At 34.0% G+C, this 144,179-nt stretch overlaps 2 protein-coding genes, 1 long non-coding RNA gene and 4 pseudogenes across 3 annotated transcripts; 4 read left to right on the forward strand and 3 right to left on the reverse strand.

The window, feature by feature from the left end:
- Positions 1 to 18,562: 18,562 nt before the first annotated feature.
- Positions 18,563 to 19,839, forward strand: LOC120143367 (annotated as a pseudogene).
- A 31,803-nt stretch (positions 19,840 to 51,642) lies between these two features.
- Positions 51,643 to 52,969, reverse strand: LOC120143368 (F-box/LRR-repeat protein 14-like; the record flags this gene model as incomplete). Its single annotated transcript, XM_039157707.1, has 4 exons — positions 51,643 to 51,848; positions 52,252 to 52,323; positions 52,551 to 52,622; positions 52,885 to 52,969. Coding segments are annotated over 4 exons (435 nt in total), but the record flags the coding sequence as incomplete, so codon positions are not given.
- Positions 52,970 to 52,988: 19 nt separating this feature from the next.
- On the reverse strand, positions 52,989 to 63,603 carry LOC120143404. The gene is made up of 3 exons (XR_005517931.1): positions 63,564 to 63,603; positions 53,473 to 53,544; positions 52,989 to 53,114 (listed from the first exon to the last, which is right to left on the reverse strand). It is a non-coding gene; the product is annotated as an uncharacterized LOC120143404 (long non-coding RNA).
- Positions 63,604 to 65,564: 1,961 nt separating this feature from the next.
- On the forward strand, positions 65,565 to 69,550 carry LOC120143436. Its single transcript, XM_039157758.1, has 9 exons — positions 65,565 to 65,682; positions 66,341 to 66,529; positions 66,684 to 67,461; positions 67,702 to 67,863; positions 67,960 to 68,088; positions 68,164 to 68,283; positions 68,633 to 68,787; positions 69,146 to 69,347; positions 69,417 to 69,550. The coding sequence occupies exons 2-8, from the start codon at positions 66,437 to 66,439 to the stop codon at positions 69,344 to 69,346; spliced, it is 1,638 nt and encodes a 545-aa protein (XP_039013689.1). The 5' UTR covers positions 65,565 to 65,682; positions 66,341 to 66,436; the 3' UTR covers position 69,347; positions 69,417 to 69,550.
- A 12,753-nt stretch (positions 69,551 to 82,303) lies between these two features.
- LOC120143460 lies at positions 82,304 to 85,082 on the forward strand (annotated as a pseudogene).
- Positions 85,083 to 85,294: 212 nt separating this feature from the next.
- On the reverse strand, positions 85,295 to 88,628 carry LOC120143459 (annotated as a pseudogene).
- A 924-nt stretch (positions 88,629 to 89,552) lies between these two features.
- Positions 89,553 to 115,950, forward strand: LOC120143369 (annotated as a pseudogene).
- Positions 115,951 to 144,179: the final 28,229 nt, after the last annotated feature.

Consider the following 144,179-nt stretch of genomic DNA (forward strand, 5'->3'; position numbering starts at 1 on the left):
TGAGTTGGTCGAGGTCAAGCTAGGGTTTAATATGGAGGCAGACAAGGAAGATTTCTTTTAGTAGCAAAGGGCTCGTGCCAATTGGCTTCAACATGGGTATAGGAATACGCCTTTTTCCCATAGTTATGCCTCTTATGTAACATCTCAAAAACAGAGCTAGTGACTAGAATTTAAGTTGAGAAACTTTGAGGTCAATTTCAAAAATTGATAATAAGTTCAGGGATTTATTGGAATTATTTTATGAATGATTAGTTAGTAAATATTAAATTAAGTAAGGGCAAATTGGTATTTTCAAAGGAAGGATTTTTATCTTTCCTTTATAAGGGATTTAAGCATGTGGAAAGGGGGAAAAGAAAAATCTGGAGATTCTGGATAACTATCTTCTTCTCTTCCCGTGAGCTCCATTTCAAAGGTGAGTTCTTTGTAAGCTGGTTATTTCTTGATTTTTAAGTTTGGGTTTTGGACTATGAGTGATACATAAGCTTAAGGAAAGCTTAAGGTTTCTTAAAACTCAAAGATTGATAAGTTATGAGAGATTGAATATAAGAAGTTTTTAAGTGAATTGTTGAGAAATAGTTAGAAAGTAAAGTTTGAGATTAAATTTGACTTGTCATGAGTTGAAATAAGAAATCTAAAGTGTTAGAAAGGGGTTTAGAACATGTTGAATAATTGGTATGATTTTTGGTTCTAAGTGTTCAATGGGAAAATTGGATGTTAAAGGGTGTTAAAGGGTTGTAAGTTAGTCTTAATAAGTATATTTGAGTTTAGGGATTTGAAATGAGTTAGTAGAGTGGAAGTAAAGTAAGTTTTGGAAAATTTTCGGGTAAAATAAATAAGTTCTAGGCATGAGGTATCGGTATTGTTCATCTAGTACTGATACTTCAAAGCAAAATGAGTATAATTTGAGCTTGGGGTATCGATACTGTAGGAACAATGTCGATACCATATGATAAAATCTGATAAAACTTTAAGAAGTATCGATATTTAAGGAGTAGTATCGGTACTGGTTATGGAAGGTATCAATACTAATAAGGGAGTATCGATACCAAAGGTATAGTATCGATACCATTAGCGAGTTATAATTCCAGAATGTCAAAATGGTATCGGTACCGAGGGGGTATCGATACCATAGAAGGGTAGTATCGGCACTATAGTGAGAGTACCCATACTATTAAGCTTGAAATGCTAAATTAAGTGTTTCTTTCAGCTTAAGTTATATTGATTGGTTATAAGTAATTAGAACTCTGATATTTATACAAGTCGTATATTTGTGTAAATATCGATCAAAGACAATTCCAAGATGATTCGAACCTATAATAGTGTACAAGAGTGTTGAATTATGTTTCGATATAACAAATTTAAAGGAAAAATGTTTTTGGACTTGAATTGAATTTATTCAAAGTTTTAAAAAGGTTTCAAAAATAATTCAAAGTCCATTAAATTCGAATTTGAGCAAAAATGCTAAAAGGTGTCAAAGTGCATCCATGCACCCCTGCAGTGCATCCATGCACCCCTGCAGTGCATCCATGCACCCCTACAGTGCATTCATGCACCCCTGCAATGCATCCATGCACCTGCCACTAGTGCATCGATGCACCATGCAGTGCATCCATGCACTCAAACACCGAATGCAATTAGTGCATCGATGCACCCTTCTGTGCATCTATACACCAAGGCTGTAACGGCTAGTAACGACTAGTTTATTTGAATTTAATGAAGGGGTATCGATGCACCTTGATAGTGCACTGATGCACCATGTTATGGGCAGCCTTTTTGAGTAGAAAAATCATCCCCAAACGGCTCCAAAACATCCTCAACGGCTATATACAACATCAAACACATTCCAAGCTATAAATACAAGCTGAGGACACTTGAAGAAGTGAGAGAACAACTATCCAAGCAATCAAACACAAGAAAAGAGTTTTTCATTCTTATTTCATTTTTCTCTTGTAAATATTTTGTTCTTGTGAGCTCAATCTTGTAAGCACCTACCTTAGAGAGGTTTTCTTTTTTACATCTTTTATCCTTTTGTAAAGAGGTTTTGGTTCTAGCTAAGCCTTGTAAAGGCTAGGGGAAAGGTTCCAGTTTAGCCCGTGAAAAACAAGGGAGTTGTAAGGTTACTCTTTGTCCTCAAAAGAAAGAAAAAATTAGTGAATTTGTTGGAAATCCTTGGTGAGGAGCTAAGGTAGTGGACGTAGACTTTGTTTGAGAAAGGCGAACCACTATAAATTGTTGTGCAATTCTCTGTCTTTCAATCTCCTTACTCTCTGAACATAAAAACCGTTCCGACCCCTCTTTGTAAACTCTTTCGGTTGTCGATTCGAGGTTTCAAAAATCCCAATAATTAGTATAAGAGCCTAACTCATAAGAAGGTTTAACCACCTTGAAACGATCCTCGAAGAAGCTCTACCGATTCCCGATGCAACCGGCAAAGAAATGTCTTCAACATCCGGTGCTTATTACCCTGAAGATATACCTATTATGGAGTCACGACCGATCAACAAGCCACCATTCATCTATGGAACAAATTATGCTCATTGTAAGAATAAGATAATGTTCTTTATTCAAGCATACGATCTAGGAGCATAGAACTCAATTTTGGATAGTTACTCCTCTACACCCGAAAAGTACAATGATTAGAGTAGAGAAGAGCAGAAAAAGTTCCATCTTAATTCTAAGGTCATACACATTCTCTTTTGTGCTTTAAGGCCGAATGAATATGGAATAATCTCATCTTGTTCTAGTGCCAAGGAGATTTGAGATAAGCTCCAAGTCACTCAATGAAGGAACCGACGAAGTGAGGGAATCAAAGAAAAGTCTTCTCAACCATAGCTATGAGAACTTCAAGATGAAACTCGATGAAGACATCAAAGCTATGACGGATAGATTTTCCGTGATTGTCAACGGTCTCAAGGGATTTGGAGAAGTAATCCCTAATGAGAAGCTTGTGAGGAAGATGATTTACTCTCTTCCAAAGGAGCAATCGAAGAAGACGACCATTATTGAAGCAAGAAACCTAAAGTCTCTCACTCTCGATGAGCTAATTGGTTCCCTTCTCACTCATGAGATGATGGTGAAGGAAGATGAAGAAATGGAAGAGAAGAAGAAGGAGAAGAAGAAAGAGGAATAGGTAGGCATTGCCTTCAAATCCACCAATGAAAGCTATCAAGATTCAAGTGATGAGGTGGATGAAGACGATGATGAAAAAGAAGAAGAGATGGTCAAGCTCTTGAAGGAACTCAAGAGATTCATGATTTCCAAGGAAGTGAAACATGAATCAACCAAGAAGAAGAGTCCCCCGATATGTTTCAATTGTCAAAGAAATGGGCATTTCAAGTATGAATGTCTTCTTCTAAAGAAAAAGGGGAAGAATGCATTTTTTGCATCTTGGAGTGATGAAGATGATTCCAATGATGAAGATGAAGTAGTCAACCTATGCCTCATGACCACTCAAGAAGAATTCGAGGTATCTTCTAATTCAAATGAATTTAATTCATTTACTTTTGATGAGTTACAAGATGCTTATAATAGGTTGTATTTGGGATTTGAGAACATGAATTCCAAATATACGAAATTAATTTCAAAACTCAAAATTAAAGATAATTTGATTTTGAAAGCAAAAGTTGATTTTGAAAATCAAAATGAAATTTTGAAAAATAATTTAGAGCTTTCAAAAATCAAAATAAATGATTTAGAAAAAGAAAATTTTGAGTTAGGAGTTAAGCTTGAAAGCTTAATAAAAGAAAAAGAATTAATTTCTAAAAACAACCTATTATGTTTAAATGTGGCAAAATGCTCAGATTTCCATTATCATGATAATATGGAACATACTTGTCCTTTGAAGAAAGGAAAACGTTTTAAAATTAGACAAGTATGGGTTCCGAAAGGAACAAGGGGCATTGAAACTAACGTTCAAGGATCCAAAGCAATTTGGATACCAAAATCTACTTAAATGTCTCTTGTAGGTGTGTGGGAGCAATGGTGATGAAAATGATGATATTCAAGATGCTCTAGCCACACATGAAAAGAAATGGGTAACCTCTAAGCTTAATGTTTTTAATTTTAGTTATTTGGTTACTCATAGGATTTATGCATGGATGAGTTTTGATTTTAAATGATTATGTATTGTTTTTAATCTTATGTATGTTAAAAAAATGGTTATGATGAACATTTTAAAATTTTAATTATTTTTTTATTTTTAGTTTATCATAATAAAATTTTGGTCAAAATTGGTTTTAATGCAAATGATATCTCTCTAACAATTGATATCAATTTTTCAAAAACTTTGATTTTACAAATTTTAAATTTTTGACCTAAATTTAAATGTTTATGCATGTGATTTAAATGAAAATGATATATCTCTAACAAATGATATCAAAATTTTCAAATGCATAACATTTTTGAAAAATTTATGCATATGCACTTAATTTCAATAATTAATATTGCATAAAGTATTTTAGACTTTGATATATTGAATTTCATGTACTACTAAAATGTTTTTATTCTTTGTTGAAATTCAATTTTGTTTTAGTGTAAGATCTTAAAGCTAAATTTTGTTTGGAATGCACTTATTGAGAGGGAGCTTTTGATTTTTCAAATAAATTTTAAATGTCAAATTTACTACTTACTCTCCAAAGTTATTTTGAACTTCAAAGATTGAATTATTTTTGATATAACAAAAAGGGAGAGAAATTTGGTTTGAAAAATTCAATTTCTTAATGAAAAAGGGGGAGCTTAACATTTTCATATATTTTCCAACAATTGGTAATAATTGATATCATTTTGTTAACAATTGGTATCTTTTTCATTAAATATTTTATTAAGGGGGAGTTTTGCCAAAAACAATTTTTCAAATGTTTTGTTATATCAAAAACGGAGAGATTGTTGAATTATGTTTTGATATAACAAATTTAAAGGCAAAATGTTTTTTTGACTTGAATTGAATTTATTCAAAGTTTTAAAAAGGTTTCAAAAAATAATTCAAAGTCCATTGAATTCGGATTTGAGCAAAAATGCTAAATGGTGTCAAAGTGCATCCATGCACCTGCCACTAGTGCATCGATGCACCATGCACTCAAACACCGAATGCAATTAGTGCATCGATGCACCCTACTTTGCATCCATACACCCTACTTTGTATCCATGCACCAAGGCTGCAACTGCTAGTAACGACTAGTTTATTTGAATTTAATGAAGGGGTATCGATGCACCTTGATAGTGCACCGATGCACCATGTTATGGGCAACATTTTTTAGTAGAAAAATCATCCCCAAACGGATCTAAAACATCCCCAACGGCTATATACAACATCAAACACATTTCAAGCTATAAATACAAGATAAGGACACTTGAAGAAGTAAGAGAACAACTATTCAAGCAATCAAACACAAGATAAGAGTTTTTCTTTCTTATTTTATCTTTCTCTTGTAAATATTTTGTTCTTGTGAGCTCAATCTTGTAAATACCTACCTTAGAGAGGTTTTCTTGTTTACATCTTTTATCCTTTTGTAAAGAGGTTTTGGTTCTAGCTAAGCCTTGTAAAGGCTAGGGGAAATATTCTAGTTTAGCCCGTGAAAAACTAGGGAGTTGTAAGGTTACTCTTTGTCCTCAAAAGAAAGAACAAAATAATGAATTTGTTGGAAATCCTTGGTGAGGAGCTAAGGTAGTGGACGTAGACTTTGTTTGAGAAAGTCGAACCACTATAAATAGCTGTGCAATTCTCTGTCTTTCAATCTTCTTACTCCCTAAACACAAAAACCGTTTCGACCCCTCTTTACAAACTCTTCTGGTTGTCGATTCGAGCTTCCAAAAATCCCAACAAAGAGTTATACGTGTTTGAATTGACTAGTGAGGCCAGATGAGTGTATATTATATGGTATATGGTGTTTATGGAAATAAGACTTGCGATGAGTCTATTTCCAATGTTTTGATTGTATGATTCTATGAATGCAAGCATATTGTTTATATGTTATATGTGACCTTATGTGATGATAATTTATGTGAATACATGTCTGCATGAGAATCTATGTGCAGTAATACAAATTACCTATGTGAGTAAATGGAAAAGTGAGATAAACTAAGTAGCATTTACATATATGATAATATGATATATTGTGACAAGAGATTATATGAACATGTAGGATAAGCTCTATGAGGAAGACTTAGGTGTTATATGATTTATGTGTCTAAATGAACCTAGGATATAATCATGTGAATTAATTATATGATATGAGTTATATGGCATTAGTATACAAATTATATGAAAGTGTGTACATGAGTACATGTATAAGTTTATATGTTATTATAGGTGCTATGTGATATATGTGACTATATAGACTACATGATATATGTGAACATAAGAGAACATAAGAGAACAAAGTATAAGTTATAGGATACAAGTTATGGGGTTACATGTACATGTGAATATGCCTATATGATATAAGGTAAGTGCCAAGGAATTATATGAATATATGTCTTTGTGATATAGACATAAGGGATTTTATGAACATGTTATATGTGCTATGATACATGACCCATGTGACTACCTGTGAAATGATATAAATTATTGGATGATTTGTGTGACTAAGTGAATATGTAATAAATATAAATAATAATGTCCATGTTATATGGTATGAGAGCTAGGAGTATAGTTGGCATGCCAAGAGTCGATGGTTCTATGTGGTCATTCGGGACATATATATGATCCTTTGGAACATATATGAGGTCATCCGAGACATATATTTGGTCATTCGGGATAATTATATGTGGTCCTTTGGGACATATATGAGGTCAATCGGGACAAATTTTATATGGCACTCAGTGCAAATTATACGAGCTATGGTGATAGCATGTGTGCATAACCTCAATGCACTCACATACCTTAAGTTCTCACAAGTGTATATGGGCTATTAAAAGAGAACATAAATAACTTTTGTGTGATGTTATGTGTTTTGATGTGTGAAATGTATGATATAATGTGTATAAATGTTAAGTACAAGATTAGATGATAAGAGGGATTAATGATAATAATATTGATAATTATAAGATGGATGATGATAATGATGATATATGTATAGGTATGTATTTGTTATATGAAATAGTACATGGTTTTGTATGATATGATGGTATGGAATGTTCTTATATTGCTAAGTATTTAAATTCCATTATATTTTTATATGCCTCACTAAGTTAACGACTTAGCGTGTGAGTGACAATTGTCGTTTTCGTGTCAAAATAAATTCCTTCTTCTCGGATAATAATTAAAGGAAAATTCGTAGCGCAGAGAAGTAGGGTCGAATCCACAGGGACTTGGAAAATTCTTAATTTAATGTTTGATTGGTCTATGGAAGGCGTGAAAGATAGTAGAATTGGGGGTTTTGGGTAGAATGAGATTTAAATAGTAATAAAGACGATTAAATAAAGCAATTGAAGTAAAAATAGGAGAAATAAGGTTGTGAATAAATACTGTGAAAATAGCCTCAAGCTTCGCTCTGACTCAATTTCCGTAGATCATCGAATAAGATTTTCTCTTCGGGATTCACGTCGGTTACTTTGTCTACAAGGGCTATCCTTGTGACTCTATCTTGTATACGAATACCCAAGGCAATCTTTGATTCCGGCTTCGGTAATTGATTCTAACAACATCAATTGTTGTAGATCAATTACCGTTTAAGTTCGTGGCGTCCGACTCGGATTGTTGCTTCTATAACCGTCAATTCCGATCTCAAATCCCTCTTGGCGAAGCTATCTCGCCAAGTGTGTTCCCAGGAAGTCGAATTGCTTTCTATAAGTCGAATCTTCCTCCCACACGTTTAATCGCAACAACCTCTTGACCAAAGTCAATCTTTGATTTTGAAAACTGTTTTGATTTTGAAAAATAAGCGCAGAGATTGAGAGAGATATTCCGAAGATATTAAGGGACCATTTCAATTCTCCCGTTGGAATTGAATCATCGCGACAACTCTCGGCTTATGAAAAGTTTAGCTAAGCATGACAAAAGTCATACTTAGCATAAAAACAAAACTTGAAAATAAGAAAAATGAAAAGAACTTGAAAGGTAAAAAGAAAAGCTTTTATAAAAACTAGAGAGAAAAGAAGAATGTATTCTGAATGATTCGTTTAGGCTTACCCCAAGTGGGTATTTATAGCCTCTCAAAGCCTAAAGGATAAACAAAGAAAATAATAAAATAATACAAAAGATAATTGTTTTTAAATTTAAATTCAAACTTAAACTAGTCTCCTAACGCAACTCTGCTCGTCAATCTTCCAGAAGGCGTGTAGACGAAGTCTTCTAGAAACCGCCGCTGACTGGACCTTTTAGAAACTGTCACGTCAGACCGCGTCGTGCCCAGAGTCATGCCCATGTCTCCAGCCGTGACCAAATAATAAAAAAATTGCAGAATTCACCCGTTTTATCACCAATTCTGGAAAGTAAGGACCTGCACGAAAATAGACATAACACAACCAAATCAGCAGCAATAACTTCACAAAATCGAAGAAATAACGAACACATATTAACGATTCTGAACACTCATCAAATTCCCCCTCACTTATCTCATGCTTGTCCTCAAGTATGATTAACCAAATCAGTCAAAAACTTCATTAAACGTTCTTTGTCAAGTTTCATATTCAAGGAAGCAAGGTAGAGACCACAATAACTATTGAAGTCAAGAAATCAATCAACTGAACATCACCAATTGAAACAAGTCAAGTGCAATTGTAATATCCATTCATTCATAAATCTCAATGCTCATAACTCAATGCCTTACCGGGATTCACTCAAATCACTCAATGTGTTTGGGGTAAAGAAACGCTCAATGTCAGAATCGACACGATATTACCATAAGCCTACAAGTAAATCAAATCTCCACTACTAATAAGAACAAGATGCATAAATCAAAGGGTCTTTTATTGGTTGTAACGTGGCTTAGGTAAAGGTGGGGAAAAGGCTAAATATATGGCTAAAATTCAAGGAAAGGAACTAACAAATAATAATCTCAACTCCATCAAAACATTAAGCACAACAAGATAAAAAAACGACATATCAAACAACAATTTTCTCGTCGAAATGCATTTTTTCTTTTTCACACTTTTGTTGTTTTGTTTTCCATTTTTTTCTTTCATGTTTTTTTTTCTTTTTCTTTCGAACTGTTTTTTTTCGAACTGCTATTTTTTTTCATGGTAAAATTATTCACTGCCCTGAAAAAGGTAGAAAAGAGGGATAAATAAAAAGGCTCAGGTTATGAATATGGTGGAAACAAAGAAATGGAAATAGACCAAAAGTGGTTAACTAAGGGAAATATGCATGGGTAGGCTATTTAGTGGGGAAACGGAATGGTTAATCCTAAGGTGCCCAAATCATTTTTAAGCATCATGTTCATGTGTAATCTCGACAGTATTTAACATGCAGGTTCTAGAATGCCAATGTCAAATTCGACACACTCAATCAAACAAAATGAGAGCGAAAATGATATGCTCGTAAAGGCTCAAATCTCACCAAATTATTTTCATGTATTGAGCTAATCACATTTCAACCAACAAAAATCATGGAATATCACAAAAATACCAACTTATCACAATCCATGCTATCCATTATCAAGAATATCATAACCTAAATAATCATGTGTTCCCAAACAAGCATAGCATTCCAAAAATTTTCACCAAGACAAAGACAATCAATGAAATTTCCGACCAATTCAACCAACACATACTAGATTCAAAGCATAAAAATAAACAAAGGGAAATACAACCGACACTCTACTCCCCCTCACTTAAAGCGTTTTGCCTCAAAACGAAAAAAATTAAAGTGCAAGAGAAAGAACAGAGAACTCCCCGGATTTAATGTCGAACCGCAGCCATGGTGGGAGTACTGGAAACATCTGTTGTCGGTGGAAAATCAGCATCTACATCCCCCGATTGTGCGTACCATTGTGAGTGGAGAGGTTGAAAACATGTTAGCAAGGGCGACGGTGAGGAGAGGAAGAAAGGATGATGGTCTCGTGCTTTTTGGGGAATGAGCGATCGGGTTTGAGAAGATGAAGATGGTTGGAATTTTGGTTGAATTTGGTTTAAAATTGGTTCTTGCCGTGGGTTGTAGAGTTGGGAGTAAATGAGGACTTTTGGTTGTTCTGTAATTTAGAAAAAATGTATACTTAAAATTGAAAAGGTGTTTGAAAACGAAGGTGGGGTCCATGGTCAAAGTAAGATAAAGAGAGGGAAGGGGGGTAGTGGGCGGTAGAAGATAACAAAAAAGGGGGAAAGCAAAAAAATGGGGGGTTTGCTAACGTGCGCCGGCCCCTCTATGGGTTTGCTAACGTGCGCCGTTTAGTTAAACGGGTGCGCACGACTTGAGGCTCTTTTTTTCTGCTCAATTCGATCGTGTACTGCTCAATGGACTCTGAAATTAACACTGTTCGAATCATAATTCCGTATTTCTCGCCGTTTAAGTTTGAATAAAAATTCGGTTCCTGCAAAATAAAATAAAAATTAAATTAAACATGCTTGAATGAATAAAAATAAAAAGTAAAAATATAGCGGAATTGAAAACAATGGGTTGCCTCCCATGAAGTGCTTTTGTTTAACGTCATTAGCTCGACGACCTGATTCAGTCTATAGGTTCCGTGACAGACACTTCCACTTCATTCGCTTTTCCAACTAAGAAATTCCTTATGAGAAATTTAAAAATTCTCACAAAGATTTCTTCGGATATTTCCCAATTTTAAAATCTTGTCCAGAAGAATGGCCGTCAAAAATCTTTTTTACCAAAAAGATTTCTTCAAACGACTCCTTGATGATTCGACTTAATTTTTGATGCCTGCAAAAGGAATGTAAATCTTTAGTTTTTAAAGGAGTTGAGATCAAATTTGAATCAACAACTGAAATATTTTTCAACTCCCTTATGTCGTCTTTTTTATCATCTGATTCCTTGCATAAATCATCAACAAAGTTAGATTCATCATCAACAAGTTCAAAAATGCCAACAAAATTAATACTATGAATGTTATCCGGATATCTCATTGCTTTATAAACATCAAATTTTAAGATCTCACCGTCAAACTCCATAGTAAGAATACCGCTTCGAACATCAATTTTTGCATTTGCCATGCTCAGAAAAGGACGACCGAGGAGGATTTCAGAACCAATGTTGCTACGATCATTTTCCATATCAATCACATAAAAATTAGCAGGGAAAATTAAGTTTTCTACCTCCACTAGAACATTTTCTATGAGTCCTTCAGGATAAATAATTGATTTGTCGGCTAGCTGAAGTGTAACTATCGTCTCTTTCAAAGGCTTGGTGGAAATTAAATTATAGACGGAGAGGGGCATTACATTGATAGAGGCACCTAGATCGCACATAGCTCGCTTGATCTTAACCTCACCAATTTTACAAGGTATTGAAAACATACCTTGGTCTTTATATTTCGATGGAAGTGGTCGTTGGAAAACTGCTGAGACGTTCGCGCCTAAATCCACTTTCTCGACCCCGGTAAACTTATTTTTAGTCGTACAGAGATCCTTCAGAAACCGACAATACCTTGGAATTTTCCGGATAACTTCGAGGAGAGGTATGTTAACTTCCACCTTCCGAAGTACGTCTAATATTTCATTTTCCTCAGCTTTTTTTATCCTTTTTAGCTAACCTTGATGGAAAAGGTGGTGGCACGTCGTAAGGAGATGGCTTCGGATTGTCCAATTGTTCTTCATCGTTCTCTTTCTGAGATCCTGCGTTAACTGCTTCTTCTTCCCTTTGGGAGTTTAAAGTGTCTTCTTTCTTCTGGGATCTTGCGCTCACTTCCTTTGGGTCTGGTTGTTCAACAATTGTACCACTTCGGAGGGTAATGGCGCTAACATTCTCTATTGGATTCGGCTCAGTGTGGGATGGTAACCTCTTTTGTGACTCTAATCTCCCCACGGTTTGAGCCAGTTGGCTCAATTGCTTGTCCATATCTTGGAAGTGGGCTTCAGTTCGGGTCTGGAATTTCTCCTGGGATAGTGCTAACCTTTCGACAATCGATTCTAGTGATGTCTTCTGCGGCTGTTGTTGTGGTGAAGGTCTCGCTTGATAGCCTTGATTCGGTCTCGGGTTCTGCGCATAACTGAAGTTCGGGTGATCCCTCTATGCTTGGTTGTATGTATTACCGTAAGGATTATAAGCTTTTTGGGGAGGTCCCGAGAAGTTTTCGACTACGTCGACTTGAGCTGTTGCATCGTCTTGAATCAGTGGACAACCGTCTGTTGGATGATCAGGCAATGCACATATTCCACATACTCGGTTTTGTCCTGTCTTTCCTGTAACAAGAGAGTTTACGACTTCAGTTAACTTATCTATTTTTACTTTCCAAGGAAGATGAACTTATCTCATGAACCCTTCGAGAAGGTTCATTATTTGCGCGGAACTATTGGGAATTTGCAGCCATCATCGATATTAAGTCTCTAGCCTCGGTAGGAGTCATATTCACCAAGGCTCCACCGCTAGCAGCATCGATCATCTTCATTTCCAGGGGAGATAATCCTTCATAGAAGTATTGAATGAGTGTTTGTTCGGTTAGCCCATGTTGTGGGCAACTAGAACACAACTTCTTAAACCGCTCCCAGTAGTCGTAGAGCGACTCTCCATCAAGTTGCTTGATTCCAAGTATTCTCCTTCGTAGTTCACTTACTTTTGCCGCAGGGAAAAACCTGTCAAGAAAAAGATGAGTCATATTAGCCTATGTAGTAACAGAATTAGGAGGAAGATAAAATAACCACTCCTTAGCCGAGTCGGCTAAGGAAAAAGGGAAAGCTCTAAGTTTTATTTGGTCATCGGTTACTCCCTGTGGTGTCATGCTAGAGCAGACCATGTGAAATTCTTTGAGATGTTTGTGTGGATCCTCGTTTGGCAATCCGCGGAATGTAGGGAGGAGATGAATAAGACCGGTTTTCAACTGGTATGGAGTTTCGCCTTGGGGAAAATTAATGCACATAGGTCCTTGTTCAGTGGGTGCCGCGGCTAACTCCCGAATAGTAGGTTCGACCATCGGATTTGTATTACCTTAATTTGATCTTTCTTCTGGATCTAATTGTTGTCTCCTTCTTTCCCGAAGTGTCTGTGCGTGGAGTCTCCTAGCTTCAGCTTCGATCTCCGGGTTGTACTCCACTAATGTGCCCGGATTAGTCCTGGTCATAAATCAAAAACAAACAAAAATTAGTAACTTTGGCGAAGTCCCTGGCAACGACGCCAATTTGACAACTGTAGTTTTTGTGTCAAAATAAAATTCCTTCTTCTCGGATAATAATTAAAGGTTTATGAAAAGTTTAGCTAAGCATGACAAAAGTCATACTTAGCATAAAAACAAAACTTGAAAATAAGAAAAATGAAAAGAACTTGAAAGGTAAAAAGAAAAGCTTTTATAAAAACTAGAGAGAAAAGAAGAATGTATTCCGAATGATTCGTTTAGGCTTACCCCAAGTGGGTATTTATAGCCTCTCAAAGCCTAAAGGATAAACAAAGAAAATAATAAAATAATACAAAAGATAATTGTTTTTAAATTTAAATTCAAACTTAAACTAGTCTCCTAACGCAACTCTGCTCGTCAATCTTCCAGAAGGCGTGCAGACGAAGTCTTCTAGAAACCGCCGCTGACTGGACCTTCTAGAAACTGCCACGTCAGACCGCGTCGTGCCCAGAGTCGTGCCCATGTCTCCAGCCGTGACCAAATAATAAAAAAAATGCAGAATTCGCCCGTTTTATCACCAATTTTGGAAAGTAAGGACCTGCACGAAAATAGACATAACACAACCAAATCAGCAGCAATAACTTCACAAAATCGAAGAAATAACGAACAAATATTAACGATTCTGAACACTCATCAGTGAGTGTTTTCACACGTAGGTTCCGAGAAGAAAGAGGAGCAAAGGTGGCAAGACATGTCAACTTCTCCTTTTCAAAGATCAGATCAGAAAAGAAATGATTATATGTATTTGATTTTAATGAGTACAGTTGCCATGTAATTAAAGATTTAGTTCAACATGCTCTGATCAGTTTTGTAAAATTATATGATTGAATTTAATATAAATTATTCAGTTTTCAATGTAAAACTTGAATTTTCGGCTATTTTGTAACAGTAAACGTTTTGAAAAGTCAATGTGACACCTCGGATTCGTATCCGGGTCGGATACGGGTTGGGGTGTTACATCTTATCTACACAAGAAGAACACTGTGAAGGGTTTAGTTGATTCTTGTGTTGACTAGATAACTAAATCCCCCAAGTTACTTTCTATGGCCAGTTGTTATTTCCAGGATCTTTTTCAGGCCTATTCAACCGGTGATGCCTCACCAATTTTTGATAAGGTGCAGCCGAGGGTGGATGATGCAATGAATAGGTTATTGGTTTCCCTATTTTGCGTAGAGGAGGTTTGGAAAGCAGTCAAAGAGATGGTCATTTCGAAGGCATCATGTAATGATGGCTTCCCTACTTTGTTCTACCAAAAAATATTGGAATGTGATTGGTGATGATGTTACTTCGTATTGCTTATCGATTGTTAACGGAGAGTCTGATGTGAGCTAGACAAATAACACCCACATTGTCCTTATTCCAAAAGTTGCTCAACTGAAAGGCATGGCCCAGTTTAGGCCGATAATTTATGTAATGTGTTATATAAAATAGTGGTCAAGGTCTTGGCGTATCGTTTTACGGTTGTTCTGGATGCGTGTATTGATCAAGCCTAATGGGCATTTATCCCTAGCCGTCAAATATCGGACAATATCATGATAGCATACGAGGTGTTGAATGTGATGCAAGAGAAGCGTGCTAGAAACTGGGGTTTCTGTACTCTTAAAGTGGACATAAGTAAAGAGTATGATAGGGTAGAGTGGTCGTTCTTGGAGGGTATGTTGTTAAGGTTGGGTTTTACTGGGAGCTGGGTTAATCTCCTTATGCGCTGTGTCTGCTCGGTTCCATATGTAGTTGGCCTCAATGGTGTTGTTGGTTCCCAATTTCGGCCATCTAGGGGATTACGGCAAGAGGATACCTTGAGTCCTTATCTCTTTCTTGTGTGTGTTGATGGCTTATCTGTGCTTATGAACGCTGCAAGTCAGGAGGAGTCCATCAAAGGTGTTTCAATAGGTTGTGAAAAGTTGGAGGTTGGCCATCTTCTATTTGTCGATGACAGTATTTTGTTTGCCAATGCCACCATAACGAGTGCAAAAAATATGAAGGGCATGCTTGAAGTTTATGGTAATGCTTCTAAAAAACGTGTAAACTTTGAAAAATTGCTTGTTTTATTTAGCGCAAATGTCCCGTGTCAACTTAAGGTCCAAGTGGGAACGTTTTTGGGTGTTCTGGTTTTCTCTAATCTTGAGCTCTATTTGGGACTGCCGACTATGGTGGGGAGAAGTAAAAAGGTGGCTTTTAGCTACTATCTGGATAGTATTAACAAGAAGGTTGACAACTGGGGGATTTGTCTCCTTTACATGGGGGCAAAGAGGTTCTTATTAAAAGCGTTCTTCTGGCTATCCCACTTTACGCCATGCAGTGTTTTATGTTTTTTTTCAAATTTATGCAGGTTCATGGAGCAAGCAATGGCTAACTTTTGGTGGCGGAGTTCTGGTAAGAAATCGGTAATTCACTAGTGTACATGGTGACAACTCACTTTTCCTAAATCAAGTGGGGGTTTAGGTTTCCGTGACTTTTGACATTTTAATGTGGCCCTTCTAGCTAAACAATGTTGGCGTCTCATCAACCAACCCAGCTATATTTTTTTGCGGGTGTCCTCAAGCCTCGATACTGTATGGGGGATATTTTCTTAGACACCAGATTAAGATCCAATCCCTCATACATTTGGAGGAGTCTTTGGAGTGCTCGGGGCTTGGTAGAGAAAGGTTATGGTTGGCGTACTGGTTCGGGGTGAATGTGAATATTTGGAATGATCCTTAGATCCCCAGTAATGGTGATAGACATGTTAGAACTCAGTCTATCAACGTCAACTACACAACTATTTCTGACCTCATTGATGTTTCCACGGTTACTTGGAAGTATGATCATATTCAGGACCTTTTTGATGAGGAAAAAGTGTCCTTGATTTGCTCCATCCATTTTATCTAAAGCTAGCTTGCCAGATAAGATCATTTAGAGACTAGAGGGTTCTGGTGTTTACAATATGAAGAGTTGGTATAGGTTGTTGGGAGCTGAGTTGGCTTATTTGCCTTCTTCCTCACCGTTTTTTATGCAGAAGAATCCGAGATAGATGATACTGAGCTGTCAGATTGCACCTTGATGGCGCTGAGATATCATGAGTTGACAGATCAGCGTAAAGGCGGAAATTGATTGTGATATGTTCCTCGTTAGGGCCGTTTTGAGTGTGCTTCAGTCTTTTGGTCATAACTTTGGCTACGGGTGTCAGAATCGAGCATAAGACCCCAATCCGGAAAGCTCTTTTCAACGCGCACACTGTCCACATTGAGCTACATGTGGCATTTTTTTCGATCTCAAATTCTGTCGTTTTCCCCTCCGAATCACTAGATTTAGATCTTTTTTACTATTTATAGTAATATTTCGATTGTCAATTAGTAAGTCATTTTAAATCCGATTTCGGCCGGATTTTTTGCAGATTGCTTATTTTATTTTGAATTTCAATTTAGAGTGATTTTCGGGATTTTGCTATTTTTTGTAAAATTCCGATAAACAAGATTTTTTGCTATAACAGTCCGGCTTGTGGACTGATTTTGGATAGTTTTTGATTTTATAATATTTTATTAAACTCTAGAGATTTTTTTCTCTGGTTTTTTGACGAATTTTCTCTTGTGAATCATCTGTTGGAACTAGCCTACAGGATAATCGTTATTCTATCTAGCGTCAGTTTTCCACTCCTATTCCTATTTCGAAGTTTTACTCAGAGATGTGGCAAGTGAATCTGCCGGCTAAAGTGAAGATTGTTATGTGGTGGAGGGTTGTCAACTATTTTCTCCCGACTTATGCAAATCTGTAGAAGAGAAGGCTTGCCATTGATAATTGGTGTTCTTCTTGTCAAGGCTCGCCAGAATCTGTGGAGCACATCATGAGGGATTGTTGGTTTGTTCGACAATTGTTTGCTGCTCAGGGTGTTTCAATTCATGTTTTAAGTGGGGACGTTTGTTGGCATGAGTAGATAATTTCTTTCTTTGGAAATCTCCAGGATGAGCTTCAACGGGTGATGTTGATTACTCTTTGGGTGGTCTGGTATACTCGTAACAACGTGATTCATGAAGGAGTTGTGGCGTTGGCTTCGATAACTCTATCATCCATTACTGCTTTTATAGCTCAAACTGCTGCAATACCTAATTTTCTGACCCCGAAAGCCATGAATTATTCTAACTGTTGACAGGCTCCAGTTGGGACTCTGGTGAAGCTGAATTTTGTTGCGGCGTATAATACTCATTCTAAGGAGGCTTCTTCTAGGGTATTTTTTCGTGATATTGAGGGTCTTATTATGGCAGTGTGTTTGTATCCCCATAGGCATGTGGTTGATGCTTTCGTGGCTGACGCTTTCGTGGCTGACGCTCTTTCTTGCCTTCGAGCTATGATTTTTGCAAAGGACCTTGGGTTTACGAGGATAGTTGTTGAAGGGGATTCTCTCACAGTGATCAAGAAGTTGGGTGTGTCGCATGTTAATGGTTCACTAATTAGCCCCATCATATGTGATATTAATGAGGCCGCTAAAGTGTTTGGATATGTTGTTTTCTGTTTTTGCTGTCATGCGGCCAATAAGGTTGCTCATGCAGTTGCACGTGAGGTCAGCGATGTTGGGATGAGCGCTATTGGATTGAAGAAGCGCCTCACGCAGCAATGTTGGCTGCAGAGGTTGACTGCAGTCGTTTGTAGGCTCGGTAGTTCTATTGCTCAATTGCATGGCTGAGTGTTGACTGCCTGTGCGTTTGCATGTTTTTCTCGGATGGTTTTGTTATATGCATTGAAGTGCACTTCGAGGTTCTTTGTTTGATTGTTGGTTTAGTATTTGTTCTTGAGGGTTTGTTTTCCCTCTTTCTTTGCTGAGGTCGTGTCTGTTCCTGTTTTTCTTTCATTATCCAGTTTAGATCTTGCTTGTAATTGACTTCATTTTCTGTTATAAAACCAACAATTTTCAACAACAAAAAATGAAACGTATTATAATAATTTAGAGTTAATCACATCATATGATCCTAAACTATGACTCTTATTTTAAATTAGTCATTAAACTTTTAAATATTTCAATTTCATCATTAAACTATGATTCTCATTCTAAATTAATCCTTAAAATTTTGAACATTTGAATTTTATCCCAAAACTATGAATCTCACTCTAAATTAGTCTCTTAACTTTTAGATCTTTCAATTTCATCCCCAAATTCAACCAAGTATGTAATCCATTTCAACCATAGTTTAACCTAAATTTTCTTTTCTTTTCAAACATATAATAATATAATTTGCCTAATGATTTTATTAACAAGAGCCGTGATTAGTATATATGAATAATTTAGGATAAAATTGAAATATTAAAAACAATTGGGGACCAATAAAGGATGAAGATCATAGCTTGAGGATGAAAATGAAATGTTCAAAAGTTGGATGAAACGTAAGTTGGATGAAAACGGTGTTAATTCACAGGTATCGGAACCGGACCTGATCACAAAACTAACCCCACAAGACGGACGCAAGCTAATCGAGCGATTCACCGTCGACCAACTCCTCGACATCCTCCAAGGCGCCGTTTGTCATCACGTGGATGTTCTTTCCGCCATCCGATCTATTGCCGATCAAGATCCATCTCAACGGAAGCTCTTCATCCGTGGGTTGGGTTGGGATACTACAACCGACGGCCTTCGTTCACTTTTTTCGGTCTATGGAGAACTCGAAGAAGCGGTCGTTATTCTCGACAAGACTACTGGGAAATCGAAAGGGTATGGATTTGTTACCTTTAAGCACGTCGATGGTGCTTTGCTTGCTCTTAAAGAACCCAGTAAAAAAATCGACGGAAGAGTTACGGTGACGCAGCTGGCGGCTGCTGGGAATTCCAGTACGAATAGTAACCCTGTGGATGTTCATATGAGGAAGATTTATGTGGCCAATGTGCCGTACGACATGCCAGCGGATAGGTTGTTGGCTCTTTTTTTCTCAGTATGGGGAAATTGAAGAGGGTCCTTTGGGTTTCGATAAGCAGACTGGAAAATCAAAGGGATTTGCTCTTTTTGTTTATAAGACTGCAGAAGGGGCTCAGTCGGCGCTGGTGGAGCCGGTGAAGAACATTGATGGGAGACAACTGAATTGTAAGCTTGCTATAGAAGGGAAAAAAGGGAAGCCAGGACAAGATGGGATGATGCAAAGTGGAGTTGGGGCTGCGGGAAATACAGAGATGGGGGTGGGAGGTCATGGTGATGGTTATGGTGCTCCTGGTGGACCAGGTGGTATGGGTGGTTACGGTGGATTTCCAGGTGGGTTGCAAGGACCGCCTGGTGCAGTGGGTCATCCTCATCACATGAATTCATCAGGTGTTGGGGCATTGGGTTCGAGTGGAGGTGCTGCTGTTGCTGGTGGTGGTAGTGGTTATGGTTCCGGGCTTGGTGGGTCGTATGGTGGTTATGGTGGACCTGGTTCAACTGGCTATGGTGGGTTGAGTGGTGCTGGTGCGGGTGTTGGTTTAAGTGGTTCAGCTGCAGGATCTTCATTATATAGATTGCCACCAAGCACTGTTGGGATGCCATCTGGAGGGTATCCGGAGACTGCTCATTATAGCTTGTCTTCCGCAGCTGCCTTCCCCAGTCAGCATCACCAAGGAGTAGGGACTTCCCCTGTGCCAAGAGTTCCACCTGGTGGAATGTACCCCAACGGACCACCTTTCTACTGAGGTAGTCCTCCTTGATTTGGCCTGCTGTAATTTCTTCTATGCTACATGAGGTGTTATGGCTGCTTTAGATTAGTTAGAATGAGTTGACTTCTTTTGTTTGTGCTTACCCGTATGCCTTATTTTGGGTATTTGTTCCTTGTGTGTGATTGGTTGAAACTTTTTGGCTCTTTTCCTGCTTTGCTCTGAGTTCTGTTACTTCTGTGCTGTATTGTGTAGTTGCCTGTATGTAGTAGTTATGTTTTTGTTAAAGACACTATATGTTGCTACATTTTGTGGTGTTTTAAAATGATTGCAGGTTAGCTTTATTCTATCTTCTACTATATGAAAATTGTATGCCCATATATTGAGACATGTATGAAATTATCAATTTGGCTCCTGGTTTATATCTATAATATTAGTGGCGCTCCTGTTGTTTTCTGTCATGAATCAAGTGACTGACAGCCCTTGTTATTGAAATCATTTTTTAAAAAATGTTAAATCTTTTTTATAGTTTTTTAATAATAAATCTAGCGAGTTAATGTTTTTTTCTCCATTTTTGCCGGATAGCATCTTTGTATTTGGAATTTTGTTTCTTGGTTGATGTTGCCATAATGTTGATTATTCTATCATGCATGCAGCTTAATAAGTTAAGTGTAGTTCTTTATTTTTCTATATAAATTACTGGGGGTGTAGGAAACCTGCACCAGAAAGCTGTTACTATGTTTGTTGTTAAATGAATTATTTTTACCACTAAGCTAAACAATGCCATTTTCTAATGTATTTTATTTCGTTCTTGTTACAATTTCAATGTACCCAGTATGTTTTTGTGTCCGAGTTTGTTTTGCTTTGAGACTTATATATCCGCATTTTATTTAGTTGCAAGAATTTTGGTTGCCTTCTGGTAATACTTGCCAATGTTCCTTTCATAGAGGGAAGTATTTTTCCTTTCCTGAATTTGTATTTTGCCCGCATCCCATGGACCTTTTGTGGTGGTTCTTGTTTAGTGAAGATTCTAATGATGTGAGAGCAGCAATTAAGTGTATGTGGTATTGCCAGTTGTTGATGTGACGCTGCTTGTATAATCTGTGTGGCCTTCACTGGGTTCTTTTGGATTTGTAAATGAGCTCGTGTACGATGGCATAATATGATTATCTCTCCCATGTGCTGCTACTGTATTCGGTGGTTGTCTTTTCGGTTGACTTTTTTTGTGCACAGTGGAGTTATGGAATGTGTGACATGTATGCATTGGAGCTAGTTACATATAGGTTTTGCAGGAGACTATTTGAAAGGCTTGCTTTTAGTTTCTCTTTATCTTTCCTGAATCTTGGTGGTTGGTGTTCCAAATGCATCGTGAAAAAATTGTCTACTTGCTGAAACTAAGGTCGATATCCTGTTGGAATGGAGTTGTTTATTCCATGAATCTAAATGATGCCTCTCGAAAATATACCCTTCTTATGGCTATGTTCTGTTAATGATGTAAGTGAGACTACAAAGACATTTCCCTAGTCTTTCCATTGGAAGAAGCACTAGGCTCGTATGCGGGAGAAGACCTAAAGGAACTATTCCTGCCCGGTCAAATTCAAGGCATTCTTTCATTGCCTATATATCAAGCATCAAATGGCCATTTTTCACTTTATCATATGCCTGATGTTCTTGGATGCATGACATGCGGATTTCTCTCGGAAAAATCTTTGAAAGAATTTCTGTGTGTTATGCCTGCTTGAAATCTGCACATATTTATTTCTCTTGGCTTGTTTCTCTGAAAAGAGTTGTTGTGAATGATGTGTATCGTTTGGAGTGGTTATAACGTAATTTTGTTTTGTGCTTGCCAAATTTGCGAAATGAATTGCCTGAAGTGTGATATTTCAATACCGCGATGTTCCGCTGACCTTGAATATCTTCTCTGATGCCAAATTTGGCCTTTTGTAATTGGTATTCTTTTGCATGGCGTCATAAATTCTGTTGAAGAACCAGGAGCATATCTTCTTTTTCACTTTCTTTTACTATTGGCTAAGAAAGTTGTATATGCAATCGTCTTTTTATGGTGTTGGGTGGAGAATTGATGCTTTGTTTTTTATGCCAACTGGCATCGGTATCTTCTTTTGCTGCTCACTATTTTCATCCTTTTCTGGGCTATTTCATGTGGAACATCGAGCATAAAACCAACCTCAAAGATAAGAGATGGAGCCCCGGATGAGCCCGGACCTCATTCGATAGAAAAACACCACCACCCGGGATCGAAGATCAAATGACAATGCAACCTTAACATTGAGCCTGCTGTGGGACAAAAGTGGCTCATTGGTCGTGTTTGTGAAGATTATTCATTTTTGCACTATGACCCAAGAAACTTGTCATGAAATTTCCTTGGTATTTTAGGTTAAAAGTGGAGTTGTTTTTAGTCTTAATCTCGACTTTCTAGGAATGAAGAAGTGGAGTTGTTTTTAGTCTTAATCTCAACTTTCTAGGAATGAAGACATTACTTTCTCTTCTGGTTGGAAATGTGAAGTGTTAGTATTTAACAAATTCCAAATGAATCTAAAGAATGGTTTCATGTTCCCATTTCTTTTCAACTTTGTGATCATTGATAATGTTCAAAACGGAGAAGGACTTGACATAACTCGTATGGAAAATGTAACCTACAAGTTAAAAGAGTTGTTGGTTTAAGAAATGTAAGCAATTTTGCAAATAAATCTAAAAGTTATCTCATGCTTTTAATAGATATTTAGAATTTTGTTTATTTTGCGATGACTTTAAATTAGAATAAGATCAGGTGGAAGGAGGAGATGTGTGGGGTGGTCGTTATTAGAAATTAGCACGACTCAAATTTGATAGGTTTTAACTTGTTCTTATTAGACTAAGTTTTTTTTAAGAAAAAAATCGAGTTCGTGCTAGATTTTTTTGGAGGATATGTTCGGCTCAAGTAAGGTTTAAGTCTAGGGTAAAAAAAATACTCGACTCAATAAATAATTTAATTATACTTTATATGTTTATGGATAATTGTAATAATGTCCTCTTTATATTATTTTTTAATTAGATTCTTATATCTATCAAATAAAATTAATATATCTTGAAAAAAAAATTGGGTTCATATCAAATAAAGTCACTCTAAATTCAAGTTGGGTTGATCGAAAACCCAACCAAATTCATACCCATCCCCAGTCGTACCTTCTAAAATTTTTAATTTTTCTTATATATTAATTTTTTTATATTTTCTATTGATAATTTATTTTCGTCCCCAAAAGTTTTACAAGTTTATCTCTTTTAAAATTTTATAAATTCACTTTTATGATATACAATTTCATGTACTATCTCTAAAAACCCACCATAAAAAAACCCATTTCATCAAGCTTAAAGAATACAAGCGTTTTCTAACCCTAAATCAACTTTCCTTAACACTACCTTGAAATAAATTAAACTCTTTTTTATACAAAACACAAATTATAATTAGTATTTTTAATAAAACTAATGACTTTCTATTAAAACAAAAGTTACTCTAATTTGTCGAGATCTTATTACATTATATATATGATTAAAAATAAGAGAATCATAACTTCATAAAACAGTTTTTAAAAGAATTGAATTCCTTAATTTATTGCTTGATTAGTTCAATATAATGAAAATACTTGATGAATTTTGATAGGTACAAAAATACTTCTTCTAATTAATCTTAATTATGATAATAGTTCTTTAATAAACATTGACATTATGAACTTTCACGGCCAAAGTCAACATTACAAGGTAAATTATTTGATTGCTCATTTTGTTTTATTTTTATATATTTTTATTCATCAAATTTTAAAAAGTATGTTTCAATTATTTACTTTATTGATTTATTGAATTTTGGTATGTTGTCTATTATTACGTTTTGATCATTGTGTCAAGGTACAATGCCAAAATTCTAATTCAGGAGGGGTAAAATGTAAGTTTTCTAAAAGTATGGAAGGTAATTCATAGTTATCCCATAGCCGCTTCCATCTATCAAATTGATAGGTTCCTGATTGAGATGTTACCTCATGTTAGTAGGATTGTAAATGTGATAAGATAAATCACGAGTTATTCGAGATCAATTTGGACAAATTTCGATTGATACTCGAATTGAATGGAATCAATCCGAGCTCGAACTCGATGTGAATTCTTAAAAAGACGAAGTGAGCTACTTGATACTCGACTCAAAAAGTTTGAGTTCGAGTTTTAGTTTTGCTTTCATGTACTTGATACATGCATCATAAGGCTCACATCAAAGGAGGTTAGACTAACGCTTTCAGTGGACTCACACGATCAAGCCTTGGAAAAGAAGAATAACAAATCAGCAGACTTGAGACTGCTTTTTAAATTGAATCCTGATGTTATTTGGTTGACATGTCTTCGGGAGATCCGATCGGTTGTCTCTTAGTTTTCCAACGGCTATTAAATCGCATCAATCCGATACCGGGAACTCAAGATATGGTTCTTTTAGTGAAGACAATGCATGCAAAAATCTTGATACGTGATTATACAAGATTTTGTAATTAATTACGAATTTTCCTTATTTTCATCTTAGGAATAGTTTAAGTTAAGGTTATAAGGGTAATTTTCTTGTAATGACAAAACCCTAGCAGCCCCCATCTTATTCTCCAAGCCTCCACCTTCCAGAAGCTCAATCTGAATCGTTCATCAAATCCAACGGCTGAGGATCAAGTCATGCATTAAAATTGCTAGTTTCCATCTCCACCATCGGATCAAGCACTACATTAAGGGCCCAAATTGATGCTGCCCACATCACATGGATTAGGATAGTATTTATTGTTATTTTATTCTTCATCATGTTCCCACAAGGACTCCTCAAACACTATATAAGGAGGTCTTCCCCCTCATTGTAAATCATCAACTTTTCTTCTATTATATCCAATACAAAAAGAGATTGTTTTTGCAAGAGATGATTGTCTTGTGTCTTTGAAGCATCTTCTTCTTTAGTTCTTTCGAGTTCTTGAGAGAGAGAACTTCACACTCTGGTTTGTCTTTTCATTGCGATTAGGGGGTTGGTTAAAGTTGTCTCATCAAGTTTGCCTTTTTATTAAGATTAGGAGAGTTCGATAGGACATATCCATCTATCTTCATTATCCACACGCCATCATCATCAACTAATCCATCAATCACGCCACCCCTATATAACCTATCAGGTTTGCATTAACCCCTATACCTACCAGGGTAAGTTTTTAATTGCGTTTTATCACAATCCGACCATCTGATTTCAAATTCATCTTCACCATCTTTCTCATCTTTCCATCATCTTTCTAATAAAACATCATCCACAAAGATCAAACCATAAATATATTGGGGAAGATAATAATATCCTTTCTTTTCTTACATGCTTTGTCTTTTGCCCTACTCTATTACATTTTTGTTTTCTCTTGTCTTTTATTTAATCTTATTATCCTTCATTTTATTGTCTTAATATTTTTTCCTTGTCTATTTTTCTAGCAACTAAAAGTATACATAAACCCTAATCTTGTCGCCACCTTTCAAAACACCCATTCAAAGTCATTCGCTTCTTCATCAATTCTAGAGCTTTCCTAGGTTTGTTCCCTCAACGAGAGCAACATTCACATCATCCACTGCTACTTCTCTATCAATACTTAAGGTTCGAGTTTGAGTTCAAGTCAAGCATCACTTTTTTATTTCGAGTAGAGCTTAAAATTTTTGAGCTTACGAGTCGAGTCGTGCTTCACTTTTTTTTTATTTCGAGTTTAGTTTAAAACCACCAGTTGCTATTGACAACAGCCGTCATCGGCTGTCACTACCTATTGTCTTCGTTGGTCCAAAAATCATCAATTAATATTTTAATATCCCAAATTTTAGATTGGTGACTAGAATGTAAAATATGAAAATTTAGAGACTAAAGGGTAAAGTTGTAAACGTTTAATGAATAAAAATGTAAATTTTCAAAAGTTAAATTTTGGATTTGTGAATTAGTAGTTTAACTCAAGAAAATAAGTTTAGTGGGTTTCAGAATTTTGATCTGAAGTTTGCATAAAGGTTTATTAAATGACAAAGATTGATATATTTTTGAAGAACCGGATAGAATTGGAAGATTACAATAATTTCAAGGAAGGTATATTTAGGTTGGAAAAATTATATGGATATTTTTAATTAGTGGAATTTAAGTTGGATTGGTGGAATTTGGTGAGAATTGCACTATAAAGTGAGATAGTACAATTTAGTGACTAAAATGAAATTTTGGAAAATTGGAGGGTCAAAAAGAAAAATTTAGAGATGATATGTTTATGGTTATTTAATAATATTAAAATAGTGAAAATGGAGTGGGCACAATTGTAATTTTGAGAATTCATTAATGGTAATTTAGTCTTTTGGCCCAAAATGGATAAAAATATATAATTTAATTGATTTTAAGGCTAATAAGGAGATATTTGGTTAGAAATGTGTAGAAATATGCTTTCTCCTTCAGCAACCTGTCGAACCTCCATATCCAAAGAATCAAGATCCAAAAAATCTTAAAGGTAAAGGAAAAGTCCAAGAGTAAAGCTAGGAACGCTAAGTAAGATTACTAGTGAGACATTAACAAGTGAGTGCATTTTAGTTATCATTTCAAAGTATGGAATGAGAAAGACTTGCGATGAGTCAACCTATGATTATTTAGAAAGAAATTATTTTCAAATTGTTTTATTATATATATTTTATATTTTTTGCTAAATGATTTCTTTGAATGATTTTGGGTATGAACTGCTAACTGTAAATTCATTGAGAGTCATAGGTATAATTGGCATGCCATAGAGTTAGAGCATCATTTTTTATTTGACACATCAGTGACATCACAAATGTGGTGGTGCCATTTGCAGCTGCATTGTGATTAAAGCACATCAGTGACGTCTCTGTGATGGTGGTGCTACTATATGATTCTGAGCACATCAATGACGTCTGTGTAACGGTGGTGTGTAGGTACTTAGCACATAAATGATGTCTAAGTGTCAGTGGTGCTAATGTATCGGGAATATATTTTATGGCACAAGTTTGACGTCTAAGTCACTGTGGTGCCTGCACATAAATGATGATAGTGTGATGTGTTCCTTAAAGTGACACATTGATATTGTGTTCTACAGTACTTGTGCATTATAGTGAATGCTCGATTGACTCGCATATCTTGCATTCTCACTGATTTACAGTGGGCTATGAAATAAATAAAGTGAAAGGCAAAGGTTTGAAATGGAATGAAAAGTGCAATAATTGAAGTGAGATGAAAAGTACATGTTTGAGCTACTTGATTTAGAAAAAAAAAGTTTTTATTGAGAACTCTGATTTGGCATTGAAAGCCTTATATATATATGAATTGCTTATTTACAAGTTATTTTATATGATATTGACTTTGATAAGTCAAATTAGTTTTAGTAAATCTTTCTTATGATGCTTATAGTTTATTATGTGATATTTTGATAAATATATTATTATTGATTTTACTCTATTTATGATTATTATTAGAACTTAATGTCTCATCACTAAGTATATGCTTAGCGTGTGATGATTTTCACGTGTAGGTAAAAGTAAGTGACCGGAGTAAGGAGCTAGGCCCAAAATTAACTTTTGAAGATCATATCTGCTCCAGAATTAGAATGAAAACTTTTGAAATGATGATTATACTAGTTGGCATGTATACTAGATGGTTATGATACTTAAAAATAGTTATGTTGGAATTTGGTGTTGATGGGTAGTGTTTATTATTACTGTTTAAAAATTAAGTGGGTTGATTAATATTTTCGTTAAAATGATACTTAATGCTATCGAAATAAAATATTTTAAGACCTTAGATAATAATTAAATTATTTTAGAAAGAAACAAAATTTTACTGGTTTTCGAAAAATGACTATTTTGTAAATTCTATGTGATATCCTGGACTCGTATACGAAAACATATACAGGAATGTGGTGTTACATTTATTAGTATCAGAACTGTAGTTTTAGCTGATTCTAGGCCTAAACCAAGTTTGTTTTGAATTGAAAAATGTATACATGCCACTAGTATATCAATATTACTGATATGGTGATTGCGATTTGATTGATGTTGCTCCTTACTAATGTGATTTAAATTTGTTTTTATTTAGATGTCTGAAGCTAAGAGAATATGAAAGGAATTTGAGAAGGTTAATAAGAAGATCGAGATTTTAGTTGACCCAAATCGACCAGAGATGTAACACCCCAACCCATACCTGACCGAATACGAATCTGAGGTGTCACATTGTCCATTCAAAACATGTACATTTATAAAATTATAGAAAATTTAAACTTTCATTAACATAAAATTAATAATTTACACAATTAAGTTTCAAAACATTACAAAATTGATCAGAGCATACATACTTTATGACTCTATTTACATGCCAACATATTTATTATATAAAATAAAACATACGGTGCAAAGTGCTTCTGATCTTCGAGTAGAGATATGTTGCTCTGCAAATCCTAAGCCTGATCCTCTCGCTTCTCTGTACCTACATGTAAAAACGCTTACACTCTAAGTCATAGACTTAGTGAGGCATAAAAATATAACCATGTGTTTCCTATAAATATGAACATGCAATCTAACTATCCAAATGCAATTATACTTATCATATCATAATTCAATAATGTCATATATGATTCAGTGTAAACAATAATAACATATTAACATATAATCAAGTAAATACTCTTTATATCTTTTATAAGCCCATGTACATTACTGATAACTTAAGGTATGCGAGTACTTTGAGGTTGTGCACATATGCTATCACCATAGCTCGTATAAGAATCCACTAAGTGGCATGTGAAATCTATGTCCCCAAAGACCTCATCTATGTCCCGAATGATCTATCATATATCCCGAAGGACCTATCATATGTCCCGAAGGACCTATCATATCATATGTCCCGAAAGACCTATGTAACCCTCGACTCTTGGCATACCAACTATACCTATAGCTCTCATATCACATAACATAGGCACTATCATTATGCTTCATATATTCATGTATTCATATCATTTCTCTTATAATTATATATTTCTTCTCTTCTGTCTCATATCACATGTACGTGTAACCATCAAGCTCATATCATATAACATATGGTATTCAAGTATATTCACATGAATCATATAGCATATATCAAATCATATAAACATATATAACTCATGCATGTGTTTATAATGATCATAACATATGAATGTTCAAAACTTATTGAACCATGAAAACTAATATAAGAAATAGACTTATCACAAGTCTTATTTCCATTGAACTACACCTATAGTATACACTCACCTTGGCCTCACTTAATTCCCAATTCACTTCTATGATTTTATCTCTTTAGATCGATCCTAACCTTGTGGTCGTTTCGGAACTTACTTGCAATTGATATCTACACAATCATACATATTATATACATACCAACATTCCAAATATCATAATTTGATCCTTAATTTCTTAAGCTAGAAGAAAGGTTTAATTTTATATTTTTCATTTGAACTAGTATTGTACCCAAGGTATGGTACCGATACTTCCTTAGCTATAGTATCGATACCAATCCGTGTATCGATACCCATTTTGTATTCAAATTTCTTATTTCAAAAATGGCATCGATACTGTCCTTATGGTATCGGTACCCTTGGTATCGATACAACCTTCCAGGTATCGATACCCCATGAATGCCTTTGTCAAATTCAGACTTATGGTATCAATAATGTTCAACCAGTATCGATACCCCTATACCAAATATCACTATTTTACTTTTGAAGTATCAGTATTGGATAAAGCAATATCGATATTTCAAAGCCCATATTTTACTTTTAAACCCGAAATTTACCCTCATCAACTCAAATCCTTCATTTCTTATTCCCTCTCATACTCTTACCTCAAGTACACATACTTAAACCCATTTGTACTCATCTAACACATCTTTATCTTCAAAATTCTATCCTTATATGGAAATCAAGAATCATACCAAATTTTCAACATATTCTAATTTCAATTCTATCACTTCATATCTCTTAATTTAACTAATGACAAGTCAAATTTAGTTTCAAATTTCACTTATCAACTCTTTTCCAAGATTTCATTTAGAAACTCATTTAATCCTTCTTAATTCCTTCATTTATAGTTTCGAGATAACTTAAGCTTTCCTTAAGCTTAAGTATCATCTAAGGATTATAAATCAAACTTAATTTCAGTAAATAATCAACTCACAAGAAACTCACATTTTCTTTTGGGACTCACGGCTGAAGGAGAATAATAAGAAAAGAACTCTGGAAACTTTTATTTTTGTCTCCCCTTCATTTCCATATGGTTTTAATATAACCACTGCCAAATTTAATTATTTTCTTTACCAAATGACCATTTTTCCTTCTATTCATCCTTATTTGTAATTCAATCCTACATAACATTTCCCATATAAGTCTCTAAACTATTCAATTTATCTACTTTGGTCAATAAGTTCTGAAATTTTATAATTGGGTCACTAACCCGATATTGAGGATGTTACAAGAGAAGTCTTTAATAATTTGTCCTAGAAAAGTTAGCGTTGTGAGAGATTTTCCTCTGCTTTTTTGGGAGGAATGTTTCTCCTTATAACGAGGAAGAAGCTATGATGTGGTCACAGTTTACCCAAGAGAAAAACAAGGAAATAATTATAGAGAAATTTGAATTTATGTCTCAAGAAAAGGAAGAGGATCCAGAGATTGTAGAATATGAATATGATTCAGATATCATCACAGGTACATTTTATATTTTTGAAAAACTTGCATTCGTTTTAATTGATCTTGGTTTTACGTACTTGTATATAATCACTAAGTTAGTTAAAGCAAAAGGAATCACGTTAAATCCTAACTCTAGTGATATAGTAGCGACTAACCCTTTGGACCAGAGTGCTAGGGTGAGTCATATTTGTAGAGTATGTTCGTTAGTGGTCTAAGGAATTGAATTTCCGATAAATTTAATGAAATTATATTTTGAGAAATTTGAGATAATCTTGGGAATGGATTGGTTATTTTCCCTATCATACCATTATGAACTGTCGTTCAAAACGAATGATTTTAAAGAACACAAAAGGTTTTGAAATCATAAGTGATTAGTAAAAGGGTATATGTGAATTTATTAATCAATTTGATTTTAGTAGTAACTTGTAACATCCCAATTATCGGGTCAGTGATCAAAATGTAAGAACTCAAAATTAGTGGTTTAATTAGAATAATTTGAGAATTCAAGGATTTATTTTGGAAATTTCTGGTCAGGACTTGATATTAAATTTGGATTAGTAGAAGGGCAATATGGTCTTTTCACCTGAAAGATTTTTATCTCCTCTCTTTTAAGGATTTAACATGTGGAATAGAAGGGGAAAAGTCTGGAAACATTTTTCTCTTCTTTCTCCTTGTCGTGGAAGCCATTGCAAAGGTAAGTTATATGATTTTGTTGGTTCCTTCAATTTTTGGTTTGGTATTGAAAGTGTGGGTGTTATATAAGCTTAATGAAAGCTTGGATAGGATTAAAACAACAAGAGTAGTGGATTAAAAATGGATTTGTAAAATGGGTTTTGAAATTAAATATTGATAGGGTGTAGTTTTTGAAGTTTTAGTGATGAATTTGACTTGTCAATAAGCAAACTAAAGAGTTAGGAGGATTAGAAGTGATTGATAACATGTTTAAAATCTTGGTATGATTTTGAGATTCAAGTTTTTAGACAAGATTTTGGATAATTAAGAGAAGTAAATGAGGACAAGTTGGTTTGGATATATAAGGGTGAGTTTAAAGGCTTAATGAGGGATGATATAAAACATTTAGGAAGATTTTGGGTGAATTTTCGAAGTAAAAATGGCAATCCTGGGCTTCCAGTATCGGTACCGTTAGAACAGTACCGATACTTCAAGGAATAAATTTGTGAAATATTAAGGGTAGTATCGATATCGATTGAAGGGGTATCGATACTGTAAAGGGTAGTATCGATACCCGAAGAATGGTATCGTTACCATTTATAAAATGCAAACATCGAATACCAATCGGTATCGGTACCTTGAGGAGGTATCAATACCCTTGAAGAAAAGTATCAGCACTGGAGGGATATTACCGATACTTCTAGGCATAAAATGGAAATTGAGTGTTTCTTGCATCACAAGTTATTTTAATTAGATATAAGTGATTCGAAGAACGATATTGATTTTCAATTTGTTTTGTGTAGTGGTTGAACGTAAGCAACTTACGATCAGCTCAGTATTATAAGTCCTGATCCAAAAGTATTATGGATTTTACTTAGAATTTCAATGAGGCAAAGGAGAGTGCTACTTATATAAATTATTGATGTTTGAAGGAATGCTTGTGATGAGCCAACCTAAACTGTTTTGAATAAAATAAAATGATATAATTATATATGAAGATTTTCTATATGATTATATTTCATACAAGTAAATAAATACTTTGAATAATGATATGTAATATGAAATAATTATGTAAATCAATATAAAAATATGATATATGTGATTAAATGAAAATAATGATTAATGCTTTGTGAAACAAGATACCATGAATAAATGTTTGAATGTGAATAAATAATAACTTTTGATATATGTGATAAAGATTTATGTGCAAGATTATCTGAATATGTGTTAAGTGTATATATTCTACGGAACATAAGTGATAAGTGAAAATGTGATCTACTTGAAATGTTATATGTTCAAATGTGTTAAGTGAGAATGTCTTACATGGAATTAGACAAAGATAATGTACTCCATGGAAATAAGACATACTTTAAATAGTGAAATGTAACATAATGTTAAAGTTAAAGACCAAGGTATATGTTTCAGAATTAGAACTATAGTTGGCATGCCAAAAGTTGAAGGTTTTATGTGGTCATTCGGGATAATTATGTGGTCCTTCGGGACAATTATGTGGCACTTTGGTGCAAACCTATGTGGCACTTCGGTGCAAACCTATGTGGCACTTCGATGTAAACCTATGAGGTCATTCAGGATAATTATATGGCACTTAGGTGCAAACCTATATGGTCATTCGGGACAATTATATGGCACTTAGGTGCAAATTACGAGCTGTGGTGACAGCATTAGTGCACAACCTTAATGTACTCAAATACTTAGAGTTCTCATTATTATATGGTTGGGCTAGTTAAACAAATGAATATAAAATGAAAAATGTATCAGTCCTATGCAGTTTAAATGAAACTAAAAGTTTATATGAGTAATGACTTGAAGATATAATCAAGAATAAAATAAGTATAAACTATTCAATAATTAATAAAAGAGGTTATAAGTTAGAACACTAGTGACTTTTGATAATTTAACCTTTCTTTTATAAAAGTATATAAATATTTTATTGATTCATAGTACTCATAATGCCTCACTAAGTCATTAACTTAGCGTGTGAGCGTTTTCATACGTAGGTTCAAAGATATACAAGGAGTGTTGAGTTAATCGATCGATGGAATCAGCCAAGAGGGGGTGAATTGGCAATAAAAATTTTGGTGGAAGCTTTTGCAGAAAATTAAAAGTAATTGCACAACGATTTAGAGTGGTTCGACTTTCTCAACCAAAGTCTACGTCCACTACCTTAGCTATCCACACTAAGGATTTTCCACAAATTCACTAATTTGTCTTTCTTTTGAGGACAAGGAGTAACCTTACAAACCCTCAAGAATTATACCTCAAATTCTTGAGAACACTCTCTCCGAAAGAGAACAATACAAATTTTGCAAACTTATAAGGAAATCCTCACAAGGTAGATTGTTTGCACAATTCTAGAACAAAGAAAAGAACACTCAAGAATGAATACAATTGAGCACAATAAGTGTTCTTGAAAGCAAAATGAATATTGAATGAAAAATAGGCTTGAAATGCTCAAACTTGAGGTTTGATGCTTTCTCTTTGATTCTCTCTTGATTCTAGTTGCTTATTGTTTCTTTTTGTTGATCAATGGCTTCCAAACTTGTTTAAATACACCTTGAATCACTTCTTAACGTTGGGGATGATTATTGGAGTCAATAGAGCCGTTTAAGTGTGAAAACAATTAATTAAAACAGTTGGGAGCGTTAGTGCATCGATGCATACCCATGGTACATTGGTGCATCAGTGTAAAATTCAAATATTTTGACCGTTGGACCCTTAGTGTATCGGTGCACTAAGAGTGCATCGATGCATCAAGTTCATTCAATGTTTCAAAATAGCCAGAGTGTATCGATGCATGGCTGATGCATCGATGCATCAAATGCATTTGATGTTTTCATAAAATCCTCAGTGCATCGGTGCATCACTCTAAAAATTTGATTTTAGGCTTGATTTTGGTTCAAAATACTTTGTGAAAATTGTTTCAAAAATATATAAAGTATAAAACACAATTTTACACATTTAGTAAGGATTAAAATTGATCTTGAAAGGCTTGGAGTAATAATTTTGATATTCAATTGATTCAATTGAATATACTTAGAAAATCATTTGTAAAATCTTAAAATTCATTTAACTTAATTTGTTATATCGAAATATCAAAATGTTTTCAACAATCTCCCCCTTTTTGATATAACAAAACATTTGTGTTATTTTAAGATTTTCTAAAATTTGAAAACAATTTTGAAAAATTACTCCCCCTTACTATAACACTTCTCCCCTTTAAAAACATTCAACACTTAACATTTCTCCCCCTTTAAAAACATTCAACACTTAACATTTCTCCCTCTTTTTGTTAAATTAAAAAGCTTCAAATCGTAAGTAATTGAAAAACATAGCCAATTGTTATTATATATATATATATATATATATATATATATATCTTAAGATTCTAAGATTACAATCAAAAGAGAGATTAGCCATTAGTTTCATAATCAATATTCATAATCATAAATGGATAATTGGTCATAATGCAACTAATATGATGCTGATACAAAAATTAATAATCATTAAGTTCAAAATGAAAATTCAAACCAAACCAATATATATTAAGTGAAAATCCATAAAACATCCAAATCATATATCCAAACAAAGTCAAGCGAGTCAAACAAAAATCCCCAAAATATTCAAAATGTTTTAACAATAAACGTTCAAGACGATCCAAAACCAAAATAAAATCTACTCGTCCATAGAAGGATCGGGAGGAGGCGGAGGAAAACGGGCTTGCATCTCAAGCGAGAGATTATCCATGCGTGCAAGCATCTCCCTTTGAAACTCCATCTTTCGAGCTTCCAAAGTGTCTAAACGTTGATTTACTGCTTCGTGAGTAGCAGTCAAGTGTGATTCGATGAAAGCATACCGTAGATCAAATGTCTCCAAGAACGATCGAAAATATGGAGGCATTTGATCCTCTTGTGGAGCTGGTTCCGATGCAGGCTCGTCATCGGGCACGTGATCATCTATGTCTTGCATAAGCTATTGGAATTCAGGATCATCATCATCAGCTGGAGCCGGAGGAGGAGCACGAGAGGAGCTAGGAGCAGTTCGTGAGGAACTAGCTCCCGAAGTTTGTTTTCCGGGTCTAAAAACCCATTGACCGGTTACCTCGTCTTGTTTTCAATCTGCTTTCTTCAAGGATGTGAGATTGATTTGATTTTGGAGTGGGATAGGATTGTCGAGAGAGACTTCTAGACCAAGTTTGATAAAGAGATTACTAAGAAGACATCCATAAATCAATGTTTCAACATGTTTTGAAGGAACAATGTTTACGATGTCCACTAGTTGACTGAATATAATATTGGGTAGATTTATTTTGATTTTATTTTTAATACAATACATCCATCATAAATCCCTAGCACGAAGTGTGGAGTACCTACCTCTGGATGGTCTAAACCACCAGGAGATCATCAAATGGAGAAAATGATCATGATGGGATCGTAGAGTACTAACACTGGAGTTTGGAACATAGGGATATTCCACATTTTCATTCTCATTATATACACCACTATCATCTAACCCAAATCGGAAAGCTTTAGTCTCGGGGTCAATATTAATATATTGGCCTAAAAGATAGGATCTAATAGCTATAGTTCCACATTGAGTTTCATTTTGAATACACACCGCATTAGAATAGAAAATGCGGACCAATTGTTGATAGACGATAGGTTTAAGCTGAAATAACTTATCAAACTTCCAAGCTTTAAGAGTCGGAAGGTATTCGAAGTCAATGTCAACCATGGTTTGAAACGAAGGAATACGCTCTTCGCGAATTCTATGAGTTTGGAAAGAATTTCTGTACCTACAGTACAATTCGTCTCTACGACGCTCAGGCATGTTAAAACAAGATCCTAATAGAGATGAAGGTGGAGGAGGAACGGGATTAGGAGGTTGGTTTGAACGAGAACGACTAGACGAAGTTCTAGGGCGTTTGGGATTAGACATGATTAAAGGAAATCAGAATAAGGAATATCACCTGCAATTTGAAACACATGTATGCATAATAAATCCCAAAACTCAAATGAGTCCTCAATAATTCAAGGTTCTCTAAACCATATCCTAATGGGCATGTTTTGAAAACTATTTAAAAATAATATTTGATAATCATAATATAGTTTTCAACAAAACAATTAAGTCATAAATATTACTAATTTTCGAAGTCATAATTTTTTTTTAAATTTCAAAATTCAAAGAAGAATCTTGAAAAATTGTTTGTTTTTGACGAAATTGGTAGTAAAATCTAGTTTAGAACCAACAATAAATCAATGCCCGATATAATGTACATTTTAGAACTAATTAAAACTAGTTCTATAATCAAAATTTTATAAAATAGAGGTTTTTAGAAAAATACCTTGAAAATTCAGATTGAGAGGGATGAGGAGTTGTTTTGCACGATTTAATTATTGAAGCAGGTTTGCAAGTTGAAAAGCTTGAAGATTCCGACAAAAAATCGTTGATTTTGAGCAAGAATGGAGATTTTAGAGTGAGAGGGACGAACGGCTTGGAGAGAATAGATTTTAGGTTTTGAGAAAATGAAGAAAATGAGGCATTTTAACCCAAAACCCGACGGATGCATCGATGCACATTCAAGGCGTGCATCGGTGCATCAACATGATGAATTGATGAACATTCAAAGGGATGCATCGATGCATTGTTAAGTGCATCGGTGCATGAAGCACAAAAATGTCCAAAAATCTGGTTTAAAAACTCAAAATGCTAAATTAATTAGCTCTAGTGGTATTGGCAACTCATATATTGAAAATTAATCATGTTCAAACAATCAAATTAATCTTTAAACTATATCTAAACATAAAGTTAATTTTCATCAAGAATCATAAACTTCCCCTAACTAATAGCAATGAATGCAATCAAAAATTACTATTCTAAGCATTTTTCATTTAGTCTTAAAAGTGCTAAAATTATTTTAAACACTAAGTGAAGATAGGTTGCTCAAACCTAATTCTCTCCTAAGTGTCCAAAATCTTTTTTTGTCTAAAGGTTTTGTAAAGATATCCGCTGATTGGTGCAAAGTATCAACAAATTCTAGAACTACATCTTCTTTAGTGACATGGTCTCCAATAAAGTGATGTCTTATTTCAGTGTGCTTAGTTCTAAAGTGTTGGATAGGATTTTTAGCGAGACAAATAACACTAGTATTGTCACACTTGATAGGAATAGTACCTACTTCAATTCCATAATCAAAAAGTTGTTGTTTCATCCATAAAACTTGTTCACAACAACTACCGGCTGAAATGTATTTCGCTTCAGTGGTAGATAATGCAACACAATTTTGTTTCTTTGAAAACAAAGAAATCAACATATTTCCAAGGAATTGGCAAGTACCGGAGGTGCTTTTCCTATCTAATTTGCATCCTCCATAATCCGCATCAAAAAAAGGCATGCAAGCTAAAGCTAGAGTCTCTATGATACCAAAGTCCTAAACTAGGATGTCCTTAAGGTATCTAAAGATTCTCTTAACAGCTAGTAAATGTGATTCCTTAGGACATGATTGAAATCTAGCACATAAGCAAACACTAAACATAATGTTCGATCTACTTACAGTTAGATAGAGCAAAGAACCAATCATTGACCTATATAATTTAACATCTACACATTTACCTCCTTCATCTAAGTCAAGCTTTGTAGAAGAGCTCATTGGAGTGTCATGAGGTTTCCCATTTTCCAGTCCAAACTTCTTGAGCATATCTTTGCGTATTTAGCTTAATTAATGAAGATTCTATCTTTTCTTTGCTTGATTTGGAGTCCCAAGAAAAATGAGAGCTCCCCCATCATGCTCATTTCGAATTCGCTTTGCATTAGCTTAGAAAATTCTTGGCAAAGAACGTCATTAGTAGAACCAAATATTATATCATCAACATAAATTTGAACTACTAATAAATCTTTACCTTTATGCTTTAAAAACAATGTAGTGTCAACCTTCCCTTTTGAAAAACCTTTTTTAATTAAAAAATTTGACAATCTTTCATACCAAGCTCTAGGAGCTTGTTTTAAACCATAAAGAGCTTTTGTCAATTTAAGAACATGATCCGGAAATTTTGAATCTTCAAAACCTGGAGGTTGTTCCACATACACTTCTTCCTTTATAAAACCATTTAAAAATGCACTTTTAACATCCATTTGATATAATTTAAATTCATGAAAACATACAAATACTAATAACATTCTAATTGCTTACATCCTAGCTACGGGAGCGTATGTTTCATCATAGTCTATGCCCCCTTCTTGAGTATACCCTTGAGCAACAAGTCTTGCCTTGTTTCTCACTATATTATCACTCTCATCAAGCTTATTCCTAAATACCTATCTAGTACTTACATTAGATTTATTACTATGCCTTTCAACTAATGTTCATACTTTATTTCTCTCAAATTGATTTAACTCTTCTTGCATAGCCATGATCCAATGTTCATCATTTAATGCTTCTTTAAAATTCTTAGGCTCTATGCATGAGATAAATGCAACACAATTACAAATATTTCTAAGAGAAGATCGAGTTGTTACCCCTTTGGATGGATCACCTATAATCTCACCATCCTTGACATAGTTGTACTCTCTTGGATAAGATACTTCCCTTTCTTCAATGGTTAGATTCTCAAGAGGATCACGAGTTTCCTCATTTTTCGTTTCTTCCTTTGATGATGGTTCTCCAACGTTATGTCTAACGTCATTTGTATTTATAACACCTACATCATCATTCACACAAGAATCCTTCCTCGGAAGGGGATTATCATAAAAAACAACATGTATAGACTCTTCTACAACTAAAGTTATTTTTTTAAATACTCGATAAGCTTTAGAATTTAAGGAATAACCCAGAAAAATTCATTCATCACTTTTAGCATCAAATTTGCCAAGGTTTTCTTTACCATTGTTCAAAACAAAACATTTACATCCAAAAGGATGAAAATAGCTAATGTTAGGCTTTTTATTTTTGAAAATTTCATATGGAGTTTTCTTTAAAATTGGCCTAATCATTACTCGATTTACAACATAATAAGCGGTATTTGTGGCTTTCGCCCAAAAATATTTTGGTAAATTATTTTCACAAAGCATGGTTCTAGCCATTTCTTCTAAAGTTCGATTTTTCCTCTCAACAACTCCATTTTGTTGAGAGGTTCTAGGTGCTGAAAAATTATGGCTAATACCATTAGAATTACAAAACTCAATAAATCCAAGATTTTCAAATTCAGTGCCATGATCACTCCTAACACTAGTTATAGAGTAACCTTTTTCATTTTGGATTATTTTTGAAAATGTGATGAAATGTTCTAATGTTTCATCTTTAGTACTTAAAAATAGAACCCAAGTATATCTAGAATAGACATCTACCAATACAAATGCATATTGTTTTCCACCCAAGCTAGTAGTCCTAGTTGGCCCAAAAAGATGTATATGAATCCATTGTAATACTCTACTAGTTGATACGCCATTAATGGATTTAAAAGAAACTCATTTTTGTTTTCCTTTAGCACAAGCATCACAGATTTTATCATTATCAAATTTAAGCTTAGGCAACCCTCGAACTAAATCGCCTTGAATTAGTCGTTGCAGAACACTCATACTAGCATGTCCTAGTCTCCTATGCCATAACCAACTATTATGTTCATCCTTGGCAACTAGGCACAAATTAGTCATATCAATAGAATCTAAATGCACAATGTATATGTTTCCTATTCTATGACCAACAAGCATAATCCGATTAGATGCAATGTCAATGACTTTACAACCATTAATATCAAACATGACATTGAATCCCTTATCACAAAATTGACTAATACTCAATAGATTATGCTTTAATCCATTCACATATAAAACATTCTTAATTTGTATGGAAGAGGTATTACCAATAGTACCAATACCTTCAATGTGACATTTTGAATCATCACCAAAAGTCACTTCTCCTCCAATTTTGGCGTTAAGCTCAAAGAACCGGCTTTTGTCTCTGGTCATGTGTATTGAGCATCTACTATCAAGGTACCATGAATTTGGATTTGTTTCTCGTGCCTTGTAGCAATGCTCCTTCTCCTACAAACATAGATTAATTTCTAATTTTTGGTACCCAAATTCTTTTGGGTCTATATTCATTAGTTTCCAAAATCCTAGTCCCCTCAGGTATCCATTTGTGTAGGATATCCTTATCTTTAGTAGTAATAAGCTCTTTAGGAACCCATATACTTCTAACAATTTTTCCATTAGAGGTTCTTTGGGGACCTCTATGATTGTAGTTTTTAAAACTTTTACTAACAAAGTTGGATTTTGAATTTTCTCCATTTTCAAAACGTGTTGTTCCAACTTTATCAAAAGAAGCTTTAAGATCATCAATTTTATTTTGATGATCATCAATGACCTTTGAAAGTAAATTTTGCAAATCCAAAATTTTTTTTCAAACTCTTCTAGTTTGATTTGCAAATCTTTGATTTTACTTTCAAGATCGTTGTTGGTTTTGGATATGAGTTTATTTTCATTTTTCAATTTTGAAACATCATTTTTATATTTTAAAAACAATTTCTCATAATTCGAAGCCAACCCATTATATTCCTCTAATAGCTCATTATAGGATAAATCATCAAAATCAGATGAGTTAGAGGTTACCTTAGAATCTTCCCCGAATGCCATCAAGCACAAGTTTGCTACTTCTTGTTCCTCTTCATCGGAACCTTCTTCATCGCTCCATGTACCCACATGAGCCTTGTGCTTTTTCTTTGATTGACCCTTTCTCTTCAATGGTGGACAATCATATTTGACATGCCCCGGCTTTTTGCATTCATAGCAAATGATCGGGTCATTCTCTTTTGGTTCATTTTTTAGGCCTTCATTTCATTTGAATTTTCTCCCTCGGTAAGGTCTCATCATTTTTCTGAATCTTTTGGCAAACATTGCCATTTCCTTGTCATCATCATCTTCATCCGAATCACTCTCATCTTTTATGGATTTGAGAGCAACTCCAATGTTTTTCTTATTCTCCTTCTCCTTTGGTGTCTCTTCAATCTTATCAAGGTCCACTTCATCTTCAAGCATCATTTCATGAGTGAGGAGTGAACCGATTAGCTCTTCAAGAGTTAAGGATGTTAGGTCCTTAGACTCGATGATTGCCGTCTTCTTTGATTGCCATGATTTTGGGAGGGAGTAGACTAACTTCCTCACAAGCTTTTCATTTGAAATGATCTCTCCATATGATTTGAGACCATTGACAATCGTTGAAAATCTATCCGTCATAGCTTTGATATCTTCATTTGGTTTCATCCTGAAATTTTCATAGCTATGCGTTAGAATACTAATTTTAGATTTCTTTACCTCATCGGTACCTTCATGAGTGACTTGAAGTTTGTCCCATATTTCTTTGGCGGTTTTACAAGATGAAACTCTTCCATATTCATTTGGTCCAAGAGCACAAAATATGATATGGATGGCTTTGGAGTTGAGCTGGAACATTTTTGTCTCTCCTTCACTCCACAATCTTGGATGAGTGAGAGGCTTGATGTATCCTTCTACTACGACATTCCATGCTCCCATGTCACTTACTTGAATGAAGTACATCATCCTATTTTTCCAATAGGCATAGTTAGCCCCATTGAAGAAAGAAGGCTTGTTGACGGGCATCAAATCGAGACCAGAGTCGAAGTTTGAAGCAGAGGCCATTAATGACTTTGATTATCGATGTAGCTCTTCCCGAATCGACTCAAGAGGCGATTAAACCTTCAAATGAGTTAGGTTCTGATACCAATTGCTGAGTTAATCGATCGATGGAATCGGCCAAGAGTGGGTTAATTGACAATAAAAACTTTGGTGGAAGTTTTTGCGGAAAATTGAAAGTAATTGCACAGCGATTTAGAGTGGTTCGACTTTCTCAACCAAAGTCTACGTCCACTACCTTAGCTATCCACACTAAGGATTTTCCACAAATTCACTAATTTGTCTTTCTTTTGAGAACAAATAGTAACCTTACAAACCCTCAAGAATTATACCCCAAATTCTTGAGAACACTCTCTCCCAAAGAGAACAATACAAATTTTACAAACTTACAAGGAAAACCTCACTAGGTAAATTATTTGCACAATTCTAAAACAAAGAAAAGAACACTCAAGAATGAATACAATTGAGCACAATAAGTGTTCTTGAAAGAAAAATGAATATTGAATGAAAAATAGGCTTGAAATGCTCAAACTTGAGGTTTGATGATTTCTCTTTGATTCTCTCTTGATTCTAGTTTCTTGTTGTTTCTTGTTATTGATCAGTGGCTCTAAACTTGTTTAAATACACCTGGAATCACTTATGAATGTTAGGGATGATTAGTGGAGTCAATAGAGCCATTTAAGTGTGAAAACAATTAATTAAAACAGTTGGGAGCGTTAGTGCATCGATGCATACACATGGTGCATCGGTGCATCAGTATAAAATTCAAATATTTTGACCATTGGACCCTTAGTGCATCGGTGCACTAAGAGTACATCGATGCATCAAGTGCATTCGATGTTTCAAAATAGCCAGAGTGCATCGATGCATGGCTGATGCATCGATACATCAAATGCATTCGATGTTTTCATAAAATCCTCAGTGCATCGGTGTATGGTAATTGCATCGATGCATGAAATGCATTCGATGTTCAATTTAATTCATGGTGCATCGATGCATGGATTGGTGCATCGGTGCATCACTCTAAAAAATTGATTTTAGGCTTGATTTTGGTCCAAAATACTTTGTGAAAATTATTTCAAAAATATATTAAGTATAAAACACAATTTTACACATTTAGTAAGGATTAAAATTGATCTTGAAAGGCTTGGAGTAATAATTTTTATATTCGATTGATTCAATCAAATATGCTTAGAAAATCATTTGTAAAATCTTAAAATTCATTTAACTTAATTTGTTATATCGAAATATCAAAATGTTTTCAATAAGGAGTAATACAAGTAAACCAAAGGCAGGGCATCATACCTTTGAACATTATCATATCAGAGAGAGTGATTTAAATTGTATGTGATGGTGTATTGAAATGTTGTTGGCATGTACTATAAATGTAAAGTTCATATACTATGATATGTATTTTAATTATGTTTTATTAAGTTTTGTTTTCATTATAAAATTTTAAATCAAAATTTTTAAAGAGTCAGAGTGTTTTAAAAGTCAATATGATACCTTAGATTCATATTTGGGTCGGATACAAGTTAAGGATGTTACATTTAATGGTATCAGAGCCTAGGTTGAGTCAAGTTTTTGAAATATATCGGTCGGTCGACTATCAAATTTGTTTGGTTTGTACATGCCAACAATATAACCAAAAATCTCTGATTTGATAGTGTGAGGAGTATGTTGTCCTTGGTAGTATAGTTAAATGATTATAGTTTAATAGAAGTAAGACTAAGAAGTTTTTCGAAGTAAAATGGGAAATAGAGTTGATAAGAGAGATAGTAACTTGACAATGTGAATAACAGAAGCCTCAGGGAGTATTTTTGGACATGGGATGCTATTCTGAAGTGTTTTCAATCATCTACTCTTTTGTATTATTAGAATAAATGTTGTTATAGAGTTAAAAAGGTTTATAAGTACCAAGTTTAAAGATTTAATTAAGGAATGTTTTGTTTTTGAGGATTTTTATTAATGACGAGAAAATTTCATTGAATGATCTCTATTGTTTTGAAATGGAAAAGTTGGGGGGGAAATAATTTCGTTGTTAAGAGGTCAAGAATGTGTATAATGGATTAAGTGTGATATAAGTGTAAACATGTTCCCATTTGGGATTGTTGGATGTAGCTATTATCAAAATATTAATATAGGGTTGATAAGACCAGAGATTTATAGGACTAAGTGTGTCATCTAGAAAGGATTAAGGTTATTGTGAAAAGAAATATGAGTTATAAGTTATGGATGAATTATTTTCTATTAAGTAAAGTAACAAAGAAGAATAAGTATCCTCTTCTGGGGATTTATAATCTTTTGATCATTTAAAAGAGTTAGTGATGTGCTAAATTTTCTTTAGGTTGGAAAAAAGGATTGTTCTTCCATTGGATAAAGAGTAAATTGAAACGAGTTTATAGATCACTCAATTAGAAAAACAAAAATAGCAAAATAGAGTAATGGTTAAATTTTAATCTACATAAGGGCGATGATAAATACCATATAAGTCGTTATCAAGGTTTTAAATTAATTTTGATTGTGGATTAGATATTGTCGTTGTTAAGCTTGAAACGATTGCTTGAGATAAAGTAAGGACATGAAGTATAATTTTTATTAAGGGTTTAAACTTTTTAAAATTTGAGGATGAATTTTCTTAAGGGGGAGATTTGTAACATCCCAATTATCTGGTCAGTGATCAAAATGTAAGAACTCAACATTAGCGGTTTAATTAGAATAATTTAAGAATTCAAGGATTTATTTTGGAAATTTCTGGTCATGACTTGATATTAAATTTGGATTAGTAGAAGGGAAATATGGTATTTTCACCTGAAATATTTGTATCTCCTCTCTTTTAAGGATTTAACACGTGGAATATAAGGGAAAAAGTCTGGAAACATTTTTCTCTTCTTTCTCCTTGTCCTGGAATCCATTGCAAAGGTAAGTTCTATGATTTTGTTGGTTCCTTCAATTTTTGGTTTGGTATTGAAAGTGTGGGTGTTATATAAGCTTAAGGAAAGCTTGGATAGGATTAAAACAACAAGATGAGTGGATTATAAATGGATTTGTAAAATGGGTTTTGAAATGAAATGTTAATAGGGTGTAGTTTTGGAGTTTTAGTGATTAATTTGACTTGTCAATAAGCAAACTAAAGAGTTAGGAGGATTAGAAGTGATTGATAACATGTTTGAAATCTTGGTATGATTTTGAGATTCAAGTGTTTAGACAATATTTTGGATAATTAAGAGTAGTAAATGAGGACAAGTTGGTTTGGATATATAAGGGTTAGTTTAAAGGCTTAATGAGGGATGATATAAAAGATTTAGAAAGATTTTGGGTGAATTTTTGAAGTGAAAATGGAAATTCTAGGCTTCAAGTATCAGTACCGTTAGAACAATACCGATACTTCAATGGAAAAATCTGTGAAATATTAAGGGTAGTATTGATACCGATTGAAGAGGTATCGATACTGTAAAAGGTAGTATCGATACCCAAAGAATGGTATCGATACCATTTTTAAGATGAAAACATCGAATGCCAAACCGATATCGGTACCTTGAGGAGGGATCGATACCCTTGAAGAGAAGTATCGGTACTAGAGGGATAGTACTGATACTTCTAGGCATGAAATGGAAATTGAATGGTTCTTGCATAACAAGTTATTTTAATTGGATATAAGTGATTTGAATAACGATATTGATTTTCGATTTGTTTTGTGTAGTGGTTGAACGTAAGCAACTTCCAGTCAGCTCAATATTATAAGTCCTAATCCAAAAGTATTAAGGATTTTTCTTATAATTTCAGTGAGGCAAAGGTGAGTTCTACTTATATAAATTATTGATGTTGAAAGGAAGGCTTGTGATGAGCCAACCTAAATTGTTTTGGATAAAATAAAATGATATGATTATATATGAAAATTTTCTATATGATTATGTTTCATATAAGTAAATGAATACTTTGAATAATGATATATAATATGAAATAATTATGTAAATCAATATGAAAATATGATATATGTGATTAAATGAAAATAATGATTAATGCTTTGTGAAACAAGATACCATGAATAAATGTTTGAAAATGAATAAATAATAACATTTGATAATCTATGTGATAAAAATTTATGTGAAAGATTATCTGAATATGTGTTAAGTTGATATGTTCTACGAAACCTAAGTGACAAGTGAAGATGTGATCTACTTGAATTGTTCTATGTTCAAATGTGTTAAGTGAGAAGGTTACATAGAATTAGACAAAGAGAATTTACTCCATGGAAATATGACATACTTTAAATAGTGAAATGTAACATAATGTTAAAGTTAAAGCCCAAGGTATATGTTTGAGAATTCAGGTATAGTTGACATGCCAAGAGTCGAGGGTTTTATGTGGTCCTTCGGGATAATTATGTGGTCCTTGGGGACAATTATGTGGCACTTCGTGCAAACCTATGTGGTCTTTCGGGACAATTATGTGGCACTTCGGTGCAAATTACGAGTTGTGGTGACAGTATTAGTGTATAACCTCAATGTACTCAAATACCTAGAGTTCTAAGTATTATACGGTTGGGCTAGTTAAACAAATGAATATAAAATGAAAAATGTATCAGTCCTATGTAGTTTAAATGAAACTAAAATTCTATATGAGTAATGACTTGAAGATATAATCAAGAATAAAATAAGTATAAATTCTTCAGTAATTAATAAGAGATGCTATAAGTTAGAACACTGGTGACTTTTGATAATTTAACATTTCTTTTATAAAAGTATACAAATGTTTTATTGATTCATAGTACTCACAATGCCTCACTAAGTCATCGACTTAGCGTGTGAGTGTTTTCACACATAGGTTCAAAGATATACAAGGAGTAATACAAGTAAGCCAGAGACAGGAGAACATACCTTTGAAGATTATCAGATTAGATAGAGAGATATTTAAATTGTTTGTGATGGTGTATGGAAATGTTGTTGGCATGTACTATAAATGTCAAGTTTAGATACTATGATATGTATTTTAATTATGTTTTATTAAGTTTTGTTTTCATTATCAAATTTTAAATTGAAATTTTTAAAGAGTCAAAGTCTTTTAAAAGTCAATGTGACGCCTCATATTCGTATTCGGGTCATATATGGGTTAAGAGTGTTACATAACTGTTAAGAAGTTATTACAACAAGGTTGTCAAGCCTTCCTAGTTAAGGTAGTAGATTCTCAAATCTTTAAAAGAATGGCTTCTATTGAACATAGGGAGTTAAAGGAAAAAATTCAGAAAATTGCTAGATCGAAGTTTTATAAGACCGAGTGTGTCACTTTGAAGTGCACCAATGCTTTTTGGTTTGTGAAACTGAAGTATAGATCTATATGATTATGTATAGGTTGTCGTTAATTGAATAAGGTGACAGTGAAGAATAAGTATCCTCCCCCAAGGATCATTGATATTTGCTCCATTTTAAGATAAAAGAAGAATATGAATATGATGAATATATTCACATTGTTCCTCGGACTTTTTGATAGAAAAAGCTATATGCTAAGCTATTGTAGTGTGAATTTTTGGTTGTCCAAAGTTGCTTTCTTTGACTATGTAGTATCAATAGAAGAGAATTAAAATGGATTCCAGATGAGTATAAGTTATTTAAGAATGAAAAACTCCGAAGAATATTTTTGAAGTGTGGATTATATCATATATTGGATTGATTAGTGTCAATAAATACTTTAAAACGTTCAAAAGATATTAATAAAAATTTCTTGTGCTAGTACAATCAGAACTAGGAAGGAACTATGTAGTCTATAGAGGTGTATCTTATAATGGTTTGGGATGTGTATAAATACAAGAAGGACAAATCACGACTTATGCTTTGAGGTAATTTAAGACACACAAAAGGAATTTTCCTACGCATGACTTCGAATTGGCGGTAATGGTATTTGCCTTGAAGATATGCCATCATTATCTATATGGTGAATGGTGTTATATGCATATCGTTCATAAAAGTTTGAAGTATTTGTTAACTCAAAAGGATTTGAACTTGGAGCAAATGAAGGATCTTCAAAGATTGAATAAAATGTATAGATCAAGTATTGAATAAGTAAAAAAAGGGTGAAATCAAAGACTTTGAAGTTAAGTCCAATGGATGCTTGTACTGTCAACGAAATGTTTGTATTTCAATCAATGAGGAATTGAAGAAATAACTTCTTTTTTAGGCGTGTTATAGTACTTTAATGAGGTATGTTAGAGGAAACAAGATGTATCATGACTTGAAGAGTCGATAATAATGGCCATACATGAAAAGAGCTATAGCCGATATTTATTTTTAAATACTTGATATGCTAAAACAACTAAAACTAGAATTTCAAGTGTTACTTGGATTGTTTTAACCTATTTATATTCCTTAATGGAAATGAGAAGAGTTACTATGGATTTTGTAACATGTTTACATTTGACACCTAATAAAAAGAATTCAATCTGGGTGATTGTACGGAGATTGATTTAGTCAACACACTTTATTCCAATTCGAGTTAATTATTTAATAGATAAGTATGTTGAAAGATATGTTAAGGATGGGAATAATTGGAATTAAAGGATCATGAAAAGAGTACTTATGTTTTACCGAAGTTGTTTGTAATAATATTTATCAGTCAAGTATCAAATGATCCTTATGAAGCTTTATATGGAAGAAAGTGTCGGATACTTTTTTTAAATGAAATAAACTCAAGGATTGAAAAATAATTGGCTTTGATCTAATTAGGAAAGTAGAAGGCGAAGTTAAGATTATACAAGGCAATCTTAAGATTTCAGCTAAATTACAGAAGTCTTATTTGGATTCAAAAAGAAAGGAATTAAAAATCAGGTCGGTGATATGGTGTTACTCAAGGTGTCACATTAGAAAAGGATTCTACGATTTGGAAAAAAAGGAAAGCTAAGTCTGAGATTCGTTGGTTTATATGAAATAACAGAAAAAGATGATCCGGTGAATTATCAGTTTTGGTAACTTCTAGAAATGGATAAGATCATAGTGTGTTTTATGTATCGATACATTGAAGGTATTGTTCGAAATTCTTCACATGTTGTTTTCCAGAAGAATTTAAGATTCAACTGGATTTGATTATGAAAGAACCGATTAAGATACTAGAGCACGGAACTAAAGGACTAAGGAATTAAACCATTCCATCTGTTATCTTAAGGTTTTTTGGAGAAATTTTGAAGTCAAGGAAATTATGTGGATAAGTAAATGAGGTATGAAAAAGTAGTATTCTCATCTTTTTGCATCGGGTACGTGTTGAAAATTCGAGGATGAATTTTCAAAAAAAAAAAGGGAGAATTGTAATATCCCAAAATTTGGATTGGTGGTTGGAATGTAAAATTTAAAAGTTTGAAGACTAAAGTGTAAAGTTGTAAAAGTTTAAGGACTAAAAATATAAATTTTTAAAAGTTAAATTTTAGATTTTTCAATTAGTATCCCAAATCAAGACAATTAGTTTAGTGGGTTTCAGAATTTTGATCTGGAGTTTGCATAAAAATTTATTATAGGACAAAAATCGGTATATTATTCAAATAACTGGATCGAATCGGAAGATTGCAAAAATTTTAAGGAATGTATGTTTGGGTTGGAAAAATTATATGGATATTTTTAATTAGTGTAATTTAAGTTGGTTTGATGGAAGTTGGTGAGAATTGCACTATAAAGTGGGATAGTGCAATTTACTGACTAAAATGAAATTTTGGAAAATTGGAGTTTCAAAAATAAAAATTTAGAGATTATATTTTTATGGTTATTTAATAATATTAAAATAGTGATAATGGAGTGACATGTGTGTAATTTTTGGAATTCATTAATGACAATTTAGTCCCAAAATGAATAAAAATTATTTTTTAATTGATTTTTAAAGGCTAATTAGGATATATTTGGTTAGAAATGTGTAGAAATCTTCTTTCTCCTCCAGCAAGCTACCAAACCTCCATAGCCAAAGGATCAAGATCCAAGAAAGCTTAAAGGTAAAGGAAAAGTTCAAGAGTAAAGATAGAAACGCTAAGTAAGATTACTAGTAAGGCATTACCAGGTGAGTGCATTTTACTTATGCTCAAAGTATGGAATGAAGAAGACTTGTGATTAGTCAACCTCAGAAGATTTGGAAAGAGTTTTTTTCAACTCGTTTTATTATATATATTTTACATTGTTTTGTTAAATGATTTCTTTGAATGATTCTGGGTATGAACTACCCATTGTATTTCATATTATTAAATGATATTTGTTTTTATTGATTATGGTAAAGAGCTTTGACATGTATACTAGATGGTTATAATACTTAAAAATAGTTATGTTGGAATTTGGTTTCGATAGGTAGTGTTTATTATTACTGTTTAAAAATTAAGATGAGCTGATTAATATTTTCGTTAAAATGATTCTTAGTGTTATCGAAATGAAATATTTTAAGACCTTAGATAATAATTGAATTATTTTTGAAAGAAACAAAATTTTTCCGGTTTTCAAAAAAGGACTATTTTGTAAATTTTATGTGACATCCTGGACTCGTATGCGAAAACATATATGAGAATAAGGTGTTACAAATATTCTATCTAAAGTTTGGAATAAACAATTTAATGATCAAAATGCGAAAATTGATAACATAAAATAACTAAAATTTAATAAATTAATAATGTAAGTGGCCAAAATATAATTCTTTGAAATCTATTAAATAAAAGTGTACTAAAAGGAAAATAATTAATACTATAGTTAATTCCTGGTATAGTTTTTTTTTTGTAAAGAGAGATAAAACTTCTAAAGATGTTCAAACAGCTCAGGCCAATGATAAGTCCTCGTGGACTTGATCTTGCACTCCTTAGGGTGTTTTTGGTTCGCGGAATGTAAGATTACCAGTGGGAATAAAAGATTACCAGGGAATAGGATTACTGGAAATGTTACATTACTGTGTTTGGTTGGTTTGGCAAGAATGTAAGATTACAGTGTTTGGTTGAAGGAATAAAATATTACTGGAATGTATATTTTACCAAATTGTCCTTGTTCTATATTTTTTAACAAGTGAAATTCTAAAAATTTAAATAAAAATTATTTATATAAAAATTTTATCTGTTGATAATATATTACTTTAGTATTTAAATATATCATGTATTATTTTAATTTTAATTAATATTAAATTTTATATAATTTATATTAAAATATATTAAAATTTTACATCAACATTTAACTGTGTCGGTCTGTTCAATTCGTAGTATTCAAAAGACAAAGGCTTTATTTTTGGAAGTCTCCCAAAAGATGATATATTACTACTGTTGAAGAAATTGTCTTTCAAATGAAGTACTTCCAAGTTCTGGCACATTATTACTGAGTACAGTTTTTTAAATTTATTGTTTCACGTTACATCTAATTATAAGTCAGTATTAAACAAAAATATTTCATATTTGAAAATTTATGGATCAATTAAATTTTTATTTGAAAAAATACAATTAATTAATCATTTTAATTGTTATTATATAACCTAAAGGCCCTGTTTGATTGGTTAAAAATATTATTTTACTTAAAAATTATTTAAAGCTAATAATTTACTTTTTCTTTCTCAATCTGTGAATTATCCTTATTATATAACCTAAAATATTTACTTTGATTGGTATGATCACTATTATAATAATAAAAAATATATTTATAAGCATAATTACTAAAAATAATGTTCCAGTAATCTCTTTCTCAACAATAAACTAAGGACTAATCAGAACTAATTTATTATCTTTGACAACAATAAAATTAAATCACTAGTATAATAAGTGACAAAACTTATTGTTTCACAATGAATCATGTTAAAGAACTAAAAGGAAAATTCAAAGAACTGAAATAGGCACTCCGAACAGTCATACTAGTAAGAGCTGTAAGTCCGACATCTGTGATTTGACGAGAATCCAGGTTGAGTGATTTCAGAGATGAGAGTCCAGACAATTTTCTTAAACCACCATCTGTAACTCCAGTAAATGACAGGTTTATGCTCTCCATATTAACCAAACCTACAAGTAAACCAAAAGAAATCGGATGGTCATATATAAGAATCAATTGTTTTGAGAAGATATCAGTTTTATATGCTTATTCAATGATTAAAGCTCCTCGGACTACTAAATGAACAATGTTGTTATGCAGACTCATATAAGAATGCCAGATACAGGTATATGTCTAACATAGGTGCCTTCAATTGTTTTCAAAAATTTTCCATGTAGAATCATCTGAATTTTGAGAAGGCTTCCAAAGAAGGATAGCAAATCAGGGTAGCAATAACAGAGAATCAAATCAAGAAAATAATTATATTCAACAAAAGAGTTAAAGAAGCACTTTACCACCAAAACTAGAAACAAAAAGTAACAGCAACTGCAAAATATAGAGAATGTCATACTATGAGAAAAGAGGATATCTAACCTGAAAGATGGCGAAGGCCATTGCTTCCAACTTCAGTATCAGACAACTCCAAACATTTCAATCGTTGAAGACCTAAACAAATGAAAGCGGTTGTTTTCAGCCACTATCGTCTATTTTTTTATAAGATAGCGGAGAATTATTATGAGCTGAGGTAATAGGATGGTTTAATGAAGATGCCAATCCTCCCACAGCAGAAGAAAAATAACGTAGGTAGAAACATTTAAATTAAATTAATTATTTCTATTTCAAAATGAACAAATATATAAACAAAGAAAGATGGTAGCAGTTAGACCAACAACCTGACAAATGAACTAGCCCATCATCACCAATTCTACATGAATCCAAATTCAAGCTCTCTAAATTTGTCAAACCTTGATCCAAGCAAAAAAAAATCAAATTATGGATGTCAACCACCACTAAAAAACATGGAATAAATTTCTCAAAGAAAACATATCACGAGATCCTATTATATGTTTTGCAAAGAATAACCACTCATTAGTTAGATAAATAATTTTTATTCCATTATATCCACTTCATTATCAGTCCTCCAAAATAAGGAACACGCATATATGAATCAAAGACATTATATAGATCAATATTCTACCAAACAACATAAGGGAAGAGGGAGAACACCTTTCAGATGTATCAAACTCGAATCACTGATGTCATTGAAACCTAAGTTTAATATCTTCAGATTACCTAGCTCTGTCAAAACAAAAAAATGCAATAAGCCAAACGCCATCTAAGAATTTTTACATATGCGTAATAGGGAAAGCATGAAGCCAACTTACTAGAAAACCTCTCGCATCCATCATCAGAGAAATTGCACCTGCTAAGATTCAAATATAACAGAGATGCAAGAACTGTGCAAAGTAAAAAGGCCAAGTCAATATCATGTTTAATGTAGAAGACAAAGTAATCAAAAGAAGACGCAAGTAGAGTTTCTATGGTCAATCAATGATTTTGAATATTTCCTCAGAATGACATGATGTATGTTGAAAGAAGGAAGACCGTCAGGAGATTACAAAAACTAGTTTCTAAAATGAAAATGCACAAGTTTTTGTCATCAGCAAGAAAATATTAAAATTGGAAAAGAAAAGCACAAAGATGATTTAAATGAAACATCAACTTTTAATGCAAAAGCAAAATTGCAGTCAGCAGCTCCTGATGCAATCAGTTTAATAGGAAAACGATTGCGATATGCATGCCAAGAATATATACCAGAAAGAGAATCCAGGCATGAAGCAGTAACCGAGCAGCCCTCCAAGTTCAAAATAGAAAGCTTTTGCATGCCTGAAACAGATTTGAAAGTATAAAGAATTTCAAGGAATAGAAGTTTAATAATCAGTAACAACCAATTCCATAATTACTATAACCTGACTGTTGAGTTAATCGATCGACGGAATTAGCCAAGAGGGGGGTGAATTGGCAATTAAAAATTCGGTGGAAGCTTTTGCAGAAAATTGAAAAGATTTGCACAGCGATTTAGAGTGGTTCGACTTTCTCAATCAAAGTCTACGTCCACTACCTTAGCTATCCACACTAAGGATTTTCCAACAAATTCACTAATTTGTTCTTTCTTTTGAGACCAAAGAGATAACCTTACAATACCCTCAAGAATATACCCCAATTCTTGAGAACACTCTTTTTCCCAAAGAGAAGATTACAAATTTGCAAACTTACAAGGAAAACCTCACAAGGTAAGATGTTTGCACAATTCTAGAACAAGAAAAGAACACTCAAAGATAATTACAAATGAGCACAAATGGTGTTCTTGAAAGCAAAATGAATATTGAAAGGAAAATTGGCTTGATTTGCATAAACTTGGTGTTTGATGCTTTCTCTCTTGTTTCTCTATGATTTCTTGTTGATCAAGGGCTTTAGAACTTGTTTAAATACACCTTGAATCACTTCTGAACGTTGGGGATAATTAATGAAAATAATATAGCCATTTTAGTGTGAAAACAATTAATAAAACAGCTTGGAGCGTGGGGGAATCGGTTCCTCCTCATAGGGAATCGGTTCCCTAAGTGTAAAATTCAAATATTTCGACCGTTGAACAGGGGGGAATCGGTACCCCCTATGGGGGAATCGGTTCCCTCTGAGCATTCTGGAAATCTCAGAGCCAAACCATTCAGGGGGAATCGGTACCCCCTATGGGGGAATCGGTTCCCTCCGAGCATTCTGGAAATCTCGGAGCCAAACCATTCAGGGGGGAATCGGTACCCCCTTGGGGGGGAATCGGTTCCCTCTGAGCAATCTGGAATTTTTGGCTTTGAAATGGTTCGAAATACTTTGAAAGATTATTTTGAAATTGTTTTAAGATTAAAACTTAATTTTACACTTAAGTAAGGATTAAAAATGATTTTTGAAATATTTTTGAGTAATGTTTTGATATTCGAATAATTATATCGAATATACTTAGAAAATCATTTTGGAAAATCTTAAAATTCATTTAACTTAATTTGTTATATCGAAATATCAAAATGTTTTCAACAATCTCCCCCTTTTTGATATAACAAAACATTTTAGTAATTTTAAGATTTTGAAATCAAGTTTTGAAATTACTCCCCCTTACTTTAACACTTCTCCCATTTATCATTTTAAAAACACACTTAAAACACACTTCTCCCCCTTTTTGTTAAATCAAAAAGATTCAAATAAACGTGAAAAATATGTAGCCAATTTATTAGGTATATGTATGCATAAGCTGCTAAGATCACAATCAAGAGAATCGTTAGCCATTAGTTCCATAATCAATATTCATAAACAATGTGATATGGTAAAATTGGTCATATTGCTAATAATGATGTAAATTATGCAATAATGAATAAATCACACCAAACATATAAGTTCACACCATCCATAAATTCAGACATTCCAAAATATTCAAAATGTTAAAACAATAAGTTTGGAAAACAAAGTAAAACATTTAATCACATATCCAGATCAGGAGGAGGAAAACGAGCTCGCATAGCAGCCATTTCGTTAGTGAGGTCATTAATACGTGTGTTGGTTGCTTCATTATTTGCACGCATTTCCCGAAGAATTTCTAATTGTTGAGCTCCCATTGTGGATAAATGGGACTCTATAGAATTAAAACGCGAATCCATGGTCGCATATCGGTAATCAAATGTCTGCATAAAAGATTGAAAATATGGAGGCATTTGAGTCGATTGTTGTGCTGGCTCTTCGGGCTGCTCCTCGGGCTGCTCAGGTTCATCTTCAGCTTCATCGATGTCTCGCATTAATTACTCAAGCTCGAGATCTTCGTCAGCTTCGGGTGGAGCTTGTGAAGAACTAGCTCCCGGAGTAGTTGCAGAAGATCGAACCCATTCCCCGGTTTCCTTATCCTTAATCCATCCCGCTCTCGTTAAGGAAAGAAGGTTAATTTGTTTCTTAAGAGGAAATACGGCATCTAGACCGACTCTAAGCCCAGCTTTGGAAAATAGATTACTCAAAATACAACCGTAAACAAGAGATGAACAAAGTTTTTTATTAGGAACAAGATTTACGGTTTCAACAATTTCAGCAAAAATAATCTGTGGTAGGTTGATTTTAATATTTTTTTCGAAACAATGTAACCACCAAAGATCTAAGGCTCTAAGAGTAGAATAACGACCTCCAGATGGTCGAAACCACCAAGAAATCATTAGATGAAGAAAACGTTCATGAAGGTCTAGGACACTTGCACTATCCCTTCTTTTATAACGAGATCCTAAAACCTGTTTTTTATTTGAAATCCCTTCATTATCTAATCTGAATGTATTGGCTATGTAAGCCGAGTCAATATATAAGAATTTTCCTAGAAGGTAGGAACGAATTCCTATGGTTTCGGTTTCAGTTTGGTCTTTAACACAAACGGCATTAAAATAGAAAATACGAACAAGTTGATGGTAAACGATGGGTTCATGGTCAAAGAGTTTATCAAATTTCCACTCTTGTAAAAGAGGAAGATATTTAAAATTGATAGCTAACATAGCTTGACGAGAAGGAATACGTTCTTCCCGGATTTAGTAAGAGTCGAAATATTGATAATACCAAAAACGATGATTTCTAGGACCAGGATGATTGAAACACGAATTTTGAATAGTCAAATTAGGATCAATAGGATTAGGATTAGAAATTGGAATAGGTGGAGGATTTGGAGGTGGATTTGGTTGTCGGTGTGAACGACTAGATGAAGACCTAGCACGTTTAGGATTAGACATGGTGAAGGAAATCGGAATAGATTGGATAACCTGCAATTTTAAAAACAAATGTATGCAATTCAATTAATCCCAAAACTCAATTGAGTCCTCAATATTTCAAGGTAGAACTAATTAAAACTAATCCTATGTTCAAAATCAATGAAATAGAGAGTTTAGAAAAATTTACCTTGAAAGATGAAGATTGAGGGGATTTAGATGTTGTTTGCACGATTTTAAAGATGATTGCAAGTTTAGGAGATGATATTTGAAGTGTTTTCCGATTAAAATAAATGATTTGAGGCAAGAATGGAGATTTGAGTGTTTGAGGGTGAGAAACGGCGGAATAGGTTTTGGGGTTTTGGGTGTTCTTGCCCGATTTTAACAGAACCCCAGGGGGGTATCGATTCCCCTGTGGGGGGAATCGGTTCCCCTTCAAAGGGGGAATCGGTTCCCTCATGGGGGGATCGATTCCCTCTACACCAAAATGCTAAAATCCGATTTTAAACACTCAAAATGCTAAATTAATTTCCTCTAGTGGTATTGGCAACTCATATATTGAAAATTAATCATGTTCAAATAATTAAACTAATCTTTAAACGATATTTGAACATAAAATTAATTTTTCATTAAGAATCATAAACTCCCCCTAACTAATAGCAATGAATGCAATCAAAAATTACTATTATAAGCATTTTTCATTTATTATTAAAAGTGCTAAAATTATTTTAAACACTAACTGAAGATAGGTTGGTCAAACCTAATTCTCTCCTAAGTGTCCAAAATCTTTCATTGTCTAAGGGTTTTGTAAAGATATCCGCTAATTGGTGCAAAGTATCAACAAATTCTAGAACTACATCTTCCTTAGTGACATGGTCTCTAATGAAGTGATGTCTAATTTCAATATGTTTAGTTCTAGAGTGTTGGATGGGATTTTTAGTGAGACAAATAGCACTAGTATTGTCACACTTGATAGGAATAGTACCTACTTCAATTCCATAATCAAAAAGTTGTTGTTTCATCCATAAAATTTGTGCACAACAACTACCGGCTGAAATATATTTCGCTTCAGTGGTAGATAATGCAACACAATTTTGTTTCTTTGAAAACCAAGAAATCAGCATATTTCCAAGGAATTGGAAAGTACCGGAGGTGCTTTTCCTATGTATTTTACATCCTCCATAATCCGCATCAGAAAAAGCATGCAAGCTAAAGCTAGAGTCTCTAGGATACCAAAGTCCTAAACTAGGAGTGTCCTTAAGGTATCTAAAGATTCTCTTAACAGCTAGTAAATGTGATTCCTTAGGACATGATTGAAATCTAGCACATAAGCAAACACTAAACATAATGTCCGATCTACTTGCAGTAAGATAAAGCAAAGAACCAATCATTGACCTATATAATTTAACATCTACACATTTACCTCCTTCATCTAAGTCAAGCTTTGTTGAAGAGCTCATTGGAGTATCATGAGGTTTCCCATTTTCTAATCCAAACTTCTTGAGCATATCTTTGACGTACTTAGCTTGATTAATGAAGATGCCATCTTTTCTTTGCTTGATTTGGAGTCCCAAGAAAAATGAGAGCTCCCCCATCATGCTCATCTCAAACTCACTTTGCATTAGCTTAGAAAATTCTTAGCAAAGAACATCATTAGTAGAACCAAATATTATATCATCAACATAAATTTGAACTACTAATAAATCTTTACCTTTATGCTTTAAAAACAATGTAGTGTCAACCTTTCCTTTTGAAAAACCTTTTTCAATTAAAAAATTTGACAATCTTTCATACCAAGCTCTAGGAGCTTGTTTTAAACCATAAAGAGTTTTTGTCAATTTAAGAACATGATCTGGAAATTTTGAATCTTCAAAACCTGGAGGTTGTTCCACATACACTTCTTCTTTTATAAAACCATTTAAAAATGCACTTTTAACATCCATTTGATATAATTTAAATTCATGAAAACATGCAAATGCTAATAACATTCTAATTGCTTCCATCCTAGCTACGGGAGCGTATGTTTCATCATAGTCTATGCCCTCTTCTTGAGTATACCCTTGAGCAACAAGTCTAGCCTTGTTTCTCACTATATTACCACTCTCATCAAGCTTATTCCTAAATACCCATCTAGTACCTACAATATATTTATTACTAGGCCTTTCAACTAATGTCCATACTTTACTTCTCTCAAATTGATTTAACTCTTCTTGCATAGCCATAATCCAATGTTCATCATTTAATGCTTCTTTAATATTCTTAGGCTCTATGCATGAGATAAATGCAACATAATTACAAATATTTCTAAGAGAAGATCGAGTTGTTACCCCTTTTGATGGATCACCTATAATTTCACCAACCTTGACATAGTTGTACTCTCTTGGATAAGATACTTCCCTTTCTTCAATGGTTCGATTCTCAAGAGGATCATGAGTTTCCTCATTTTTTGTTTCTTCCTTTGATGATGGTTCTCCAACTTCATGTCTAACGTCATTTGTATTTATAACACCTACATCATCATTCACACAAGAATCCTTCCTCGGAAGGGGATTATCATCGAAAACAACATGTATAGACTCTTCTACAACTAAATTTCTTTTATTAAATACACGATAGGCTTTAGAATTTAAGGAATGACCCAGAAAAATTCCTTCATCACTTTTAGCATCAAATTTGCCAAGGTTTTCTTTACCGTTGTTTAAAACAAAACATTTACATCCAAAAGGATGAAAATAACTAATGTTAAGCTTCTTATTTTTGAAAATTTCATATGGAGTTTTCTTTAAAATTGGCCTAATCATTACTCGATTTACAACATAACAAGCGGTATTTGTGGCTTCCGCCCAAAAATATTTTGGCAAATTATTTTCAGAAAGCATGGTTCTAGCCATTTCTTCTAAAGTTCGATTTTTCCTCTCAACAACTCCATTTTGTTGAGGGGTTCTAGGTGCTGAAAAATTATGACTAATACCATTAGAATTACAAAATTCAATAAATCCAAGATTTTCAAATTCAGTGCCATGATCACTCCTAACACTAGTTATAGAGTAACCCTTTTCATTTTGGATTATTTTTGAAAGTGTGATGAACTGTTCTAATGCTTCATCTTTAGTACTTAAAAATAGAACCCAAGTATATCTAGAATAGTCATCTACCAAGACAAATGCATATTGTTTTCCACCCAAGCTAGTAGTCCTAGTTGGCCCAAAAAGATCTACATGGATCAATTGTAAAACTCTATTAGTTGATACGTCATTAATGGATTTAAAAGAAACACGATTTTGTTTTCCTTTAGCACAAGCATCACAGATTTTATCATTATCAAATTTAAGCTTAGGCAACCCGTGAACTAAATCACCTTGAATTAGCCGTTGCAAAACACTCATACTAGCATGTCCTAGTCTCCTATGCCATAACCAACTATCATGTTCATCTTTAGCAACTAGGCATAAATTAGTCATATCAAAAGAATCTAAATGCACCATGTAAATATTCCCTATTCTATGACCAACAAGCATAATCCGATTAGATGCAATGTCAATGACTTTACAACCATTAATTTCAAATAAGACATTGAATCCTTTATCGCATAATTGACTAATACTCAATAGATTATGCTTTAATCCATTCACATATAAAACATTCTCAATTTGTATGGAAGAAGTATACCTATTGTACCAATACCTTCAATGTGACCTTTTGAATTGTCTCCAAAAGTCAATTATCCTCCATTTTTTGGCGTTAAGCTCAATGAACCGGCTTTTGTCTCCAGTCATATGTCTTAAGCATCCACTATTAAGGTACCATGAATTTGAATTTGTTTCCCGTGCCTTGTAGCAATGCTCCTTTCCCTACAAACATAGATTAACTTTTGATTTTTGGTACCCAAATTCTTTTCGGTCCATATTCATTAGTTTCCAAAATCCTAGTCCCCTTAGGTATCCATTTGTGTAGGATATTTTTTATCTTTAGTAGTAATGAGTTCTTTAGGAACCCACATACTTCTAACGATTTTTCCATTAGAGGTTCTTTGGGGACCTCTATGATTGTAGTTTCTAAAACTTTTTCTAACAAAGTTGGATTTTGAATTTCCACCTTTTTCAAAATGTTTTGTTCCAACTTTATCAAAAGAAGTTTTAAGATCATCAATTTTCTTTTGATGATCATCATTGATCTTTGAAAGTAAATTTTGCAAACTAAATTTTTCTTTTCAAACTCTTCTAGTTTGATTTGCAAGTCTTTGATTTTACTTTCAAGATCGTTGTTGGTTTTGGATATGAGTTTGTTTTCATTTTTCAATTTTGAAACATCATTTTTATATTTTAAAAATAATTTCTCATAATCCGAAGCCAACCCATTATATTCCTCTAATAACTCATCATAGGATAAATCATCAAAATCGGATGAGTTAGAGGTTACCTTAGAATCTTCCCCAAATGCCATCAAGCACAAGTTAGCTACTTCTTGTTCCTCTTCATCGGAACTTTCTTCATCACTCCATGTAGCCACATGAGCCTTGTGCTTATTCTTTGATTGACCCTTTTTCTTCAATTGTGGGCAATCATATTTAACATGTCCTGGCTTTTTGCATTCTTAGCAAATGATTGGGTCCTTCTCTTTCGGTTCATTTTTGAGGCCTTCATTTCGTTTGAATTTTCTTCCTCGATAAGGTCTCATCATTTTTCTGAACCATTTGGCAAACAATGCCATTTCCTCGTCATCGTCATCGTTATTCGAATCACTCTCATCTTTTGTAGATTTGAGAGCAACTCCAATGTTTTTCTTCTTCTCCTTCTCCTTTGGTGTCTCGTCAATTTTTTCGAGGTCCACCTGATCTTCGAGCATCATTTCATGAGTGAAGAGTGACCCAATTAGCTCTTCAAGAGTTAAGGACGTTAAGTCCTTAGACTCGATGATTGCCGTCTTCTTTGATTGCCACGATTTTGGGAGGGAGTAGACTAACTTCCTCACAAGCTTTTCATTTGAAATGATCTCTCCATATGATTTGAGACCATTGACAATCGTTGAAAATCTATCCGTCATAGCTTTGATATCTTCATTTGGTTTTATCCTGAAATTTTCATAGCTATGCGTTAGAATACTAATTTTAGATTTCTTTACCTCATCGGTACCTTCATGAGTGACTTGAAGTTTGTCCCATATTTCTTTGGCGGTTGTACACGATGAAACTCTTCCGTATTCATCTGGTCCAAGAGCATAAAAAATGATATGGATGGCTTTGGAGTTGAGCTGGAACATTCTTGTCTCTCCTTCACTCCACAACCTTGGATGAGTGAGAGGTTTGATGTATCCTTCTTCTACAGCATTCCATGCTCCCATTTCACTTGCTTGAATGAAGTACATCATTCTATTCTTCCAATAGGCATAGTTAGCTCCATTGAAGAAAGGAGGCTTGTTGACGGGCATCGAATCGAGACCGGAGTCGAAGTTTGAAGCGGAGGCCATTGATGACTTTGATAATCGATATAACTCTTCCCGAATCGACTCAAGAGGCGATTAAACTTTCAAATGAGTTAGGCTCTGATACCAATTGTTGAGTTAATCGATCGACGGAATTAGCCAAGAGGGGGGTGAATTGGCAATTAAAAATTCGGTGGAAGCTTTTGCAGAAAATTAAAAAGATTTGCACAGCGATTTAGAGTGGTTCGACTTTCTCAATCAAAGTCTACGTCCACTACCTTAGCTATCCACACTAAGGATTTTCCAAAAAATTCACTAATTTGTTCTTTCTTTTGAGGCCAAAGAGATAACCTTACAATACCCTCAAGAATATACCCCAATTCTTGAGAACACTCTTTTCCCAAAGAGAATATTACAAATTTGCAAACTTACAAGGAAAACCTCACAAGGTAAGATGTTTGCACAATTCTAGAACAAGAAAAGAACACTCAAAGATAATTACAAATGAGCACAAATGGTGTTCTTGAAAGCAAAATGAATATTGAAAGGAAAATTGGCTTGATTTGCACAAACTTGGTGTTTGATGCTTTCTCTCTTGTTTCTCTATGATTTCTTGTTGATCAAGGGCTTCAGAACTTGTTTAAATACACCTTGAATCACTTTTGACCGTTGGGGATAATTAATGAAAATAATATAGCCGTTTTAGTGTGAAAACAATTAATAAAACAGCTTGGAGCGTGGGGGGAATCGGTTCCTCCTCATAGGGAATCGATTCCCTAAGTGTAAAATTCAAATATTTCGACCGTTGAACAGGGGGAATCGGTTCCCTCCGAGCATTCTGGAAATCTCGGAGCCAAACCATTCAGGGGGAATCGGCACCCCCTTGGGGGGGAATCGGTTCCCTCTGAGCAATCTGGAATTTTTGGCTTTGAAATGGTTCGAAATACTTTGAAAGATTATTTTGAAATTGTTTTAAGATTAAAACTTAATTTTACACTTAAGTAAGGATTAAAAATGATTTTTGAAATATTTTGAGTAATGTTTTGATATTCGAATAATTATATCGAATATACTTAGAAAATCATTTTGGAAAATCTTAAAATTCATTTAACTTAATTTGTTATATCGAAATATCAAAATGTTTTCAACACTGACAATAAGTAGAAAATGGTCGAGTGTTAACTATTAAATTGAACATGCATATAATATACACAGGTCAATGACACCACCACCAAAATTATGGTGAAGAACATTGAAAGTATAAAATGTTAGCACAAATACAGTTGTCATAGAACAAAATTTCAATGTATCGCAGATTATATAAAAAATAAACAAGATTAAATATAAAATAAATCAATGATTCCCAAAGTAATAATAGGAAGTTTTTTTAAGAAAAAAAAGGAAAGGCGTTTATTCTGTATCATTCAACCTACATACTTAAAAGGTTTAAAAATTTTGACTTCTTTGAACAACTTAAGGGGCCAAGGTTTGTTGGCACAATGTATATTCTTAGTTGAATGATAACTTCACCATAACATTCTACACCATGCAGTACAATAATAAAATCCTCTCGCAGGCACAATAATCCAACAACAACAAACTAGCAGTCTTAGATGAAAAATTCTTTTTCATACTAAGTCATGATAGCAACTTATATTTTTATGGAAATGATAGCAAGTGAGATAGAAAGTACTGGCAATGTACCTTTTAAACAGGTGATGTCGTAATCTGTGACCTTACTGCAGGATATCTGAAAGCTTTTCAAGTTTGTAAGCCCTAAAACATGACAAGAGAAATCTTATGCATTAGCACAAAAAGGAAAAGCAAAAATAGAGGTGAAGGGCAATCAAAAGAGAGAAAATACTTTCAAAAAGTGTACAATTCTTTGAGTGCCTATTGAAAGTTGAAATGCAATGATCTTATCAAATAAAGATGTGCCTTAATAGATATGTACAGGTCTGAACAGTTGGATCCTATTAAAAAGGTAACAGAGTTGGAATTGTTGGGAAACATATATAGCCAACTAGAGGTCAAGACTCAAGAGAACGAAAGAATTCTACTGCCAGAGATGGCATCAGTTTCATAAACGAAGAAGAAAAAGTTCACATCTATGAAAACATACCTGGTTTTTCAATGAAAGATGGATAACTCCTTAGATTTTGAATGGGTTTAACTGCTGCAACTCAAGTGAGCTAAAATCTGGGTGAATTGAAAAATAGTGCATCTCAATTAGTCCCACGAACCCATAAAAATTAGAAAAATAATTGGCAGATCAGTGTAGTAGTAGAGAAAATAGATAAACATGAGTGAAAAACCCATAAAAATTGAACAATGAAACATATTGAAATATCAACGCCAAGAATCAAATAAAAATGTTGAAAATATCAACGCCATAAGCAAATACCTAAAAGGGAGAGGGAGAGGGAGACTAATACGCTAGAAGCAAATCTGAACGCCAAATCAAAGAAGAAACAAATTTTCTTTCAACCAACCAAGCGGGGAGAAGGGTATTTTAGACATGAGAACCGGGAATAAGCAAATACCTAAGAGAGACTGGGGATTGATATTCCCGGGAAAACGAGAAAAAATACCATTGTTGGTATTTCTTCTTTACCTGAACTTGGGAATGAAGCTCATCCAAATATGGGTATCATTACCCGGAAAAAAACATACCTTACAGGAATGAAATATGACGTGAACCAAACGGGGCCTTAGTATAGTTGATAAGGTAGTATTTGATTAATTAATTTAAATTAAATATTATACAAATTTATCGGTAAAAAAAAGACTATTAAAGTTTTCTCAAGATAAATAACAAAAATTGGATGTTAATTGCGAAAAAATAAGTGATAAAACTTTCCCAAATTGGTATTATTTGTTCATAATAACACTAGGGATGAGCATGAGTCGGGTTTGGTCAACCTTAAAATTTTACATCCTTCACCCGACTCCATCCAACTCGAAAAACATATACCTTCCACCCGACCTGAATTCGATCTGATTTTTTTAGATAAAATCCAAATCTGATCTTATTCGACCCGAAATAATAAAAATATTACTTTTATTCAATAAAAACAGTGATTTAATTAAAAATAATATATAAAGTGATATTATTATAATTATTCAAAAATATATAAGGTAAAATTATATTTTTTGAGTCAGGTCGGAACGAATATTTTTTCACCCTAAATCCGAATCTAACCTAACCTGAAAATCACCTTTAAAAAATCTGATCTGACCCGAACCTAATTTTTTATAAAAAATGTAATTTGATCTTATCTGGTCAAATTAAAATCCATCAGATTTGGATATCATGTCTATCACTAAATAACACAATAACTTTCATATAATATACATAAGAAACAATTTATTATTATTATTATTATTATTATTATTATTATTATTATTATTATTATTATTATTATTATTATTATTATTATTATTATTATTATTATTATTATTATTATTATTATTATTATTGCTTTGATGATTTCACGGTGTGGTTAACCCTTTTGATGATTACTAAAACCCCCCCTCCGCTTTCTCCTCACAAAGCCCATTCTCTCTCTCTCTCTCTCTCTCTCTCTCTCTCTCTCTCTCTCTCTCTCTCTCTCAATAGAACTCTGTTGATAAATAATCCAACGGCATCCACCGTCCACCACCGGCCCCAGCCACCGGGAACCCATCCCATCTCCTACTCCTTCTTACTATCTTTCTGAGTTTTCTTCTATTCCTCAGTTTTTGTAATTTTCGTAAATTCATCTGGAATTGTTTTCTTTTAATGAGTTTGGGCTCTATCCGGTGTACGGATCTACGTCCCTTGGTATATATACTGATGTAAATCGAATTTTATTTATAAAAAAAATCTTGATATTATACAAAAACATTTTTTAGATGATTTCCGTGGTCTATGCTTGTGCATGATGCATGCATATATTTATGTATGATGGTGTAGAAGTGATATCCTTCTTCTATGGAACGTTTTAAAGCAATAATGGAGAATTAAAGTTTTCCATCTTTTTTATTCTTTTTAGAGCGACGATACTTAGGGGTAGCTAAATTTGTGAAAACAGTTTTTGGGATGTAACTGCTGCTGATAAAAACTGGGGGCAGAACACAATCTATTCTTTGTTTCATTGAAATTTGGTTGTTTTATATGGTTATCCATGGATGATATAGTGAATTTTGAGTACTATGAGCTGTGATTTATGGATTCAATGAACTAAAATTATTTTTTCATTATTCTGATTTATGTTGCCTATTAATTATGAGTTAGCCGTAGTTTGATTGCTATTGTAGTGATTGGGAAAGACTTAAATGTATTTGACAATCTATTTACACTTTTTCGTCTATGTCTAGTCTATTGCTGTTTACCTCCTATTTATCTTTTCTGACTCAGACGCAGATGGTATCACTTATCTTGATATTTTTCTTTTCTTCAAGTTCTGTAAGTGTTCCTTTCTGTTCTGGAACTTTCTCAGGCTAAATTAAGAACTCGGGGGGTACGAATAAGGACGTATTACCTGTTATTTGAACTGAGGTATGTGTGTCATTGGCTTTGACAATACGACACTCGGATGGATTTTAAAATCAAAGGTATTGGCTGGGTGGGGGGCATTTACCGGAAGTTCGAAACATTGTGTCATGAGATGGATAATATTGTGAATCAGGTATTAATTCTTTGATCCCATCTTCATCCGTCGTGCTCTGTTATTAATTGACTGAACGAAGTTTTTGACGATTAATAGTCATTGATGCACCTAAGAATACGTTTGCTTTGGCATTGAAGTTCTTTCATGATCTTGTAAATGGCTTTCTCTTCAGGACACTGTCAAATATGCTGAAAACCAGGGAAAAAGTGTGGGTAAAAGCATGAAGAGATTTTATTCTGATGTTGTACTTCCTTTAAAACATGAAGGTCAAGGAGTGGCTTTAAAAAGAAGTGCTACAATCGATACCTCTTTTGAATTGAAGGTTGCTATTCAGGAAGATCACATAAACACTGTTTGTAACCTATCACATGTTGAGCCTGTTGCAGTTGATACAATTGAAAAACAGCTTGATCATGCTTCTAATGAACTTTGCCCTTTGGCTCAATTAAGCTTTCCAACTTCTGTTGATTCCCTCGACGGGGCAGAGTCGGGCATAAGTTCCCAACAACTTTGTGATGCTATGAAAACTACAAGTTCTGTTGTAAGCATAGAAGAAAATCCCATCAGGGAAAAAGCATATGGGTTTAATGTACCAGATCTGATTTCTCTGAGAGAGGAAGAATCATTTGGAGACTCGACTAATAATAAGTTCATTGATTGTACTGAGAAAATTTCACCTGGGGCTGAGGGTGAGGTTTCTCGTGCAATGCTAATTCATGATATGGAGTCTCAATTGCCTAGAAAGGAGACAGGAATTAGTGATAACATTGGAGTTGATGTGGTCAACAGGCAGCTTGAGTGTGCTTTTGGTGATCTTTTCCGTGTAGACCAACCAGTTAACCTTAGTACTGTGGATTCCCATTTGGGGAAACAATCCATAACTTCAGAAGAACCTTCTGAGGCTTTGAATGATACAAAACTTGAAGTAAACCTAGAGGAATATCCCACAATGGAAAAGCCTTCAGTTTCTAAGGTATCCGGGTTAGTGCCACCTTTTGAGAAGGAAACCCTTGGAGCTTCATTGTTGAGCAAGTTCAATGATAGTAATGATAAAGAAATGTCTTTTGAAGCTGAGGTTTCTCCCACTACTTCAGTTCAGGATGTGAGAAAACCATCTGCATCTGATGTTTCGAAATTGATATTTCCTGGTGAGGAAGGAATTGTTAATTGTGATAATAAAAATCCATCCTTGGTTCACACTGATTTTTCCTCTGCAACTTCAGCTCATGGTAACCAAAATGAAAGAAAAACTAAGGATGAGTGTGTCTCAGATGCTTTAGGTGATGTTACTTCTGCCAAAATGGCTTCTTTAGTCATTGGTTGTGAGGAAGATATGGCAGAGGTTGGGGTTGGTTCTTCTAGTCTTTCATTATTTAAGGAATTTTATTTGGCTGAGAACTCCCTTGAAAGTTCACCCGCAAAAACATTTATTTATCATGACCCTGTTAATGTAGCTGAGTTAGTTTCTCATAATGTACATTCATCTTCATTGTTGATGTCACTTCTATCCGATGAGAAGGAGTTGAAGGTAGCAGCATCCATTTCATCTAGCAATGACTTGTCCATGGCATCAGTTGGTTAGCATCTTGTTCCTATGTAATGATATTTTATTTATTATGGAATTGATTTTCATCTTAGTTGTAATATCACAGGAAATGGTGCCTACAGAACTGTTAATAGCTTCAAGTCTCTGACTGGAATTTCGGGAAACAAAAATCTTCACTTTGGTGGTGAATCTCCTCAACTTCAGGTTTCATCCTCTTCTAATATTGGTAAGCAAGCATAGCGTAAAATGTTAGACCATCAGAAACCTGGCTTGCTTTAGATATGTGTAGTCATTGATTTTTCTGGTAATTAGTATACAAGCCACTCTTTGCCTGAAAATGAAATAATATTACCTTCAAAATCATATCAGTACGTATCAATGTGTATATCTGTAGTATGAAGGTGCTAGTCTTTGCAAATTATGAACGGATTTCTTTATGTTATGCATTTTTTGGTGACCTGGTTTGCACCATAGCATAAGAAGTTTTGTTTTACAGTATATCTCATTGCACCAAAAGAAATGTTGATTGGAGAAACTTAACCATCTTTATCTAATTTTATGAAAATCATATACAGGACATGTAGACGATTCCAATGATGATATCAATTTTTCTTCCATGGAGACCATTGATTTGTATGACGAGGTGAAGCTTGAGGATAGCTGTGTCATTCCTGATAGTAGTGCTCTTTATTCGGTCTCTCGTAGAATAAATAAACACAAATCATACAGGGTCCATCTCTCTCCCTCTCTCTTATGCACACATGCATAAAGTCACGGACATTGGAGATCTTACTTTTCAACATGAGAAAATGTGATAGTCTTCTCCAATCGAATGTTCCATTATGTCAGTAAATTCTTGAGAAAATTATATGTTTGCGATGCAAATAGAGTTGATAGTAATAGTATCTTCCTGCACAAATCATTTAATATGTGAAATACCTAGAATTTAATAGTCAGTTTTACTTTATTTGTGTTGAGACATGCATTAGGTAAATGGGACCGAATCAGGGTCTCTCATACGCCTGATCTCTTTTACTTTCTATATAGTCATTACCTAATTTGCTGCATTCTCATTTTTCTTTCAATAGAAAAGAATCCAGGATGCTTTAACTTCAAGAAAGAGGCTGGCGAAGGAGTACGAGCAGCTAGCAATTTGGTTTGGTGATGCAGACATGGGGTCAGTCCACGACCATTTCCAAACTCAACAGCCATCATCCTCCACCCCAACCTCGGAGCCCAAAAATTCGCAAACAGAACTTGTATGTGATTCTGACTGGGAAATCCTTTAAGCACATAAAGAATTCTATGTTGATCAGCTTCAACCAGATTCATTCTCAAGCTTTTTCCTCCTGCCATAAGAACGAGATACACTGAATACTCATTTTCAAAGTTCCACCGTCAATGTATTTACGATAAAAATGCAGGTAATCTATCTGTCTTGTAAATTAAATTGTCTATCATAAATGGCACAGCGTTTCAGATTTCAACAGTTTATCTAGTTTTCTATGTTTTCTTTATACATATTTTATTGGACATGAGCCATTTCTTCTTCATAATCAAGCTTGTCTAGCTTGATTAGCCAAAGCGCAAAAGGTCCCTGGATCCTAGGCGCAAGGTGCAGGCTTGCGCGTTTTGTATGTGAGGCACACTGTTTATATTATATATAAATATAATGAATAATTTTAATTTCAAAGTAAATTTATGAAACCTCTTATTATTTTATTTAAAAATTATATAAATTCTGATTTAGTTAATATTTTATATCTTTTCTTATTATAAATAATAAATTATAATGATTTGTTTTTAAAGTTAATATAAGTATGAATATATTAATAAAAGTTAAAAAATATTAGTGTAAACAAATTTGCGTTTTGAAATAAGAAAAGAGTTGGGAAAGTTTTGATCGGGTGTTGTCCACGCAAATTAACAAAGAATAAAGAACATTGGAAGATACTTATCCTAAGGTGAGGGGAGTCAAGGACAGGCGGTGGTATTATCTTATATTTTAATTACATTTTTAATATTAGTTTATTTATAGGCTATCTTTATTATATTAGAATATAACAACAACAACAAAAAAAGAGAAGGGATAGAATGTGGCACTATCCTATTTATTTTATCAATCTATTATTTTATAGATTAGCTTTATTTTATTATTATTTGAGCAAAAGAACTACCTGTTCGGTGGTGGTTGCTACGACGGTTGGTGAAGAAGCAAATCGGTGGTGGAGAAGAGTGACGTGCGATAGAGAAAAGATGTTAGGAATTATGTTTGGTGATTGTATTATATCATTAGTGAGTTTTTTTTTAAGTTGGATTTTTTAATATTAAAATATAATAATTTATTAAAATAGTAATCTAAAAACGAAAGGCACTGCGCCTAGAACCTGGAGCTGTGTGCCTCTTGTATCTCGCCCCGCCTCAATCCAGGCGGGCGCCATCTTTAATGCTTGGCTTGCGTCTCGCGTCTAGTCGCACCTTTTAAAACCAAGGCTGAAATACATTTTTGCATCATCATTATGGTGTTCATCCCCATTTTCTTTTACATAATACAGTTGAGTTTACAAAAAAAAGAAAAAAAAATTGATAACCTTGCAACAAACGTGCATACAAAATCTCATTCCATGTATCAGGCACTCCTGCTGGCAAGCACAGAATTCATTGGGTCGGCTCTTTACTCCTTTGTAAAGAGCTTGCCTCTCCGTTCTCCGAAAACCGTTGTATGAGCATCTTTTCTATATTTCTGTAAGCAGTTGTGACACTACATTCTTGAACATCCTCCATGGATCCGTAGCTGAAAGCAATTGCCGTGATTCCGATTTCGGAATTATATTATTAGTCTAGTATAAGATTAACATGGTTGAAGTGAAACTCAAAGATATTCATATATAAACCTACAAGGTACAGAGTACTTAACGTAGCATTGATCTGAGTCTTAGGTTTACCAGACGTTTCAGTACAGTATGATTTGTTGTATGATCCGAGATAGATTCCATTATGAATGGAGCCCAATAGTACTCAATTGTTGCATTTAGGAATTTAAATTGAGGTTGCGATTGTATTCTCGAATGCGTTGCTTTTATAACGATTGCAGACATAATGGATATTATTGCGGTCTTGCAATAACGGTTTCAGACTACCATTTCTGTTATATAGCGGCTGTTATTCTGATAGCAGACCGTTATTTAAATTCTTGGTCTCAATCTAGTCAAATTCAAATCAACATGCAAATCAAATCACCTAAACCAAGTGTATAATGATCAATGGAATTGCAAGTTGAGTACCTTAGCTTTGAAGATCTTCCTAGGAGGAATTCTTTCTAAAGATTTCTTTCCTTTGGGAATCATAGATTGTACTAGACAGACCAATGACTCAAACTGAATCTCCTGTAAACACCAACCTTTTGTTCCTCAGAATATCTAATAGCAAGTTAAAGATTTTTCAACATGAAAGAAGTTTGTCATAGTTGATGAAAGTAGGGCTAATAACATAGCTATTACTCGAATTAAGTTATAATTTTCTCAACGGTTCTATTTAATCCTATATAAAGTTGAATCAACATATATACTTGGTCAAAATTAAATCGAAAATCATACACGATTTGGTAGTAGAATATTAGACTCGGTTTCAATGATCAAATTGGTATGTTAAAATACCTACAGAAAAATCATCGAAGAAAGGTGCAGCATCAAACTCCCAAAATTAGAGGAGGAACATGAATGGTTGGTAGGTACGAGACACATGATTTTATACCGAAAGTTAACTTCTAAAATCTCAAGAGATGACGGTTTTTTAGGATTATAGGAGGTAAAAACAGATTTTTAATAACATGTACATAAAAAATCTAAGGTATAATGCAAAAAAAAAAATAACTCTAATGATTGACAGAAGTGTTAAATTTACCCGTATTGTTTTTTTGGTAACATCTGTGCATTGAACGTTTATTTTTTGGTAAAAAATAACCCACGCTGGATGAAAACCGTCACTCAGAAGGTCAATGTCGTTTTTAAAAAAATATTATTTATATTATTAATTCTCACATGTGTCACTCTCTAATTAGTGCACAATGAAAATGGTGAAATGCATGAAAAGGGACTCAAACCTAGGTCTCACAAGTGAATTACTCCTTGTTTTGCCACCAGACTAGGCTACTTGCTCGAGTAATGAATGAAATATATTATATTTAATAGCTGCTTTCGTCTGAATTTCATAAAAAAACACGAGTTGCTATTCATAAACCTGATTTTTCCTCAACCTTGTCATAATCTTAGTTTCCCTTTTACCCCAACTATTCCCCAAATAATAGGGTTTATATCACTAATTTATCGAATCATTTCTCCTTTGATTATATCTCCATCAAAATCAAACGAAGCATTTCATCTCGAATCGATTACACGGTTGACATTCATTGACAGTGAGTTTATTTTTTTTAAAAATTGTTTGATTATTTTATTTAGTTAGGATAAATGTCGATCTTTTAATGGGTTTGTGGGGTTTTTTTAATTATTTGTTTGGTGTATGGGTTTAGGGTTGGGTTGTTCATAAGCCTACAACTTTATACGATTTTGTGTTTTGTAATATATTTCGAATTGGGTTTTTGTTTGATTTTTCTATTAGGGTTTATGTTGGGTTTATGATTTGGGTTTAGAGTTTGGGACCAATTTCCTACTTTTCGATGCATATATGATTGTTGTGGTTTCCTGAAATGTTAGTATACTATTTCAATGCATATATGAGTGGTAGGGATTTCATTGCTTATTTTTTAACTGGAAAAGTGGTCCCTCTATGTGCAGTAGAAAAACACTTTGTTCTTTTTTGCTTTGGGTCCCTCCATGTGCATACTAGTAGCCAACATAATAATTATTTATTGTTCTTATCAATACATATAAACGAGGATAAGGAGCACTACATGAATGTACATCTTGGTGGAAAATTTGTGCAAGATCCATATGTGAGATATGAAGGTGGTGAGTTGATTAGGTTAAGAGATGATTCATATACAATTTCATACTTTGAGGTTTGTAAACTTATTCATGATGCTTTACATTTCAATACTATACAAATAATATACTTTCATGAACTCTTTAGTGGTGGTTTACAAGATAGTCTGAGGGTGCTTTTGATGATACAAGTACAATTGTCATATTGAAATACTGGGTGAAATATGAGTTTATAGATATATATGTTGAGCATGAAGTAGACACCCCTGATATTGTTGATGACATCTTACTCATAAATATTGGTGAGGGTAATGATAAGGGTGATTGTACTACTGAAATGGTTACTGAAGGAGAGGGTGGTGTTGAGGGTGTTGATGCTACTGCTAGTGAGGCTGATGATATGAGTGAGGGTGTTGTTGATTTTGATGCTAAATGTGTTGTTGAAGTTGTTGGAGAAAGTGTTGATGATGATAATGTTGTTGCACGAAAGGATGTTGCCGCTGCAAGTGAACATGAAGAGAGTGATAATGAGGAAGATAATGCCTACTGCATAAATGTTCCATATTTATCTGATGGTCAGGATGATCATGGACTACAATCTGCCAGGGAGAAGATGAAAGGTAAGGAACAAGTAGAGGTTAACACCGATTCTGAGAATGAAACTGCAACTGAAACTGAGATCCATGAGGAGGCAGTAGATGAGGGAGAAAATATTGGAGTTACAGAATGTGTAGGTGGGGTTGACACCGATTACTATGATAGTGATGATCACCGGAGCTTGAATGGGTCAGATGATGATGTACATGAAGAGACTACTAGGAGAAGAAGAAGATATACTATTTATAAACCACATGCTGAGAGTCCTAAATTTTGTTTAGGGATGTTATTTATAGATGGCAAACAATTCAAAGATGTCATCCATAAATATTCGAGATGCAATAGAAGAGAGTTGAGAATTTTACATTGTGAAACAAATAGGATTAGTTACAAATGCATTGCATCTAAAAATTGTTCATAGAGAATCTATGTGAGTACAAACAAGAGGATAGATAGTCTACATGTGAAGACTTTCATAGACGAACACAACTGCCCTGTTAGTTTTAGTAACATGATGGTTATTGTTAAAGTTATTGCAGAACATTTTGAGGATACTATTAGAGACCACCCAAAAATGAAGTTTAAAGAGATTCTAAGAAAGGTGTAGTCTGAGATACATGTTAATCTTAAGCTGAGTAAATGTTGAAGGGAAAAGAATTTGGTGACATCAAGGTTGGCTAGAAACTGCAAAGAAGAATTTGCTCAGTTATAGGACTATGCAGACGAGTTAAGGGTAAAAAATCCTGGGAGTACAATAAAGATGGAAGTAAATAGGGTGTCAGATAATTCTCCACCTCATTTCAAGATATTTTATATATACTTTAATGTTATGAAGAGAGGTTGGAAAGAATAGTGTAGGTCTATACTTGGTCTAGATAGTTGTTTCTTTAAGGGCCCATTCTAAGGTATACTTTTGTCTGCTATTGGAAGAGATGGAAATGATCAGATATACCCTATCGCATGGTTTGTTATGGATGGTGAAAGCATAGATTCTTGGTCTTGGTTTCTTAGTCTAGTCACAACACACTTGGGATTGAATGATGGATTTGGCTACACCATCATCAGTGACTAACACAAGGTAACTTCTGACCCTGTAGCTAATATACATACTACATGTATTTGGAACTGAATCTCAATTTGTTTAAACTTTTTTGACAGGGTATAGAGATTTTTGTAAATGATATCCTACGACAAGTAGAGCACAGAAATTATGCTAAACATGTGCTTGCGAATTGGACTGGAAGGAAGAGAACAAAAGCATATCAATTTTCCTTTTGGAAAATTGTTAAGTCCACCACTGAGATAGAATGGAAGAAGAACAAAGATGCACTATCCAAGATTGATGGCACAGTTGCTACTGAATTGTTCAGTAAAAAAGAGAAAATATGGACCAAGGCTTTTCAAAAACTGCATGCCAAATCGGATATAGTCGACAATAATTTGTGAGGCATTTAATTTGAGCATTGTTAAGTCAATGTACAAGAGCATTATTACAATGCTTGAGGAGATTAGAGTAAAGATTATGACAATAATAGTTGAGAATAGGAGATTCTTGGCTACATAGAAGTACAATTATGGGCCATTAATCAAGAAAAAATTTGACAAGATTAAGAAGGACAACATTGAATGGAGAATGGTTTGGAATGGAGAAAATGGATGTGAGGTTAAGAAAGGTAAGAACCAATTCATCGTGGTCTTGAATGAAAGAACATGTACTTGTAAAATGTGGCAACTTTGTTGGATTCCTTGTCCTCATGTTTGTTGTGCCACATGGCATAATGGTGGGGAACCATATGAGTTTTTACACTCATGTTATGACAAGGACACTTACAATAAAGCATATAATTATGTTTTAGAACCTATTAATGGGCCTCATGATTGGAAGAAATATAGACTTGAGCCTATTATTCCATCAGTTGATAGAGATAAGCTAGGAAGGCCTAAGAAAAATCAAAAGAAGTCAAAAGATGAACAAAAAAAGTCAACCCGAGACATCTTAGTAGGACGAGTCTTATTATGACTTGTAGAAATTGTGGTGTACAAGGACATAATAAAAGATCATATATTCGGTGTAAAACTGCAAACCAGGTAAGCTAAATTTATGTGTTGCATGTTGTGTTCCATTTATATGTTCCATTAATTTGTTTCGCTGGTTTTGTTGTAGGGATGGCAATTCTTCAACAAGATCAACAAGTACAATGGTATCAAACTCTACACAAGTATCAAGGAGAGAGAAGAAGAAAAAAAGAAGGCCAACATTGATTTTAATAGATCAACAAGAAATAGAAAACACCAAGGGATATGCCTCTACACTAATTTGAGGATTGGGGAGCAGACTTACTATGTAAGAATAAATTTTGAACTTATTTTATGGGAATTAAAAATTTATGCTTGTTTTAATATTATTATTTTGTAACAATCCGGTTCAAGTAATCCAAAGAAGAGGAAAGGAGTTGAAGAATCTATGGGCACTCAAGAATCAGTTGCACCAGCGAAGAAGAAATGAATTATGGATTACAGTAGTTCTTGGGAATATGGGTGTTGTTTCTTTTTGTTCCTAAACCCAAATATTTACCCCCTAATATTTGCATAACTTGATATGAGATAACTTTTTTTTTTGTTAAAACTAGTTATTAATGTGGATTGCAGATAATATTATGTGTTTTAATATATTTATGTGAGTTGCATTTAATATTTGACATAATCATCAACACTTAACATTTTGGACATGATAAATACTTCCAAACATTTTGTTTGACTTACACACATAAACACAGTTCAACTTATTTATTCTTTAGAAAACACTAAATTATTATTATAAGTACTACTATCACAAAGATACGTATGACACACAACATAGAGCAAATGAACAGGGTCTTGTAAAATTCTTTTTCTTTCTTTAATTGTAATATCCCAAAAAGAGGATTAGTGACCAAAATGTAAATTTTGAAAGTTTGATGGTCAAAGTAGAAAATTGGGAAAAGTTTAAAGACCTAAGTGGTATTTTTCACAAAAAGAATTTATTCCATAAATGGATTTAGTTAGTGACCAAATTATAAGATTTTGTAAAGTTTGGTGACCAAAGTATAACTTTTAGAAAAGTTTAGGGACTAAAATGGTAATTTTGAAAAGTTACATTTGGTTTCGAAAAAAAGAAATAAATATATTATTTTCACATTTTTAAATGTTGGAAAATAATATTTAAGGGTTTAATTCGATGTTTAATTTGGATTGTTGGACTAAAGTGGATGCATTGTAAGTTTTGGAAATTGTAAGGGCAAAATGGTAAAATGGGAAAATATTTTGTTCATCTTTGACTTTGAAAGATAATAAGGTTTATGTAGCTTGGTATTAATGTAAATATCAAGTTCATTAAGGGTAAATTAGTATAGATATTTTGATTTCAAGGGAAAGTGGTAATTTGACATTTAATGAATTTTTTTATTCATTATTAATAAAGAAAGATGAAGAATTATCATATGATTTCTTCATCTTCTCCAGAAGCGAACGCGAGCCTCTCCCAAAGGTAAGAAAACGTTTTGTTTTCAATTTTTAAGCCAAATCCTTTGGAATTCGAGTTATGTCGTGAAATAGGAAAGTGATCTACGCAAAAAACGTTATTATTTGGTACCAATATTTCTTTCTAATCTTGCTGGATTTCAAAGATCCCAAATCTAAGGGTTTATGTTCATGATAGGATTCATGAAATTGATGATAAATCTTGAAGAATTAGAGGTTGTATATTCATTTTCAAGCTTGATTTATGGTTAAAACATGTTCAATCTTTCTAGAAATTATTTTTTAAAAATTCGAACATGATGAATTTGAGTGAGAAAAATTATAGAAAATTTATATAAGGTCTGGAAATGATGTAGAAAGTATTCTAAAAGCCTTAGAAAATTTAGGGACCATTCTATAATTTTTGAAAAGTTAGGGGACCAATTTGGTAATTTTGGAAAAGTTATGAATAATTATATAATTGTTTAATAGTTGATGTACTATGCTGGAAATTGCTATTTTGGAATTAAAATGAGCATTTAGATGTGAAATATGACCATTTTGGAAGTTTGAAAAGATTAGTGAATTAAGTGCAACATTCACATAGTTAGTGTACCGATACACTAAGGAAATGTATCGATACCCCCCTTAAAAGGAAAACTTTCGAATGTAATTTGTGTATCAATACATAGACAGTGTATCGATACATTAGTGAAGGGATATACCAATACCCTATAGTGAGTACCGATATACTACAAAGGGAAATGGAAATAGATCTTTCCTTTAGTCTAAGAAATGACGGATCGGATTATAATATTTGGAATGTTGATATGTATATTAAATGTATGATTGTGTAGATATCGAGCATAAGCAAGTTCTGAAACAACTGCAAAATTAGGATTAATCCAAAGAGATAAATCATAAAAGTGGATTTGGATATATAAAGTGTCAAGGTGAGTGTAATTTAATTGTACTTATGTTATCAAACAAACATTGGCTTGCGATGAGCCAGTGAAGGAGTTACTATAGTAAGAAGTGACTCCTAAAGTGTTATTTGATTTATGATTGATGTGATTCTTATTTGTGCATGAGTACATGAAAATGGGTATATGTGTCATAAGTTATTATATGTGACATGATCTACATGATTACATGTATATGCGATATGTGATACTGAATTACCTGAAAATATGAAATAAGATATGTGATAAGGATATAAGGAATGAAATGAACATGTGACATAAGCTATAAGCTAAAGAATCATTTGATACAAATATATGTGAACATAAGATAATCAAGTATAAGTTAAATTACATGGTATAAATGATTATACAAGAAAGATTATGAGACTTTATGAGAATAGTATGTAAATTAGGAGATATAAATATAAATGATGATACCAAACTACAAGAGAAGTGTTATATGGAAGAATTATATACTTAAAGGAAACTATGATATAGGAATTATGTGAAATTGAACTAAATAAATAGATTAACTTAGTATATAAATAATTATGTAAGATAAATTATATGAGAAAGATTTATAGGCTTAAATGAACTATAATAAATAAAATACATGGTAAAGATCTATAAAGTCATAGGAAGATGTTATAGGAGCCATTTGATGATAATTTATGAGAAGACATGTATATGTGATAAGCTATGTGAAACTGAACTAAGTAAATATATGAAAATAGTATATAATTAATGTGATTATGTAAAACTGGGAGATAAGTTATATAACATTGATATACGTACTATATGAAAGTATGTACATGAATACATGTATAAGTATATATGTTATTCTATGTGCTATGTGATTACATGCACATGTGATATATGTTATATGATATGAACCTATGTGATATGGGTTACATGACAAGAATATTATACAAGGATCTATGAGATCATACAAGAATGATATACAAGTTACATAAGAACGAGTTATGAGATTACATGTTTCTATGATACAAATGATGTGAACTGTTATAAATGATAATGTCCATGTTATGTGATATGAGAGCTAGGGGTATAGTTGGCATGCCAAGAGTCGAGGGTTCTACGTGGTCCTTCGGGACATATAAGTTATAAGTGGTCTTTCGAGACAGATTTCACATGCCCCTAGTGGGACCCCATATGAGCTGTGGTGACAGCATAACTGCACAACCTCAATGTACTCGAATACCTTAAGTTCTCAGTAATGCACATGGGCCAATAAAAGATATCAAAAGTGTTTGCATTGTTATATGATATTATGTTATTATTGTTTACACTGCATCACAAGTGTACCATGGGCTAATAAAGAGAATAGATAAATAAACTTGGTATGATGTTATGTGTGTTTCTTTGTGAAATGATATATGTGTTATATGATATACAAAAATGATAAGTACAAGATCATATGATAAATGGGTTAATGATAATGATAGAGATCATGATAATGATGTTGATGTTGATAATGATGGTATATGTGCATGTATGCATTTTGTTATATGAAATGTTTTATGGTTTCTATTATATGCTTTATATGCCTCACTAAGTCAACGACTTAGCATGTGATTGTTTCACACGTAGGTTCTGAGAAGAAGAAGGAGTAAAGTTAAGCAAGACAGGTCAGTTTCTCCTTTCTAAAGATCAGATCAAAAAAGAATTGAATAGTATGTATTTTGTAATACTGATTGTGGTTGGCATGTAAATAAAGATTTGAATCCGTTATGCTCTAATCGGTTTTGTAAAAATCTTATGATTGTATTTTATGTAAATTATTCAGTTGTATTCAGTGAAAGTTTTAAAATTTATTCACTATTTTGTACAAGTAAATATTTTGAAAAGTCAATGTGACACCTCATATTCGTATCCGGATCAGGTACGGGTTGGGGGTGTTACATTAATGCTTTAGTTTTTCCCTTCATGCACTTAATCTTTCGTTTTAATTCATTGGCATTGACTTCACTTTGCATACATTCATTCTCTTTCACTTCACTTTGCACACTTTCATTCTCTTCACATGGTATATTGTTCACGTCACCAGTTGAAGTACCTCCACAACTTCTAATATGTCTTATAAGTCTTTTATTTTCATTTGCTAAATTTCGTTCATTGTCACGTAATTGTCGTAGTAATTGATTTGCTCTTTCAGTCATACTACCATTGTACCATTCAAAATACCTACAACCATGTTGCAATAAGAGAAATAAATAAATTTTCATTTTCAATTCATATACACATTTCTTGCTGGAAAATTTAAACAACCATAATGCATTCTTCCAGAGTTTAAATCACTCCATGAAGTTTCTCTAGGAGCCAATCTATTGCAATAACATTTTTTCTGTTCTCCATCGTGCACAAAACTCATCGAGAACAACTAAAGATGCTTGGAGAATAGAACCAGTCCATTAGAGAGTTTCTTATCCTGCATACATCCAAATATAGGTTTCAAAGAGAAAATGTCAACACTGTTTCTTACCCTAAACCACAAATGAAAACAAAAAAATTACTTCAATAGAATATCCCAAATGAATTCAACTCGAACTAAACTATAAAACAATGTTCAAAGGTTATGAACAACCCATTAAAAATACCCTAAACCCATTCAAAACTCATTCAAAAATCAACCCCAAAGATTATACAAAACTAATTTGAAAAACCATTCCAAAATAAGAAAATAGTACATTATTCCGTTCAAAAAAAAAATAAACTCATTTTCGAAATCATTGATGTAATGAGAATAATAGATTGGAAAATAAGAAAACTCACATTCGTTATCAACTTGAAGTTGTTGCTTCAATGAATTTGAAAAAAATTGTAAGGTAAATAAAACCCTAAACCCTAATATTTTTGGAAAGAATCGAGTATGGGGAATCAAATTGTGAGCAAATATAAGGGGAACAACAACACATGTTTTGTTTTTTTTATGAAATTCAAACGAAAGTGTATATTAAATATAATATGTTTCATTCATTACTTGAGCAAGTAACCTAGTCTAGAAGCAAAACAAGGAGTAATTCACCTGAGAGACCTAGGTTCGAGTCCTTTTTCATGTTTTCACCATTTTCATTATGCATAAATCAGAGAGTGACATGTGTCACTCTCTGATTGATGCGAATTAATAATATAAATAATAATTTTAAAAAAATGACGTGGCAGTGCCACATCAGCAATCTCAATAATCTAGACGTCCACGTTAACTTTCCCCTCCACATGTGCGCGCTTCGTCAGCACCCTATGTTGATCGTCAGTTGACTGACGGTTTTCATCATTCGTGGGTTAGTTTTGACCCAAAAATAATCGTTCAGTGCACAAATGTTCCAAAAAAATAATACGGGTAAATTTAACACTACTATCAAACGTTAGAGTTATTTTGTTGCATTATATCAAAATCTAAAATATATGATAAATTTAAATTTTAAGGAGACAATTTCCCCACCCGTCGCTCGTTACATCCCTAACGGTTTAGGTTCCTTTGGTCTATGACAGCATGTGGTTTGGGAAACAGATTCATGTGGGAATTTCAAAATCATACATTACGGCTAATAATGGCCGTTGGTATGTTTTCTCAGACGACGTGTGAGTTGAACTTGATTGTTTTTTGTTCAGTTTGGTCACAAATCCATGTTTATTTGTTTGTTAAGTCTAGAATACTTTTACACCTTGAGGGAGTAGGTTTTGGGATATACTTCTGTACTTAAATTATACCATTACTTGCAATATCAATAAAATGTACGATCAGAGGTGTTGTCACTAAACTTTCTCACTAAACTTTCTCACTAAATTTAATACATTAATATTTTTTGTCACTTAATCTTTTTCTTAATAATAGTATTATAAATAAGTTTTTATATAGGCACAAAATGACGTTGTTTTGGTGAAAATTTTATTTTTCTAAAACGGTGTCGTTTTAACGCCGTTACCTATTTAACGACAGACTGATAAGAAAAACTCAATGTTTTAACGTCAGTAAGAAAATTGAGAACTTTAACGTTTAGTGAGAAAAATAGAAGTGAGAGTAAAGTTTAGTGATGCAATTTGTATTTTACCCTTAACTATATTCTTTTAATTTTTGTAATACTTAAACAATATTTTTTAAAATTATATTTTTATTTTAATATTTTAATTCAATAATAGAAATATTTAAAAAAATATGCTAAATTCACAAATCAAATATACCTACTACAGAAACCCCAGATATTAGCTATTCCTTGAAGCTATCAAACCAATACCAAAAGCCCTCTTCTTCTTTTTTTCTTTCTCACCACTCCGCAGCTTCAACCTTCAGCGAAAATGTTTCGATCAGTAGCTCGATCGGCCGCCGGAAAGCACTTCCTCCGACGAGGATATTCCACTGAATCCGTACCCGATCGGAAAGTTGCCGTCTTAGGCGCAGCTGGAGGGATCGGGCAGCCCTTGGCTCTTCTTATGAAGCTTAACCCTCTTGTTTCTCGACTTGCTCTCTATGATATCGCTAACACTCTCCCGGTGTTGCCGCGGATGTCAGCCATATCAACACTAGATCTGAGGTCCATATCAATAAATAAAAAAACTCATCTTTTTTTTTTGTTTTGTTTAAAAAACTCATGGAAAGAACCGAGATTTGTTGCATGCTGATGTCCATGCCCATCATCACTTTTATTTTTCATAATATCTGAAAATTTATAAGATTCTTCTATATTTGTATGAGCTTTGACACGGCTTAGTTTCATTTCATTTGTCTATACATGCTCAAATGTTTTCTATCTGTGTGGCTTACCTGATTATTTTTTTGAACTTTTAAGCATGCCTTTATGACAATTAGTTTACCCATTTTTTATTTGATTTAATCAAACTACTCTGCTTTTCTACCTGGTTATTCTTTTTGTCAGGGTTATGATCTTCATTCTGTTGTGAAATATATATTTATTTTATAATCTTGTGTGTCTTAATTTTATTATCATTATTACTTAGGTATTTACCCTTTTTTACCTTCAGGTTGCCGGATATGTTGGTGAAGAGCAATTGGGGCAAGCTTTGGAGGGATGTGATGTTGTCATCATTCCTGCTGGGGTGCCAAGAAAGCCTGGTATGACTCGTGATGATCTTTTCAACATTAATGCTGGAATTGTGAAGGGTCTATGCTCTGCAATCGCTAAATATTGTCCCAATGTGAGTTTCTATCCTTTTTCTTTTTATTTGAAAATTCCGTTTATAAGGGATCCTTAATGATTGTAAAAATTTAATTGGTTTGGTTCTATGTCTTGTATGTTAGTATTAATGTCTATCGTGCCATGTGAGGCAACCATACAAATGATCAGAGAACCTAACACTGCACTTTGATATCTGATTTAGTAAAGAGTTCTGTTTGATCAACTAATCATCATTCTTTTCCCATGATGCTTAAAATTTAACAGAGTTTTGGTAACTGAAAGCTACTAAGAATTTTTCTCTGTTGTGAACTTATATGGCTAGAATATTTTTGATTCCCAACTTTAATGAACCAAATTTGTGGTCCAGGCACTTGTTAATCTGATCAGCAACCCTGTCAATTCAACTGTTCCGATTGCAGCTGAGGTTTTCAAGAAGGCAGGGACATATGATGAGAGAAAGTTGTTTGGCGTAACCACCCTTGATGTGGTTCGGGCTAAGACTTTCTATGCTGGGAAGGCAAAAGTAAATGTTGCAGGTTTGTTTACTATTACTATAGCTCACCTCCCCTTCTCCCCTTGTAATCTCTTTTCTTTCCCTCCTGAAAAAAAGGAAGCAACTAAGGCTTATCAAAGGCTTTATGGGGCCCAAAAAGGGTTTTTTATGTAGATATCTTTTACTTTCATGCAAGGTATTAATATAGCATAAGAGCATATTGATTATACGAGGAACTTGCTGATTGACCAAGTTTATTCTCCTGCTTGCAGATGTTAATGTCCCCGTTGTTGGTGGTCATGCTGGAATAACCATTCTCCCTCTATTTTCTCAAGTACATTCTCCCTCTATGTTAATGCATGCAGTGATTGACCCCTGCACATTTTAGTTTTCTGTTGGTCTTTGCTAATTTTAGTTGCATCTTAAATTCATTTAGGCCACACCAAAAGCCAATTTGCCTGAAGATGATATCAAGGCTCTCACAAAGCGAACACAAGACGGAGGCACTGAAGTTGTGGAAGCAAAGGCTGGAAAGGGTTCAGCAACACTATCAATGGCGTAAGTATTAGTTATCACATATTCACTTGAAGGTTTCGATTTCCTTGGATTTGTTTTGTATGGTCTCGAAATGGAGCCATATCATTTTGGTTTACTACATTTTAGCCTGACAAAGTTGTGTTGTTTCTTTGGGCAGCTATGCTGGGGCCCTTTTTGCTGATGCTTGCCTTAAGGGACTGAATGGCGTTCCTGATGTAGTGGAGTGTTCATTTGTGCAGTCAACTGTCACTGAACTCCCCCTACTTTGCTTCCAAGGTGATTATCCCTGTTATATATTGTTGATTTCTCCAAAAGTACTCTCAACTTCTCTTTGGTATTTTACCATTCTGTATATGCTTTTGAATTTTGCATCGATACCGAAGGAAAGCTGGCATTGAATGTAACCTGCAGTCCTGCACCCACCAGTGTAGAGTTGATACCATATAAGAAACTTATACCATAACTTTTGACTTGCAGGTAAAGCTCGGAAAGAATGGCGTGGAAGAAGTTTTGGGGTTAGGTACTCTCTCGGACTACGAGAAAGAAGGCTTGGAGAGCCTCAAACCAGAACTGAAAGCATCTATTGAGAAGGGCATCAAGTTTGCCAACCAGGGTTAATTATCAACTATTTGTGATTTCTTCCATCAGACAAATCGTAAATTCTCAAGTTCTAGTGCAACTGTTGTATTTCATGCTGCAAGCAGCATCGGCTTTACCGTTCTTAGTAGGATAGGCCTTACATAAGCATTTCAAGTAATAATTCCCAGTGATATGTTGCGAAGGGGGATTTGATTAGAACCTTCTCATTCCAGTTTAGTTGGGGATGTTCCATTCATTGAGTATAAAAAATGTGAAACCACATTTGGTCAGCCGGGCCCTGAACCTATTTTAGTTTAGTCAAAATGTTTTAATGAGAAGATGTTTTATCAAAAAAAATTACACATTTCCCTTTCAACAATTTCTTCTATACAGTCGAGGTCTGCAATGAAGGGATACCATTAAGAGTTAAGTAGCTAACAAGTAACAGGTATAGAACGTGTCATGACCTACAGAAAAACCTTGCCATAACTATGTTGATAGCCATCGTATATACAATTTCAAAACTGAATACCAGGCTCGTATTATGCAACTGAAAGAACTAGCTTTTCAAAAAGTTTGAGTTGCATGCAGTTCATCTTCTTCGGATAGGTCTTTGTTACGCAGTTTGATCAGGTCCTCCAGAAATGCTAAGCAGAATCATTGATTGCTACTTAGTAATGTTACCGAATCAGCTTCCCATCTTAAGACGATCTACAAAAGCAACATGAAGCTCAAGATAGACATATTTAGAATAAATCAGCATCTACTAATGTTTTCTACCTTTACCGTGATAAGCATACTGTAACCAGGGAACATATAGGTTAATCCCGGCTAAAGTTTTGATCTGTTATGCATAGGTGAACATCAAAAACACAAAGCATGCACGCAGACAGACAAAACAAAAGATCCATTTGTATATTTAGTTTTCCATTTCATCTCTTATAAAAATGGTTGTAACTAAAGGCTCTAGATATTTATATTACAAATGAAACTCTAAATATAGAATGAATCTTTTGTTTTGTTAGTCTGCATGCATGCTTCTTGTGTTTGATGTTCAACTACGCATTACAGAGCAAAGCTTAAGCAGGCATTAAACAATACGTTCCCTGATTACAATATGTTTATCACGAGATTAAACTCAAATTAGCACCACTACAAAAATGGGATAAAACAACTTTTAGTCCTTGAACTGGGATTTTCATCATTTTGTTGATATAAGATTGGGCTACATGTCACAATATAAAAGTGCCACACCATAGGACTAAAAAGGAGAAAAGTTGCCAAGTTCTGGGACCAATGTGGATCAAAAGAAGTTCAGGGACCGAGCTGAAAAAAAGTTGGCAAGCCTAGAGACTAAAAGTTGCTTTATCTCCTTAAAAATTTGCAAAACTATTTTGAGAAATAAGGATTGAAAAAGTTCATTACCCAAGGTAACATGTCCTACCTTAGTTAAGTCCATTAAAAGACAGGTTCACCTTACCCTGATTAACTATCACTATCAGAGTTTGCATAAAGTATTCGGTTGAGTACCCAAGGTAACATGTCCTACCTTAGTTAAGTCCATTAGCGTGAAAAATCTGGAATATAACTCATTCGAGCAAAACAAAAGGAAAAACTTTAAAGTATACCAGTTGATGACGATCCAGAGCCACTGTTAGAACTACTTGATCCATTCTCGTTATTTTGTAGTTTTTCTCTATGAACAGGTGACGTGGGAGCAATCTTCTCTTCTGCTTCACAATACAACCGGTTATTATAATAAGTTCATGAAAATCCCATCCTTCTTCAGAACGAAACAAGTGAAGAATAGACCAAAAATGATTAAAGTTCTTGTTGGTCCTTGGTGATTACCTGTTTCAGCTACTTTTGGTACCTCTTTAGCAAGTGGTTCCAGATTCTGCACAAAGAATAACAAAAAAATGTTGTAGTGAACAGAAATTCTATGCAGCGAAAACAGTTATGATGCTCAAGAATCACTTGTTCATAATCTTACAGTCTCGTGAACGTTGTGGCCATCTCCAGAATTTGCTTGAAGAGGAACTTCAGCTTTTCTCTTGCTTTTACCCAAACCCTTCTTATACTTGGTCACAAATCTGTCAAGTTCCCAAAGTGTTTCTGGATCAAAACTGTCAATATCCACCTCAATCTCATCATCTTGCTGGAAAAGTGCAGGGTTCCTCTTCTTGATAATCTGGATAATGCTATCAAGTTCCTCTGAAGGCAAGTTCTGAAGGTTTACACTTAGTCTCTGCTTCTCCTCATACGTCATACCCATCTTATCTGGTTCCTTTGCCTTGGGTTTCTTTGGTACTGCAATCTTACCAGTAGGAGTCAAGTCCACAGCTCTTGACTTCGAATCATCGGGCATTGTCATGGATTCTGGTCTCCCCAAAGTCCTAGCTTCTAATAATAGCGAAGGAGGACCAGGAGTTTGAATCGAAACTGAAGCCGGAGGCGGAACCGGAGCAGGAAGTTTCCTTGAAGTATGATTTGGCAAACTGTAATCATGAATCCTTTCATACCTCCTATTAAGATTATACTCGGATTATATAGCTGCCCAGTTTTCTTCAAATATCTGAGATAAGTTTTCTGCCATAATATGTACATCCTGTCCTTTTGAGTTATAAAGCATTGCATTACTGAAAGTTAGTCTCACGTCCTCCGCAAACTCCCTAGGTGACTTGTTCCAATTTTTGTTCAACCTAGTCTTCACTGTACCCAAATCCATAGGACATTTAACAATTGTATAATAATCATGCAGCCCCAGTCCCTTCACATCCACGGGCTTATTAAAAACCCAACCAAACTTATGCTTAATTAACTTCCCTAACAAATAACTACATCTCTTAAACAACTGACTAGAAAACTTCTCCGGTGTAATCCCACCTCTCATTTGACCCCCGTTACTCTTCCCACCACTCGACTTCATCTTCTTTTTACTCTCTATAGGCTTCAACTTCTCCTTCCCTAGAGAAAACTTTGAATTATTATAATACTGATTTGCTTTCGGATTTCTCTTCTCGTTATCCACGCACATTCTCCCACCACCATCATCATTGTTACCATGATCAGGCTCTGCCATCGTCGCAGATAATCCATGAAAAGACCTCGAACTAGGCAATCCTACTGAACCAACATCCGGATTCGCTCTAACTAAACTTCCACCGCCTCTATCAACATTCTCATTCCCTGAAACCCGTGAATTTGCATACACCCCATTAAACCTACTTTCTTCTGCCTCAAATTTCTTAACTAGACCCCTAACTTCCTCAAGTTCAGTAGCTAACTTCCTTTTCAAAACTCTAGCCTCACTCTTCGATAAAACATTCAATCTAATCTTTAAAAGGTTATCATACTTTACGTATCCAGATGTTGCAATCCCATTGGTAGCATTCTTCGCGCCCTGCCGCAACCGATTACTACTGGACGAATCATCCGACGCCACGGCATCGAAAGGTTGGAGTGGCAGCTGATGCTGGGAGTTGTTATCATCAGCTGAAGTGGTGGTGGCTAGAGGTTGCTGAGAAGTGGGATTCTGGGGAATGTTGTGGGTTTTGCTGGTATAAACCTTATTGTTCTTTGATTCTGCACCTTCAATTGTCCCTGTAGCCATTCATATAAATAACGAGGTCAAACTTTTATAAATAAAAAAGGGGGGAACCCCTAATTAAGAAATGCCCAGATGGGTTAGAGGGTTAGAAAGGGTTTCTTCAGGGGTTTATGCTGGAAATGTACGGAGAGATTAAGGTTCATAAGAGATAAAAGGGGGGTAATTTGATAATTAGGGTTTTGGTTTGAAACGAGGGGGATGGAGGTGTTTGATCCGTACGATTTCTTTCTTTAGTGTTTTCTTTGTTTCTTTTCAGAACGAAGACTCGGGAGTCTGGGACTGAGAGGTGAGTAACACGCGCTTAAGAGAGCGAGTGTGGGAAAGAATTTTAGGGTATAGCCACGTCGGATTGTGCCTGAATACAATTAGGCTGATAATAATAGGATAAAAGTACACTAAGAATTTTGTCAAAAAAATGTTGTTTTTTTTATTACAACTTTTAAAAAATTAGAAAATAAATATTAAATGGTTCAAATAATGAATATTTTGATGGTCTAAATTCGATAATTTTAAGAATCAGTTTATATAATTTGATAAAATTTAATGATTATTTTATAATATTTTAATCACTATTAAAGATATTATACTTTTATATTATACATATATGTATATATAATATGATTATGTTAATATATAGTCATATCGCCAATATTTATACGAAATAATTTTATTAGATTAGTCAAGGCTTACGAATTTTACATTTAGATATAGTTAGGAAATATCTAGAGACAACTGTAACATTTACAAACTTATAAAATTTTAATGAGAGACGAAAATAAATTATTAATAAAAAATACTTAAATTATAAGAGAATTTAAAAAATTTCATAGGAAAAACCACACGTCTCTAGATTTATCCCTAAAAACATCATTAATTGTTGGTATCAATACATATATCTAAAGAAAAACCTAAAATCACTCATCTCTTTTTTCAGTCTTGATGCTAATCACTGTTATCAATATCTTTTAATTTTCCTTTAATTTTATATTGAATTTTAATTTATAGTGAATTTTTATTTGTACTTTTAAATACTTCTACTTTTAATAAAACTGATTACTTCATACGTATCCTTCACTCCACCTGCATGCATTGAACTTAGTGTTGCAGGCGTTCACAAAATCTCATGGAACAGCCATGTGCATCTCATAAAAACTTGCGGAAGCTTTCAAGGAGATCCGCCATTAATGGCACCTTGCATTAATATCATCGACAATTCCACAATATTCAAACTGATTAAATCACCATCGCTTTTCGAAAACTGCAACCAGCCATGGTTTCGAGACACTAAAGCGCCATATCCTCTTCTTCAGGTTGTTGCTCCATCAGATTTTCCACCGTTTTAACCATAACCATCCTCTTTACTTCAGTTTATCTCTTCATTTCACCGATCAACCATGGCTCCGAGCCATGCTCTTGGACAAGAATAGAAACCAGATTCAATGGTGATCTTAGGGATGCTAAGTTCCCATGGAACAGTCTTTGTTTTGGTAACAATTTCGAGAAGCTTAAGCTTGCAGTATTCTCCAAAACATGGCCAATTGGTGCTGCCCCTGTTGGAATGGAACGTCATGCTGCAACGTTATACCATGCTTTAGCCGCTAAAGGCCATGAAATCCATGTTTTCACCGTGCCGTCCGATCGAAAGCCTCGCCTCGACATCCATGAAGGTGATCTCCATGTCTATTTCGCTGCAAATGATCTTGGTTCGGTCAATTGTTCTTTAGCATTTGAGATATTCAACATCATAAACGCTAATCGACCGTTCGATTATGTGCATACCGAGAGCGTTTTGTTGCCTTATTGGCGTGCGAAAACGATGCCTAATGTTGCATTAACTTGGCATGGAATCTGGTATGAAATTATGCACTCAAAGTTATTGGAAGAGCTTGTTTTTAATGTTGAAAAATAAAAAACACATGGGCTACTAGTTAGCAGTCAGTGGATTTGAAAAAAAAAATTTATTAAGCTAATTTTGTTGAATATTTGCTAAAAGGGATAATTGCATTTAGTCAATGAACTTTAGGATATTTACAAGATTAGTCCTTAAGCTTTAACTATAAATACCCTAACCCATTTAGCTTCAAAATCATCCCAAAGAATTCTAGCTTTCTCCCAATACTAGAGAATTTAGAGAGTTTCTTGAGAGTTGTTTTTTTTATCAAGAGAGACTTATCATTGTTTTCTCTTTGTTAGATTGAGAGAAGTTATAATTCCTATTTTCTCATAGTGAAATTCTTCTACCGTTGCCTATGGTTTTTACCCTATATTATTTAGGGGTTTTCCACGTAAAATTTGTATATTCTTTATCTTCATTTTTATTTTCTCAAATTATCAGTTGCGATTTTGCTCTATCTGATAGCCGTATTCCGCAACAATTGGTATCCGAGCCAGATTTGAGTGTGTAATATCTGCTTATTGTCTTTGTGGTTGCCACCAAAAGGTGGATCCTCCAACATAAGAAAGTAAGAAGGTATTACACATTCTTTGAAGGTTCCAGAGAACTATTCACGATAATGAAATAGTGGGAGCTATCCGAAATAGAAGCTATGACAACAAATTTTGATATTGAAAAATTCAATGGGAGAAATTTCTCATTGTGGAAATTGAAGATGAAGGTTATCCTGAGGAAAGACGGTTGTCTAGCAGCTATCAGTGAAAGGCCAGTAGATTTCACATATGACAACAAATGGATCGAAATAGACGGGAATGTTATGGCAAACTTTTATCTAACATTAGCAGATGATGTATTGTCAAGCATCGAGGAGAAAAAAAAACAGCTAAGGAGATATGGGAACATCTCACCAAACTGTACGAGGCCACATCGTTGCACAATAAAATTTTCCTTAAGAGACAATTGTACACTTTCCGGATGCCAGAATCTACTTCAGTGACGGAGCACTTAAACACACTGAACACTTTAGTTTCTCAGCTTACATCCTTAAGATGTACAATAGGAGAACAAGAACGTACTGAACTTCTACTTCAAAGTCTAATTAATTCGTATGATCAACTCATCATCAACTTGACAAACAGTAATGTCACCAGTCTAGTCTTCGATGACGTTGCAGCTGCTGTTCTACAAGAAGAAAATCGGCGCAAGAACAAGGAAGACAGACAAGTAAATCTGCAACAAGAAGAAGCGTTTACAACGATAAGAGGGAGATCAACAGAACGTGGCCAAAGCAGCAGTCACAAACATGGTAGATCGAAGTCGAGAAGCAAGAAGAATTTAAAGTGCTACAACTATGGAAAGAAGGGTCACTTGAAGAAGGATTGTTGGAGTCTAAATAAAAACTTCAATCCACAATGCAATACCGCAAACACTTCAGATGATGGAGATGCTCTATGCTCTGAAGCGTCAACCACCGTGGAAGGTAGAAAGAGATATACAGATATATGACTCATTGATTTGGGAGCAACATATCACATGACCTCAAGAAGAGAATGGTTCCATCATTATGAACCTGTCTCAGGAGGATTTGTGTATAGTTGCAATAATCATGTCTTAGAGATCATTAGAGTGAGAATCATCAAATTGAAGATGTATGATGGAACAATTAAAGTTGTTCGAGATATGCGGCACATGAAAGGCCTGAAGAAAAATTTATTATCCTACGGATTGTTGGATAATAATGCAAGCAAGATTGAAACACGAAAAGGAATCATGAAGGTGTTCCGTGGAGCGCTTGTGGTATTGAAAGGCGAAAAGATAGCTGCAAACTTGTACATGCTGAAGGGAGAGACTTTGCTAGAAGCAGAAGCCTCTGTTGCCTCATGTAGTTCAGATTCTGCAATGCTATGACATCAAAAACTTGGACACATATTAGAACAAGGAATGAAGGTCCTTGTGGAGCAAAAGCTACTTCTAGGCTTAACAAATATATCACTTACTTTGTTTGAGCATTGCATAACAAGTAAGCAACACCGGTTGAAATTCAACACATCAAATTCTAGAGGAAAAAGTGTTTTAAAATTGGTTCATTCTGACGTATGGCAAGCATCAGTTACATCCTTAGGCGGAGCAAAATATTTTGTCTCATTTATTGATGACTACTCCAGAAGATGTTGGGTGTACCCTATTAAGAAGAAGTCAGATGTGTTTTCAACTTTCAAAAACTTCAAAGAGCGGGTGGAACTTGATTCTTGAAATAAGATCAAGTGTTTCAGAATAGATAATGGAGGAGAATACACAAGTGAAGAATTTGATGACTTTTGTAGGAAAGAAGGCATCAAAAGACAGTTCACAGTGGCGAACACTCCTCAATAAAATGGAGTGGCAGAGCGGATGAACAAAACCTTGTTAGAAAGAACAAGAGAAATGTTCAGGGATGCATGCCTAGAAAATTTATTCTGGGCAGAAGCAGTCGATACCTCCTGTTATTTGGTGAATCGAGCACCATCAACTGCAATAGAACTAAAGACACCAATGGAGATGTGGACTGGTAAACCAGTTGATTATTCAAACCTCTATGTATTTAGAAGTATTATGTACGTGATGTACAACTCCTAAGAAATTTCAAAGTTTGATCCAAAATCTAGGAAATGAAAATTCTTGGGATATGCTGATGGAGTAAAGGGGTATCGCTTGTGGGATCTCACTACCCGCAAAGTGATCATCAGCAGGGATGTTTTCTTTGTAGAAGATAAACTACAAAGAAAAGAAGACGATGATAGCGTTGAAAATTCAGAGACTACATAGATACATGTGGAAAAGGAGGTTGAACAAGGAGATTCTTCTGAAGCAGAATCAGCACATGATGAACAAGAACCAAAGAGTTCTGAAGCTCCAACAACTTGTAAATCAGATCGTGTGAGAAGGCGTCCCAATTGGCACTCAAATTATGTTATAGAAGGAAATATTTCATATTGCCTTTTAACAGAGGACGGTGAGCCATCAACATACCAGGAGGCAATAAACAGCTCAGATGCTTCACTATGGATGATGGCGAAGCAAGAGGAAATTGAAGCCCTTCATAAAAATAATACATGGGACCTTGTGCCACTACCACAAGGAATGAAACCAATTGGTAACAAATGGGTCTTCAAAATAAAGTAAAATGGTAACGATCAAGTTGAGAGGTATCGTGCAAGACTAGTGGTTAAAGGATATGCTCAAAAAGAAGTTATTGATTTCAATGAAATATTTTTTTCCTATGATTCGACTAACAAAAGTTTGAGTAGTCTTGGCAATGTGTGCTACATTGAACTTACATCTAGAGCAGCTAGATGTTAAAACAACTTTTCTTCATGAAAATCTTGAAGAAGAGATTTATACGCTTTAGCCTAAAAGGTTTTGAAGAAAAAAAAAGAACTTGGTTTGCAGGTTGAACAAATCTCTGTACGGTCTAAAGCTGGCGCCGAGGTGTTGGTATAAGAGATTTGATTCCTTCATTATGTGCCTTGGATACAACAGACTTAACGCATACCCTTGTGCTTATTTCAAGAGGTTTGATGATAACGATTTTGTTATATTGTTGTTATATATGGATGATATGTTGGTTGCAGGACCCAACAAAGATCATATTGAAGAATTGAAGGTACAACTGGCTAGAGAATTTGAAATGAAGGACTTGGGATCAACAAACGAGATTCTAGAAATGTAAATTCACCGAGACAGAAGTAATATGAAGATTTGGCTTTCACAAAAGAATTACTTGAAGAATATCTTGTAACGATTCAACTTGCAAGATTGTAAGCCAATTTCTACCCCTCTTCCTATTAACTTCAAATTATCTTCCAGTATGAGTCCTAGTAGTGAAGAAGAGAGGATGGAGATGTCTCAAGTGCCGTATACATCGGCATTGGGAAGTTTAATGTTCAATATGATATGCACAAGACTAGACATTGCACAAGTAGTGGGAGTGGTTAGTCGGTACATGGCGAATCCAGGCAAAGAGCATTGGAATACAGTAAAGAGGATCCTGAGATACATCAAAGGGACCTCAAATGTTAGATTTTGTTACGGAGGATCAAACTTACTAATCAATGGGTATGTAGATTCTGACTATGCAGGGGATTTGGATAAAAGCAAATCTACTACAAGATATGTGTTCAAAGTTGCTGGTGGAGCTGTAAGTTGGGTTTCAAAATTGCAGTCAGTTGTGGCTACATCCATAACAGAAACAGAACATGTAGCAGCTACACAAGTGTCGCAACCTTCTTTCGGTTGGGCCCCGGAATTGGGCTTTGACTTAGGAAAATGTGGATTGGAGTCACCACCGACCACTTTAAAACGAATTTAGGTGGGTCGGACACCATTTTACCTGATCTGTGTTGTACCAGAAACGTGTCGAGTTCAGAAGTCGGTTACGGTCAAGGAAAGATTAGCACCCTTGAACTGCCCTTTTGGTACCACATAATTTTCAGTTGTCTTAAATTAAGAAAATTGTAATTTTAAATAAAAAGGTAAAATTTGATCCTGATTACTTACCTTAGATTGATTTGAAAATATCCTTAAAAAATCGAGAAATGTGTTAGATAAACAAGGTAAATAAAACAAATAAGATAAAGAGAATAAAATAAAAGGGAAAAAATAAAATAAATAAATAAGATAAGGAAAAAAATAGTAAAGTAATAATTATATATAGTAATATTTGAAAAAGGAAAAAAATATATATATATATATACATCAAAATATTAATAAAATAAATAAGCTATATATATATATACAACAAATATTTAAAAATAGAAAAGCTACCCTCTCACTTCACCGAAAGTGGGGGGCTTTAGTCAGAAATAAGATAAAAAGAGGAAAGTGGAAGAGACTTTAGTTAGAAATAAAACAAAAAAATGGGTCCTCTAAGTTAGTAGTATATAATATAATGTTTAATAATAATAATGATAAAAACACAAGATTTTAAAAAAAATAATATAATAATGAATAAAAAAATGAAAATAATAAAAAAATAATATATATATATATATAAAGTTATAAGATATATTACGTAAATAAAGAAATAATCAAATAAAAATAATTAAGAATATATATATATTAATAATAGGTATATAAATAAACTATTAAAAGTATAAAACAAATATATAACTAGATAAAGATAATTACAATATATATAGTAATAATAGACTTATAAGTAAAATATTAAAGAAATATATATATATATATATATATAATAAAATATAGTAAAAAATCAAATGAAAATAATTTAAAATATATATATATACGTATAATAATAACATGAATAATAAAAATAAATGAATAAAATATCCATATAATAAATAAAGGGACTAATATAGATTTTTAAAAAGCTCTTCCCCTCCTTTAACCGAAAATCAAACCGGTTTTTCAAAATAAGCATCAGGGAACCGTATATCTAAGAGAAAAGATCTCGGTTCCCTTGTGTTCATCGGCCCTTTCAAAGTAAAAACGGAAAAGAAGAAGTGAAACAAGCCACATGCAAGCGAGAATCGAAGCAATATAGGTGTTGAAAACATTTTAATATTTCGATATAACAAATTAAGTTAAATGAATTTTAAGATTTTCCAAAATGATTTTCTAAGTATATTCGATATAATTATTCGAATATCAAAACATTACTCAAAATATTTCAAAAATCATTTTTAATCCTTACTTAAGTGTAAAATTAAGTTTTAATCTTAAAACAATTTCAAAATAATCTTTCAAAGTATTTCGAACCATTTCAAAGCCAAAAATTCCAGATTGCTCAGAGGGAACCGATTCCCCCCCAAGGGGGTACCGATTCCCCCTGAATGGTTTGGCTCCGAGATTTCTAGAATGCTCGGAGGGAACCGATTCCCCCATAGGGGGTACCGATTCCCCCCTGTTCAACGGTCGAAATATTTGAATTTTACTCTTAGGGAACCGATTCCCCATAGGGGGTATCAATTCCCTTCACGCTCCAAATTGTTTTATTAATTGTTTTCACACTAAAACGGCTATATGATCTTCACTAATCATCCCCAACGTTCAGAAGAGATTCAAGGTGTATTTAAACAAGTTCTGAAGCCCTTGATCAAGAAGAAATCATAGAGAAACAAGAGAGAAAGCATCAAACACCAAGTTTGTGCAAATCAAGCCAATTTTCCTTTCAATATTCATTTTGCTTTCAAGAACACCATTTGTGCTCATTTGTAATTATCTTTGAGTGTTCTTTTTTTGTTCTAGAATTGTGCAAACATCTTACCTTGTGAGGTTTTCCTTGTAAGTTTACAAATTTGTAATCTTCTCTTTGGGAAAAGAGTGTTCTCAAGAATTGGGGTATATTCTTGAGGGTGTTGTAAGGTTATCTCTTTGGCCTCAAAAGAAAGAACAAATTAGTGAATTTGTTGAAAAATCTTTAGTGTGGATAGCTAAGGTAGTGGACGTAGACTTTGATTGAGAAAGTCGAACCACTCTAAATCGCTGTGCAAATCTTTTCAATTTTCTGCAAAAACTTCCACCGAATTTTTAATTGCCAATTCACCCCCCTCTTGGCTAATTCCGTCGATCGATTAACTCAACAATTGGTATCAGAGCCTAACTCATTTGAAGGTTTAATCGCCTCTTGAGTCGATCCGGGAAGAGTTAAATCGATAAAGATGGCGTCCACTTCCGGTTCATTCTCCATGGAAGAATCCAGACCAATTGGCGTGCCTCCACACTTCAATGGAACAAATTATCATCATTGGAAGAGGTGTATGATGATATTCATCAAAGCATTTGATATGGAAGCTTGGATGATAATCAAGAAAGGATATTCATCTCCTACTAAGAAGGCAAAGAAGTGGAGTATTCAAGAACGGAATAAAGCTCAACAAAACTCAAAGGCTATGCACATGTTGTGTTGTGCAATTGATCCTAATGTATATAAAGGAGGAGTTTCTTCTTGTTCAAGTGCCAAGAAAATGTGGGATAAGCTTGAGGAGATCTATAGAGACAAGGAAGAAGAAGAACCAATAAAAGTGATGTCTCTATTAGCTCTCACAGAGCCAAAGGTATCTTCTAACTCAAATATATCAAATTCAAAATCTTTTAATAAGTTACAAGATGCTTATGATAAATTATTTTCGGAGTTTGAGACCATGAACTCCAAATACAATAAATTGATTTCTAAATTTATTGCTAAAAATGATCTTCTTTTGAAAGCTAAAACAGACTTGGAAAATCAAAATGAAATGTTGAGAAAAGAGTTAGAGCTTTCAAAAATAAAATCTGAAAACTTTGAAAAAGAAATTTTCAAATTAAACAAACTTCTTCTAGAAATGAAAAATGGATTTTGAAAATCAAAATGAAATCTTGAAGAAGGATTTAGAACTCTCAAAAATGAAATTTGAAAGTATTGAAAAAGAAAATTTCAATTTAAAAGATAAGCTTGAATGTTTAACAAAAGAAAAAGAGATCATTCTAAATAATTCATCTAGTTCAATAATGACAATATGTTCACATTGTCATTATCATGGTCATAAGGAACATACTTGTCCTTTAAAGAAAGGAAAATGATTTAAAATTAGACAAGTATGGATTCCAAAAGGAACAAGAGGCATTGAAACTAATGTTCAAGGATCCAAAGCAATTTGGATACCAAAATCTACTTAAATGTCTCTTGTAGGTGTGTGGGAGCAATGGTGATGAAGTTGATGATATTCAAGATGCTCTAGCCACACATGAAAAAGTAATGGGTAACCTCTAAAATTAATTTTTTTTATTTTATTTGGTTGCTCATTTATTCTATGCATGCATGAGGTTTTAAATGTTAAATAATTCTAAATGATTATGTTTTATCTCATGTATGTTGAAAAATATTGTATGATGAACATAATAATTTTTGGTAATGTTTTATAAACTCTAGTTCATCATATTAATTTTTGGTCAAAATTGTTTTAAAATGTAATTGATATCTCTTTAACAATTGATATCGATTTTTCAAGAACTTTGGTTTTGTAAAATTTTGACCTTAAATTTTTTTTAATGATTATGCATTTTTTTAAAATATTATAAAGTTTTAATGCATAACATTTTCAAAAACTTTATGCATGTGCTCTTAATCTCGATTATCAACATTGCATAATGTTTTGTATGTGAATGGATTAAAGCACAATCTAATTAGATGAATTTGACAAAAGATACAATGTCTTATTTTTAAATTAAGTGTTTGCAAAATTGATTGACATTGCATCTACTTTGATTATGCTTGTTGGTCATAGAATAGGGAACATTTACATGGTGCATTTAGATTCTTTTGATATGACTAATTTATGCCTAGTTGCTAAAGATGAACATGATAGTTGGTTATGGCATAGGAGACTAGGACATGCTAGTATGAGTGTTTTGCAACGGCTAATTCAAGGTGATTTAGTTCGAGGGCTGCCTAAGCTTAAATTTGATAATGATAAAATCTGTGATGCTTGTGCTAAAGGAAAACAAAAGTGTGTTTCTTTTAAATCCATTAATGACGTATCAACTAGTAGAGTATTACAATTGATCCATGTAGATCTTTTTGGGCCAACTAGGACTACTAGCTTGGGTGGAAAACAATATGCATTTGTCTTGGTAGATGACTATTCTAGATATACTTGGGTTCTATTTTTAAGTACTAAAGATGAAGCATTAGAACAGTTCATCACATTTTCAAAAATAATCCAAAATGAAAAGGGTTACTCTATAACCAGTGTTAGGAGTGATCATGGCACTGAATTTGAAAATCTTGGATTTATTGAATTTTGTAATTCTAATGGTATTAGTCATAATTTTTCAGCACCTAGAACCCCTCAACAAAATGGAGTTGTTGAGAGGAAAAATCGAACTTTAGAAGAAATGGCTAGAACCATGCTTTGTGAAAATAATTTGCCAAAATATTTTTTGGGCGGAAGCCACAAATACTGCTTGTTATGTTGTTAATCGAGTAATGATTAGGCCAATTTTAAAGAAAACTCCATATGAAATTTTCAAAAATAAAAAGCCTAACATTAGCTATTTTCATCCTTTTGGATGTAAATGTTTTATTTTAAACAACGATAAAGAAAACCTTGGCAAATTTGATGCTAAAAGTGATGAAGGAATTTTTTCTGGGTTACTCCTTAAATTCTAAAGCTTATCGAGTATTTAATAAAATAACTTTAGTTGTAGAAGAGTCTATACATGTTGTTTTTGATGATAATCCCCTTCCAAGGAAGGATTCTTGTGTGAATGATGATGTAGGTGTTATAAATACAAATGATGTTAGACAAGAAGTTGGAGAACCATCATCAAAGGAAGAAACGAAAAATGAGGAAACTCATGATCCTCTTGAGAATCCAACCATTGAAGAAAGGGAAGTATCTTATCCAAGAGAGTACAACTATGTCAAGGGTGGTGAGATTATAGGTGATCCATCCAAAGGGGTAACAACTCGATCTTCTCTTAGAAATATTTGTAATTATGTTGCATTTATTTCATGCATAGAGCCTAAGAATATTAAAGAAGCATTAAATGATGAATATTGGATTATGGCTATACAAGAAGAATTAAATCAATTTGAGAGAAGTAAAGTATGGACATTAGTTGAAAGGCCTAGTAATAAATCTACTGTAGGTACTAGATGGGTATTTAGGAATAAGCTTGATGAGAGTGGTAATATAGTGAGAAACAAGGCTAGACTTGTTGCTCAAGGGTATACTCAAGAAGAGGGCATAGACTATGATGAAACATATGCTCCCGTAGCTAGGATGGAAGCAATTAGAATGTTATTAGCATTTGCATGTTTTCATGAATTTAAATTATATCAAATGGATGTTAAAAGTGCATTTTTAAATGGTTTTATAAAAGAAGAAGTGTATGTGGAACAACCTCCAGGTTTTGAAGATTCAAAATTTCCAAATCATGTTCTTAAATTGACAAAAGCTCTTTATGGTTTAAAACAAGCTCCTAGAGCTTGGTATGAAAGATTGTCAAATTGTTTTTAATTGAAAAAGGTTTTTCAAAAGGAAATGTTGACACTACATTGTTTTTAAAGCATAAAGGTAAAGATTTATTAGTAGTTCAAATTTATGTTGATGATATAATATTTGGTTCTACTAATGATGTTCTTTGCCAAGAATTTTCTAAGCTAATGCAAAGTGAGTTTGAGATGAGCATGATGGGGGAGCTCTCATTTTTCTTAGGACTCCAAATCAAGCAAAGAAAAGATGGCATCTTCATCAATCAAGCTAAGTACGTCAAAGATATGCTCAAGAAGTTTTGGACTGGAAATTGGGAAACCTCATGACACTCCAATGAGCTCTTCAACAAAGCTTGACTTAGATGAAGGAGGTAAATGTGTAGATGTCAAATTATATAGGTCAATGATTGGATCTCTACTTTATCTAACTGCATGTAGATGAAGGATATTATGTTTAGTGTTTGCTTATGTGCAAGATTTCAATCATGTCCTAAGGAATCACATTTACTAGCTGTTAAGAGAATCTTTAGATACCTTAAAGACACTCATAGTCTAAGAATTTGGTATCCTAGAGACTCTAGCTTTAGCTTGCATGCTTTTTCTGATGCGAATTATGGAGGATGCAAATTAGATAGGAAAAGCACCTCCGGTACTTGCCAATTCCTTGGAAATATGCTAATTTCTTGGTTTTCAAAGAAACAAAATTGTGTTACATTATCTACCACTGAAGCCGAACACATTTCAGCTGGTAGTTGCTGTGCACAAGTTTTATGGATGAAACAACAACTTTTTGATTATGGAATTGAAGTAGGTACCATTCCTATAAAGTGTGACAATACTAGTGCTATTTGTCTCACTAAAAATCCCATCCAACACTCTAGAACTAAGCACATTGAAATAAGACATCACTTCATTAGAGACCATGTCACTAAGGAATATGTAGTTCTAGAATTTGTTGATACTTTGCACCAATTAGCGGATATCTTTACAAAACCTTTAGACAAGAAACGATTTTGGACACTTAGGAGAGAATTAGGTTTGACCAATCTATCTTCACTGAGTGTTTAAAATAATTTTAGTACTTTTAATAATAAATGAAAAATGCTTATAATAGCAATTTTTGATTGCATTCATTGCTATTAGTTAGGGGGAGTTTATGATTCGTGATGAAAAATTAATTTTATGTTCAAATATCGTTTAAAGATTAATTGAATTGTTTGAACATGATTAATTTTCAATATATGAGTTGCCAATACCACTAGAGGAAATTAATTTAGCATTTTGGGTGTTTAAAATCGGATTTTAGCATTTTGGTGCAGAGGGAATCGATCCCCCCTTGAAGGAACCGATTCCCCCTTTGAAGGGGAACCGATTCCCTCCATAGGGGAATCGATAACCCCATGGGGGTTCTGGTTATATATGGGCAGCACCCTTACTTTTGTTCAAAACCCTTCTCTTCCTTGCCGCCGTTTCCTCTAAACTCTCTCCCTATCTTCATTCTTGCCTCAAATCAACATTCTTAATCGGAATTCACTTCAAATATCATCTTCTAAACCTGTTGGAATCATCAAAAATGTGCAAACTTCATCTAATCTCACTCAAATCCGAAATCCTTCAAGGTATTTTTCCAAAACTTCTATTTCATCAATTTATAAACATAGAACTAGTTTTAATTAGTTCTAGGATGAACTTTAGATCGGGCATTAATTGTGTTTTTGCTTGAATTATGTTGTTGTTATGAAAACTATATTGTTTCTCAAAACCGTATTTTTCAAAAGTTTTCAAAAACTTTGCCCATTAGGATTGATTTAGAGAACCTTGAAATATTGAGGACTCAATTGAGTTTTGGGATTGATTGAATTACATACATGTGTTTTTTAAATTTGTAGGTTACATATTCTATTCCGATTCTTAAACCATGTCAAATCCTAAACGACCTAGGACATTGTCTAGTCGCTCAAGTCAAAACCAACCTCTTATTCCTCCACCCAATCCAAATAACCCAAATATGACCATTATGAACTCTTGTTTCAACGTACCTAGTTATGGTACTTGTTTTGAGTCATATAAAATCTGGGAAGAGTGTATCCCTTCGATCCAAGCTATAGAAGATATGGACTTCCAATATCTTTATACTCTTAAATCCTAGAAGTTTGATAAACTCTTTAAACTCAAACCTTTGGTTTATCATCAATTAGTCCATATTTTTCTATTCCAATGTGGTATGTGTCAAAAACGAGCTCCGATCTGAAACTATAGGAATTTGATCCTATCTTTTAGGACAATTCATTTTTATTGACTCCGGCACAATCGCTACCCATTTTGGACTAGATACCTCAGGTTTAATGAAAAAGAGACTGTGGATCACCCTATAAGTCTAAGGATAGTGAGAGCCTAAGAACTAATCGTGATAGATTCCTTCATTATTTGATCTCTTGGTGGTTTAGACCATCCGGAGGTAGGTACTCCTCTCTTAGGAACATAGATATATGGTGGATATATTGTATCCAACATAAAAAGAAGATTTATCTACCACAGATCATTTTTAGTGAGTTTCCATAAACATTGTTCCTTCCAAGAATATAGAAACCTTGGTTTATGGTTGTCTCCTTAGTAATTTGTTTATCAAACTCGGTCTTTGGGTCAATGGGTTTATCGTCCCGAACTCAGAACTTTTAATTGTGAAACATTTTGATGTTCATGGATTGTTTTATTATGGGTGTTTGAATTTGTTGGATAAATGGATATTTGAACTTATATGCTTATATATTTGGTTTGATTTTCACTTTCATTTTGAGCTTAATGTTTATTTTTGTATCATTTACATATTAGTTGCATTATGACCAATTTTGCCATTTCACATTAATTATGAATATTGATTATAAAACTAATGGCTAACGTTTCTCTTGCTTGTGATCTTAGCAGCTTATATTATATAATCAATTGGCTAAATGATTTCAAAACCTTGTTTAAATTCTTTAAAATGTCTTTTTGATTTAACAAAAAGGGGGAGAAGTGTTAAAGTGTTTTTAAATGATAAATGGGAGAAGTGTTAAAGTAAGGGGGAGTAATTTCAAAACTTGATTTCAAAATCTTAAAATTACTAAAATGTTTTGTTATATCAAAAAAGGGGGAGATTGTTGAAAACATTTTGATATTTTGATATAACAAATTAAGTTAAATGAATTTTAAGATTTTCCAAAATGATTTTCTAAGTATATTCGATATAATTATTCGAATATCAAAACATTACTCAAAATATTTCAAAAATCATTTTTAATCCTTACTTAAGTGTAAAATTAAGTTTTAATCTTAAAACAATTTCAAAATAATCTTTCAAAGTATTTCGAACCATTTCAAAGCCAAAAATTCCAGATTGCTCAGAGGGAACCGATTCCCCCCCAAGGGGGTACCGATTCCCCCCTGAATGGTTTGGCTCTGAGATTTCCAGAATGCTCGGAGGGAACCGATTCCCCCATAGGGGGTACCGATTCCCCCCTGTTCAATGGTCGAAATATTTGAATTTTACACTTAGGGAACCGATTCCCCATAGGGGGTACCGATTACCCCCACGCTCCAAACTATTTTATTAATTGTTTTCACACTAAAACGGCTATATGATCTTCACTAATCATCCCCAACGTTCAGAAGAGATTCAAGGTGTATTTAAACAAGTTCTGAAGCCCTTGATCAAGAAGAAATCATAGAGAAACAAGAGAGAAAGCATCAAACACCCAAGTTTGTGCAAATCAAGCCAATTTTCCTTTCAATATTCATTTTGCTTTCAAGAACACCATTTGTGCTCATTTGTAATTATCTTTGAGTGTTCTTTTCTTGTTCTAGAATTATGCAAACATCTTACCTTGTGAGGTTTTCCTTGTAAGTTTGCAAATTTGTAATCTTCTCTTTGGGAAAAGAGTGTTCTCAAGAATTGGGGTATATTCTTGAGTGTGTTGTAAGGTTATCTCTTTGGCCTCAAAAGAAAGAACAAATTAGTGAATTTGTTGGAAAATCCTTAGTGTGGATAGCTAAGGTAGTGGACGTAGACTTTGATTGAGAAAGTCGAACCACTCTAAATCGCTGTGCAAATCTTTTCAATTTTCTGCAAAAGCTTCCACCGAATTTTTAATTGCCAATTCACCCCCCTCTTGGCTAATTCCGTCGATCGATTAACTCAACAATAGGTAAAAATACCTCTTTTATTTCTCTGTTGAAAATTACAAGCGAATCTTTGGGGCTTATTGCATATTTGCTTTGGGTATTTTTTTGTGTGCATAATCCCGTATGATAATCGTGTCCCATGGTGTGGTAATTACAAGGCTTATTTATAGTACTAAAAAACCCTATTTTAGACTAGTATTTGAGTCCTAATCCAACTCTTCTTTTTTGGTTACATGAAGACTCCTCGGTTGGCAGGACAAAATCTGGTGTCTTCAGCTGCCCCTCTTTGCTCATTATCGTGTAACGAAAATGGAGCAAAGATTACAAGACACAAATTTTGTCCATATCGAATATTCTCTGTCGTAGAGTTGAAATCATTGTGAGGTTGAGTCAAAATTGGAAAATTCTGAGCACGAAATCCTTTATCGTGAAGTTGAAAATGAGCTCAAAGCTTTTGACAAGTGGCCTCTGAATCGTCTTCTGGCTCAAGATACTTCGTCGTGAAGGTAGAACTTGACCAGAAGACTTTGGTGTTGTGATGTTACAGATGACCCCTTCATCGTGAAGTTGAGTCAATCCGCTGGGGTATGATACCCTTCGTTGTGAAGTTGTATATGTATATGGCCCCTTCGTCGTGAACTTGAGCATGAGAATTGGATATCCTTCGTCGTGAAGTTGAAATCCAAGTAGGTTGTATTGTTCCAAGTCCAATATACTCCGCCGTGAAGTTGAAATTGGCTCTGGAACTGGAAAATTGTTTGTTGACAGCCAACCGTCCCTTCGTTGTGAAGTTGAACTTGTGTTGTCCCGAGTCCAACATCCTTCGATGTGAAGTTGAAATTGGCTCTGAAATTGGGAAATTGTTTGTTGACAACCATCCATCCCTTCGTTGTGAAGTTGAACTTGTGTTGTCCCGAGTCCAATATCCTTCGCTGTGAAGTTGAAATTGGCTCTGAATGAAACTGAAAAGTGGTTTGTTGACAACCAGTCGTCCCTTCGTTGTGAAGTTGAACTTGTGTTGTCTCGAGTGGTGTGATATCCTCCGTCGTGGAGTTGAAATCGCTGATGGCCCCTTCGTCGTGAAGTTGAGCTTTGACTTGAATATCCTTCGTCGTGAAGTTGAAATCCAAGTATAATATGTTGTGGGTGGACACGATTCCCTTCTCCGTGAAGTTGAAACCGTGGATGACCTCTTTATTATGAAATTCGGCTTCAAGCTAGATATCCTTCGTCGTGAAGTTGAAATCGACTCTCGATCAAATTATGTCGTTTTGAGTTCAATATCCTTCGCCGCAAAATTGAAATTGACTCTAGCCAAAATCTGAAAAAGTTATGCATATATGTTTTTTTTGGGCTCTGGAGAGAAAACTCGAACTCCGGTTGCTTGTCTGAAATATTGATTCTGGAATCTTGAAGTTTCGATCCCTGGTCTTGAATTCTTCAATGTTCAAATCTGATGTTTATTTTTTTTATATCCTTGATCTGGGAAATGCTTCTCGCCCATCACAACTATATGCATAAGCCTCGATCGGCTTCCGAGTACCTGTACATTTCAATGAATCTTTGTACAGTAATATGCGAATATCTTTTGCATAAGTAAATAAATCATTAAGTTTAAGCTCAATCCAAGATGCTCAAAAGGAATTGGTGTAGAAAAAAATTGTCTTTTATTCATGAGGAAAAAAGGAACAAATAATACATGGCAAATATTCTGGAAGATGAAGACATGATGGGGTGTAAATGAACGTCTTAGATTTCAATAATGTGGGCACTTCTGAGCTGAAAAGCCGTTAGGTGACTTTGAATACGACCTTTACCAAAGGATATTTGAGAATGCGACAACATTCAGGAGAGTGTAACCTTTCTCCTACTCGTTGATTCTGTGGAAAATTTAGATGCCGGGAAGTTTCAACTGTCTGGATTTCTTGAATTGTCCAAATCGCCCTTTCGAATTTTCAACTTGGACACATCCTTGGTTGCAAGACACCCTTTGCGGGTTTTCATCTTGAACCCACCTTATTTTGTTCTTTTTGTTCTTTTTTCTCTTTTTCATTTTTTTTCAATTGAGGGTGCCCTTTCGGGTTTTCACCCTAAACGATTTTCACTTTTTGTTCTTTTTTGTTTTTTCTTTCTCCAACTTAGGACGCCCTTTCGGGTTTTCATCCTAAGCAAAGTATTTCTTGATTGCATCCGAATTGATGGGATGTGGTAGTTCGGGCCCGTCCAGCACTGCTTTCATTCTGTAGGCTAGTTAAAATGGGGTTGCCCCAGTCGAGGTTCGTACCGAGGTTCGGTAAGCGAACAAAGTGAAAGACAACTTCTCATGCCAGTCCTTGTAGGTCTCGGTCGTTTTCTCCACTATCTTTTTAATGTTTTTGTTTGCTGCTTCTACCACGCCGTTCATCTTTGGTCTGTAAGTAGTAGAAATGTGATGCTTTATGTTGAATTGCTCGCAAGCAGCCTTCATCATTTTATTGTTCAAGTTTGTAGCATTATCGGTAATGATCCTTTCAGGTAAACCATATCGACATATGATCTCTTTCTTCAAAAACTTACAAATAATAGATTGAGTGACATTGACATAAGAAGCAGCCTCTACCCACTTAGTGAAATAATCGATAGCTACAAGGATGAAACGATGACCATTCGAAGCCTTCGGATGGATTTTCCTAATAACATCCATGCCCCACATAGAGAAAGACCATGCTGACGTCATGACATAAAGCGGATGAGGTGGAACATTTATTTTATCTCCGTAAATCTGACATTTATGACATTTTCTAGCGTAGTTGATGCAATCACTTTCCAGAGTGGACCAGAAATATACGCATCTCATTATCTGTCTCGACATCATTTGTCCATTTGCATATGCTCCACAAACTCCATCATGTACTTCTTCTATTATCATTTTTGCCTCTTCAGCATCGACGCACCTTAACAGAACTTGGTTATGGCTTTTCTTGTACAAGATCTCCCCCATCAAGGACGTATCCAGCTACCATCCTTCTAATGGTTCTTTTATCGGTCTCAGTGGTTTCCTCTGGATAACTTCGATGCCTGATATACTGCAAAATGTCGTAGTACCAAGGCTTGGTGTCTTTCGCTTCTTCAATCTGGTAGCAATGAGCCAGGTACTCATACGACTGCATGTCAATTGGCATTATTTCAGATTCCCCGCCAACTTTGAATGCGGCTACCAAGGTAGCTAAAGCGTCAGCCATTTGATTTTCTTCTCATGGCACATAGTGGAAGGTGACTTTATCGAATTCCTCGAGCAGATCCAGTATTACCTTCCGGTTTTCCATCAGTTTTGTATCTTTGGTTTCCCATTCTCCATGGAGCTGATAGATTACTAATGTTGAATCTCCATATATCCGCAAGGTCTTTACATTTTTCCCCAGTGCAGCTCGAATTCCCAAGACACAGGCTTCATACTCCGCCATGTTGTTGGTGCAATCGAAGTTTAGTCTGCTGGTAAATGGGTAGTGACTCCCTTCTGGAGAGATCAGTATTGCCCCGATGCCATGTCCTAGTGCATTTGATGCCCCATCGAAATACATTCTCCAGGAACTATCTGTTGAAGTATTTGCTTCTTCTAAGGATAAAGCCACCAGTTCTTCATCCAGGAAATCAAAATTTAAGGGCTCGTAACTCTCATCGGTTCTATTTGCCAAGAAATCTGATATGGCACTTCCTTTGATTTCTTTCTGATTCACGTACTCGATGTCGAATTCAGACAATAGCATCTGCCATCGAGCTAACCTTCCAGATAGAGCGGGTACACCCATCATGTATTTTAGTGGATCTAGCTTGGAAATCAACCAAGTGGTGCGATACAACATGTATTGTCTAAGTCTTTTCGTAGCCCAGACTAAAGCACAACAAACCTTCTCAATAGGAGGATATATGACCTAGCAATCGGTGAACTTCTTGCTCAGATAATAGATGGCTCTTTCCTTTCTTCCAGATTCATCATGTTGACCCAGGACACACCCCATTGAGTTCTTGAATATGGATAGATACAAGAACAGAGGTTTGCCTGGGATGAGGGACATTAAGATTGGAGAATTAGACAGGTACTCATTCACCTTCTCGAATACAGTCTGACAGTTTTCATCCCATACTCCAGGGCTGTTCTTTCGGAGAAGGCGAAAGATTGGATCACATTTATTGGTTAACTAAGATATGAACTGAGCTATGTAATTCAATCTGCCCAGAAAACCTCGGACCTCTTTTTATGTTCGAGGTGGTGGTAGATTCTTGATAGCCTTAACTTTGTCAGGATTAACCTCAATGCCTCTTCTGCTGACCACGAAGCCTAACACTTTTCTGGATATTACCCCGAAGGTACACTTACTAGGGTTCAGTCGTAACTGGAACTTCCTCAATCTCTGGAAGAGCTTTCTCAAATGCTCGATATATTCATTCTCGGTATATGCCTTAACAATCATGTCGTCGACGTAAACCTCGATTTCTTTATGCATCATATCATGGAACAAGATCACCATAGCTCTCTGATATATTGCCCCAGCATTCTTTAATCCGAAAGGCATCACTTTGTAACAGAAAGTTCCCCACATTGTGACGAAAGTGGTCTTCTCCATGTCTTCAGGGTGCATCTTGATCTGATTGTATCCCGAAAATCCATCCATGAATGAAAAGTAGTTTTCCTGGTTGTATTATCCACCAGAGTGTCTATGTGTGGCAGAGGAAAGTTGTCTTTGGGACTTGGATTGTTAAGGTCCTGATAATCGACACACATGCATACTTTCTTGTCCTTCTTCGGCACAGGTACTATGTTGGCCACCCACTCTGGATACTTGAAGAAAATCGGCATCAAATTATTTCTTGACTTTTTCCTTGATCTTAAGGAGCATTTCTAGTCGCATCCTTCTTAGTTTCTGCTACACTAGTTTGTATTCTGGTTTGATAGACAGTTTGTGGACTACCATATCTGTGTCTAATCCTGGCATGTCTTGATACGACCAGGCGAACACCTCTCTTTATTCCCGAAGTAAGACTATCAGGCTGTGTCTTGCTCCAGTCGAAAGAGTTGTGTTGATTTTAACCGCCTTTCGATCTTCTTCAGTACCCATATTCAAGATTTCGATTGTCTCTTTATGGGGCAGTATTTGTTTATCTTCTCTTTCTATCATTGTCAAAAATTCGGTTGGCAAGTTGCACTCCTCTTCAGTTTCGCATTCATCAAATTCCCCGAGACAAATGGCCGATTCAAAATCCACCTCCGGATCAGGATCATTAGTGCCTATATTATTGTTATCTGGGGATCTGAAAGGAGGAAAAATGTGCATGTGTGAGAGGAAAATCCCCCACACGAAATAGTCAAGAATTAAATTCAAGAGAAAGTGGAAATAAAGTATCAAAATGAAGAAGATAGACGATGAATTCAAAAAGGGAAAAAAGGAAAATTTGTTTGTCATGGGAAGAGGAAAGAAAAAAATGCATCTTTTATTGAACCTAAACATAATGTTTATTCACCCTTATAAAAGATCACCTATTGCCCTGGGTATAGGCAAATAGGGACGGTTCGAATATTACTCTGAAAGACTCTTGTAAACCACAGGTAGTTCTTCGACCGACCAACTGCTAGGCATGAACCAAGGTGGCAGAGGGCATATCCCAGATCTATCCTCGTTGTCAGCATTTCCAGTGGTTACGGCATTGATGCTCAAATCCTCCAAAGCCGCTTCTATATCTGACAAGGTGGTCTCAAATACATAACCACCTTACTGGAATGTGTAGCAGAGAGGCGGGAATGTCATGGGTTCCCATTGAAGTTCACTTCCAGTCAACCTGGCTAGTCTTTTCTCTCGGTTCTTCTGAACTTCCTTTCTCTTTACATGGTAATTGGGCTAAAAACCGAGCCTAAACTGATCTAGCTTTGAAATAGGAAGGACTGTATTAATCCTTCCTTGCAGAGACTTCTCAAACCCTCTTCCAGTCCTGGTACCTTTTCCCAAAGTCTGCATGATCTTCATTCTAGTATACTTGGAAAGTCAGGGTTTAGGAATCCTTCTTTCTTCTGCCAAAAAGGTGGTATTCACAAATTCCAAGGAGCAGAATGAACACTCCACCACTTCCTCGTCTACTTCGATGTATGGGGCCTCCGTGGTCACACTTACCACAATATCTTCCTCGGCATTGATAATTACTAAGGCCCCGTTCGTTAATGGCACCTCAATTTGCACCTAAATAGCAGATGATGCTTTTCCTTTGACAGCAGAAGAATTTTCTTGTGGTCTAGGTAGAATTCCGGGTGAAATAACCACCTGTGGGGTTGGTGATGTGGTTTCCCCCTCGGAGGGACTTCCCCTACTGCACTAGCTTACTGCAAACCCGATAACTTGGCCACGATTTGGTCGACCAAGGACTCCTGGTTTTTCTTGATGGACTCCAGGGTGCTCTGACTATTTTGAGTCATCTTATCTTCTAGTTTTTTTTTGTTGTCTTGTCATGTTCTCCTCGAGTTTTTTTATTATGGCCTCCGTTTGTCTCTTCTTTGCTCGAGTATTGTGCGAGTGATGCGTATTTAATGCTTGCAGTGATAAACTTGGTGTTTGCTTTTTCTCTTGTAAAAACATGGAAAATATGAAAATAAAAATGCAAAGTATATAATGCGTGATGTATGTAATTTATAGGCATTGATCCAGAAAAGTGTCCATTATTATAAATAATCCTTATTCATACAAAAATGTTTTATCTTGTAAGAGACATAAAAACAATCAAAGGTATGTTCGGACTAAATCTTCTAGACATCCATCCGAGATACTTTCTTCTATGACTCGGTTGCTTCTTTGATCATCTTCTTATAACTGTCACCGTGATACATAAACTCTGATGTAGATAATCCATATGTTGCTGGGACAAACTGACGTGCCCCATACTGTCTAAGTGCCAACAACGGAGAATACCCAACTGTACCCCAAAGTCCAAATAGGGTCATAGTGTCAGAATTCCCACACTTGAAAAGAACATCACTGAAGAACAACCAGGGGGCTCTCCAGGTAATATCCCGGTCCTGAAGATACGTGAATACCTTCATCCATTCTTCCTTTGTAGCACCTTCATGCCATTTCATAGTGATGAACTCTCCCAAAGGTGAATAGGCGATGCTAAATAGGCGGTAAGCAACCCCGTTAGTCTTCCAGAAGTGGCTGTGAATCCAGACTTGAAGGAGCTGAACACACCCAATGAACCTTCCTCCACCAGTTCTTCTGCAATGATTAAGAAAATGAAAGGTCTCGGCTAAGATGGCAGGTGCTGGGTTTACTCACTTCGGAAGTTGCTCAAATAGTTCCACCACAGCAACATCAATGTATCCCAAAGTCTTCGGGAATATAATCAGACCATACAGACCCAGTGCAAACAGATCTATTGCCTTCCACTCATCGGGATGGTCCTTCATCAGTTGCTTGATATGAAGCCAGGCAATTCCTTCCCCACTGCCTTTACATCGAGCTCGGTCTGTTACCCATCTTTCGTCAACCCCGGGAACCTTGGCTAGTGCAATCTTGAAAGACTGACTCTTGATGTGTTTAATATAAGCTCGCTCCAGTCTGATATTTTCACAGTGCAACGGTGTAGTGTACTCTTCAATGGTGGGTACCATGTCCTCCTGATTAAAAGTAAAGCAACTGTATCCCGGGTTCCAGAACTGAACCAAGGCTCTGATCAAGGGCTCATCAGTCTTGATATGAAGCAACAATGCAATGTCACCGTACCGTTGGTTGAACTTCTATTTCTGATCATTCTTCCAACTGTCCCAGATGTCCCGAAGCTCTTGCACGTCGTTATGCTTTAGGCTAATAGAGGCGTAGCTAACCAGTTCTAACACATAGCTTCCTTGAAGACTGTCTCCCTTTTCCTTCTGAGTCTTCTCGGACCATAGTCGTACCTCGGGGTTTTTAATCTCTTGTATTACAACACCTTATCCATTAATTCAGATTATTATGTAACAAACACCTTTTAGGGATCAATGACCTCTTGTTATGATACAAATTCTAAAAAACAAATACAAATGCAAACAGTTAGTAAAATAAAAACAAATAAAAATGAATAAAAATAAAAAATGGCAAGAAAAAAAACATAAGGAAAAAAAACATGGTTAGGAAAGAAATGTCTTAGGTTTTGGAATGTGGTTTTGGGGTAGGCTCTATTTCTTCAAAGTCTCCCGGTTTAGGTTCTAAAAACGGTACCCGAGTTCTCCTTGCTGGCGCCCCCTTGGGCTTACCAGACACTTAGTCCTAAACCCATCATAGGCTTGTGTGAACTAAGTTAAGCTCGAGATGACACATTCCCTTATGTCTATGCGGAGAATAAATTCACACGAAGACATAAGGTATATGAATCCCGAAGGCTACTTGCTAGGCATATACTGTGAATAAATTCACACGAATGTGTCGCTTTCACCACCACTTAAAACGGGTTCGGAGCTCGGGTATAGAGCCTTTAAATGAAAAAAGTTCGGGAAGCTGAAATCATTAGAAAACGGTTAATCAACTATTTACTCAGAAAAATATAATCAAAAGTAAGCAATAAGGATCGAAATGTTACCTTAAAATTTTGAACTTACCCTTTTCATTAAAAAGACAACTGGAAATTACCTTAGCCTGACTTGCTTACCTATCCCCAGTGGAGTCGCCAAGCTGTCGCAACCGTCTTTCGGTTAGGCCCCAGAATTGGGCTTCGACTTAGGAAAATGTGGATTGGAGTCGCCACCGACCACTTTAAAACGAATTTAGGTGGGTCGGACACCATTTTACCTGATCTGCGTTGTACCAGAAACGTGTCGAGTTCGGGAAATAAAATAAAAGGGAAAAAATAAATAAATAAATATAAGGAAAAAAATAGTAAAGTATAATTATAATATGTAATATTTGAAAAAGGGAATATATATATATATATATACATCAAAATATTAATAAAATAAATAAGCTATATATATATACAACAAATATTTAAAAATAAAAAAGCTACCCTTTCACTTCACCGAAAATTAGGGACTTTAGTCAGAAATAAGACAAAAAGAGGAAAGTGGAAAGTGGAAGAGACTTTAGTTAGAAATAAAACAAAAAAATAGGCCCTCTAAGTTAGTAGTATATAATATAATGTTTAATAATAATAATGATAAAGACACAAGATTTTAAAAAAAATATAATAATGAATAAAAAAAATGAAATATAAAAAATATATATATATATATATTATAAAGTTATAAGATATTACGGAAATAAAGAAATAATCAAATAAAAATAATTAAAAATATATATATATTAATAATAGGTATATAAATAAACTATTAAAAGTATAAAAAAATATATAACTAGATAAATATAATTACAATATATATATAGTAATAATAGAGTTATAAGTAAAATATTAAAGAAATATATATATATATATATATATATATATATATAATAAAATATAGTAAAAAAATCAAATGAAAATAATTTAAATATATATATACGTATAATAATAAATAATATATATATATATATATATATATATAAAAATATAGTAAAAAAATCAAATGAAAATAATTTAAATATATATATACGTATAATAAACATGAATATAAAATAAATGAATAAAATATCCATATAATAAATAAAGGGACTAATATAGATTTTTAAAAAGCTCTTCCCCTCCTTTAACCGAAAATCAAACCGGTTTTTTAAAATAAGCCTCGGGGAAGCATAGATCTAAGAGAAAAGATCTCGGTTCACTTGTGTTCATCGGCCCTTTCAAAGTAAAAACGGAAAAGAAGAAGTGAAACAAGCCACATGCAAGCGAGAATCGAAGCAATATAGGTAAAAATACCTCTTTTATTTCTCTGTTGAAAATTACAAGCGAATCTTTGTGGCTTATTGCATATTTGCTTTGGGTATTTTTGTGTGTGCGTAATCTCGTATGATAATCGTGTCCCATGGTGTGTTAATTACAAGGCTTATTTATAGTACTAAAAGATCTTATTTTAGACTAGTATTTGAGTCCTAATCCAATTCTATTTTAGACTAGTATTTAAGTCATAATCCAACTCTTCTTTTTTGGTTACATGCAACATGATGGTACAAGGTAGGAAAAATGGTGTGAAGATATGATTGTTTTAATCAAATCTTCAAGTGGGAGATTGTTGAAAAATCAAAAACACATGGGTTGCTAGTTAGAAGCCGACGGCTTTGAAAAAAAAATTATTAGTAAGCCAATTTTGTTGAATATTTGCTAAAAGGGATAATTGCATTTAGTCACTGAACTTTAGGGTATTTACAATATTAGTCCGTAATCTTTAACTATAAATACCCTAACCCATTTAGCTTCAAAATCATACCAAAGCATTCTAGTTTTCTCCTAATACTAGAGCATTTAGAGAGTTTCTTGATAGTTGTTTTCTCATTTTTATCAAGAGATAATTATCATTGTTCTCTCCTTGTTAGATTGAGAGAAGTTGTAATTCCTATTTTCTCATAGTGAAATTCTTCTACCGTTGCCCGTGGTTTTTACCCTATATTATTTATGGGTTTTCCACGAAAAATATGTGTCTTCTTTATCTTTATTTTTATTTTCTCAAATTATCAGTTACGGTTTTGCTCTATCTGATAGCCGTATTCTGCAACAATTAACTTACAAGAGACGACACCAAGACCAGTAGGTGAGCTTCATGAAGCAATACCGACACTAGTCGACGAAATCCGGTTTTTCCCTAGCTACACACAACGTATATGTATATGCAAAAGTGCTGGTGAGGTACTGGTTAACATCTACCAGCTCCCTCAAAGAAATGTCCATGTGATACTAAACGGTGTCGATCAGACCAAATTTGTTCTCAATCCAGCATCCGGTGCAAAGTTCCGGAGAAAGCATGGTATCCCCCATAACGTAAGCGTCGTAATGGGGTTGCGGGGTGTTTAGTTAGAGACAAAGGGCATCCACTTCTATATGAAGCTTTCTCAAAGATCAGCAAAACACACACTGGTGTTTATCTGCTTGTTGTAGGATCAGGTCCATGGGGGAAAAGGTATGCAGAGTTAGGCTCAACTATGAAGGTATTAGGTGCACTGGAGCCTTCGGAGCTTTCCAACTTCTACAATGCGATTGACGTGTTTTTTAACCCGACGTTGAGGCCCCAAGGCCTCGATCTTACTTTGATGGAAGCAATGCATTGTGGGAAACCAGTTTTGACACCAAATTATCCCAGCATAGTTGGGACAGTAGTTGTCAACCAAACTTTTGGATACACATTTTCATCCAATGTAGAGTCCTTTGTTGATGCATTGGAATCAGCTGTAAAAGATGGGCCAAAAATGTTGCAGAACAAAGGGATTGCTTTCAGAAAACATGCATTGTCAATGTTCACTGCAAGTAAAATGGCGGATACTTATGAAAGGTTCTTTCTCTGCATGAAGAATCCCAGATTCTGCCAGTACCCTCTTCCAACAGATTGTTAAAGAAACATTCATTTTCTTAACCTTTTTTTTGTTTTCTTTTCTTGTCAAATTACTGTTGGTTTACGAAGATTTGAATTACTATAGATTATGTATTTTTTGATATTATTATACTTCAATACTGTATTCTCAGGTAAATTATTTCAGAAATAAAATGTGTTTTCTACAGTTTAATTTTACATTAGCTGGTGCATTCACCAATATAACATTGTTGTGAGACAACCTAAATTCTTTACAATCATATGCAGATCAATTACAGATTTTTTACAGTTAGTAGACAAAGAACTTGAGGCCATAGTACTCTTTTAACACTGAGAAAAGAAGTGATCAATGAACTTGCCAAGCTTGATCAACAACTTAGAGTCATCTTATATACCAGTGGAACCAACATTGAAACGATATTATAGCGAAAAAGTCCTTATTTCTTCAATATAAGACATTCATATCAGTTCATCGATCATCGATGAATAGTTGATCTTAAACCGCTTATCTTCCTTCCAAAACGGAGCTAATTTTCCGCTTTTCCCCACCCATCTCCATCACATTAGTTCATTTCCAATTCTCATTTGCAATCCGAAGTTGGTGTTCTTTCCCTTCAAAAAACAGCCAAGAAAAGCAGTTGGTGTAGGTGATATGTAATGATTTTTGCATTGAATTTCATAAGGCTTAAGTTGGGATAGACCAAGATTTGTCTGCAAGGTATTGGATAGGATTCGGATTCGACAAGTCGATGAGGATAGAATCATACATCAGCTTATCTCATCCACGTTGAAACGAGATTATTGACTAAGACAGCATATGGATGTTATCCCATGAATACATTATACATACACATATAGTCAAAGTTTACTCAACTAGACCCACATTTAGTGGCTGAGGTTTCATCAATAGTGATCGAATATTGATATGCTCAAATGACAAGTTGATCATCAGTCCTAAGGTTAACATGACATGTTGGTTCTTACAGTTACCTACAGCTTTACCTATGCTCATATAGACAACTCTGTTATCACTTACGATGCACGAAAGCCGCTATAGGTACTCAAAATTAGTATCCCCGGCGGATTGTTTTCCCAATCCTGAAGATCCGTAGTATGATGTACCTGAGAAGCACACATATTGGCCTATGGAATATTGTTAACAGATGCTGAAGTTGCAGTGCATGAATCACACACTGTATTTACAACTTGTGTCACAAAAATAGCAGACAAATATGGAGCATTGCACAAACGCTTCATGGATGTCCCTGTTCATGAGTTTTTTTCGTGCATCCGGTAGTGGATTCGAATGGAATCGCATATGATTGACGATGCTATAGATGTTATCCTAAGTTACTAACTCTCTTGACAATTAGGAATTGAAGATAAGAAATGGTGTGTAAAGTAGAAGTCTGTATAAATCAGTGCAAAATCAAGGGCCTTATCGCATATTGGATTATCTACTTTGAAAAGCAGATCCATTCCAACTATGGCTACCATATTCATGACACCATCGTCCACTTCTATTGTTCATAAATTCGCATTTCAAATTGGAAGACATTGTCATAGTACAAGACATGATGGTTTTTAACGGTGAATATGAATAAGAGAAAAGGGTATGATATGTAAGAATATTCAAGTTAGAAAATGTTGAAACAGTGGGAAAAAAGGGTAAGAAAAAGTGTCGAAACCTGAAGATATGGAAAAGAAAAGTTTGAAGATTGAAGAGGGAGTCTTTGTTTGGATAAGATTTTGGAAATACCAAATTGACTAAATGTAAATCCACGTCTGGAAAAGTAAATGAAATCATATTTTTGCCTTCAAAATCTCTTATTCTTAAAAAATAGGGGTGAGCATTTGATCGAGTTGAGTAAAAAATTTTCAAGTTACTCCAGTTGACGAGTCCTATTTTACAACTCGGAGTTAACTTGAAATTTTTTTAGTCGAGTCAATTTTTTGAATTTTTGTTTAAATTTAGTTCTAAATATTTATAATATTATAATATTTTTCATTCCAATTTAAACAGTTTTTTATAACCATATATACAATATAAATATATTTCTTCATACTTTTATCATATGTGATATACATATATCATACAAAATTGAAATACTCAACTTAAACATAAAAATCAATCTACTAATTACTAAAAAAAATCGAGTTATTCGAGTTGTATTTAACAACTCGATTTAAACTTGAAATTTTTTCAAATTGAGTCAAGTTTATGAAATTATAACTCAAAATTAATTCGATTCAAACTTTTTTGAATCAAATCAAATATAAAAAATCGAATTTTCGAATAAAATCGAATTTTACTCACCCATGTTGAAAATGGCTTGTGAGATTCTTTGCCAATTGTAGGGTGGGTTTGATAGGCTTATGGAAATTTCAACACCACGTCTACAATTTCATCATTAAGTTTGAAGACGCTAAAATTAATTATCCATGGCGATGAAATCTGGATTTGACTAGTTCCGATCCTAATTTTTTTAAAAATTAAAATTTAAGTCGAGTTAAATTTAATATAAAATATCTTCAATATCGCCTATAATAGTATATAAATATTTTTTATATTTAGAAGTAATTATAATAACATATCCATTTATAATTAGCAAGAGAAAGATCATTAATTGGTAAATTTAAATTTACAAATAAAAGTCTATATCGATAGAAATAATAATTTCGTATTAGAAAAGATAGGAAATAAAAAAAGTAGCAGTAATTGTCAATTTAGTACTCCTGATAAAATAGTAATAAAATAGTAATGTGTTGGTAATAAAAAGAAATATATATTATATTGGTTAGATATATTTTTTAAAAATTTTAGTACAAAATAACCCAAACATAATTATATATAAAAATATACAAATTTAAAATATATTTTATCCTGATTTCATTGAGATACCCTAATGAATAAATGGAATGCTATTCTCTTTTGAGATCTTTTGTTTGAATAATTGTATTTATAAAATAGGTAAGCATTATTAATAATTTAAAAAATTATGAATAAATACTACACTAATTTAAGGGTAAATTATGCATTCAATATCTAAACTATCCGTTTTGATCCGTTTTAGCACCTAGATTTTTTTATTTTTTTAAAATTATACCTAGCGTTTAATTTTTTATTCATTTTAATATTATGTCGTTAAAAACTTAATGTATTTAGTACTTAAACTATCAGTTTTGATATGTTTTAATACCTAAACTTTCAAATTATTTGAAAACTTAAAAGTGTAGGTATTAAAACGGATCAAAATTGATAGTTTAGATGTTAAACTCGTAGTTTACCCTTAGTTTAATTAAGCCCACTTCCACGTTGACAATTATAGTTAGTGGGATCCACTTTCCTTCCCCTTTTATCAATTAATTTGTTTGGATTGACACACATGAAATAATTAAACGTTGTTGTCATTTTGTTCCATTCCATAGTTTCACGAATCCATAATATTAATAAACTTTATTGGCTACATCTGATTGATATTATTGTTTATTTTAATTCTTTTTGTATTTGTATCTGTATTTGTTAAAGATGAAGCATGTTAGTTTGTTAAAGCTTTTACGAGTTATGTTAATAATTAGGCTTAAATATAAAATAACTATTAAAACTATAGTATTTTTCACGAATATGTGTTTAAATTATTTTTTGAATGATTTCGGTGTATGAAGTTGCAAACGTTATTACTTTATGTGTTCAGGCTGTCAACGACGTCAATTTCCTCCTTTAAGTGACACATGTTTCAACCTAACAATTTTTAAATTTTTATATAAATTTAAAAAATAAAATTATATTTAAAAACACACAGAAAATTCAAAATAACCCTAAAACTTTAAAAACTTTCATTTCAACCCTTAATCTAACTCCGAACGCAGCCTTTTTCCGTTGACAAAACTCCATGCAGCCTCACCTCTTCTTGAGGACCGAAACCCCTATAAAATAGTGACCGATCGATGGTCGATTAACAGCAAATCTACATTTTATACCCCACGAACCCTAGGATGAAAATCATGATCCTATGAGATTCCGACGATCAATCGACAACAACTAAAACGACGTATGACTAGGAGGATGGCAGAGACTACGTCTGCGGCGGTGGTCATGACCGGAGAGGGCGGCGATCGGGGGATGGGGTTAGCATTTGGAGATTTTAGGAATTTTGGGGCTTTTTATAAAATAAGGGAAATTAGGAATTTTTTTAATAAATATAATAATATTTTTTAAAAAATAAATTTCAAAATTATTAGATTATGACACGCGTCACTTAACGAATGAAATTAACAACGTTGACGGTCCGGACACCTAAAGTGATAATGTTAGTAACGTTAGATAACTCAAATCATTCAAAAATAGTTTAGACAATTATTTTATATTTAAACCTATTATTTATTTGTGTTGGTACTTGTTTGATCCAGCCATGCATTTTTTTTTTTTTGAATCGCTGCCCCAAACTTTGTGAATTGAAAACTGGACAAAGCATGATTTTAAATGAAAAAATTGAGAAGAAAAAAGTTTTTTTTCTCTTAATTACAAGATAACATTTTTGGGTAAATCCAATTTTAGGTGACTAAAATCTTTTTAATAACAAAATAAAACTGAGAAGGATGAACACGAAGAGAAAATAAACAAGTCTTGATTTTTTTAATAATTACATGTTAAATGTATTAATTATAAAAATATTTTTAGTATATTAATTTAATTTAATTTTTATTTAAGAAAATGTGTTATGTATCATGTTTTAATTGGTTTTTTATTATTTTTATAAATTTAACGTTTTGAGATAAAATGAGTAATGGAAATATAATTTAAGAGATAATTTTAATTAAAACCACTAGATATTAAATTGGGGAAAATAAGTATAATTTAATAAATAAGTGATCAATAATTTAAGTGTTAATTCATCGATTAAATAAGTGATCATTTTAATAAAAATAAAATAGTGGAAACTACACAACTTTCGGTCGAAGTAAAAATCTATGATTTGATATTTGGAGATGGCCTAATGACCCACTAAATTCGAAACACTTCCCTTTTATCTGGTCACATGGAGGACCACCTACCTGGGATTTAAAATATAATTATTTTTTTATTATCCCGATTGTGATAATAAAAATTATTATTATTATAATTTTATGAGTATTGCGATTGTAAAATAATAAATTTAAATAATACTTTTATTGTTATATAACGTGACTGTTATGATAACGTACAACTATTTGAATCCCGCCACATATCAGGCCATATGCATAAAAAGAACCTGAACAAATTGATAGAAAAATACCAAATGATCTACACCCTTAACGTATCCAAAAAAAAAATACAATCTCTGTTTCATGGTGTAAATCACCGGCCGCTATAAAGATGTACCACCACTGATTAGTGATGATGAGGGTCAGGTCCCCCCGGACTCAATCTTTTCGACTCGAATGGATTCCCGCCGTGTCTCTCGACGCTTGCTCTAATGGCTTCTCTGCCTTCCTCCATTAATGCACGCTTGCTACTGCTTCGAAACCGATCCGACTCGACTCCTTTAGCTTCAACTGCCAATGCCGATGGCCGGGTGGCGACTAAAGTTTTCTTAAAATCGAAATATCGGTCAATGTTTATCTCTAGTTTCAGGTGTTTCGATGCTAGACCAGTGACCGAAAGCGGATGAAATCGAAACAATCGAGTTCCGGAACCGGAAATCAAGAACAAGGCATGAAGGCTAAGAGTGAATAAAAGTTTGAAGTTCGCCATTGAATGTTCAAAAACCAAGGTTTATAGTTGCAGAGCTTGGAATGGGATGGATAGGTATATATAGACCCCAATTCCCCCATTGCCATATATATATATATATGTATTCTTTTTGGTATTGGAAAGTTAAAGAAAAGGTCTTTCTTTTGTAAAATATTTGAAGTTTGCACTTGGAGGATTAATTTAAGCAAAGATTGAAGGATATATAAGTTAAAATATGAAATCACTCCCCATACATGACTAAATTTGACATTTAATCCTTGTACTTAATAGGTTTGTCGAAGTACAGGGGTCGGATGCATATTTTGACCATATATGTTCGAACATGGGACTCATTAACGAATCTGAGTAATAAAGAATCAAATGCAGAATGCAGATAAACATATCATGACCAGAAAAAAGAAAAAAAATGCAGAAAGCAGATCAGAGATTTCCTTTGGATAATACTTTTTAGCCGACTTTGAAGACAACAAAATAAAATACAAAGGAAAGTGAGAATTAATTTATCTATTTTGAGAAAAAGAAAATATTCCATTCCAAGTTCCTAGTCAGAGGCCTTGGGATTTTACATCAGCATTGCTTTTCATTTCCAAATCATTTGATAAATACATGTATGTATATGGATTAATATTTGGTTCAAGATCAAAAACTCTTGAAAAAAATAAGTGGTATTTTATATAAAACTACACATAGGAAGATTTATAATTTTGAAACTAAAAAATAATTTATTAATCTTATAATATAATATATCTTGATAAAAGATTACAAAATAAACACAATAATAATTGTAGTCACTCATTTTCGTCAGGGTATTATTTAGTACATATATAATAATATAATGTAGTTTTTTAAAATATTTTTTGAAAACATATAATTTAAACGTTTTTTAAAGCATATAATATATAATTTTAAAAAAATCCGTTTTTGAAAATATATAATATAGTTTTGAAAATACATTTTAAAAACGTATAATATATAATTTTAAAATCAATTTTTGAAAACGCATAATATCTAATTTTAAAAACAAATTTTGAAAACATATATTATATAGTTTTGAAAACATATATATTATATAGTAGTTTCGAAAACAATTTTTGAAAGCATATATATTATATAGTTTCGAAAACACATATTTGAAAACGTATAATAAATAGTTTTAAAAACAATTTTTGAAAACATACAATATATAGTTTTAAAAACAATTTTTTGAAAACATATATATTATATAGTTTTGAAAAACAATTTTTTAAAACATATATATTATATAGTTTTGAAAACAATTTTTGAAAGCATGTATAATATATAGTTTTAAAAACGATTTTTTTGGAAACATATATAATATATAATTTTTGAAAATATAATATTATATAGTTTTTTATTATATATTAATATTATTTATTTTATTTATTATTTTATTATTATTATTAATTTTGTATTCGGTTTTTGTTTTTCAGGTCCATGAGTCCATTCGAGTCCAATGAAGCCCAACTGAGCTATGCCAACCTAACCCAACCAAGCAAGCCCGATTTTGGCCTAATCCAGCCCAGTAAAAATTAGGGTTTTGTGAACCTTGAAGTAATATGACAAGAGCGTCGCAAGCCCGATGGATGGCCAAAGTCATACTGGTCAAACAAGGAACAGTCGGCGAAACAGCCGACATAGTGCACGTTAAATCGAGAGCATGAAATCCTGTTGAAAATGGGATTACAACAACCAACAACAGCCCGGTTAAATTAGAGCAGGGAGAACGACCACGAAACAACCGGAAACGACCCCAACCGGGGGCCTTATAAATACATGCAACCGAGACAACAACCACACAAGATGGAACCACAAGGAAGCGTACACAGTAAATCGAAGCAAACCAAGCAAAGTAACAAGAAGAAGAAAAAAAACGTTTGAATATACAAAAGCCATCACAAAAATTTACTTTCATCAAAGGTTGCTAGGCAGGGAGGAACACGGTCACGAGGAAACCAAAAGACGTCGAAAATCGTCGGAAAAAGCTAAATATCGAAGTTATTTTCTCAGATATATGACGGTGGGGGTATTATTTGAACATTTGGACTTCAATTATGGGTTTACGGGCTTTAGGGAATTTTGTGGGTGTAGTTTTATTTTTTTTCAACCACCGGAGTCAATAGTTGATGGTGGCCCGGGCGGTGGCACCCCCACCGAGGAAGGTGACTGGCCATAGGCCAGGTTTGAGAGTGTTTTGGAAGAGAGAGAATTTTTTTTTATGTTATAAAATGATTTTTTTTAAGTTTTGGGGGTATTTATAACGAGGAACTATCGAGTAAATACAAGAATTTTAAATTATTTACGCAGTCTCTGTAAGTTTGAAGTATAATTCATTTTGGTCACTTGTTGTAAATTTACCCTTGAATTTTAAATTAATTCGATTTAATCCCCGATTTCATTTCTTATATTTTGTGAATTAATCTCCTAACTTTTATTTCTTCCCTTACAGCTCTCAATTAACATCAATTTGACCCCCAATTTTAAATTTTTTCCAATTTAATCCTTCTTTAATGATTGTTTTCTTTTAATATAATATATTTTTGTTTTGTTTTGTTTTGTTTTGTTTTGTTTTGTTTTGTTTTGTTTTATTTAACATTAATTGGACTTTTAAGGGCAATTTTAACTTCATCAAAAGTAAGTAATTTGGATCGAACTTTCAAATTTTAATTTAACCTTTAATTTTCGCAATTAAGACAATCAAAAATTAAGTTGGTACTGAAAGGGCAATACAATGGTGTTAATCATTCTTTGCCTGTAATCGACTCTCAAGTCTGATACATTTATGGTAAAACGCAGATCATGTAACATGGTTAATTAAGGTATCCAGTCAACCTAATGATCGGTGGCGACTCTAACACATTTATTTAAGTCAAAACCCAATTTCAGGCCTACCCGAAAGATAGTTACGATAACTTGGTGACTCCTCTGGGGACAGGTAAGTGAGTTAGGCCAAAATTAATTTCCGGTTGTCTTCTTAAGCGAAAATTGTATGTTTAAATTTTAATTTATCTCTTTGATCCTTATTATTTACCTTTGATTATTTTTCAAATAAATAGTTGTACTAATTTTTTTTAATGATTTCAACTTTTCAAAATTTCTCTCAGGCTCTATACCCGAGCTCCAAATCTTTTAATAAGTGGAGGTGAAAGTGACACCTTCATGAGATTTTATTCTCCGTACAAGCCTAGCAAGTAACCTTCGGGATTCATATAGTTTATGTCTTTGTATGAATTTATTCTCCATACAGATATAAGGGAATGTGTCCTCTCAAGTTTAACTTGGTCCACACAAGCTTGTAATGGGCTTAGGACTGAGGGTCTGACAAGCCCAAGGGGCACCAGCAAGGAATTAGAGCCTACCCTGAAACTACATTTCAAAACATACGAACTATAAATATATGCAATTAGGATTTCTTCAAAAAAAATTAACATGTGAGATAGAGATCATGTTCGGGTAGGAATAATAAGCATGTGGGATATATATCATGTGGGATAAGAATTTTTATTTTTCATTATTCTTTTTATTTTATTTTTATCTTACTAACTTGTTTCCCTTTCATTTTTTTTGTTTTCTTTTATTTTTATCATTCGCGTCATTTAAAAGAGGTGTTGATCCACAAAAAGTTTTAGTTAAACCCAAATAATTTGTGTTAATGGAAAAAAGGGTTGTACTGCAAAAGGTGAAAAATGCAGAGGTTTGACTATGGTCAGAGAAAACTCAGAAGGAAAAGGGAGACAATCTGTAAGGCAACTATGTGTCAGATCTGGTTAGTTATGCTTCTGTTAGCCTTAAACATAACGATGTTCAAGAGTTACAGAACATTTGGGACTGCTGGAAAAATGACAAGAAACGTAGATTTTGCCAGCAGTATGGTGATATTGCGCTTGTACTTTATGTCAAGATTTACAAGCCCCTAATTCGAGCCTTAGTGCAATTTTAGAATCCGGGGTACAACTTTTTTACATTCAATCAAGAAGACATTATGCCCACAATGGAAAAGTATACTACTTTACTACATTGTGAAGGAATCAGAATGGATCGGGTCTACACCAAGTACATCAAAAGTCAACCTTTCAAGAAAGGGTTAGCAAAGGTTGCAGGGGTAGATGAAAAGTGTGTAACTAACCAGATTTAGGACAAATGTGAAGGAGAAAGAATTGTTTGGACCCATATCAAGAAATTAATGAAGAATCATCCAGATGAATGAAGGTGATTGACCTTTTCGCACTAGGTATCTATGGCTTGGTTATCTTCCCAAAAACTTTGGGATACATCGAGGCAGTTGTGTTGGAACTGTTCGAACAACTGCCTAAGCGAAGGAACCTTGCACCAACAATCTTAGCTAAAAATTTTGTTAAAAACATTTTTGATATTTTGATATAACAAATTAAGTTAAATGAATTTTAAGATTTTTACAAATGATTTTACAATTTATATTCGATTCAATTTATCGAATATCAAATTATTACTCCAAGTCTTTGAAGATCAATTTTAATCCTTACTAAATGTGTAAAATTGTGATTTGTACTTAAACTATTTTTGAAACAATTTTCACAAAGTATTTTAAACCAAAATCAAGCCTTAAATCAATTTTTCAAAGGCATGCACCGATGCATCAATAACATGCATCGAATGCATTCCATGCACCGATGCACTCTCCATGTATCGATGCACTCTGATTTAATTAAAACATCGAATGCATTTGATGCATCGATGCACAATCCATGCATCGATGCACCAGGCTATTTTTCAAACATCGAATGCACTTCATGCATCGATGCACTCTTAGTGCACCGATGCACTAGGAGTCCAACGGTCAAAATATTTGAAATTTTACACTGATACACCGATGCATAATGGTCATGCATCGATGCATGAGACGCTCCCACCTAGAAAATTAATTGTTTTCACACAATAACGGCTCTATTGACTCCACTAATTATCACCAACGTTCAGAATTGATTCAAGGAGTATTTAAACAAGTTTAGAAGCCATTGATCAAAAACAAGAAACATCAAGCAATTAGAATCAAGAGAGAATCAAAGAGAAAGCATCAAACCTCAAGTTTGAGCATTTCAAGCCTATTTTTCATTCAATATTCATTTTTGCTTTCAAGAACACTTATTGTGCTCAATTGTATTTATTCTTGAGTGTTCTTTCTTTGTTCTAGAATTATACAAACATATTTGCATTGTGAGGTTTTTCTTGTAAGTTTGTAAATTTGTATTTCTCTTTGAGAAAAGAGTGTTTCTCAAGAATTGGGGTATATTCTTGAGGGAGTTGTAAGGTTATCTCTTTGGCCTCAAAAGAAAGAACAAATTAGTGAATTTGTTGGAAAATCCTTAGTGTGGATAGCTAAGGTAGTGGACGTAGACTTTGGTTGATAAAGTCGAACCACTCTAAATCGCTGTGCAGTTTCTTTCAATTTTCTGTAAAAGCTTCCACCAAAATTTTTATTGCCAATTCACCCCCCTCTTGGCCGATTCAGTCAATCGATTAACTCAACAATTGGTATCAGAGCCTAACTCATTTGAAGGTTTAATCGCCTCTTGATTCGATTCGGGAAAAGTTATATCGAATCATCATCAATGGCCCGCTTCAAACTTCGACTCCGGTCTCGATTCGATGCCCGTCAAAAAGCCTCCTTTCTTCAATGGAGCTAACTATGCCTATTAGAAGAATAGAATGATGTACTTCATTCAAGCAAGTGACATGGGAGCATGGAATGCTGTAGAAGAAGGATACATCAAACCTCTCACTCATCCAAGGTTGTGGAGTGAAGGAGAGACAAGAATGTTCCAGCTCAACTCCAAAGCCATCCATATCATTTTTTGTTCTCTTGGACCAGATGAATACGGAAGAGTTTCATCGTGTACAACCGCCAAAGAAATATGGGACAAACTTCAAGTCACTCATGAAGGTACCGATGAGGTAAAGAAATCTAAAATTAGTATTCTAACGTATAGCTATGAAAATTTCAGGATGCAACCAAATGAATATATCAAAGCTATGACGGATAGATTTTCAACGATTGTCAATGGTCTCAAATCATATGGAGAGATCATTTCAAATGAAAAGCTTGTGAGGAAGTTAGTCTACTCCCTCCCAAAATCGTGGCAATCAAAGAAGACGGCAATCATCGAGTCTAAGGACTTAACGTCCTTAACTCTTGAAGAGCTAATTGGGTCACTCCTCACTCATGAAATGATGCTCGAAGATGAGGTGGACCTCGACAAGATTGACGAGACACCAAAGGATAAGGAGAAGAAGAAAAACATTGGAGTTTCTCTCAAATCCACAAAAGATGAGAGTGATTCGAATGACGATGACGATGACGAGGAAATGGCATTGTTTGCCAAACGGTTCAGAAAAATGATGAGACCTTATCGAGGAAGAAAATTCAAACGAAATGAAGGCCTCAAAAATGAACCAAAAGAGAATGACCTAATCATTTGCTACGAATGTAAAAAGCCAGGGCATGTCAAATATGATTGCCCACAATTGAAGAAAAAAGGTAAATAAAAGAATAAGCACATAGCTCATATGGCTACATGGAGCGATGAAGAAAGTTCCGATGAAGAGGAACAAGAAGTAGCTAACTTGTGCTTGATGGCATTTGGGGAAGTTTCTAAGGTAATCCGATTTTGATGATTTATCCTATGATGAGTTATTAGAGGAATATAATGGGTTGGCTTCGGATTATGAGAAATTATTTTTAAAATATAAAAATGATGTTTCAAAATTGAAAAAATGAAAACAAACTCATATCCAAAACCAACAACGATCTTGAAAGTAAAATCAAAGATTTGCAAATCAAACTAGAAGAGTTTGAAAAGAAAATTTTAGATTTGCAAAATTTACTTTCAAAGATCAATGATGATCATCAAAAGAAAATTGATGATCTTAAAACTTCTTTTGATAAAGTTGGAACAAAACATTTTGAAAAAGGTGGAAATTCAAAATCCAACTTTGTTAGAAAAAGTTTTAGAAACTACAATCATAGAGGTCCCCAAAGAACCTCTAATGGAAAAATCGTTAGAAGTATGGGGTTCCTAAAGAACTCATTACTACTAAAGATAAAAATATCCTACACAAATGGATACCTAAGGGGACTAGGATTTTGGAAACTAATGATATGGACCCAAAAGAATTTGGGTACCAAAAATCAAAAATTAATCTATGTTTTGTAGGGAAAGGAGCATTGCTACAAGGCACGGGAAACAAATTCAATTCATGGTACCTTGATAGTGGATGCTCAAGACACATGACCGGAGACAAAAGCCGGTTCATTGAGCTTAACGCCAAAAATGGAGAAGTGACTTTTGGAGATAATTCAAAAGGTCACATTGAAGGTATTGGTACAATAGGTAATACCTCTTCCATACAAATTAAAAATGTTTTATATGTGAATGGATTAAAGCATAATCTATTGAGTATTAGTCAATTATGCGATAAAGGATTAAATGTCTTATTTGAAATTAATGGTTGTAAAGTCATTGACATTGCATCTAATCGGATTATGCTTGTTGGTCATAGAATAGGAAACATATACATGGTGCATTTAGATTCTTTTGATATGACTAATTTATGCCTAGTTGCTAAGGATGAACATGATAGTTGGTTATGACATAGGACTAGGACATGCTAGTATGAGTGTTTTGCAACGGTTAATTCAAGGAGACCTAGTAAGAGGTTGCCTAAGCTTAAATTTGATAATGATAAAATCTGTGATGCTTGTGCTAAAGGAAAACAAAAACGAGTTTCTTTTAAATCCATTAATGATGTATCAACTAGTAGAGTTTTACGATTGATCCATTTAGATCTTTTTGGGCCAACTAGAACTACTAGCTTGGGTGGAAAACAATATGCATTTGTCTTGGTAGATGACTATTCTAGATATACTTGGTTCTATTTTTAAGTACTAAAGATGAAGCATTAGAACAATTCATCACGTTTTCAAAGTAATCCAAAATGGAAAAAGGTTACTCTATAACTAGTGTTAGGAGTGATCATGGAACTGAATTTGAAAATCTTGGATTTACTGAATTTTGTAACTCTAACGGTATTAGCCATATTTTTCAGCACCTAGAACCCCTCAACAAAATGGAGTTGTTGAGAGGAAAAATCGAACTTTAGAAGAAATGGCTAGAACCATGCTTTGTGAAAATAATTTGCCAAAATATTTTGGGCGGAAGCCACAGATACCGCTTGTTATGTTGTAATCGAGTAATGATTAGGCCAATTTTAAAGAAACTCCATATGAAATTTTCAAAAATAAAAAGCCTAACATTAGTTATTTTCATCCTTTTGGATGTAATGTTTTGTTTTAAACAATGGTAAAGAAACCTTGGCAAATTTGATGCTAAAAGTGATGAAGGAATTTTTTTGGGTTATTCCTTAAATTCTAAAGCCTATCGTGTATTTAATAAAAGACTTTAGTTGTAGAAGAGTCTATACATTTTGTTTTCGATGATAATCCCCTTCCGAGGAAGGATTCTTGTGTGAATGATGATGTAGGTGTTATAAATACAAATGACGTTAGACATGACGTTGGAGAACCATCATCAAGGAAGAAACGAAAAATGAGGAAACTCATGATCCTCTTGAGAATCCAACCATTGAAGAAAGGGAAGTATCTTATCCAAGAGAGTACAACTATGTCAAGGATGGTGAAATTATAGGTGATCCATCAAAAGGGGTAACTCGATCTTCTCTTAGAAATATTTGTAATTATGTTGCATTTATCTCATGCATAGAGCCTAAGAATATTAAAGAAGCATTAAATGATGAACATTGGATTATGGCTATGCAAGAAGTTAAATCAATTTGAGATAACTAAAGTATGGACATTAGTTGAAAGGCCTAGTAATAATCTACTGTAGGTACTAGATGGGTATTTAGGAATAAGCTTGATGAGAGTGGTAATATAGTGAGAAACAAGCTAGACTTGTTGCTCAAGGGTATACTCAAGAAGAGGGCATAGACTATGATGAAACATACGCTCCCGTAGCTAGGATGGAAGCAATTAGAATGTTATTAGCATTTGCATGTTTCAATGAATTTAAATTATATCAAATGGATGTTAAAAGTGCATTTTTAAATGGTTTTATAAAAGAAGAAGTGTATGTGGAACAACCTCCAGGTTTTGAAGATTCAAATTTTCCGGATCATGTTTTAAAATTGACAAAAGCTCTTTATGGTTTAAAGCAAGCTCCTAGAGCTTGGTATGAAATATTGTCAAATTTTTTAATTGAAAAAGGTTTTTCAAAAGGGAAGGTTGACACTACATTGTTTTTGAAGCATAAAGGTAAAGATTTATTAGTAGTTCAAATTTATGTTGATGATATAATATTTGGTTCTACTAATGATGTTCTTTGCCAAGAATTTTCTAAGCTAATGCAAAGTGAGTTTGAGATGAGCATGATGGGGGAGCTCTCATTTTTCTTGGGACTCCAAATCAAGCAAAGAAAAGATGGCATCTTCATCAATCAAGCTAAGTACGTCAAAGATATGCTCAAGAAGTTTGGACTGGAAAATGGGAAACCTCATGACACTCCAATGAGCTCTTCAACAAAGCTTGACTTAGATGAAGGAGGTAAATGTGTAGATGTTAAATTATGTTTAGTGTTTGCTTATGTGCTAGATTTCAATCATGCCCTAAGGAATCACATTTACTAGCTGTTAAGAGAATCTTTAGATACCTTAAAGACACTCCTAGTTTAGGACTTTGGTATCCTAGAGACTCTAGCTTTAGCTTGCATGCTTTTTCTGATGCGGATTATGGAGGATGCAAATTAGATAGGAAAAGCACCTCCGGTACTTGCCAATTCCTTGGAAATATGCTGATTTCTTGGTTTTCAAAGAAACAAAATTGTGTTGCATTATCTACTACTGAATCCGAATACATTTCAGCTGGTAGTTGTTGTGCACAAGTTTTATGGATGAAACAACAACTTTTTGATTATGGAATTGAAGTTGGTATCATTCCTATCAAGTGTGACAATACTAGTGCTATTTGTCTCACTAAAAATCCCATCCAACACTCTAGAACTAAGCACATTGAAATAAGACATCACTTCATTAGAGACCATGTCACTAAAGAAGATGTAGTTCTAGAATTTGTTGATACTTTGCACCAATTAGCGGATATCTTTACAAACCTTTAGACAAAGAAAGATTTTGGACACTTAGGAGAGAATTAGGTTTAACCAACCTATCTTTACTTAGTGTTTAAAATAATTTTTAGCACTTTTAAGAATAAATGAAAATGCTTATAATAGTTTTGATTGCATTCATTGCTATTATTAGGGTGAGTTTATGTTATTTGGTGAAATTAATTTTATGTTCAAATATTTTTTTAAGAGATTAACTTGATTGATTGAACATGGTTAATTTTTAATATATGAGTTGCCAAAACCACTAGAGCTAAATAATTTAGCATTTTAAGTGTTTAAAATGGATTTTTTACATTTTTATGCTTAATGCACCGATGCACTTAACAATGCATCGATGCATTCCTTTGAATGTGCATCGATGCATCCGCATGATGCACCGATGCATGCCTTGAATGTGCATCGATGCACAAGACCATGCATCGATGCATCCGTCGAGTTTTTGGTTAAAAACCCTGATTCTCTTTATTTTTCTCAAAACCCTTTAAACACTCCCTCAGTCGTTCGTCCCTCTCTATCTAAAAACTCCATTCTTGCTCAAAATCAACAATTTTTCGTCGAATTCTTCAAGTTTTTCATCTCCCAAACCTGCTTTTATCATCAAATCGTGCAAAACATCTCTTCATCCCTCTCAATCCGAAATTTTCAAGGTAATATTTCAAAACCCTCTACTTTATTGATTTTTGATTTTAGAACTAGTTCTGATTAGTTCTAGGATGAACATTATATCGGGCATTGATTGTTTGATGATTAGAAACTCAATTTTACAACTAATTTCATCAAAAACTCACAAATTTTCAATTTTTTTTAAATTTTTAAAAAAAAATCAAAATTCTGAAATTAATTTTTAAATTTGATGTTTTTGATACATCTTATAATTTTACAAACATTATTTTCAAATAGTTTTTCAAAACCTTACCTATTAGGATTCGGTTTAGAGAACCTTGAATTATTAAGGACTCAATTGAGTTTTGGGATTGATTATTGCACATACATGTGTTTTCAATTTGCAGGTTATATTTCTTATTCCGACTCATTTACCATGTCTAATCCTAAACGTCCTAGGACTTCCTCTAGTCGTTCACATCGTCCTTTCGTTCCTCTACCTCCTAATCTCATTCCTCAAACTTCTAGTGGCCTATTGAGTTCCTGTTTCAATATGTCAGAGCGTCGTAGAAATGACCTTTACAATAGATACATTGAGTCATTCCAATCCTACAGAATTCGGGAAGAACGTATTCCCTCACTTCAAGCCATGAACAAAATTGACTTTGAATACCTCCCAATTCTTAAACAATGGAAGTTTGATAAACTTTTTTCGCTTCAACCTATCGTTTTCCACCAATTAGTCCGCATTTTCTATTCCAATGCGGTCTGTATTCAAAATCAAACCCAATGTGGAACCATCGGAATTAGATCATATCTTCTATGACAGTACATTGTTGTTGATTCCGCAACTATTGCTTCTCATTTCGGGTTAGATGATGATGGTGTGTTTGACGAAAAAGAATATGTGGCTTATCCCTATACTCCTAATGCTAGTGTCAGTACCCTTCGAACCCATCATGACCGTTTCCTTCATTTTATTATTTCTTGGTGGTTTCGTCATTCTGCTGGTAGGTACTCCACTCTACGTGCTAGAGATTTATGGTGGATATATTGTATTAAAAATAAAATCAAAATAAATCTTCCACATGTCATATTTAGTCAACTAGTAGACATCGTAAACATTGTGCCTTCTAAACATGTTGAAACATTAGCCTACGGATGTCTACTTAGTAACATGTTTATCAAATTTGGTCTAGACGTTTCTCTCGACACTCTCATTCCTCTCCAAAATCAAATCAATCTCACCTCTTTAAAGAAAGCGGATTGGGTTCAAGATGAACGCACCGGTTTTTTGGGTCTTCCGACCAAATAAACAAACTTCGGAAGCTAGTTCTTCTCGTGCTCCTCCTCCTCCTCCGGCTGCAAGTGTTGATCCCGAGCTTCAAGGGATATCTCAAGATATTGACGATCCAGCTAATGCACCGGAACCCGCTCCGCAAGAAGATCAAACACCACCTTATTTCTGATCTTTTTTAGAGGCATTTGATCTACGATTTGCTTCTATGGAGTCTCAGATTACTGAGTTTCAGAGGGAGATGCGTGATCGTATGGATGCTCTGACTCTTGAAGTTCGAGCTCATTATCCTTCTCCTCCCGATCCTCCGATGGAGTAGATTTGTATTTCTTGTCATGCTTTCTTAAATTTAAAACTTGGATTGATTTTGATATTTCTGGTTTCTTTGTTTTTGGATACTTTGACTTTGATTGGTTGTTGAATGTTTGGACTTATTTTATATGGATGTTTGAACTTAATATATATATTTGGTTTGGTTAAATTTTCTTATTTTTGCATCATTAGACATATATGACCAATTATCCATTGCATGTTATATGAATATTGATTTATGAAACTAATGGCTAACCTCTCTTTTGATTGTGATCTTAGCAGCTTATAATTAATAAATCAATTGGCTTAAGTTTTTCAAAACATTCTTGTTTAAAACGTTTTATAGAGTCTTTTTTATTTAACAAAAAGGGGAGAAGATGTGTGTCATAGTAAGGGGGAGTAATTTTTCAAAAGTTGATTTCAAAAATAATTTTCTAAATCTTAAAATTTCCCAAGTGTTTTGTTATATCAAAAAGGGGGAGATTGTTAAAAACATTTTTGATATTTCGATATAACAAATTAAGTTAAATGAATTTTAAGATTTTTACAAATGATTTTACAATTTATATTCGATTCAATTTATTGAATATCAAATTATTACTCCAAGTCTTTGAAGATCAATTTTAATCCTTACTAAATGTGTAAAATTGTGATTTGTACTTAAACTATTTTTGAAACAATTTTCACAAAGTATTTTAAACCAAAATCAAGCCTTAAATCAATTTTTCAAAGGCATGCATCGATGTATCAATACCATGCATCGATGCATCAATGAATAAATTGAAACATCGAATGCATTCCATGCACCGATGCACTCTCCATGCATCGATGCACTCTGATTTAATTAAAACATCGAATGCATTTGATGCATCGATGCACAATCCATGCATCGATGCACCAGGCTATTTTTCAAACATCGAATGCACTTCATGCATCGATGAACTCTTAGTGCACCGATGCACTAGGAGTCCAACGGTCAAAAATATTTGAAATTTTACACTTATGCACCGATGCATAATGGTCATGCATCGATGCATGAGACGCTCTCACCCAGAAAATTAATTGTTTTCACACAATAATGGCTCTATTGACTCCACTAATTATCATCAACGTTCAGAATTGATTCAAGGAGTATTTAAACAAGTTTAGAAGTCATTGATCAAAAACAAGAAACATCAAGAAATTAGAATCAAGATAGAATCAAAGAGAAAGCATCAAACCTCAAGTTTGAGTATTTCAAGCCTATTTTTCATTCAATATTCATTTTTACTTTCAAGAACACTTATTGTGCTCAATTGTATTTATTCTTGAGTGTTCTTTCTTTGTTCTAGAATTGTGCAAACATATTTGCCTTGTGAGGTTTTTCTTGTAAGTTTGCAAATTTGTATTTCTCTTTGAGAAAATAGTGTTTCTCAAGAATTGGGATATATTCTTGAGGGAGTTGTAAGGTTATCTCTTTGGCCTCAAAAGAAAGAACAAATTAGTGAATTTGTTGGAAAATACTTAGTGTGGATATCTAAGGTAGTGGACGTAAACTTTGGTTGATAAAGTCGAACCACTCTAAATCGCTGTGCAATTTCTTTCAATTTTCTGCAAAAGCTTCCACCAAATTTTTTATTACCAATTCACCCCCTCTTGGTCGATTCAGTCAATCGATTAACTCAACAAATTTTCGTTCACTAAACCATTGCAGAAAGATTGGGGAAGGAAGATTTATAGGGTGCACACAACTTCTTCAGGTTTGGATTCATAGTCACTTATGGAATACTGACGGGATTTCTTACCGCTGATTCAGCACCACTTACTCTCCTTTAGAGGAATTCATTACACAAAAGTGGCAAGAAGACATTCTGAAAGAAAATGGGTCAAGGTATTCACACACCTTCAATATAAGGACATTGTCTAGAGAGCGCATTGGCTGACCAATACTGACATCCTTTATCGATGTAGAGACTCAAAAATCATAATGTTACTTGGGTTATGGGCAGGAGTTGGTTATTCTCCGCCTTTGGCACTTCGACAGAATGGGGCATGTCTGTTTGTCCCAATTACACATGAAATATTTGGATCAGAATTCTCATACCATGAGGACAACTACAAGAAGAAGGTCAAAGATGTAGCTTGTAAGGATCATGAGATTCAAATCAAATGAACATTAAGAGTGAACTTTACAACTTAGAATGTTGGGACATCTTGAAGGCTCACATTCATATAAAAAGGTTGGGGTATGCTGAAGGCCCATTTCAGTCAGAAACAATCCATGTGGGGCATGCTGAAGGCCCATTTTAGACAAAAATGATCCAACCGGGTATTCTCAACGATCACATCAGAAGCATTTATATTAGCAAAATGTTGGGGTATGCTAGACCATTATCATTCTAGAAAAAATCATTCCCCTGAAGAAGAAAGGTATGAAGAATGAAAATGGTGAAACGATGACAATAGAGTTGACCATACGTCACTGTTCCGTCTACCAGATAATCACATTATCCCCACAGGAGTCACAGGAAAGGATGAATGTGTTGTTGAAAGTTCCATGATATCATCCTACTTTCATTTTTTACTAAAGTATCATTGTGACATTATACAAAAGCTCTGAATCATGCAAAGAATTCTCTGGTTGAGAAATCTAGGTAGAAACCACAGGAAAGGATGAATGTGTTGTCAAATGTTTTACAAATCAGTAATTATGGTGATGAACCAATGTTGCGATCATGTGGTTGACTTAGGATGAAGTTTGTCTTCACACTCCAAGAATCAAATGAAGTTTGTCTTCACACTCCAAGAATCAAGAATGAGAAATGATGAAGATTTCTTTCCACGAAAGAGACGTTGGAACTTTAACAACAAGAAACTAGTGGAGCCAACTAAGATTGAACGATGGGTTGTTATTAAGCCTATTAATATGATATGATCTGAATAATCATGTTCGAGATCTGATTAGATGTGGAGACATGAAAAGAATTAGTATAAATCATTTTTGTGAAGTGTTTTAAAAGTCAAATCAGAACAGACGTGGCTGATATCTTGATTAAATCTCTGCTAAATTTAGCATATTCATATATCTACATGCTTCAAAGATAATAGATTCTCTTTTCAAAGATGATATATTCTCTTTTCAAAGATGATAGATTCTCTTTTCAAAGATGAAAGCTTTATCGGATTTCTACATAAGTTCAGGTAAAGACAACTGGTTTTATCAAGAAAAGTGGGGCAAACAGGTCATAATCCTGAGTATGGCAAGAGTCCCATAAATAAAACAGTTCTTCTGAAAGAAAAAGAAGATACAAAGATACAAGCTGATCAGGTGGTTATTCAGAAATGCAAATGAATGATCAAGTGAAAAAAGATCGAACTTGGGAATCAAAAGAAGATTGAACCAACATTTTGCATTCATAAAAACATTATTTGTATAAAGATCATACATTTCATTGATACATTTAATTGTATTTGCATAAATACATTTTCACAAGAAGATGCAGGGACAAAATACCTTACAAGTATAAGGTAGAATCCAAATCACAAATACAGGAGTCATGTTTAGAGAGGCAAACATCTGAAGAATATATGAACGCAATCCATACAGAAGAAGTATTGGGGCATGCCCGACAAACAAGTTGTTTCGAAAAATGAGAAAGTGATTTTTAAAGTTTCTCATTTAAGTAAAGCCTTCGGGTCATTTGTAAATCATTCGGGTAATTTGTAAATCCTTCGGGTCATTTGTAAATCCTTCGGGTAATTTGTAAATTGTTTGAGTCATCTATCAGTCTCAATCAAGATGATTCTTTTCAAGTCAAATCAAACTCCACAGAAGAGTAGAGGAAGCAAATCCAACTTTGAATCTGATATTCACGGAAAAGTAGTGAAATTATATTCTTGTCAAGTCAATCATTTTTCAAACTTCACAGAAGAATAATGAAGCAAAAGCATAAGCAAGATTAAAATTTGTTCTCCACGGAAGAGTAGTGGAACGGATTTTTCAACAAAGTATGAGAACTCTACGGAAGAGTAGTGGAGCAATCCAAGTTTGAGTCTGAACTTCACGGAAGAGTAGTGAAACAGATTATGTTCAAGTCATTCCAGATCAATCTCCATAGAAGAGTAGTGGAACAAATTTTTCAGCAAAGTATGAAGCCTTCATGAAAGAGTAATGAAGTCATGCAAATTCAGCCTTCACGGAAGAGTAGTGAAGCAAATCATTTGCAAGTCATCCTTAGCCTTCACAAAAGAGTAGTGAAGAAGGAGCAAGGTTAGATTAAAATTCACTCTCCACGAAAGAGTAGTGGAACAAATTTTCCAGCAAAGCAAGAAGTTCACTCGACGAAAACTTGTCTTTTTATCTTTGTTTTATTATTGTTTACACAAAAATAAAGCAAATAGGGGCAGCTGTGGACAATCATTTTTGTTTGAGTGACAATTATTATATATACATTATTATATATATAATAATATTATATTATAAATATTATTATTTGTAAAACCCGAAGGCCTGGTTACAAAGTGAGGCACACAGGCCCAATATACAAGTTCAGTTGGCCCGGTTATAACCCAACTCGGGTTAGGTCCATATTTAGGTTACAATTAATTCAAGCCCAACAACCGAGCAAGGCCCAATTCCAGCAAGCCCGCGAGAGAAGCCCATGCAGCTAGGGTTTCTCACATATAGCCCCAGCCGCCAGCTCATCTCCACAGTCTGATCCAGATAAAGATCGACACACTATATTACTCCAGATGATTCCAGAAACCCTAGGGTATCATTGCAACCCTAGGGTCTATTCCGGCCACCGCCTCTAATGCTCCAACCGAATAGTGTCACGCCTCCACCGTCTTTCCATAACTATCCCGAAGGTTCCAGAAGGTGAACGAGGACCGCACAACACATCAAGCTATGGTGAGTCACCACCGTAGGTCCGGTGACTCACCAGATCTTACTATCATTACACCAAATCTTCGAGGCCTATATAAGGCATTCCTGCAAGCAACACAAATAACAACAGCAAACAGAGAAGGACACAGCAAATACCCACAAACAAGAGAGACAGCGAGAGTAAGAAACAAACACAATAAGTAACGGACTAAACAAGAAAATAGAAAGAAGAGTCTGAGAAGCTTACCCACGCGCCTCCACACGCAGCCGAGGAACTGAAATACTGAAGGTATTTCTTTAGATCTACGAATTTGTAGGGTTTTTTTAGAAGAAACGGAGGTCAGATTTGGGTATAGGAGGTTCGGATCTATATTTTGGGTAAATTTGGTGTTTTCCAGCCATTGTGGGTGGTGGCCGACGGCGGCGGCGATCGGTGGTGCAAGGATACTAACTGGTGACCGAAGTACCTCTGGCGAGGATTTTTAGAGAAATGCCAGAACATCTCTCGTTTAGAGAGAGTGTGAGACGAGAGAAATGAGAGCACTAGGCTCTTTAGGGACAAACTTGGGCCATTTATACCCTCTCCCATACGGTGTCGTTTTGGGAGAGGGGGCTTCAGTGTAATTAAGCAACGGGTAAATCACACGCATGGTCCCTCTGTCTTTGTAATTTCACAATTTGGTCAAGAAAGCAGGTTCTTTCAAATTTTAATTTGGTTTTTAAATTTTAATTATTTATATTGTAGTCCCGCCTATATGTTTATATATTCTAGGATAAAATATCACATTTAGCCCTTCATATTTTTAATATTTTATATTATGATCTATATAATAATAAGGGTAAATTACACTATTAGTACACTATTTTAATAGTATTTCGAATTATGTTAATTAATTTTAATATCCTATGTTTTCATCATTAATTATTATTTTAAGACTAATTATAATATTAGTATACTTTTATATATTAGGATAATACATAATTTGATCTATATAGTTTTATTATTAAATATTATAATAGCATTAATAATATTTATATTAAATATTTAGTATCTATATTAAGTTATTTAATCAATGAACAAATCTATAATTTATTGCAAAAACATTTAACTAATAAATACCGATACCAATTTTGGGCGTTATGGGGGTGCTAATCCTTCCCTATACGCAACCGACTCCCGAACTCATTTTTCTGGTAAGCAGACCTGAGTTGTATTATTTTAATATTATTCTTAGGAATTTTTATTAAAATAATATGACATTTTGGTGACCAATCTCGCCGAATAAAAAAGATTGGTGGCGACTCTACAATTTGATGTTTTATCTTATTCATGGAGGATAAATACTTACTTTTTCGAGACGAGTTTTACCGTTTGGGGTGTACTATTTGCACTCTCCGCCGCCAGGGTAGATAAACGTGTCAACATTCATCTAAATAACCCTTAATTTAAACTCGAATAAATTTAATGTAATTTTTATCTTGTTGAAAGCAACGAATAAGTTATAACGGTTGCAAAAGGTTCATCTCTTCTAATTTGGATGGAGAGTTGCAATCGGTGAAAGATCAACCTTTGAGCAATATTCATGTATGTCTTCTCCATAATGAGGTAGGGTGAGGAAGAGTGAAGGTGAGGTGGTTTCATTAGATTCACCCCTTCCTCAAACTTGGTTGAAAATTTTGTTGTGACTTTTGTAGTTGGTGTTGTGTAGAGATAAGATAGTTACTTGTATGTCACTAGGCTTGATGGATACGGTGACGATAAATTTAACTCTTGTAAATCACACGGGTTTACTAGAAGTCATACTAATAGGTCATGACTTATCACCCTTCTTTCGGAAACGCTTTCTCTATATATTCCAAAGATTTTTAGGTTTTGAACACTCGAAGATACTATAACATAAGCACGAAACCCAACAACTTCATAAATATCCTTAAGATTATGAAATGCAAAGTATTTATGTGGTGGATACCTACTAACGTGACCATCCAATTTACATGAATGGCGATCCTATATATGCTTAGTTTATGAATATAATTGACGTGGCAGATAGGTGAAGTCTTGGCTCTACCGAAACAAACAAATTGTGATAAGTAATGGCCAAACTTGGAGAGAGCTTAAAATTTATATTATCATCATTCGAAGTGCTTAAGCCCGAACCTAATTATTTTAGACTGTCTTCCATTCTTAGTATATTAAGTCAATTTTATATAGGATCAGAAATTAAATTCAATTTTTTAGATTTTATTTTTTATGATGTTTCATTATTAGGCTTAAGAATGGTGCGTAAAATTATAAATTCTTTTTTATTTGATTTTTCATAAAATTCCCTTGAATTTGACAAAACTAAAATCAAAGCTTAGATGTTTTATTAGTTTGGCATGTAATCTTTGTTGTATGATCAACGTGAAATCGATGTATATTATTTTTCTTCTTCTCGACCTCTTCTTCTCGACCTCTTCTTCCTTCATTTTTTTAGAGAGAGAAAATACTTTGACCTTAGTGAATTTGAGAGTCCAAAAACTCTATGTTTGGGAGAAAAGTTTTAAGAGTCTTTTGCATAAATTCACCAAAATATTTAAATGGCGTTAAAAGCTAATGGTTAAATGATCAATGATGAAATTGAAAATTTTAAAGGTTGAATGACTAAAGTAAAAAAGAGAGTAAAATTAAGTAATCGATGTAGTTTATCCAAAGTTTTAAAGGTTGAATGACTAAAGTAAAAAAGAGAGTAAAATTAAGTAATCGATGTAGTTTATCCAAAGAAGAAAAAGTTAAAAAAATGAAGAACGTAAAAAAAATACTCATAACGTTTAACTAAATAGTTATTTTAGCATCTATTTTTCAGAGTATTTTGACTCTCAAAATTTATTTTAAGATAAAAGATCACTCCGTAGATGGAAACTGTTAGTTAATAAATAATCAACGCTATAAAATAAGAGTTTTTTCCCTCTAAAATTAAATGTTGGGTCCAAAATACTCTAAAAGAAAAGAATAAAGGTTAAAGTTACTATTAAGTCAAACATTATATATCATTTTACCCTAAAATAAACAGTCAAGGAGTCAAAATTCTCTAGAAAATAAATATCAAAATAATTAGGGTAAATTACACATTTAGTACTTAAACTATCAGTTTTGATCTATTTTAGCGTCTAAACTTTCAATTTTTTCAAAATCATACATTATGTTCAGTTTTTGTTTCATTTTAGTACCCGTCATTAAAAATTAAAAGTTTAGATATTAAAACGGATCAAAACCGATAATTTAGATACTAAACGTATAATTTACTCAAATTATTATTTGGTTAAACTTAAAATATTTTTCAACATTATACCTTAAAAATATTGCAGGGAAAGCTATATATATATAATCGCAGGCACCATTGGCGATTTTCCCGATATATCACCGGTGACCGGTAATATTACCGATCTAACACCGGTCATATTATATTTCCCGATCTAACACCCTTAGCAGTAAAGCGCGTCCCCTGCACCGCGCTATACGATGATTTGGCGCCACGTGGGGTATAGCGCGCCCCTTACACCGCGCTATACGATGAGCTGGCGCCACGTGGGTATAGCGCGGCCCCTGTAGCGCACTATACCTGTATATCTGCCACGTGGGGTATAGCGCGGTGCAGGGGGCGCGCTATACCCCTAACTACCGACCCCTCCTCCCTATAAATACCCCCATTCTCAATCATTTTATCACACCAAATTCTCTCAAATTCTCTAAATTTCTCTCAAATATTCTCTTTTTAAGGTATATTTTATAATATTTTTACTATTATATTTGTACTTTATTTAATATTTTACTAATATAATTCTTTTGCATATATATAATGGAAGGCAATCTACTTGGCTCGGGTTTTAATTTAATTTAAATTATTAGTAATATTTAGTTATTTATTTAATGCATGATTATTAATAATAAATATCTCGACACTTTGCTGATACGGTAACATTTTAATGTTTTAATTTAATTTAAATTATTATTAATAATTAGTTGATTCATTTAATGCATGATTATTAGATTAAGAATTAATTTTTGTAATTATTTATTTTTAGGAGAAGGATTGTGTATTAGATCCTTTTATTAGGAATCTTAAGTTAGTGATACCAGTCGTGTCTTGTCGTATTTAGTAGAGGTTGGATTTGGTTACATAGGTAGATATCAGGGTCACTGTAAGATAGAGTCAGACCTGATTTCTGCCTTAGTAGAGCGGTGGAGGCTGGAGACCCACACATTCCATCTTCCATGCGGAGAGTGCACGATCACGCTTGAGGATGTTTCTATGCACCTGGGGCTTCTGGTGGATGGAGATGTGATATCAGGGGTAGCTTCCGGTTCTTGGACTGGTTTGTGTCGGGATAGTCTAGGACGTGTCCCAGAAAATTTTATCGGATGTAGGATACCGTTAAATTGGTTAGATACCAATTTTCGGGAGTTGAGCGCTGACGCCTCTGAGGATGAGGTTAAGATGTATGCACGGGCATGCATACTGCAGCTGATAGGAGGGTTGCTGATGCCGGACAAATCGCGTAACCTAGTTCACTGCATGTGGTTGCGACATCTTAGCGACTTTCGTCTCGCCGGATCATTCAGTTGGGGCTCGGCAGTTTTGGCTTTGCTGTACAGGGAGATGTGTGGAGCCACTGACTACAGGCGTAATGCTATCGGCGGATGTCTCCTGCTGCTGCAGTCTTGGGCATGGTATCGATTGCCCTTTTTTGTCCCGTTGTGAAGAACCCATTCGTATTTCCACTACTTTGAGGTAATTATAAAACTGATTTTGTATATTAATAATTTTATACAGCGTATAACAATTTTTTTCCTTGAATAGGTGGTCTACTGATAGGAAAAAATCATCAGGAGCTACCTGATGATTTAGAAAAGATTAGGGTGCTAATCGATCAGAAGGCTGGCACACAGGTATGAATTTAATGTTTAAAAATCGATTTTAGATTATAGTTATATAATTAGATTATTATTTTGATAAAAATTATATATTATTTGTTTTAGTTTGAATGGGTATCATATTCTACTGATGATGTGAGGGCGGTGATCCCACCTGAGTTGAGGGGTCCATTAGATGTTTGGATGGAGATGGTCCCTCTGATCTGTTATGCGACCGTCGAGTGGCACTCCACTGATCGCGTGCTCCGGCAGTTTGGTTGTTTTCAACCAATTCCGGAAGCACCTCGCAATATGGATGAGTTGCATAGCTTAGATAGACGCGGCAAGACAGATACAGATTGGCTGGTGAGGC

Source organism: Hibiscus syriacus, unplaced genomic scaffold (genome assembly GCF_006381635.1).
Source record: "Hibiscus syriacus cultivar Baekdansim isolate YM2019G1 unplaced genomic scaffold, ASM638163v2 tig00110847_pilon, whole genome shotgun sequence".
NCBI lineage: Eukaryota > Viridiplantae > Streptophyta > Magnoliopsida > Malvales > Malvaceae > Hibiscus > Hibiscus syriacus.

Coding starts and splice junctions, on each gene's coding strand:
- LOC120143436 (XM_039157758.1), top strand. CDS start 66,437: ATGGATTTTAAAATCAAAGGTATTGGCTGGGTGGGGGGCATTTACCGG. Junction 66,530..66,683: donor TGGATAATATTGTGAATCAG/GTATTAATTCTT, acceptor CTTTCTCTTCAG/GACACTGTCAAATATGCTGA. Junction 68,089..68,163: donor CTTGTCCATGGCATCAGTTG/GTTAGCATCTTG, acceptor GTAATATCACAG/GAAATGGTGCCTACAGAACT.